We start from the raw sequence: 110437 nt of genomic DNA on the forward strand, positions 1-110437 counted from the left end.
CGTCACGACAATCTCACAAGAGGATTAGCTGAAAGATTCTAGCTATACTTTCAAATATAACTTGACCCACAGATTAAACGTTTACGAATTCGTTTGGTTTTCATTCCAGCGCTAAAATGCTAACTTCTTCCTCCATGATCACCTTGTTTACTTCTGTGAATCGCTTGACTGATCTCAACCTAAATATCGATTTGTTTAGACTCAGCAGGTTTGCTTTAATTTAATGTAAAGAGAAGGGCAAAATGTTTATCAAACAGTACAAGTGTGATGAACTTAGCTCTCACAATGGATAATATAAAGTTCGGTCTTAAACAAGACACAGTATGATGCAATATACAAGAGGGTCAAAAACCTTTAAATAAGCCGCTAAGTACACGGCTATGCCAAGTAACCCTTTCATGCCCTGTTAACCACTCCTGAATTTCTTACCGAGCCCAATTGAGCAACCATTGGGACAAGGGCCATGAAATAATCAGTGAATGGTAAGCTATTTACAGCTGAGTTTTGTGCGAGTTGGCTCTTGTTTCTTTGATATGCCACAAATTCAGCATGGTACAAAAAAAAAATTTCAAAACGAAACTTTTAAAACTAAAAAAGTAAATATTTTTTAATTTTGAAAAGACAACGCGATTTGATACAGACTTCAAGGCTAGATGCCAAAGTCTAGGTGCCATCAAAACGTTTCTGGGGAACATTTGAGAGTCCTCGCTTGCTCCACAAAAGCGATGCTCTTTTAAAATGAGGCAAACTCCTGGATAGTTAGGAGAAAAATAAAACTTTCTAGAGTAACAGAGTGTACGATGGACTATCGGAATGATGACAGGGGGGGGGAGGGTAGATAGAAAAGAGAAAGAACTCGTTGCCTATCAGCCACTCAGGAAAAGTAAGAGTTTAACTTATTTTCAATGAGGAATGAAGCAGGTGAAGTTACTGTTTTGCATTGGAAATCAACTGAAAATTTGTTGATTCCCGAGGATAAGAAAATGTGCTATTCATAATGCAGGTTAATGTGGACAGTGAAACCATCGGCGAAGCAGCGCCAACGTTGTCCCGACACAAGTTCTACTCTTACGTAGCGATAACATAGAGGAAATTCCTTGAGCAAGAAAAATAAAAAAAAAGGAAAACTAAATGTCTCATTACAACGGAGAGACCACGTTGTATCCTGAACGCAACTTTCAAGTTTAAGGTATCCGGCCAACCCCTTCTTGAAGTGAGCATTTCTCCCCTGTAGCCTGCAGCTGACCAGTCTACATTTCTTCACTAACAATTAGGGACAATCCTTGGCCCGAGGATTTTCGACGTCGGCTAATGACGATCACAGTGATAATGAGCCCAATGGCAACTGTTCCTAACACTCCGACAAGAATTCCCACAATAGAAATCATACTATTGTCAGAGTCTGACTGGTTGTACTGGTTCTCTTTAACTGTGTGGAAGAAGAGAGATAAAGTTGATTAGTTAAAGCTGGCTGTACTGGTTCTCTTTAACTGTGTGGAAGAAGAGAGAAAGTTGATCAGTTAAAGCCTGTAGGAGTACTTAAAGAAAACCTCATAAATCGCTTTCATGCTATCGGATTCTGAATGACAGAAATAAAATGTTGTTAGCCTCAAATTTTAACCGGTATCAGCATCAGAACTGAGCTTACTTTTAAACGATTCTGATACCTCACAAAAGATCGAGAGGTAGAAAAAAGCGTTAGAGCTCAGGCTGATCGAGTAGTTTAGAAAAATTAATATAGGAATAGTTTACATGAAACATTCAATAAACTGAATAGACCAAGGATATGTTGGCTACAGTAATAATTCGTTTAAGAGTTGTACCAATATGACTGCTGTGGATACCGGTAAATCTGTAAGGGGTAAACCGGCTATAGAAAAATGAAGCAAGCGACAAACTTGTCGCTCAAAACACCTCTAAATTCAGATTAAGTAGATAGTTAGCACGTATCCATTATTTTCCGTGAACACTTCTCTTTCACTCACCAGCTTTATTCTCAACGACTTTTGGTTTCAGGGGTCCAATGTAGAGACTGGCATCAAAGTCCTCTTCCGTTGATCTCGTTCTTCTCCTTGTGGGCTGACAACCTTTGGCACACCTTGACTCGCCGTCGTCTTTGCGACAAATCGTCAACTTGCAGTGAACATAGATATCACTAAAGCTTTCCGCGAAGCGAAAAGCAGCGATATTGAAGAAGTGTTCTGAGCTTTGACCATACTGGTATTGTAAAGTATTGTCTTTTGAACAGCTAAAAAAAAAAAAAAAAAAAGAAAGATTACCCTTAACATTTGATCAATCTTAATTTCACCCTTGTCCAACTGACGATATCGTCTCCGTCAAACGTATAACAGATCTTCTTTATAACGCAGTTAATATCTCTGATGATTTGGACAAGGAAGAAATTTCTCAGTTCCCACATAAGATTTGAGCTCTGGAACGTGATCCGACTGCGCTGTCAGAAACCTAACGATTGAACCACGGAAAATTGGGCCATTTAATTGTCACGTGTCTTGCTAACTGGATAAGTATACTATAAGGCGAAATTGACGATTTCTACTTTATTCATGTGTGTTTAGTACGTATAAAAGGTGTTTCCAAAGAGCTTGTGACACTTTAAAATCATGTTTAAGCCCTCGATCAAAATCTTCTTGTTTCTTTATTTCAGAGTCTTTTCCCGGCAAAAAAGTCTTTCCATAGCCTTATTCCTAAGGCAAAGGTTCGTGGAACTCATGGATTGGCTATAAGATTTCAGTCTAGATATGTAACTTACGCTTTATCTATGATAACGTGGTCGGGAGTAGAGTCGAAATTAGGCGATGCTGTGGCCTTGCAAACATCCGGGAACACAACCAAATCAGTATCTTCAGACTCCACTCGAAAGCCATAATACATTTTTTGGCCCAAACCAACTTCCTTTGGGAATTGTGTGACAGTTACGTTGTTGTTTTCGTCTTCATACATGTCCATATAGTAGGTGAAGTTACCAACACCCTCTGATATATTAAACAAGTAATGAAGACCTCAGTTTCTCTCTGCGTGTATTTCCCTATAGTTTTGCCCGTTAACACATATTGCGGCTTACTTTACTCACTGCTTTTACTTGATTAATCTCAAAATACCCCTCCTATTAACAAAAAATTTGATCATGGATTTGTTGGGCTATTCAGTTATAAGTTTACAATAAATGAGATGTCGGCAGTGCCCTGAAGCTCATTGTTATTTTCTTGGGAGAGGCGTTTTTACCTTGGTGTAAGGGGGTATTCGGGAAGAAAGCGGGATATTAGTACTTCAACGATTCTTGAGGTTAACTTAATCTCAAGAGCCAAGAAGGGTCCAAGCTCCCCTTAGCCAACCATTTTGCGAGTGGATCAAAGCCGTTTACAAGGTTAGGGTTAGTGTTAGAAACCAGTACGGTAGGAAAACCTTACCCAGATATTCCCTTAGAATGATGAAGTGGGAGTATGTAAAGCTGCTGAGGAAGCGCTATGTTTCAGGCGGCGGAGAGCAAATGAATAAGCCAGTTACTTAATAATGCAAGTTTGAAATAAGGTACAGATGTTTAGTAAAGCTGTAGTCAAGTTTCAGCAGTGGAAAACCAAACCTGCTTCTCTCGAACATCTTTTACTTGACCGTGTACCTGATACTTGCAAAGATTGCACACAACAGTCATAAATAAGACAAAGAGCGCGTGAGAAGAATCCTCATTACAATTATTCTAAATGAATACCATCTACTTTACCTGTATCTGTTAGGATCTGAACAACTCGAGGGTTGTAAGAAACTTTAGAGAGGATGGCTTTCTTGTTATATCCACAGTGAAAAGGGATAATCTCCGTGTGCTCACGAGTTATCGCCTCGTCTTCGGCCGCCTCACCGGCTTTGAGGTAAATTTTGTTCTTGTAGTATATCTTCTCACGATCGTTGACGTGTCTAGTGTCGCAATCCTCAAGTCCAAACTTGAAAGTCACCTTTAAGTCGTCTTTGTAACCAGGAACACAGTTTCTGTCTTCAAGGTGAAGAGAAGAGTCGTTGAAAACGATTCCAGGGAAATCAGAAATCTTCAGAGAGACCTCGATGAAGTCAGGTCGGCAAACCACGTCTATTTCTAAAATCAAAACGAAAAAAAAAAGGCAAGTCTTCATGAATAACTGAATTTAACTGAATTTCTTTTCAAAAATTTCAATGGATAACATCCAAGCCTTAATTACATTAATTACAGTTATTTTCCCTCACTATAAATGGAGAAGTAACAATTGTTTTGTAAATCTATTTGGGAAGTACCTTACGGTACCAGTAACTTTTTATTGATAATTTCAGTTCAGGACTGTCTATAGCTTTGTTGGTTTGTTTACAATTGCAATATTTATCCACGCCTCCTTTTTTCATTCCTAATAGACGTGTATCAGCATAGTACAGTACAGGCTGCAAGAATAGCAGCATTACACGCGCGTTTCATGCAGGTAAATCCGCCATATTGCGCACAATTTACATGCAAATTACGCGCGTTAGGCGCGTTACACACGAGTAAAAGAAATACACGAAAATGCGTGTAAAAGATTACACGAAAATGCGTGTAAAAGATTACACGCAAATTCTTAGATGTGTATCAACCGACCTTTCGTACTAATTAACAACAATTCACCTCAGTGGAGGAGAAAAAAAGAATGACTTTTGAATGATTACAATATTTTCAGGCGCAAATCCCGAGCGATTTGCTCGAAGGTGGAAAGCATAGGGTATTTCGGACTGCGAGTAGCTAATCAGAGTGCGCCTACAACGCTATTAATATTCACTGTGTGATTAAGTTCTAAACCCCGACATAAAAATTATTACTCTTTGGTTATATAAATATAGAACTTAAGGATCGAAATTAAAGATGAACCACTCACTAGCTTCGGCATATAAAGTTATGTTTCCTCCATCAGTTGGCCGTGAATCGTCTATAGCTTGAAAAGGCATAACGCAATAGATGAGCATATGTGAGCATGCAAGCGTGTACAAACAACGGTGCATATGAATAGCCGAATGGAAGATTTCTGTAAAAAAAAAGGTGATTTGGCTGCTCTTTTTTACAAAGGCCCGAGTGACACTTCAGATGACTTAATTATCGAACAAATTTTTCTGTAACATAATTGCTTGATTAACAGTGTTTGGGAAACAGGAGGGTTATAATTCACGGAGAAAAAACGCAGAATTCTCCATCTTTCGAGACCAAGGTTGTAGTCGTGGCCAACGTATGTCAATCGACGTTACGTCACATTGTAGTTGAATTACTTTCACTCATTTATAATGACGGCTTCGGCTTCTTCTTCCCTTCTAACATTCACATACTTATGTTTTGAATTCCTGTCACTCATTTACAATGGCGGTTTCTTCTTCTAGTTCCTTCTAATATTCACATATTTATGTTTTGACTAGCTCTACTAAAAGTAGTCCCCTCGTATGATATAATGCAGGCATGATAACGTGATTTTAACCGGTCGATTTTTCTCTCCCTCGGTCGGTGTTCGATTGTACCGAAAGAATCAACGTGCATCAGGAGTAGTCAGTTTTTATGTTGAGATAAAGAGTGGTTCAAAACTGCTTACCTGACGACTTGCAAACCTCCCCTTGTGCATTGAAGCCAGTTGGATCGAAGTCTTTTAAAGGACAATTGGTGTTTCCAGAGGGACATTCTTCAGGAGCTAAATGAAGTTTTAGGAAAATTAATCACATACAAGAGAATATAATCTCTGGTCACATACGGATATGAATGGGTTGAAACAAGGCGAAATGGAGCCAGCAAAAGTTAACTTTCATGATCTGTTTTGAAGAGGGCGCGAGGGGGAGAGAGGGGGGTAAGGGGTGAGGGAAGCGAATTATTCTCGATGTTATTTGTCTGAATACAAACGAGAACAAATGAGAACAACAAATGAGCAGACAATGGTATACAATGGTAGGAACGGGGAGAATACGTCAAAGGAACCCAATTTCTCGCCAAAATCATTGTTCAGGTAATCAAAGCATTTCACACGACAACTTTTAGAATTAGATTTCACCTGAGTGTGCCTGAAAACCATTACTTTATTTGTTCACCGTAAAAAACGACTCTGCAACACATGGAAATAAAAGTATAATCTGCACGGGATGACCTAAAGTGTGCTAACACGTATATCGATGTAATTCCGAGAACGAAATAAACTTCGCAAGACCTTAAACGCAATTGTACGGAGAGTCTAGGATATGAAGCACTTGCGTTTTTTTCCTGCGGAAAATAGATTTCCTCTCAAATCTGCTCCTGTCATCGCTCCAAGATCTTGCTTAAGACTTGATAAAGAAATTTACAAATCTAAAAAAGACCGACGCAAACTTACACAGTGCTTGGTAGGTAGCATAAAAACCAGGCCAGTTGTTTTCCCTGTAAGTTCTAAAAGTCACGAACATCGTCTCCTCAGAAGTAATAAACGAAAAAAGGGACTGGCATCCGCAGAGTTTTTTGATATCCCTGGTTTTGTTTTCACGCGACTCGCTAATGGTGATGCTGTCATCAAAGCAGTCATTTGGGCGCTTGGAATATCGATAGTTTTCAATACCGAGAAAACGAATTGCAAATTGTATACGGTAGCCAGGAGGTGCAGCAATATTCCACGTACAATATTCTTTGGCACCATAGTTCTTAGGGAAGTTAGGGCTGCTTATAACACCTGAGAGTCCTCCCAGATGGTTGTCATCTGTACATAGATCTAACAATTACGAGGAAAAATAAACGTCATTAAAATACCACGCGTAAAATATAGAAAATTCTTTGATCTCCTGACGTTTCAATCTTACCAAGATATCTTCAGTTTATGATGCAACATTGAAAAAACCTGTCACAGCAGTTTGGAACAAATGTTCAAAGGTACGCAAATAACATTTTCGATCTTAATCTTGAGATACAATGAGGAAATCTACTGCGAGGATCGTGCATCATACGAATCTTAATCTTGTTGAATCTCATCAAACTTCAAAGTGATTTACGCATGCCAATCTTCAGAGTACAGCTATTTCAAATTGCGATTTTCATGTACATTTGGCTTATACAGGGACCAACAACAAGACAAAAAATATTAACATTTACAATCTGTGGGAAATTTACTCGGAAAAAAAAAGAGTTGAAGCTCTGTCCTGCAGCCAACGAGAGCCGCTCAAATGTAAAAGTACTAATCTTGAACTTACTTGGTAGATTTCCTCCCGGGCTTGAGCAGGTAACAGTCTCTGTTAAATTAATGCAAAAATTTCCTTGTGATGAGCAAAATAAACTAATCAAAGTGACGTAGGTGATGGGGTCTCTTCCTCCCTCTTGATCGAGTGAATATAGTGGAAACCCTCTAAACCGGACCATCATTAATTTCTATCAAACAAAAAATCTGTAAAACATTTTCTCTGTTTTTAACCTCAGAAACCTTCAGCTCCGGAAACCAGACGCTTTTTTCAGTCTGTAATCACATAATAACAAAGAAATTGACATCGTTAAACCGGAAGTGAAAGGTTTAAGCTTGCCGCCAAAATCAAATCACGTTTTAAACGTGATTAAAATTAAAATTGTAATCATACTGCTGTAAATCCCAATCAAAAGTGAGAAATGCACATCAGCTAATTACTCATTGTTCTATCGCAGCAAATAAATCTAAAGTTTACAATTGTGCCGCTGTTGTTGGTAAAACCTCAGTACTCCGGACATTCCTCTAAACCGGACATTTCCCCCGCATCTTCAAATAAGCTTCTTTCGATTGGTTGTAAACTATTGATGCAGTCCGGCCAAAGTCCCCCGTAAAGTGTTGTGATGCACATTTGATCATATTCAAATGTTAATTTGCGCGATAAAAATATCAAATTATTATTATTATTAAAGTGGAAAAGACTAACATATAATACATTAACTGATACATTACATTAACTTACCAGATTCAATCGCTCTATATGCAATCCTAAGCTCGTTGCTCGTTCTGAAAGTGGCAGACACCGTTTTCAAAAGAATCGCATTCCCCCTTGAGAACAGAGTGAGGGAGCCAGTAGTACAGGAACCATATCTTCCCATCATGGGACTTTGGTCATCAGCACCATCGTGAATAACCAAATGATCATCTAGACCTGCAAACTTAAGAGCCTCGATTGTTATCGCCAGTCGGAAATTCTCAGGAGCCTGGATCTTATAGGCGCAAGAACTGCCGGTAGAGCCATCCGGGAATTCAGGTGTGGATATGACACCGGGGACCTGGGCGTCGATGTCAATGTCGGTGTTGGAAGGAGAACAAACTGAAACGTCAAAATATGTTCGTGACTGAATGAATACACCCCGCTGTTTTAAAAAAGATTGGAATTAAGGGTGCATCTGTACAATGGGAGTGACTTTAGAACCCCACTGCTGCTCATGTCGTAAACATTGTCGTGATAATGACCCGATATTCAAAACTAACCAGGCGAAAAAAAGCAGCAAAGTCATTGTTATTTAAAAAATACTTAAAGCTACTCCAGATAAATTCCAGAACTGAGTTTTTGACAGAGGAACATCGGCGGCACAACGCTCGAGTGCAGCCTCCATTCCAGTGTTGCTTACAACAGGGGTCTGATAAAACCCACGAGGGTTTGACGTAGTTTGGAAGATGCCTCACTTTTTGATCAATGAAACATTTCCCATCCGAAAAGTACGTGCTATCTGCTGTAGCCGTCATGTAATGCATATCAAATGAGCTCCTAAGCCTGCGAATACAGTTTTTTCTGCAAAAATCTTTAAAAACCTCACTCTCTCTTACTCTTTTCAACTGTACGAGAAACCACTTAATAATGTAGACACTGCTGTAGCTCACGTAGGTGTCATTTATGTGTCAAGCTTGTCTACTTTGAAGAAAGCTTTGGAGTCACATCACAATGGTTACAATTCACGGGCGTGAGTAACCATTCGTTTTGCATTTTGATTAGCTGAAGTTCGCGGAGGTAAAAACGAGTCTTGCTTTATTTAAAACCGATATGAACAGTTTTTACCTCTTGTTGTTGACGTTCAGTAGTGGTAAATATGTCAAAAATTTTAGAACTCGATTCAAACAAAAGTACAGAAGGAAAATTCATACTTTTAGTACTTTATCTCCTAAAAGATTTCAAGGCGAACAATGACCGAATCGTTTTAAACGTGCTTGTCAACATAAATCAGAGGCAACAAGGCAGAAGTTTCTTTAAAGTAATGAAAGGGAACTAAAGGTCAAGTTTATTTGATAGCAATAACTCCAAACTTTGCATGCATAACAGAATATGTATCAAACCAAATCACTTAGTTGCCTAATTAAAATGAAATTTCGCAACATTTTCAGTTTAAACTATTTCGCCGCGGGCAAAGTGTATTATGGCTCAATTACTTTGGGGTAACGAGAAACCGTTGGTTTGAGGAAAAAAAAAATTATTTCAGTGATAAGAGCTCTCGTCCTACAAACTACAAAATATCATTGTAAAATCGACTTGGCATCAAATGGCACCTCGTGAGAAAAGAAAAGCCGCTAAAACGAAAAATAAAACTACTCTCTTGGACCAAACACCTTTAGGCCAGTGACGGCTAATTTTCGTGGGAAAGAGATTCTCTCCCATGAGTTGATTACTACTATAGAGGGAGCAACAAGTTTGACTCTTCGGTTCCGAGTTTATAATGCAACAATAACTTGCACTCCATGAAAATCTCTGTCCAAAAAGAATTGAGAAATAGTTTTGTGAGCCGCTCGACCAGAATTTTCGAAATGGAACTACAAGTGCGAACTCCGCTTTAAAGCTTTAGGATGAAACTGAGCAGCCCTTCAACTCCAATAGCATTCAGTGTGTATTATTAATCTGTTTAAGCCAGATTTGCACTAGTAATCCGAAAGATGAACAAGCTGCAAGTATCAGTGACCCTTCTCAAAAAGACTTGCCTGACTTCGTCTACTCCAATGAATCAGGTACATGCCGCAGAATTATGGTCAAAATCACATCAAGACGTACCAAAATGAAACAAATTCGAAACATACCTGAACCGTCTGCCTCTGATATAGAATACACCCACACTACACCAACCAAGAGCAACTTTCGAAGCAGCAGTGGATTCATGTTTCTGCCCTCCTTCGAAAGTAGGTCACAGTAACAGCTTGTCCGGGAAAAGAGTCCACTTGTCACAACTTCGGTCGACAGCAGCAACAGCAGAGAATGTTCTGGTGGCGATTTCTTTCTTTTGTTTGCCTGATCATAAATGCAAATTAGTCGTAGTGTGGCGCTGCACATGCAAACATGCTTCACCAGCGAGGTCCTTTCCGTGCATATCAATAAAGCGTGATCAATAACAAAGAATTGCTCCTTAGACAGCGGTCTATCCTGGGCGACATTCAGTCCGCTATCTTCTCTCTGTTACGCTCAACATGACAACTCTCCTGGCCAAGATAACAGAAAGTAATATGAAAATTAAGCAATAACGCTTTAAACAGATTTTCCAACATTCGGTTGATGAATGCAGAGAAAGAAAAGGGATCGAAATTGTATTTTGATGTCGTTTAGCAAAAATAAATTTATTTTTACGTTCACCAAACAAATGCAGACAAAAAACCTTGGAAGTACCATTGATCAAGATCTCAGACGTTGCTTTCGCCTGATTTCACATCTTTTGTTTATCTTGTGTTTGTACCAAAGTGAACAAAGGTATCAGGCTATCTTTGTGTCGTGAAATACCGACAGGAAATATCATTATTTGACATTGTTCGTTTATATTCAATCGGGAGTGCAGTGATCTGGCCAGTTCCAGGTTACTAGGCGACAATTATACCATGACAGGTTCAATTGTCGAAAATTGTCACACAAAGGAAATTTTTTTTTCCGAATTATGCCCAAAATCTCAATGTTAGCTACACCTCATCGAAAGGTTTGGGTCAAGAAAGCGTTTAGCAAACTAGATGTCCTTAAAGTTTGATTATACAAATTGCGAGAAAAGGAAGCTTCTGACGGAAAAGGTGGAGCGTAATACTAGTAATATACCATGCTGCAAACGTGGATCCACTTTCTTCCATTTTCTTTGTTCCTTGTTTCCAGTCTCAATATCCAGCGGGAGGATCAAGGTAACTGAACTTACCCTCTCCCCCAATTAAAACTTTCTACATCTACCCCTAGAGAAGAATAATGTCACAACAAATGTCGCCTTATTGCACTTTGAAATACATCCAGGGGGGTGGAGTGAGGGAATCCGAAAACTTCTCCCCCTCTCTTCCTGCTATGAAAGACTTTCTATATCCGCCCCCGGGAAAGACCAAACGTCATAATGGTTGTCGCCTTGGAGCAAATTGTGCGGCATACAACATACACTCTTCAATACATGATTTGGACTTGAGCCCCAGTTGAGGTCAGTGCCTTGCAATTGGTTCTTAAACAGAACAATTTTTTTTATCCCCATGCCTCTACACTTTAGGGTGAACAAATAGTTACTAGAGATCTGCTGGGCAAACCCGAGGGGACAATCTGCGATGGACTACCTTCCCAATAAGGTTGGGTGTGTTCAATAATAATCTTGTTTGATAATGTTATTGAAATCGGGTCGGGCTAACCTTCACAGACATTTCAGCCAGTCTTTGTCTTTCTTGATTTTGATCTGACCTTTTCTTCTCAATATGTTTCCATTGCTTTAATCTCTTGTTCGTTTTATTTTTTTTATTTTTTTTATTTTCGGAGGGTGGAGGGAAATTTCTGTTTATTTTTTAGGTTTTTTTTTTCTCTGCTGTTTTCTCCTTTGAAATGAACAAAAATTTTTGCGAATTATTTATTAAGTGACTGTTTGTTAAAATTTCAAATTAATCCGTGCTCAGATTTAACTGACATAGCTGAGTGGAAGTTATGACCAGAGGAAAATGAAATCCTTTCCCATGACTGTCAATGTTTCCTTAGAGTCCAGACTTGTTGTAGAGAGCCGTGACTCAGGTCTAACAAGTGCCAAAGATTATTCTTACTAAAGGAAAATAGAGTTAAAGTCAAAACTAAACAGCTTTCTTAGCTAAAAGTAAGCACATCCAGTTTTATTGAGCTTCAAACCACGCTTAACAGGTTAAAAATATCCAATTGTTAGCAAACGAAAACTTACTGCTTCCCACTACATATGCCTGTGGTTTCCGTAGCGCACCTCTTTAGCATTTGAAACTATAGATAATTGAACGTCTTCGAGTTTTATTTCGCTTATTACGAAATTAAAGTACATGGTATCCTAGAAAAAGCTTGAGCAGAAGTTATATTTGTATAAGAAAAAGCTAGTTTCCTCACAAAATTTCCTGTTACCAGGAAACGCGAGTCGAGCGGGTGGTAATATCTAAAAGTGGTCTCGTTTCTTCTTTTTTTAGAGAAGTTAAGCCAGCTTAAATAAAAATGATAAAATATATTGAAATAAACATGAAATTAGGAGAAAAGGTTTTACTCTAAGGTGGAATAAAACTACTAATAAAACAATGAAAACTGAAATGCCTTGAAAACTTCTTATGTGATTAATTCAGTCCCCCAAAGTATTGAAAATGCGGAAAGTTACAATTCAAGCTCGATGAATGCCCCTTTAAATTTCCTCAGCAACGATAAGAGCCGCGCCTTTTTTAACGGACGCGCGACGTCGACTGATGACGACGACAGCGACGATGAGTCCAATGGCCACAGTTCCCAAAACTCCAACCAAGACCGCCACCAACATCACCATGTTACTATCAGTCTCTGATTCAGTATAATGCTTCGTTTCAGCTGTAGGAATTAAACAAGCTGGCGTTTAATCATGTGACTGTGTCAACTTATGCGTGTTTGAAGGCCTGTGCAGCTGAGGGGATGTGTTCGACCAACACGATTGGTGTGCGTAATGTCCGCGAGAGGAATTTTCGGAATCTTATTGCTACCCCGGCTCAATTACACATAAGAAACGATAACAGAACATATTTCGTTAATGGTGTGGGAATACTATTTAAAGCATGGCTCAGTTAAACTTGCTCAAACTTTTGGCCTTTTATAGCCTGTTTCTTAGATAATGGAGACGACTCAAAGAGAGAATGCGCGGGAAATGACGGCAAGTGGGTGCGACGGTTGCAGTTGTCAAGGAAACGGCTGATAGAGATATTTTCTTTTCACGGTCTCGCTTATTTCACGAACACCATTATTCGTGCGCCCACCTTTGGACTCGTATTCGCTGACAGAGCGCCTGGAACAGGCAAAAGATTTCATACCCACCTTCCTCATTTTCCGGGCGCTTAAGTTTCATTGGTCCAACATACAGGTCGGCACTAAACTCTTCTTCTTCAGTTGATGACCGTCGTCTCCTCTTTGATGGTTGACAGCCTTTGGCACACCGTGACTGGTCATCAGCTTTTCGGCAAACCGTCAACTTGCAATGGATAAAGACATCATCGTAGTTCTCTTTGAAACGGAAAGCTGCAACGTTGAAGAAATGCTCAGCTTTTGCGCCGTAATCGTATTCCAACGTGTTGTCTCTCGAGCAGCTGAGGAGAGAGAATCAGCAAAGTTTTGATTAGCTCTATTTTTTGCTTGTGGTGTTGTTGCTAAGTAAAATATTTATCCATAATTTCGATACCTACCTTATAAATCACATAGAATGAATATGATCAGAAGTAGCATGGCGTAGATTTGCTGTGTCCAATCGTTAAACTTACTTTTAAAGTAATCATTTTTGTAGATGTAGTGGATCATGGTCGTCACAACATCAAAAATTAATAAAACGATTGCCAACGTAGTTCTCTATCCAAAGTAGCCATAAGTTCACTTAACAGAACAGTAAAATGTAGGGCATGCAAAACGGATCAAATTTGGCTAACTGCACGCCAATATCCCGTGCAAAAGTCAAACATGAGAAAAAAACCACTGTCACGCAAATTTACGATAAAAGAAAACTTTTTCGAGAAATCTGCAAGAGGTAGTAAAATTTATTTTGTCGACAACATTCATTCAACAAGAAGTATTCTTTAGATTGACAATTTTTTGTGGAATTTTTAAATAAAATTAGAGCCCCTCCTAACACCGTGACTTTCTGGACTGTGGCTGTTTTGAAAAATGTGGTACAGCTTTTCCGTAGTCGGCCTCTATGTTTCGACGTCTGCACATACGCAGATGTTTGACCTTTGGGTTGCCTAGCACACGATATAATCTAAGGAATAATAACTCTTGTCAGCTAAAAACGTTTAACTTACGCTTTTTCAATGATAAGATGCTCGGGAGTAGAATCGTAGCTTGATGATGCTGTGGCCTTGCAGAGATCTGGAAATACAACCAATTCATTGTCACCAGACTCCACTCGGAAACCAAAGTACATCTTCTGACCCAAACCAACCTCCTTTGGAAACTTGGTAACTGCTACGCTGTTGCTTCCATCTTCATACATGTCCATGAAGTAGGTAAAGTTGCCAATACCCTCTGGAAGTAGAGAAGAAATATTTATCATTTCGTAAATCTAAACACCAATCGAGGTTAAAAGAGTGTTGGTCCGCATGTTTGGATGCTCATTGCAATTCGCAAGTTCAAGGATATGCTTTTGTATGTCGTTTTGCTTTGCGTTTTTATGTCTCTATATCCGTGTTTATGCGTTAGCTCTCCTATCAGAATCATTAACGAGTTTTTCGTACAACGGCCAAACAGAAGAAAGGCCAGGAATATACAATTCAGAGCCAATAAAAACTCAAAGCTAAAAAAAAAAAAACCACCAAAATGCTTCAAGCGCTGGAACGCGCGGGCGACCAATGCAATCGTGTGTCACTTCCGACACTCTATTGAGCTTCGTTCTAGAAAAACCATAGTTCATACGATACCTGCATTTGATAAGATGATAGTACTTTGAGGATTGTAGGACACTTTCGACAGGACGGTCTTCTTGTCATATCCACATTTGAACGGAATTACCTCGTAATGGTCACGGATTATCTTCGTATCATTAGGTGGCAAGCCAGCCTTCAGGTAAACCATGTTATTGTAGTAAATCCTCTTCCCGTCATCCTCTTGCATGGTTTTACACTCCTCAAGTCCAAATGTAAATTTGACCATTTCATCGTCCTTGTAACCAGCTACGCAATTCATGTCCTCAAGATGCAGAACTGAGTCGTTTACAACGATTCCTGGATAATCTGCAAACTTCAGGGTCACTTCTATATAGTCTGGTCGGCAAACAATGTCAATCTCTAAAAATAAGAAGAAACGAATTAGGGTTTTATTTAGTGTTCCCAGTTACCTAACATAATATTTTACGACAATGTGTCATTGCGACAAAAGGATCAGAAGAAGCCCAAAATTAGAAGCAAAATCAGGCTAGGACTGACCTATTAGGGCTACTCTATTCTCATTTGTTCCGGCCGAGAAGTTCCCTAAAAATGTTCTGAACAGAGTGGTACGAGTATGCTCCGCTCGAGTAACGAGTCGCATGCTGCAAACAAGGGCTTTGGAATAACACCCCAAGAACGCAAACATGTCCAATAAAGAAAAATAGCGTGATATTTTTTTTTCAAGTTTTCTTTTTTTGATAAATAAAGTCGTAGTTCCATTTTAATTACTTCGATTTTTTGCATTCCAACGTACTTTGTCTAGACACGAATTTATTTCACAGAGGAAAAATAGATGCTAATTATATGTGCATAGGACAAATGTTTTGAACATGCTTTATAAATACTGATACAGGGTTAGTCTCTTGAAAATATAGGCCGTCTGAAAGTAAAAATTGACTTAAGTTTATAGTTTTATTTGTTTGTCCGTCATTTTTTTTTTTGTTTTGTTTTGGCCGAAACAAAGTGCATTCTGACACAAAGCAGCAAAAATACAAGGCAATCTTAAATCTGATCAGGAACCAAAAAATTTCTCAATATCCCCAAGTTTTATGCATTTGAGAATATTATCTTCAACTTTTTAATTTTGCATATTTGAATACCCCAAAACAATATCCAATCAGAAGTTGGCTTCGAGTATTCACGCGATCGGATTCAAAATTTTCGGACCTCGGAAAATAACACAGCTGTTTACTTTTAAGTAATTTCAAAGTGTCGAGCAGTGCGTTGATGTTTTTATGTGTACAAGTTTGTTAAGTGCTAGCGTAAAGGCTATCTAAGACAAAAATCATAATATGGTGACGACTCATTGATTTACCCTGAAACAATACACTTGTCAGGCTGTGAACTAATAAAGCCAGACATGCCTGAGTGAACTGTCTCTAGAAACAAAAGATGTCAAGATACTTTGATAAAATAGAATATGATTAAACTCTTCTGGCAAACTCTGGATTGTGTTTAATTCATAAGCATTAAATGGGCAGACGTTTATGCAACTGGAATAATCCCAATAATCCAATTTTTGTTCCAAAGGTAGACCTTGCATCATGAATGCGAACCCTGACGGAAAAAGCAAGCAAGCATCTCAGAAAGCCCAATAAACTGAATTGCGCGCATAACAAATGCATTTTAGCTCCTTGCTGCAGAAGATCGTGTGATGGGAACATCAATAATATGCAGATACTTAAAAAAAATGGGTTTGTTTTTGAGAAAGGTCTGTGGCGAAAAGGCGGCCAGACAAAGGCCATTTGTCGTAGACCGCGCATCATGTTTATTCAAAGAGATCTAGAACCACTGACTTGCATACGAGGTGGGTGACAAAGGAAAAGGCGCAAGCAAAATCCAAGAACACAAAAACGGAAAGCCTCAAACTATGGCCTGACAACTTTTGTTTGTCTTGTTAGGATTTGCATGTACTGAGTTCACTTCGTGCTTCCAAATCAAAATAAAAGTGCATAACTGCTGAACACTCTAGATCAATATGTAAATACTGAGTAGATTTACGAATTATGCACTCACTTGCTTCGGTGTTCAACGTTATGTTTCCACCGCCATTGGATGCAGAAGCTAAAAATAAAGAGATATCATGATTAATAAATGAAAAAGAACGCTCAAAAGGCGCTCAAGAAAGGAAAACAAACAGTAGCTTGGAAATGCAAGCGTATCATGAATAGTTATTCTAAATGATTTGTTAACATGGCCCCACCTTATGAATTGAATTAAAACTTCAAACTAGAGTTTTCGCTTTACTAGTAGTTGGAGTTTCCACAGGTGCCTATCTAATAGTTTTACAACCTCCCTAAGCCATTAAAACGAACGTTTTAGGCTTCCAAGAGCGAAACTCTGTAGGGACAGAATTTAAACAATCTATGCGCTTCAGTAATTCCTACATCAGTACACTCTATTGATGGTGAGCACATGAGTAGAAATATTAAACAAAGTTTGTGAGAAAGTTGTATCCAAACTCAACAACGCCTGAGCGTTGAGCAGAACTCGACGTGGTTTCCAGAATTCTAAAGTAAGCTCAAGGCTCAGAGAGCTGAAAACGAGATGGCACAAGTTATAAAACACGACAGGCGACAATAAAGCCTAAAACTAAAAAAAACAAATTATTTCGTCCCTTATACAAATAAAAGCAAAGTGTGGTATACCAAGCGCAAGACAGAGCGAGACGCACACAACAGCGAAGGCCCTCATTTCTCTCTATTAGTGAGAACTAACAATCCTGCTCAGGAACACACAAACGCTTGTAGCCGTCTCAGTTGCCGACTGGCTGACCAAACCGCCCACCACAGAAGTCGCACACCTGGTTTTGAAGCAGAGCGTGACGAATTTGAAAATGGTAATTAGTCGCCAAGAAAAAGGCGATGAATGCGCTTTGTTGTTTTGGCGGGAGGAACAAAGTGCACCGGTCCTTCGAGATCAAAATGATTTGAATAAATTAGTATTGGGAAACTTTATGGGGTTCTTTTGCTAATTGCACGTTTAGTAAGTTGTATGTAATTTTATCGCCTGTTTGGTCTGAAATAATTCTGAAAATGATATAAAGGACGCGATATATGCATTTTCGGTTCTTTGTGACATTTCAAGCTGAAGGATTTTAGATGCAATTTTAAGTGTTATTTCTGCGGTGTTAATTGCAAAGAAAAATTGATGAACTTTTTGGATCATTGAAGTCACGTTTAGGAACCATAAAGCATGCAAAGGGTTTTCAGCTATTTGTTGAACGGTTAATGATTATGAAATCGCCATTTCCGAAGGGTGAAAAATACTTCCATTTTTTTGACAAGAGTAGCATCCAAAATCAGTTTATAAGTGGAAAGCTAGACAAGACTCTTTGTCGGGCTTCAATTGATGAGCCTAGAAAGGCGACGAATAAGGCCGAACATAATGGGACCATGAACAAAACCACAAAACTTTGAACACGGTGAGACATGCGTAGTACACCCCTCCCAAATGCAGCCCCACCCACTGCGTTAGGGCTTTATCGAAAAAGGCCGATGATCAAGCGTCCCGGTATAGCAGGGTTCATTATTGTAACACTCTACAATTAGAAGGGGGTAAGTTGCTTAAGAAACTGTGGTGCTGTGTCGGTGGGGGGTAACAAGGTAACTTGGTTATATCAACTAAGTTAATTATAAATTGGCCACCGTAAAGAGTTAGAGTTAGCTTCTTAACTCTTTACGGTGGTCAATTTCCAATTTTCAACTTAGTTGATATAGTCAAATTACTCGACAAGTAGGTTTATTTGAACCAGCAAATCTTTCCCTTTCGATGTAACCCAACCAATGACGATCTTAAACGGAAAATTTGTACCCACATTTTGGTGTGTCTTCACCTATCCAGGTAAACCGAATGCATCTCTGAAGGAGCTAGTTTTTTTTTTTTTTTTTCTTGCTTCTGTTAAAGAAGAAAACTTTAAAGAATGGTTTATCGGGGAAGAGAGAAGCCAGCCGGCGAGAGCAAACCAGAAACGAACCGTGTCTGGTTACAAAAGGTGAAGGAAGGCTAAAACGAATTGCAATGCTAAAACTTGTCATGAGAACAATTTGTTAGTTTCCACATGATGTACAAGTAATTCCTCTACCATTAGTTCCGTTTACTTACGGGGCACATCATTGTCAATGATTAAGATGGTAGCACTTCCAACGCTGCCAATCGTGGCACTTGGACGGGAGGGACCCAAGAGCCGCAAAGAGAGCTGGATTGTTTCGTCACTTTCAATTACGTCGTCATCTGTAATAGGAATAGTCACTTCTTTGGACGCGTCGCCTGCTGAAAATAATACCCTTAAACCAGCGGTGGGGGCGTAATCTTCACCACTAACGGCCGTACCATCAGCAACATTTACGCTTGGAGGAAAAAGAAACAACAAGCATTACTTTGCATTAACGGTACCAAGTCAATTAACGAATTTACACATAATAAACACCAAATAGGTAGTTTACAACTTCTAGTGGCTATGAATTTAAGTATATCGCTATAGAAAGGGGAGATGCCGTCTTCTTTGAAACTTTTTGCAAATGTAAAGAAAGGTATTTGGAATTTAAAACTATTACAGTACCAGTTTATTGGATAACGAAAAAACCTTAACCACGAGCATCTCCGGAAATTGGATTCAAACCTTCTTATCCACGCACACTCAAAAAGTTTGTCTCCTTTACCCGAAGGACTTTAACCGATGTCGATGTCGATGCAAAATTAGCTGGTTCCTTGTCTTTTGTTTGCGAGGAACAGCAGGTGTGGGGGAGAAAAATGAGGGAACCCAAGAAGTGATGGAAGTTTAAAGCGATGAAAACTAATCAGATTCTCGTTAATAAACTCAGGAGAATATTCGTGATGTAAGATGGAAGGGCTTATACGTGCGCACGCCTACCTGAGAGTCCCAGATTCCGCAGTATTGCCAACATTTTCTATTACAACGACTGCGTTTAATACTGACTCGGAGACACGGAATTCTCCAGATCGAAACTGAAAAACGGCTGGATCTGTTCAAAAAGGGAAATGTAGCCCTAATCAATTTGTCAAAAGTAAATAATTAATGCAGCTGTGATAGGGTTATGATACCTTTCTTGGTAGTCCGATGGAAGAAATGGGCAAGGGACACAAAATAAACAAGGAACTATGCGAAAGAAACGGAACGGAATATAACCAGAGATAGAGATGGCTCGGTAGAGTAAATTATTTTCGCTCAAGTTGGCACTGCAAGATGATGGAAATCTTCCAAATGTTCACTTTCCGATCCTAAGTCCACAGATCCAGTAGTCCGCGCCACGTACTTTTATTTATCCCTTTCTTTCAAAGACCCATGAAAAGTCTCGACGGAGTGTTTGTAAATAGAAGTTAAAGAAATGCTACAAATGACTCATGGTTGTTTGAGATTTACCAGAACTTCAAGTGTTAACATTTAATTTAGCAAAGTACGTACTACATCGGTGTCACACTCCACCATTAAACGATCGTAGATCGCCTCTTGGCTGAATCGAATCAGTGAGGAATGACCGACCGGAATTTAGCCATATCATAATAGATTTCCTTAACAGCAAGCACCTTGATAGCTTGATTCACAAAAAGATTTGATTATGGTTGTATAGAAAAGGGATAAACAATTCGCTTGGCACTTTTAGGTAGGCAGCTCAAAACATCACGACGTACCCCGGGTGGTGTGCTGCTTGTTTACAAAGTTATTCAACTTACCTTGTGCTAAACACATGTGGATCAAAAACGCAAGTGATATGAATCCCCTCATGGCTGAGACATCTACTTTCTTGCTGAGGTCTTACTTGCTGTCAGATGCAATGAAAAACAAGAACCTCAAAAACTTTAAGAGAGCAACCGAGTACTACTGTCGCACCGAAGCAAGCATATGAAGCCAAAGTCGAACGAGGTCGAGGCGAGTTACTCAGCCATGAAGGTTCGACTGGAGTCATGCATATAAAGTGAATCATGAATAACAATCGCACTCAACCCTAAAAGACAGCTATTAATCTTAAACTAAAGTAGTTAGAAGCAGATACCGAAAACCCACACTGACATGTAACCGCCAGGCCAGCTGTCTCTGTCTAGGGCTGATAAAACAGAACAATCTTCAAAATTCCTTGTAAACAACAGTCATTGCCAACTGTTTAGCAAAGAGACTGTATCATTAAACAAAAGAGATGAAGGTTATTTTTAGCTCCGCCTTTGCCAGCAATTGAAAATTAAGGCCATGTTGACTTCCATGTCGCCCCTAAGTGACTTAAATGGACTGAACTGATAAAATCGAAATAGCTTGTCAGCTCTGCGGTTTAAGAATTTACTAGCAGAAAGTCAAAACAAATTCGATTCTGCAAAGTCGCGTTGAGATAATTTTCATGAAACGGTCAGGCGGTTCATGAAGTAGTCGATATAAAAAATCGTAAGATTTTGAAACATCTTTTCTTTGCCTTCTCTAACTCTGCTAAACAATATAAGCCTCTGGGCACCTTCGCGTGCATGGGGTTAACACTTATTAATGTGGACAAGTAGCAGCGACATATTGTCTGGCAAAGTCGCATTGAGTTAAGTTTCATGAAACAGCCGGACGGTTCTTGAAACAAATAAAGGCTGATAGTTTCTAAAGAAACTGTTTGGCGCTGCGTCGGTGGCGGTAACGAAATAATGTGAATATATCAACAAAGTTGAAATGGCAAATTGGCCACCGTTACGGTTATAAAACGTGACGTTCCGAGCATTAGCCCTTCATCATTCGCTCCGATTGCTCAATTGGTAGAGCTCAATTGGTAGAGCACTGCACTAGTATCGCAGAGGTCAGTGGTTCGAATCCCGTACAGGCCTGATTTTTTTTTTTTTTTTTTCAGGTCTGATTTTCGCTATTGCTTAAATAGCGCTATCTACTGCGAGGATCGCGCATCATACGTATCTAATACCGCAGTTCAAAATATATGAACTTCATATATTTCATTGTATCTGATTTATCACTTTCACGGGTTTATTACGAATCAACTTAACGGCCTGCTCCCAGTTGGCTTGTTAGCTCAATTGGTAGAGCGCTGCAGTAGTGTCGCAGAGGTCAGTGGTTCGAATCCCGTACAGGCCTGATTTTTTTCAGGTCTGATTTTCGCTATTGCTTAAATAGTGCTATCTACTGCGAGGATCGTGCATCATACGTATCTAATACCGCAGTTCAAAATATATGAACTTCATATATTTCATTGTATCTCATTTCAACTTTGTTGACATATTCAAATTATTTGCTTCTTGAAATAGCCGATACAAAAAAATCTGAACATTTTGAAACATCTGTTTTTTTGCCTTCTATGACTCTGCTAAGCATTATAAGCCTCCGGGCACCTTCAAGTGCAGGCGGGTAACACTTAGTAACGTGGACAAGTAGCATCGACATATTTTCTGGCAAAATGCAAACGAAATCGAGAGAAAAAACCTCATTTTCAGCTGGAGTTTATCAGGAATAAACGGCGGTTTAAAAGAGGAATTTAATTACTAAATGTATGCCCTACTGACAGTTTCGTCTAGCAGATGATGGAACCATGGTGGACTGGATTACCAATCAGATCTCTGCCTATATTTAAACGAGCTTCTTCCATAGAAAAATAATTTAAAAAATAACTATTGTTATTATAACAATTTCAATGAATTACAATGGCAATAATAATATCAATAATTATGTTGAAAAAGAAATAATGGTATCTGTTAAACACCCAATACTTAAAATATTTCAAGTTACTGTGAACTTTAAAACATAGATAAATAACTAAAGATTTCAATTGAAAAAAAAAATAGGAAATCATCCATCTTGTACGCATATCGTGGCTTTTGGTTAGCAATGAAATAATGGACCCTATCAGATTGTCTAGAAGAGATCATGCGAACTTTTTATATTTGCCGATAAATCTACTTTCCGTTGGACTCTTCCATCATTTATTAACTTTTCCTTCCTGGATAGAACAATTTCTGCTGCTTTTCGCAACGTTTTCATTACTCACTAAGACCGCCCAAAATATTTGTCGGAATCGTTTGTTGCATCCGCAGGACAAGGTCTATGTAATAATGAATGATTAATTTCGATTCGAGACAAACTGAAATACTAGCTAATGTAACAACTTCGAAAAATATATATTTGAGTTATTTTATAGACAATTGCGAAAGCTTTGATGAGTACGAATGAAGTAGAAGAATGTCGTACTTACTCTTAAATTGGAATCCCTCTTAAGATGCGACTTCTTATGAAGTGAGCAAGGTGTGAATTGCTAGCAAATTCTACATGTGCACACTCGTAATCCTGAGCGTTGATTGGTTCCAGTTGTGGTAACTTGCTTGTTGTTTACTGTCACGAACGATCTCTTGTGTCACGCCATTAGAAAGTGGTGAACAGCCCTTGGTTCAATTTATGAGGACGTGTTGGCGACTAGAAGAGTTTATTATTGAAAATGAGTTGTCCAACTTTCATTTTTGCTGTCAGTCGCTGCATTCTGACGACTATCGTAGGACTTTAAAAGTGCGTGTTTCGTTCTTCAAAGCTAAGCGGTTCAGCGCAAGGTTTCTAAGTATACTGAATCAGTTTTATTCGCAATCAACATTGAAACATTTCCTGTCTGGCTGGCGTCAAAATTCTCATCACAGAAAAATGCCGCAACTGGATGATATTTCGTTCTTAAAAACATGAGGGTCTTAGAGAGGTTTGTCCGAAAATTAAGCCAATTTGTTTATTCATACTCAACATTGAGTGTAGAAGGCGTCCAAGCTCCACTCAATGAAATTGTCGCAAATTGATATTATTTATAGCACATGATATATACCAGTTATTTAGAGAAGCTGCTTCGAGAGGTTTCTTCGAATATCGAGTCAGTTTGTTTCTTCGCACTTAATATGAAAACACTAGACTACACGGCTGACTTCAGGCATGTTTATTTTTCAACAGAATAACCCTTTGCACTCCAACATCAGAATGCGTATTCTCGATACGGCTACTGTTCACCATACATTTCTTCAGCTGATGCCGAGGGTAATTTTTAAAAAATCAAGAGCCTTCTTAAGTTGATGATCATTTCTTTTATTCTCGTGACGTAATGCGTGACTCAGGGGTGATGCTAGTCACTCTTAGAGGGATCGAAAGGTTAATCATTTGTGTCGAAATGCAGGTATACGCCTTGTGTGACACAGGTATACGCCTTGTGTGACACAGGTATACGCCTTGTGTGACACAGCCTATCAGTGCTACTGTGTGTTTCATTTCTAACAGCCAACTCCATGAATATATTGAAGCTGGTATAAGATGAAGTGCGTGCGTTACTCTAGCAAAATTATTTAAGAAATGTATATGAAAGCGATCCTCGCAGCTCACATATATGATTTTCATATAGTCTTATTCAATGCATTTTCCTTCGAAAGTTAGCGAGAGAATGAATTCCTTCATGCTAACACGTTTTGTGTTAGCACGCGGAGTCTCCTGATACTCCAGTTGAATATATTAAGGAGTGTCTTCCTTGATATATTCATCAAGGGTAACACTACTCGGCGGTGGTTTAGTTCACATTTTCGGCTTATTTTATTGCAACGATATGCCCTCGAGCCCAAAATCTCCACAAAGCCAGAAGTCTTTGGAGACGGAGGAAGTTTTCGAGCGGTTTAAATCCCACCTAGATCAAAAGGTCGAAAGTCTTGCATCAGGTTTAGTCTCCCAAACAAGCGGCGGAACTCAGAAGTTAGAAAGAGCGGCTGAAGCGGGAAAGTTGAAATTCCAAGGCAACAAGGACCAGTTCCTTTTTAATTCTGAACGACTCTGGACAAAACCGCCAATTTCCTGGCTGCGCGGAACGTCGAGAAAGCCGGCGAGAAGGTGGAAGAACTGAAGAAAATTCTACGCCATCGTCAAAAGATTACTTGCTGATAAGAGCGAGGCCGGTTTGCTTCCTGTTAAAGAATACCAAACCGTAGGTATTGCATGGTAGAGCTTCAGTTTTGGAAGGATAATCTTCGCTCTGTTAACTCCAAATCTGTAACAGATTTGGCATCCCCTTTCATATCCATTTACTCGAATGCTAGTAAATATAGCCTGCGCAGGTCACATTGCGGGGGTAGATGTGCACGCTCACAGGATTTTTACAGAAGCAGAACGCCAGGAGAGCTCTTCTTACCGCGAGCTTTTAGCTGTTCATTTTGTTCTTAGTTCGATTAGTTCCTTCCTTCCTAACTCTAGGGTTAAGTGGTTTACCGATAGCCAAGGGGCGGCTAGGATCGTGCAAGTTGGCAGCATGAATTTCAATCTGCATAAGTTAGCTTGCGATATTTTTTGGTCTTTTTTTTTTTCAAGGTTGGAATTTATTTAGACATCGAGTGGGTGCTACGATCACTTGATGAAAAAGCAGATTTCCTCAGCATAATCGTCATAATCCTATGGATTATGACGATTGGGAGCTTGCCCCCAGGTTCTTTCGGCAGCTGGACGTGCTTTGGGGGCCATTTACGGTGGATTGCTTTGCCACCCACTACAACAAGAAGGTCTCAAAATATTTTTCTAGATTCTGGAATCCTGGGACAGTGGGAATTGACGCGTTTTTCCAAGACTGACAACCGGAAAATTGCTTAGGTGTGCCACCGGTCGTACTCTTGTCAAAAGTCCTTATTTTCATGTTTCGATGCAATGTCAGGGGGATATTAGTGGTACCCTACTGGCCGTCCGCGCCTTTCTGGCCTTTGTTGGTTCAGTTTTGGGACTTCGTTGTCGATTATTAATTTTTTGAGGGTCGGTTAGCATTGCGTCAAGGTCGTAATACGAACCCGCTTTTAGGTTCAACCTCCTGGGACGGCCGTAAAACTTCAATTTTCACGGAGCGCTGTTAGTAGCACTCCAAACTGACCTTGTTTAGAGTGTCTCATGGCGAGGGCTTCTTGTACTGTGAACCCACTATTACAGATCTCGGATCTATAGACCAGTGCTTCTTAAGCCGTTGGCACTGAGTGTTCTTGTATTTCATGCTGGCTGGCAGCTTACACGTTATTGTAGCCGGTTGGCAGGTTTGTTTGAGCCGGGTGGCAGCGAACTTGAGCCGAGTGGCTTTGAGTATTTTCCTGGGCTAGGTATCTCTTTAGCACTCCCCCCCCCCCCCCCCCCCTCACACTATTTCTTAGTAATTTTGTTTTCCTTAGGATTTGATAGAAGCCTCCTCTTGGGGACCGACGTGTAAGGACAGTAGACGTACAATCGTGCAGCAAGTTTTAGCTTCTAAAGCCAATTCTTCCGTTAAAAAATATGTTACCCAGTATAGGTATTTCTCCGTGTACCTTAGGTCCAGAGGCGTGAAATTAGTCCTGCCTTGCGTTTGTTTACTCGTCTCAGAATACTTGTCTTATCTTCATGAAACTAAAAGATCCTATGCTGTCGTTTTGTCTGCGTTCTGTGCGTTAAAGTCGGTCCATGATCTTATCCCTTGTGGCGCACAGGATAATCCGGTTGACACCGCGCTAAATCACAATCTGGTGAAGCTTGTAGATTCAATAAACTGAAGAGATTTTACAATAAACTGAGGAGATTTCATTATTACAATATTATTGGGGTTATAAGCCATGCATTAGTTTACTACATAATAAGCTAAAAGATACGTACAGCTGTCATAGAAATTAAATACAATAAAATTACCAGTGAGTTAAAACAGGACATAATAATCAAATACAGGCAGAGCAGACTTGAAAGTAGAGAGGAGAGAATTGAGATATACGGAAGTGAGCGAAGTACCACAGTCATAATTTTCGATAATCATTGGTATGGAATTTCAATATTAGTGAATGGGTGTCAACATAAAAGTCCTCAATCCCAAGTATAGTCAAAAGCAACTTATGAATTTTCCTTTTAAATGCTCTTTTCGTAAGCTTACGTAAGTCAGGGTTTAGACAGTTCCATAACCTCGTACCAAACGCAGAGACAGACTTAAATTTCACCTGCAATCTAGATTTCTGTACATAAAAATTCTCTGTGGAAGAAAAACGCGTGTTATATGTATGGACGTCAGATGAATTAATAAAAAGTTCGCGAATATTCAGTAGGTGTAGGGCAAGTGGAAACGTCATGCGTTATGGCAGAAATGGTTTCAAAATAGAGCATATTAATGGGTAGGATACTCGAAGTTATAAAAAGAGGGATAGCATGAGATATTTTGCTGGAGAAGAAAATCAAAGAATTTGCTCATTGCTTCCCGAAATAATGCATTCCGATAAATGCTATGGGTCATTCGTTCCGAAAATAGACCTTAAGTATTAAATTGAAGAGACGACGCTAAAACTCGTAAATTTACAATTTCCTCTTCGAACTTCCGATCACTTCACAGAAAATCACGAAATGTCGGTTTATAATCCCTTAAAGTCACTTACTTTCTTAAAACGTAACGGCGTTATAGTTAATGGTATTTGCAGGGTTTATTTTTTTTTTTATATGCAGCGTTCGCTTTTTTTTTTTCGGCAGCGTTTGTTTTTATTTGCAATGTCCCTTTCCTTCGCAGCGAGTCCCTTGAGGGCCATCGTAAATTAGCTTTATTTTGGGGGATTTTAAATTAACACGCAAATGCATGTGTGGTACGTGGTTCAGGGGAAACATTCTAGATCTCTAAAGAGAAATGATAAATACGAGCAGGTTTTGTTGGTGGGGAACCCCCAAGGGGGAAAAATTGAAGTAGAACTTCTAATGTCACGCCATCGAAATTGAAATTAATGTACGGTCATTGTATCAAACTACTGAAAGCTTTTAGGTAAAACTGCAATTGAGAAATTGATAGAAGTTTTGCCTATGATGTGGAGAACTACGTTACGCTGAGGTTTCAGTTTTCTAACTATTTTTTCTGTTGTGAGGTAGCGTTAAGTGACACCAAGCATAACGCGACGTCATCGTTCTGCTCAGGTGATGCAATGATTACTCGAACGTAGCAATACGTACCTAGTACGAATCAATGCCGCATCTTGTCCTATAAAAGCGCGTTTAGTCTTAACACTGTACGAGCTTCAAGAGGAAAACTTTCCATAAAAAATCTCAGAAAATGGATCTTACAGACGAAGGACATCGCTATAAACTGATCAAAGTACAAGCAGAGGACCTAGAGGATTTGAACTCTGAAGAAAAATTCACCGAAAGTGACAGGTATATTTTAGATTGTCGAAATATCAAACCAACAGATATCTTGAGCAAATTAACAGAGTTCTACCGCCAAATTAAACGGTCCAAAGTTTCTCATGTTTGGATAAACAGCAGCGAAGGAGAATTTCTCGAAATCAAGGAACGGTTAGTCAAATTATTGGCAGAAAATGGTGAGTTGTCTCCCTCAGGAAATCACGCAATCTTGAAGTTGACCAAACAGGATCACACAGTACGCGACACAGATGCTTTGAAAATTGGCATCGACGTTCTAAATTTTGGAAAGAGTCTTCTTAATGTTTACCGTCTAATGGATGCCCATCCCGGAATTCTGTATGGAAAAGTCCACATGCATAATTCTCTTAAAAGAAAGCGATCAGTCGAGATTGTCCCTTCAGAATCTGCTGTTGGATTGGCGACAAGATCATACGCCGATCAACGTCGACCTGGTAAAAAAGTGTTTAAAGCCTTAAAGAAAATGATTGGCAACCCAAATAACATGGTGTCTAATAGGAAATGCTATATGTGCAATGAAACTTCTGTTTTTGATCGACTCTGCGGTGATTGCCATTTCCTAAATGAAGAGATGAAGAAATCCTCGTGTGATTTAAAGGGGAGGTACGCCATCGTCACCGGAGGCCGAATCAAGATCGGCTTCGAGACTGCTCTGCGCTTGTTGAGAGACGAGTGTTTCGTCGTAGTCACCACCAGATTTCCGGCTAACGCCGTGGAACGGTTTAGCAGAGAGACAGATTTCAAAGTTTGGAAGCACAGGTTAAAAATCGCACGACTTGATCTCCAGGACATGCAATCAGTGGACAATTTCCTCAATTATGTTCAACAGAACATTCCTCACCTCGACATCTTAGTCAATAACGCTGCGCAAACAATCTTTCGACCGTTTCATTACTATCAGTCCCTCATCTCAGAGGAAGTAAAGCAATCGCCAGACTTGGCCAAAGATGAGAACAATATAGTCGTGAATGAAGAAGATGCTCTTGAACAATTCCATTCGATGATTTCCACCCCAGAACGATACCAGGCCCTTCCTTGGAAAACGAGTTCAAATGATTTTCCATCAGAAGAGAGAGACGAACATGGTGAGCAACTAGACATTCGACAGAGGAACAGCTGGACATATAATTTGGATGAAGTTCCACTACAAGAGCTTCTACAAGTTCTAACCATCAATACTGTAGGCCCATTCATCCTGACAGCGAAACTAAAACCACTCCTTAAACAGAGTCCCTTTCAACGAAAGTTCGTCGTGAACGTTTCTGCCATGGAGGGACAATTCTCACGAATCAACAAAGGTCACCGTCACCCACATACCAACATGGCCAAAGCAGCCTTGAATATGATGACCCGTACCAGTGGACTGGAGTTCCAGATGGACGGAATTTACATGACAGCTGTAGACACCGGCTGGGTCACTGACGAACGTCCATTTCACCAAGCCCAGCATGAAGCAGAGGTTAAAGGGTTTGTGCCCCCCCTAGATTGCCAGGATGGCGCCGCAAGAGTTTATCACCCCATTGTTCATGGGTTAAACAACAAGAACTCGCCATACTTTGCTGTATTTCTAAAAGACTTTAAACCCAAAAACTGGTAACTTCTTAATGTTATTAAATACCATTAAAATTATTATTATTAATATTGTTATTATTATTACTACCATAATTGTTATCAGAGGCACGATTTTCATCATTATTCTTTGTTGTTGTTATCCAAACTATCATTTTTCTTATCATCATTGATATATATTATCATCATCATTATTATTGATATATAATTTCATTTTCTATCGTTATCAACGTAATTTATCATTTGGTTTCTAGATTGTTTTTTATTTGACTAAAATTTAATGATAAAAATTAGTGTTACTATATTCACGATAATGAATTACTTAATCAATATTATTAGCGAGTAGTGATTAATGCAGATTCGAAGTGTTATTACCAGTATTACAATCTTTAATAGAATCATTATTATCATGATCATCCTCATTATTACTCTCGTCATTATTATTACCATTAACCGCATTGTCATTTGTATCGTTTAACCTATTTTATTATTATTGGCAGTACAAACGTCTGGATGCTCAGAGCAAAGATGGACGTGTTAATAGTCCTTTTTACGGTTGTGGGCTTGGTGGCCAAGCCTTTAAACAGTAATGAGGCTAAGGGTGACCTTGTTGTGATAGAGACCTGTATCTAGTTAGTATGATAACAAAGAAATTTGCATTTGAAAAGCAGCAACATCTCGAAAATGTACAAGATAAAATTTCTGTCAAAATGGGTGTCCAAAATTCCTTAAGATGTCTAAACGCTCAGCTTGAACATTCTAGCAATGTGTAATGAACTAGACAGGATTGCCTTTTGCATTTGGTGCATAATTGATTCACACTTGTCTCCTACAAGCTCTTTAATATTTATCTCATCCTCTTTCGAGAAGCCCCCAAGGACATCCATGATGATGCTATACTGATTGACCTTATACGCAGGGTATCGGTGCGTCAGCTCTAATCTCAGTTGACCGTACTTCGTAGTCTTCTCAATATCTTTAGACTCGGATTAGATGAGGAATTCGGAGATCAGGGTTTGCCACAGTGATCCCAGTTATTCTCGGCACAGATTGTTACCACTGACCCAACTCAGTTGGTTGCACAGAAATTCTGGGATAGATGGTTTTGTAGGGGGTCCCAGACACGACTCAGTCAGTTGCACAGTAAGCCTCGGGACAAACACTCGCTATAAATAGAAAGTGCCGCAGTTTCTCACTTTAATCCAAACAAATCTATCGCAGCAATCATCATAGGTTCTGAAAATACCTTTCTGCTAACAACGCCTTGTTCCACACTAGGATGGACACCATTCATCCATCCAGCTCGAGATGTACCACATATCTTGTTCTCCACACATGTGGTCGGAATCTTTTTACCAACTGGTTCCTCCATGCGATGCCAGCCCGGGGTAATTGAATCGTCGCATTTGTAAGGTCGAACAGCTGCGCAAGTTGGTTTCCTGCGACTGAAGTTCCTGTTTGCGTGCGGGATTCCTGTGCGCAGCTGTTAGTGTTCAATTGGTTCCTTGTTGCCCGTCAGAGTGCTTCGGTGAGGACCACCTAGTTTCATCCTTTTTGCAAGATAAACGGATACACTAAGGAAACTCTCACGGTCAGCTAACCCAAACATATCTACGGTTTTCCTACTTAAAACGTTGGTACCTCTCGCTAGAGGAGAAGGAGAAAGAGAGAGAAGAGAAGATCTAAAGCAGGGAAGTCGAAGCTGTAGTAGCTCTCGAGGAAAGAATAAAAAGAGGAGTCCAGAGTCTTGGTGCCTCTCGTTAAACGATCAAGCGAGTTGCTAACCTCCCTACACGACGATCACTCAAATAGGTGTTTTCCACACATTCTAATTCAACAACAACAAAAGGATAATAACCCGACGGAAAATTAAAAAAAAAAATAACGTACCCTATATCTATTCTTGGGGATCAACCGGAAGAGAGATCATTCGTTACCAAGGGGGGGAGGAGGGGGTCAATAGAAAACTTGTCTTAATTAGCTGGAAATGTGAGGGAATCAGCTAAATGTTCATGCAAAAATTCTCCTGGCTCCCCTGCCTTGATAAGTAACGGTTGGTCCCTAAATTTTCTCGTGAGGATAACCAGAATCCTCCTAGTACCTCCCCCCCTTGGTAAATTGCGGTTGGTCCTTAAAATGAAGAAAAAAATTTCCGGTAACAGATGGCAAAATAGCAGATGGAAAAATAGGCCTTATGCGATCTTTCCTACTTTTTTTCCTTTTTACTGCAATTTTTTTCTTCTACTTTTTTGTGCTTCGCTTTGCTCTTTTACGGTCCTCTGGATTTTGTCTCTGAACCTTATTCTCGGCCTCACCCCCAGTAGCAATTTGAAGGGATACAAGCGCGTGTAAGTGTCGGTAAGCGCAAGTGACCGCATGCGGGAGTGTGTGATTAAAATAGAAATTACTTGCACGTTTTAAAGAACTCGATAAGACATTTTCCAACCTGCCCTTAGTAAAAATTTCATCCTTCCTTAAGTTTAGAGCCTACTAGTTTGAAATGAACTTAATTTTAAACTGAAAAAAAATGGCATTTCAATTAAGAAAATCAAACACTAATCTCGTGCAAGTTTCGTTTCCCTTCAGCTTTCAACGAAAAAAATCAACGTATTTGATTCTTGACAATACGATGCTGCATTACAGTGATTTGTACATGGTATACCGAGCAAAAATATGATGCAGAATTTTTTATATTTAGAAACGAACAGATAGGACAAGAAACAGAAATAAGATCATTTGCTGTCTTCCAAAAATTGTTCAAATTGTGAAGTGCCACAGAAAACTTTAACAGTAATTATGTACAGTAATTTTCCTTTTTTTTAAAAAAAAACTCCTGCTTTACTCATGAACAGGGCGCGATTCTTTACTTACCTGAAGAATTCGAGCGGTGTTTTAACCACGATGAAATGTATTTCTTCGACCAACGGGTGTCAACGTTTGAAGTAGGACCCGGAAAAATTCAAAACATCTTTTACACTGGTTCATAAGGGATATCAAGTGCACCCGATAACCGGCATTGATTTATTATTTGCGAGTTGCGTCATAGTAATCAAATTTGTTTTTTAGACTTCTTTGTACTAAGTAACCATGCAAAGAGGTCGATCGAAGCCTTAATGATTTTGACTATATATTAATCAAGAGAGGTTCTTTTGAATCTTCGAAACAAGCTATTCCCGTCGGACGACTCTACAAATCGTTAATTCATCATGTTTTTGGAAGTACATTTCTTTCCGGCGCCGGTATCGCAACTCCAGTCTAGATATCATTAAAAGGTTGAGGCGACACATTGTCTTGAAAAGGCTGGTAATTAATCGAGTAATCTTGCTTGCCTAACGAAGCAACCACCCTTAATGAGGCTCTCAGTCCAGTGGCTACTTGTTACGCATCATGCTTCGCAGTCTTTGGTTGGTTTTTAACGCATTTCGTGATGTACGTTGCGAAAAGGTAAAATGGTTCTGAAGCACAATAGCTCGCTAAACAACACCCAAGTCCATAGATCAACGTTATTCCTTAATTTGGGTTCCGATTCCCGACTGAATGATGGAAAGTGAACTAGTTATTATGTATTCACACATACATGAAACAGAGGATAGCGTCGGCGCTCTGATTAGCCGCTCAAACTCCGATAACTTCAGCTATTCACAAAAAAATTGGAGTAGTTTCGGAAATATACTGAGTTAAAATCATATTCTTGTGCTATTTTTTCTCACTATCATTGTAGTGTCTACGAAAACACAACTATTCGCCAAAGTGTCGGTAGATATTAATCCCGTCTCTTCACGCCTGGTAGAAGGCGACCATCAGGCACCTCCATTTTAATTTCAGTGAAAAGTTGTTGATCATCGTTTGTCTCACAAGATAATCACGATCTCATTTTCTCAAAAAGGTGAGAATCGAATAATTACAACGAGGGAGAGCAGTTGTTTGAGCCGATAGGAAATCCATCGTTCTCGTCACCTGAAGAAGACTGGTAGCATGCAGTCGAAATGTCGCGATCCATGTTGGAAGTAGCTTCATCGTAGGACAAACGGTGAAGCTTTAAAATTACTCCATTCTAAACAATTTGCAACCCTTACAGTCTGAATTGTTTGGAACAAATTAAAACTTGATTATTGCTTTGTCTTTTCAGTTGTCTAATTCACAGTAACAATTGTCCTCGGCTTACTATGGCGGTCTACTGAAAACTTACGACGCCTAAGGTCGCTTTGAATCGCCTTCAGTCGCAAAGTTTTTCTTAACCAATTTTCTTAAATCGCCCAAAATCGCCTAAAGTTACTGCTGCATAAGATCCCAGAGTGAGCCCAATTCGGCCTAACTAGAATTTACAAGCCAATATACCTCTACCCCCCCCCCCCCTCTCTAAGAAAAGGTGTGGCGATCCACGCGTGTTAGTTGCAAGCAATGCTTAATCGATTGCAGTAAATCATTTATTTGATGAAATATAATATCAGCTCAGATCTTTACTTCTCTTCTTGTGGGAATTACGCTTTTAGGAATAGACTTTATCGCTGGGCGAATGAAAATCCTTGCATTTCTTGCTTTTGAAACGGTAGACGCTGGCTTCAACGGTTTGTAATTTGAATCCGCTCAGACCCGTCTAAACGATTGATTCGCTCTAACAATTTACACTTCTCGCTGATGGTTTTAAACATTCAAGCAGAAAAGAGACTTAAGAATGAAAGTAGCGTTTTTTTTAATCATTTGAATCCGCTCAGACCCGTCTAAACGATTGATTCGCTCTAACAATTTACACTTCTCGCTGATGGTTTTAAACATTCAAGCAGAAAAGAGACTTAAGAATGAAAGTAGCGTTTTTTTTAACCATTTGAATCCGCTCACACCCGTCTAAACGATTGATTCGCTCTAACAATTTACACTTCTCGCTGATGGTTTTAAACATTCAAGCAGAAAAGAGACTTAAGAATGAAAGTAGCGTTTTTTTTAACCATTTGAATCCGCTCAGACCCGTCTAAACGATTGATTCGCTCTAACAATTTACACTTCTCGCTGATGGTTTTAAACAATCAAGCAGAAAAGAGACTTAAGAATGAAAGTAGCGTTTTTTGTCACATGCCATTCATAGCAAAACTGGGAAAGGTTCTGCAGCGATCGAAATTTTTGTCATAGAACACTAAATACTATCTGTAAAGCTTCTGCATTGGGGATAGATGGTACCACAAAAACATAAAAGCCAATTTCCTATTGGATCAAAGTTTTTAAACTTCAGTCTTTCCAAAGCTGGCTCCTTATTTCTGTAGATGAAAACTTGGTTTGACTAACTGAATGATAAATGTAAATAGGCTACTGTAGAGAGTTTATAAGGCTGTCGTTTCGAGTGTTAGCCCTTCGTCCGATCGAATAGATGAATTGAGGGTTTTGTTTGGTTTATATAATATAACAACAGAGAGTCTTCACAAAATAAATGGCTGTTTGAATGATAACAAACAGTTGGGCACCACAAGCGATTCTCACGCGCATGCGCAAACCGAACCACCGGCACCGCTGGAATGGACTGGATATTACAGATGCAGAAAGATGGAGCTATATACGCTGTTTAAACAATAAAGTGTTTTATGTCGAGGAACTATCGGCTGATAGTTGCTCCGCGGAAATCTAATGCTCTTAAAACAAATATCTGCCCGAGAAGCGAAGTTTAGAGGGCAAACATGCTAGTTTTAAGAACATCAAATTTCCAAGGGGCAACTATCAGACCGATAGTTCTGAGACGTAAACACTCTATTGTCTTTATTGTTCACCATTAAATTTTCTTCCGCGGGCCAGTTGAAAAACGGTCAAATCCCACTAAATGCAGATCAATTAAATATTTATTCGTGCGTACAGCCAATCACAAATGTCAATAATTCGCAACCGTACAGTGGCTAAATAATACGTTATACCTGTCAGAATTGAAAAGTCACTGTTTTTCTGATCTGCCTAACTTCTCGTCCGTCAAACCATTCAAAATTTTTCACGGATGAATACTATCCATCCGGGTATTTTCCGCGGACAGGCATTATGGGTTGATAGAGTCTCTATCCATGGATGAACACTATCGCGTCACGTGATCGATTTAAACCAAGAACCGGAGAAAATTTAGCGGTGAACTATAAGGGTTGATAGAGTCTCTATCCATGGATGAACACTATCGCATCAAGGGATCAATTTAAATCAATAACAAACGGAGAAAAGTTAGTGGTGGACTATAATCAGTGATAGGAACATGATAACGTGAAAAATCACAACGATAAATAAGTTGAATGAAAAGCGTTCGTTGATACTGTAGGGATCAAGAGTTCCAATCTAAAAGACATCTGCTCAGTAGGGTTTGAACGCGTCATTTTCTTATCTTTCTATGTACGAATCGCATTTCAGCTGCTGTTTAAATCAACAATGGCGAGGAATATAACATTAACCACAAATCGTTAAACACTATTGCGCGGTTTAGTTTGTGGAAAAGACTATTCTGAAATTGTGCTAAACACATGGTAATATCGTAAATATTTTCAAAGAGAGTTGTCGAGAAGGCAATTTTATTTTTCAATGGCATAAGTCTAAACCAAGTTTTTGTTCTTCTCTCGTTTTTATTCACAGTGTCATATTTCTATTTGTTGGTCTGTTTTTAATAATTATTCGCCGAAAATTAAGCGAATATTCCTGGATAATCTTCGTCGAGGGGAATATTCGAGAATCTTCACTGAGCCCAAAATAAATAAATGTCGAAGTATAAATGCCAAAGTGCTTTCGAACTCTGTTGTAAATTCGTTTTATAACTTGAATATTATGTAACAGTCGTTTGGCTCACTTATGCATCGAGATATTAGAAAGTTTTCACTTGAACTTAAAAGGTTCATTTAATTCCGTCGAGAAAACTCTTCATGCCTTTCTTTTGAAAAGTGTTACGCCAAACCTGTTAGCATCTTTTGTGCTCTTCAAAATTGTATCTTTTCTCTACCACGTTTACTACTTCCTGCGTAACATTAACAAACGCGAAGCAGCCATTTTGAAATTTAGTGTCCCTGCTATAATCACCTCGCACGAGGTGATTGACAAGATATGACGCAATCCTCGACCAATCAGAGCGCACGCATCTCTATAATCACCGGAGCAATTAAATTAGTACTTTATACTGAAAAGGAGACCATCCTACCCTCTCAGCCTCTTAGTGAATCCCTGTCTCGCCCACCCACTCACTACCCACCCACACACCATTTAGCCGTCTATCCACGTCACCAGATCTGCCCTTCAGCAGTTATGTACTTTTGAGCTCAGATATGAAACGTAAACAATATGCCGCCAAAATTCCCGTTCATATTTTCATAGGAGGGTTAAGCAATAAAAAAAAAGACTTACAACACATTTATTTTGCAGAGATATTATTCTGCTAACTATTAATTAAATCGTTTTGTTTCGCTACACTCGCGTTACGTTATTACAGTACTATCTTCTGCGTTGTTTTCCTTAACTCCTTACGGTTTCGTCAGTACCTCACTTAAAGTTGCTTTTTACAACACAAAATCTTGACAAACTCTACACGAAAGGCTCTGTTCATGACTCCATAGATGAAGACGTTTATAGCGCTGCTGGTTGCTCCGAAGTAAGTACTTACAAGGTACACTTGGCGCGGTACGTGCCACATATCTATGAAACGAATACACTCCACGACCATAACCGGTCCCCAGCAAATACAAAACCCCAAGGATACTGCGAACAACAACTGGGCAATTCTTATGTCTTCGACACTGCTGCTAGTCCTCAATCCTCCCTCGGTTGACACCCTGAGACGTTGACGACTAATCGCGCGAAATACCTTTTGGTAGAGAATAATGACAGCCGCCATTGGCGTAGGTATGTTAATGATAAGCGTGCTGGTGAAGAGGGCAATAAATGCTGGCGTAAATGATGGAGTGGAGTAACAGATAACGGTGCCAGGGTGAAATTTAAACGTCGAAAGGCCAAGGATGAAAGGGAGAGCGCTACAGGTGAGAGCCCATGCCCAGACAAGAAAGACTGTAGTCTTGGTTAGCTTGGAAGTGTAAAGGCTTGGATAAAAATTAGAGTGAACCACTCGGATATATCTGTTGCAAGCCGTTAGCGCCATTGTGTGTAAGGAAGCGATGCTGAAAGCAAATACACAGTAGCCTTGCAGTTGACAAACCCATTCACTGAAAGGCCACCTGCTTAAAATCAGCGCTCCGACCGAAAACGGCAAAGAGAACACGGAAGTTAGCAGATCCGTTAGCGCTAGAGAAATAATGTAGTAATTTGGAATAATCCTCAGACGGGAATTTCTGTAAAAGGCGAGGCAGACCATTGAATTCCCCAAAAACGCCACAAAATCAATCAAAAGGAGAACAAATGACTCCAATACTATCAACGAGAGAGGTCTGGATTTAAACTCAAGAGCCAAGATATCTTGATGTGTTGCCTTTGCTACTGCAGGTTGTACAATCGAAGTGTTGATTGAGGCATTCGAGAAGGATGACGGTTGCATCATCATTTTTAAAGTGCATGTCCAAAAGCTAAGCCGGGTTTCAGTGTTCAGTGCAGACGATCCCTGTGTTTGTGATGAAGTTAACGTTTAGTGTGTGCAACTTTTATCCACTACGCTTTCATTTAGTGGCTTGATCATCGCGTAAATAACCAGATTCAACAGAGTGAGCCGAAAATGGATCTCTCAACATCGGTGACACCTTGCTGCTAGAAAACAAAAGAAAGCTTTAATTACGATAGGAATAACCCCAGATGGCGTACTTGGGATTAGATGAAAGCCCATATTCAATTGGCTGAGATAGCAGACAGCTTCGCGTAAGCACTCTAATTTTCAGTAAAAGAGGAAGTTGCGAGGGAAGATCTTGATTCTGCTCGTGATACTGAAAACAGACCAGAAACTAATTTCTTCTGTTTTCAGTCTTTTTTCCACTTAATCGAGTTTGTTGGTGGACAGACTTAGCCGTGGGATATGCCTAAAGCAAACAGCGAAACAAACTATTCACGTGATAAGCATATTATAAGTAAGATGTTCAAAGGAGCGATCCAATATGACAGATTGCAAATGCAAGATGTCACGTATTTCACAAACCGCAAATACATGCTAACATGATGAAATAGATTTGTTACAGGCTTGATCTTTTCAACTTAAACATAATAAACAAGGAAGTTGGACTTCGCCCATCACTATATAAGAGCCTAATCGATTAAAGGCTTCCGCCATTTCAAGTCTAGTGCATGTTCAGGTGAAGAAGGTTTAATAGGAATAACAGAGAGAGAGAAAGAGAGAGTGGGGAGGGAATTGAAGGGCCAGAGAAAAAAGAAAAAAAATACCTGTGCTAGGAGGGCACCAATCTATAAATTATCATCTTTCTATAATCAGCAGAGCTTTAGGAGATTATTTTTCACAACAAAGGATATGTATAAGGCGCTAACTTTAAACTTTAATAACAGGGTGAATAACATTTCCGCATCGTTAATTTATTCAGTAACAACATTCAAGTACCTTCAAGTGAAAGGAAACGCGGAACTTTAATAAATGCATTTATTTTGACCTTAAAATATTTTTGTTTTTTCATTTCCTGAGTACACAGTAACAGTTTTTCTTTCAAGGAAGCTTTATATTTTTATATTTTTTTTTTTTACCCTGGCCACGCCATGAAATACACCAGCATATGACAATTTTTTTTTTTTGGCTATCTGTTATCTTGCTATGATTTTCTGATGTTTATATATGAGAATAATATTTTTTGACATGTGAAAACCCTGATGCGATATCATAATTATGTGATTTTCGAATCGATTATTCTTCGAAAAATCATGGAAATGAACAGTGGAAAAAACAGCGGATGTTTACAACAATAACTGCTTGAAGTTTTAATTTTTCTTTTCAGCCTTCTCCTTCAAAACTGTCAACATTTTAAACGAAAACGATTCGCTTCTTTCTTAAAAGAAATGGGGAAAAAGGGATTTCGACACAAGCATGAGCAATTTTGAAGGGAAGAAAACTACTTGAACGGTAAACTACCCTCTTAATCTTGCTTTTTCTCGGTCTTTGAATTATCCCCTTAAGTAGAGAACATTTAAAATAAATTTTAATTCTATTTCGATATTATCGGATTTTTGCGTGGTTAGTCAATTTGATTGTGTCTATCAATCGAACGTATTATTAATTTGGAGCTTTCCCATCACACTCAACGTCTTTTAAAGAATTCCGCCTCGTTCCAGGTGAAAATAAAAATAATACTCCTTTTCATTCCAAAGTTGTTTCGAACAAAAGTCCATCAAAGCTTCTACAATTTCTAACGGTCATACTCCACCAGGACCACAGCTTCTTCCATTTTATAAAGTAAGGTGATGTGTTTTTGTGAAGCTTGATTCGTCACTCCCGCTGAATGACGGCTTCGGTACTCGTATTCAGACAAATTTTCGTTTGTTTTGAGCGAAAGGAATTGCTGATTGAAATTTAAATTCCAATTTTTGCGAATGTTTATTCTGGTGAAAAAAGACGTCAGTTCCTGCGAAATTAGGTCTTCACGTAAAGTGCATAGAACACAGCTTTAATGAAATTATGACGCACAATAGTTTATTGCCTTAATTTGAAAACTCATGCGGCGGGGAGTAAATTAAATGCCCTCGAAGAGGCTGAAATATATATATGTAACACCAAAGAATTTAGTTTTTGATTGTTTAGGTCTGACTGCTATGGGTTTCAAATCGATTATGGTTTGTGATACACCTTCGAATTGCACTGTTTTTAGATTTTTTTCTTTTTTTTCATCATTCTTAACTAACTGCACCTCACCAAAAATCGATTTTCATCAGGGAAAGGGATGGCTAGCTTGCAAAACGACTCACACTTTTTTTCCTACGCAAAAACATACGTTTATGGCTTAAAAAGTTGTCTGGCATTGAGAGATTCCCAGACAATTTTTTTGCAACTCATAGGTCCACTTCAAATTGAATCGTCCGGTTGCTAGGCTTTAAACGCTTGCTACAAACGCATAGAACTTGCCGACAAAATTAACTTATGAAAAAAAAAAAAGACAAAAACACTAAAATGTTTATGAAAGAATTAAACATGCCTACTACTCTTGCTATCAAAAATCATTCCTTTTGCTGTAGCTCATGATATCAAACACAAGAAATGTGTAACTGCGGACACATGACACTTCTGTGAAGTTCAATTCTAAATGAATGCGTTTGAAAGTATGAATAAATGAAAGAGTGATTAACGTTTTTATCCTGAAAATACCTGTTTCTCAGTCTTCAAGGGATTAGAGTTTGACACTTGAATGCGCAAAATATGTTTCTATGACTATTTTAGTGTCGAAACGTGCCTTGTCCTATGCCCTCCAAGCGGTCTTCGAAGAAGGAGGACACAACAACCAAAAATTATTCAATCAAGATGACTGACCGTTCGACTTCCCTACATATACGGCTCTCAAACATAACGAATTCCGGAAGGTGGGCAGACATGTCTGATGTGCAGCGACTGAGAATGATTAAATAAAAAAAAAACACTTGAACGAGTATTGGCTTTGGCACTGTAGCTTGTCCATTTTCTTAAAGAATCAAATGGAATTTTAAAGTGCTTTTATGATGAAATTTGCAACTGTCCGATTCGAGCTTTTTTTTAATCAATTTGAAGTAAATTTTCCCTCGCTGTTTTCAAATGACTTCCTTATTTCATTTCCTTCAAGTTCATGGATTAAACAAACCAGCAACCTATTTCGTAGCGGTAGAGTCTAGGCACGATCTTCCCACGGTTTTACATTCATTCCACGTGAAATTTTATATGTACGTCACATTTGTCGTGTAAAAGGCAGTTTTCAAAGCATTTACTATAGTTAGGTTTAAATGGTTGAGTAAAACGTGTTTTATCAGAGTACAAAACACGGTGCCAAAGCTGTCAAGCCATCTGCCAATCTGTACGATATCCGACCATTTCCTAGACTTCTCTTTAGCTTTTTTTTTTGGTTATTTAATTGACCCGCACGTTTTGCATGATCTGTAGTAAAAATGAATATGAAAACGAGCTCTTGGCTTCAATTGATACAGAACAAACTGTAGGTAACAGCGCAAATTATCAGGGGATAGAAAGTGAACTTTCAATACAAGCAAGCCGGAATAACTGTTAAAAATTTATGAAAATCATGTTGTCAGAGCGACTGCGATCATAATGTGGTCCCTCGCAGCTTGCTAACCATGGTGATCTCCGGTCATTGCAGTAAAGCAAACCTCAGAGATTACATCATCCACTCTTAAATTGAAGAACTAAGAGCTTGTTCTAGTATCCTTTTGGATGCGTTTAGTGGAAGGCCACATCTAGTCACAGCAACTGAGTTTTATGGACACTGTCACCCGAGCAATCTTCGTGTTCCAGTGAAGTTCGTCTGTCGTTCATACATGTAACAAACGCCTTCGGCATTTTTTGTCTTTTAACTTCCATGTTAGAAAAATTTCGGCTTTTCACGAGCCGGCACTATTTGGCCGGACTTCGCTGAATATCATAGTTTAAATTTATGTGTTTGGATTAAAACGCTAAAGGCAAAAGTGTTGAATTCGACTCAAGACGTACCGAAAAATACTCGTGTTTCCCTCTACACTTCTTTCGTGCTCTAGCCGCTTCCTGTGTGCTTTACAACAGAACAGAGCACAGTCAAGACTACTTAATTCGTTAAATAAAAAACGTGTTAACCCTCCCACTCAGTGCTTTTACATGCTTCTCAACCAGTTCCTCAACTAGTTCCTAAAGCCGACATACAAAACAAAAACATGAGCCTACGCATGTTTTTTAGAACTTTGATAGCGATATGTGACTCAACGGGAACAAAACAAATTTAAGCCTTGAACTCCCAAGAGGGACCAGTATCTGACTTCTCCCAGAGCGGATAATATACTAGTTTACAGTCTCTTGAATGACCCCTGAATCAAGTCGCGAGAGGGAAACGACTCACGGCAAACGCGTGAGGAAGTCTTTGATTCTTGGACAAATTCTCCTCGTAGAGAACATTAAGGAGAACTCGCATACCGATGTTAGGGTGTTAAGGTTAAAAACCAGACCTTATTCGGAGCGCCTGGGTGACAAGAAAAACAAACAAAAAACTACAGACTTTACTGGTAACTTCTCGTCACGCAAAATTAATAGCATTTCTTATATGCATTTTTAAAAATATTTAATTGAGTGTTGAAAGTACCCCTGCAAGATTGCATTGGTTTTCCTTCACTTACGGCTATGTGATTGGTCCCGAAAAACTTGCGCAAATTAACTCTCTTGTTTTTGACAGAAGCAGAACTAAAACCAATCATGTCTTGGTCGCTCTTGCGAGTTTGGTTGTTTTTATTTTTAGTTGTCATAGGCTCTTACAGATATTTTCCTTCTTATTGCATTAGTTTTAGTTTTACGACGTTCAATCGAAAAGAGCTCTATTACCTGTAATGAGGCGTTTATGAAATACTGAGAGGAAAACTCTTAGTTATCAGAGGGGCTTTTTTGTTTGTTAACCTATGTATTTATTTATTTAAATATGTATATCAGACCGCCAGACCGGCCAACTCATTGTCACAATCACAAAAGTTTCCCGTCTTGCAAGAACACGCTGTCGTCTTTTTTGGAAGTCGTTTCGCCTAGGCATCGACGACGCACGAAGTATCTCCAACGTCGTTGATTCGTCTGGTATAAATACAAAGAAGCACGAATTAGTCTCTTTCCCTGGCTAGGCGGCAAATAGAGCTTGAGAGGACGCTGGGAACCAGTTTGGTCAAAGAAAATAGATTTAATCTGTTATAAACAAACGTCCACGCCAGCATCACCTAATGACATTGCGGTTTTGTTTTCTAGACGATGAATTTCGTGCATAAATCGTTTTTGGCATGCATGCTAATGTATTTTTTTAAACCGGACAAAAGGTGGCTGGCTGAATTCGTTTCAGTTATCATTTTTAACCAAACCACTTCACTTCACAGTAAAAGTCAAGTTACGTAAAATAAAGGGTTACTTTGAGCCTAAAAGAGAATGGAAAGTTGAATAAATTAAAGGCTAGGAGCGTAAATAAAGGTTGCGTGAGGTGTCGATCTTATTTACAATGCAAGCGTTGCCGAACGCGAAATCTGCATAAAGCAACCCTCAACCCTTGTTTTGACGGCTTGACAAAGATCAACACTTTACTAGTTGTTACTATTAGACACAGGATAGAATGTTTCCCTTACTTGTCGGAATAGTACTATCGTTTTGCGAGCTGTCCAATTCCGTACAAGGTGAGTAAACATTTCAGAAAAGGAGAATATAGGTATCGCTTTAAACCGCCTTTATTCTAAAGCGAATTCTTCGCGCCTCACCATTTAAAATATTCGCTATCGAGCTGTTTTTTGCTGCGAAGCGGTCTATCGTCTGAGAATTCAAATATTTTTCTTGACAACCGATATCACTGTTAAGTAACTTGTTGACTCTATCGATTCTAACCGGTCGAAGCAGCAAAACAATTTCGGTTCTGCAGAGATTTATTAACAGTAGACTTTTTATTCATTGGAATCGAAATGAAACTGTTACCTCGCAACTGAGATATTCTCAGGAAGTACATATGCTCAAGGGGTCTAAACAGCGAAAAGCGACAGCATTGAGGCAAATTGCAGAATACAGCGAGACAAGTTGGACATGAAATTTGTTTCAAAAAAAATTCTCATCTTTTCCAAACTCAGGAATCAAAATATTATATTTCTTCGATATAAGGACTTTTGTACCCCTTAGCGAGAAGACTTTTAGCCGAGGTCATTCCTTTTAACCGTTTTATGTGGTAATTATTTGGTATTTTTCAAGAGAGAGAGCCTAACTATACGGTCGAACAAATGGTGTCGTAAATCAGGCGCAAAATCAGCCTCGAAATTGGTCTAATGACTGCAATAATCTGTCACATTCGGGATGGGAAAATTAAAACGACTCAAAAATGTTGTGCGTTGAGCCGCTTAAAAAAAATCGTTCTAAAACCTCACCATTCGTTGTCTGCTCGACTAATCCGCTGAATTGTCAACATAAATGTAAAATGTCAGTGAAAGTTTCACTTTAATTTAATTCTCGTGTCTATTTATTTATAACAATATTTTTTTCTCGCGTGAGACTTCAAGCAAGATTAAGACAGAATACAGCAGAGCGATTTATTTACCAACGATCGAGTTACGTTGACCTTTGAATCTTTCGATTCGGTCAATCTTTGAACAAAGATTGACCGAAAGATTCTCGCAGTCTTCATTAGTGTCTCTGCTATACATTATTGAACAATAGTTTTCATCAGAAGTTTAGTATACACATTTTTGCAACAATGTAATTTTTGGAGCTTACACGAAGAGTCGACACGCGAGGAAACTGTGCGAAAACAACAAGCCGTCTGAGATGTCTAAACTTGCGAAGAAAATTTGCAAAACAATGGCAAAAATCCCAAATGACGGTTAAATATTTACTAGCTTTGGCTCCCATAACCAAAAGTTTCAATTTGCACAGCTTTGAGCGAAATTTCCTGGGGATTTCATATAATGGACATGGGTTCCAGTCGTTCGGTGAAGACAAACAATTATAGACGGATGGTGACAACAAACTTAGTCAAATGTAAATTTTTCTGTCTGTTGTCTGTGCGACTAAAGGAAAGAAAAGACTTTCTGTTCACGTGCTGAATAGTACGGATGCAAAACGTTCCTAATGGCAAGACTAGTACGCGTTGCATTTTTTGTGCTTTATATTTGTAAAGCCACTCTCAGTGGATGTAGGGTTTTCGGTTTTTGCGGTTATCGGGACATTTTTTTAGATCGGTTTTTCGGTACTTTTTTTTTTTTTTTTATTCGGTTTTCCGTTTTTGAGGTCTGCTCGGTTTGTACTTTTTCCATTTTTTTTCGGCATTTGGTTTTCGGCTTTTTTGTGATACTGGCATGTTGCCCATTCTCATTAGTTAGTTTTTTTCCAAAGAGGTAAGGACAGAAAATGATCTTTCCTAAAAGAAAATCTCAGGCTCTGACCATTTTTCTGTGATTTCTTAAGCAAAAGTTGGCTTTTGGGAAAAAAGAAAACATCATTGATTTAGAACTTGAAATATATGGAGGCAATGTTGTTTTTTTTTTTTATGGTTGAAATCTTAATAAAATAGACATGGATAACCTAAAACTTTGAAGAGCCATCTGTTTAAACTCACGCATAGGCGGGTTCCCTATTTAAAAAGCTGAATGGTCTGACAAAATTTTCAACAACCATGTTTTCTCGCCATCATGCAAAATCAGAAATCGTTTAAGCGCTATGAGCTTAGGGGTTTTGGCCAGGAGGTAATGATAAACTGGACATTTTACAGTGCTTCTGAAGGCAAAGGACAACCGTTTCTATAGTTTGTTTTTCTTGGTCGTAGAAACAGCCTAATTAATTAGTAGTATATTAATTGTTCCATCAAATTTCCTCAATTTTACATTTGTAATACAACAAACACAATCTTTTATCCTTGGTCTTAATGATCAATCAGACATGCGATTTCTGAAAATAAGCGGTTTCCATAAAAGAAACAATTTTCGCTGGGAGTGTCAACAAATCAAAGTGCTGCACAATTGCTTCAGCATTAATTATTCGCTATAATCTATGTCAGAAAGATCACTAAAAGTGGGGAAAAAAAGAGGCTCTCGTCACCTACTCAAATTACCTCATTGAGAATGATGTTTCTCCAGAGCGCATAATTGAAAAGCGCCCTAGGGCTTTATCCTTTCCTACCTGTCGGAGAGATAACCCAAAAAGGCCATTAGTAATTATTTGCGAAGCTAAAACACCACTTAATTCATTTTGTCGTCTAAACAGCTCAGCTGGACCTCCCCCAAAAAGAGCTTGGACGCCAAATAATTATATAAACGAAAAATTTTGCATTACCACCCAAGAGCTGCTTTGGAAATAATGCATCGCGAGCGGTTACTATTACGTTATTAGGGAGCTTAAGCAACCACGACGAAAGGGACGATGACGACGTCAAGTAATCGCGGAGGGTCTGGAACGAGGACGTCGTTTTTAGCGGGAAAATGAAACTTAAGCAGTGAAGTTGCTCAAGGACGACGACGTCTGAAATTTTCGTTTATTCTCGCTTCGTCAGTTTAGGAAACGATATCGTTCAGAGACCTCCAAAACCTTCTTCTCAGTCATGGATCAATCTTTCACCTATATCGGAAGTTCGAGAGTACGTGATTCAATTCTTGAACATCAAAAGTCCAAGGAATTATTAAGCTTTAGCTTTATTTACAATAATTTACGCATGATAAAAGTTTAAAATATAAATTTTACGGAAGTTATTCGAGATTTAAATTCAGTTCTAAGTGTTGCTGGTATAAACAAATCTATTTTGCCCAAGGCTTGCTTGATTTTCAACGTGCTTTAGCCTGATATGTTCTACCTTTGATGCTCCTTCCTTTGGCGAGCAAACGACGCAAGTCTGTCAATTTTAATCAATGCTAGCTAGCGATCGGCACAGATCAGTCGTCGCGCTTCTAACAAGAATACTATTTTTTCCCATGTGATTTTGTCGGAATAATTTTTATGGCTGTAAATCTAGATCTTTATCAAACATTTCGAAAATAGATTCGCAAAACCTGACAGGTATTCACGCTCATGTTGACACACCGATCTGAAGAATTCTTTGCTGTTTAAAGCGTCTCCACAAAGAACAGCAACACGCAAAATTTTTTAGTAGCAATAAACCGACAGTTCCATACACGCAGCTTTTGACCCAACGCAGAGGTGTATTGCACTGCCATTTAAACCTTTTCATTCAATAAAAATGATAAACAGCACTCTTTCATAAAATATACTCAAATAAATTTAAACCTAACGTGGTCGATTTCACTGCTTGACTTGACATCTGTTGTGCGGAGGAAGGAAAATGAGTTAGTGGGTTTTCGAATTTTATTTGTTTAGAAAACTGAACAGGGAGGTTTAAACAACCGAAGAAGCGAATACAAACTCCAACCGGCCATAGACTGTCAAAAAAACGACAATAAAGCCGCACCTTTTGATGAGAAAAACTGCTTTGAAGTTCGGAAGTTCGCGACGACGTGAAACTGGTCCATCTCAAGTCGTCGACGATAAGACGACGACGGAATTCTTGGTTCGCGCTTGCGCAGTGACGTTCCCGCTACTTCCGGTCGTCGTCCTCCGTTCGTCGTCGTGGTTGCTGAAGCTCCCTATTATCTCAAGGACGGCTGATGAAAATTGAAAAGGCCCTAATTAAATCAGCCCTTCGGTTGGTTGTTTTTTTTTTTTCTTTTTTGGCCACAGGTTGCCCATTTTTGCCTTAATTAACCGCCCACTTAATTGCATGCCTGACCTAAGTTTTCCTGATTAGACTTACATGGTAAATTATGACCCCGGCTGACTGGGTTACCCTGCCTAGAGTGCTGGATCCGGTGTCCCGGGTTCAAGTCCTCCACCCTGCCACTCACTGGATTTGTTCTCGGTTGCCCCCAGTTCAACTCCTCGGCTGCGCTTTGAAAATAGCCCACTGGTCTGCCTCCTGCCAGTGGAGACTTTTTAAGCACTTAGTCTACATTGTGGCTAAAAAGCTCCTAAGGGGGAGCTTCAATTCATGTATTTTATTTAGTTAGTTTTATCTACTTAAATATAAACGTACCTGAAGGAAATACCGTGTATAAATAAAGTTACCATTACCATTACCCTTTAGCTTCTCTCAGGGTCTTTCATGCTACTTAGTTTTGTGAAGGTCAATGTTAGACTTTTCCCTTCTGTATAAGTGCATGTACTGAAACTCTTTTTTGATATATCCTTTCACACTAATAAATTTAAATTTATTTTCTCAGCCAACGTTTCATCAGATGACGATCCATGCATTGCATACAAAGAGCTTCAAGACTCCACTCGTTCCCAGTTCAACCGCCTCCTTGGCGCACAGCAACCTAAGTGCGACAACAAGTTAGTTTTAGGCTGGTACAGATTTACAGGTGCAGCTGGCATAAAGATGCCAGAATCTTGCATCACCTTGAGCCGATGTGGTACCCATTCCCCAGGCTGGTACGACGGGCCCATGCCAGTGAACGTTGGTGGAAATTCCTCCGGGAGAGTCTGCTTCAACTGGATTGATTCTTGTTGTGAGTGGTCCAGCCCTGCAACTGTGAAGAGGTGCAATGGTTTTTATGTGTATAAGTTGACGCCAACCAGCCATTGTGATCTTCTGTACTGTGGAGACGGTGGTGTAGGTAGGGAAAAAGTAAAGGGGGGGGGGTGAGTCTGACGTTTTTTTCCTGGGGGTATCACATGGTTTTTTACGGGGGAACGGAGGAGCATCAGTGTACTCTAACAGAGTTTTTAAAGGGGGCTATACAAAATTGACTACCAACGTGCGACACCATTAGAATACCAGAGAGCCTTTTCTTGGGGGGGGGGGAGGGGAAGGAGGGTTAATCAGGTTAGTTTTATCGTGAAAAAATCCTCCGGACCCCCCTAAAGGCAATAAATAATGCCTCTCCCTACCGAGAGACGTGAAGCCTGTAAATTGAACAAGTTTAAATGCGAAAGCAAACGTCGTTTTCACAGAGACTCCATGGCATGCATTTGACGCGGCCCAGCACAAAAGGCTGGGTTTCGTAAACTAAGAAATCGGAGCGGATATGCCATTTTATTTTTCTCTTATCAGCTAGCGAAATAGGTAGCCATCTCCAACATAACTTTTTATAGGGGCTACTCCCAGATAGGTTAAACTGCTACAACACATGCGTTATTTTTCCTTTGTTTCCTTTGTTAAAAGAGGCCTATAGCCCAGATAGGTTACCTTTATACATACATACGTTTATTGTAACTCCCAACTTGGGATTTTCGGTTACAATATGTAACTACAATATGTAACTACAATATGTAACTACAATATGTAACTACAATATTTAAGATACATATAAGTTTAAAAGGAGTAGAAAAAGGTTACACTGCTACAACGCATGCGTTATTTTCCTTTGATTCCTTTATTAAAAGAGGCCCAAAGCCCGGAGGTAATGCCGCCGCCCCCTCTCTCGTCCCCTTATAAAAAAAAAAAAAAGCTAAATCTTTTTATCAAAAATCCTCAACATGAGGAGTTAGGCTTCAATTCACAAATTTAAAACGAAAATATAAAGTTACTGTTCCAAACTGATTCTATTGTTATTTATAACATAACCAAAGTAAAGCGCGCGCTCTGATTGGTCAATTGTTATTTATGAATCTTCAGAGTCGACTGAGGCACCGACTACAACTTTGCCGTCGCTTTTGAATACAACAACCAAACCAGGTAAATATTTTGTTCTCGACTGCTCTTCAAGGTATCATCAAAAGATGTTTACGTTTTATGCCAATAATCCAACCCTCCCCCCCCCAAAAAAATATATATATATATATAAATTTCTTTTACTATTCGTGTGAATCAAGAAAGCGGTAAAGGTAACGAATCTGATCCAACCGACGCGTCGGCCGACACACTACCGACACACCACCGATGCTGTACAAACAGCCGCTGTCGAACCTGGCTTTTCGAACCTGGTTTTTCGAAGGTTCCAACATCCCGCTGAGTACGTGGCTTCATCTAATGTTCCTGTGGGCTATCAAGGCTTCCGGAAGTAACATCGCCAGACTGACTAGCCTTTCAAAGCCTATAGTGATCCGTGCGCTGAGCGACTTACGAACGGTATGTTCGACGAAAATTATGAACGCTGACATGAAGATCGGAGGTGTAGGAAAAACAGTGGAGATCGACGAGTCGAAGTTTGGAGCCAAGCGAAAGTACCAGCGAGGCAGAGTCTTTCTATAAGGTCCGGCCAACGTGTCGGCCGACGCGTCGGTTGGATCAGATTCGTTACCTTACCCCAAGAGAGCTGAGGTTTACGATTTGCAAGAACCAAGGTGTAACACATCTCTTTTTGTTTCTGGTAAAGCTGAAAGAAAAGTTTTGGAACAACGCTTACTCATTTGCCTTGACAAGTTTTTGTCATTATAATTTAAAATTCATCGTCTTGAATAATGTTAAACTATCCTAATCTGCAACCTCTAGCAACCACCCCTCCTCCCCCCCTCTTGGCTAGAGAATAAACGAGAAGTGAGAAGCAGAATAATACAACGAAAATGGTAAAGAAAGCTATTGAAATTTAAGATGATAAGTAAGAGTATCTAATCAACTAACCCCTAAATCCTCAGTGGCATTAGTATATATATATGTAAATTATTTTATCCTGTTCTCCATGCATTCCTTGTGGCACTGATAACAGAATTCGTTTAACAAACAAAAGTTTGATATATCCGCGACCTTAATGTTTGATTCAGCAGTGATAGAGCAAATTTCAATTGAGTGTTGAAAGCAATCTAAGTTTGCTTTGGTTTTGTTTTATTTTGATCTGTAATTGGTCTAGAAAACTCGCGCCATGTTCTAAGCCAATCAGAGGCCGAACGACAACCAATCGGCGTGACTTGGTCGCCCGCGTTACTTTTCCCGCGCTTTTGGCAGTTGACCTATTTTACTTTCAGTCTTCATTGGTTTATAATGACGTAAACCTTTGTTAAAATCGGATGTCGTCACCACTTTGTTTTTGGTTCTACGATAGACAATTGAAAACTGTTATAATGCAAGGAGAAATTAGATGATAGTCATATATGAGCTAAAAGGGTTAATTAAATAAAGAGATGTTTAATCTTCAGAGTTGACTGAGGAACCGGCTACAACTTTGCCGTCGCTTATGAATACGACAACCAAACCAGGTAAATATTTTGTTCTATACTGCCCTTTAAGGCATCATGAGGTAAACCTTTGTTAAAATCGGATGTCGTTACCACTTTGTTTTCGGTTTCACGATAGACAATTGAAAAATGTTCTAATGTAAGGAAAAATAGATGATGGTCATTCGTAACCTGAAAAGGGTTAAACCAAGAGATGTTTAAACGTTCGCAATATCATTGCGTTATCAGCTGACGACTATTCCATGGACGTGAAGTGCGACAAAGACCAAATCAAAGTCATGTTACACATCAAATCTAATCTAAACTACGATCCAGAAACCGTCCAACTCAACGACGCATCCTGCAAACCTTCCTTCCAAAACAGCAGTCATATATTTATCAAATCAACGCTTGAAGGATGCGGAATGGAATGGAATGTCTCACGGGACGGCAAAATGCTTATTTATCGCAACGCTATAACAGCTCTTGTGAAGGGCCGAGGCTCCTTGGGTTTGCACGTATCACGTGACCACCTGGCCGTATTTGAATTCCAATGTCGTTACCAGAAGACAGTGGTGTTATCCGTGGTCTCATTCAATTCGTCGGAAAGATTCGTGATCAGCGATATAAGTAAGTGTTAGAAAGATTCAGTAGAGATATTGAGGAAATTTAAGCTATCACGAATGTACCGTCTAGCGAGAAGTCGATCAAAACAAACTTCTATTGCCCTTAGGCATGTTGAGATTTCCGCGAGAGTTTGAAAAGGGTTTTACAACTCTGACGGTGTTAACCAACCCCCGCTCCCCCTCTCTTCTCCCCTCTCTCTATCTCCTCTCTCTGTCTCTTCCATTTTCTCATAACCCCTTCTGAATAAGTAGTGTTGATTTCCAAATGAAGTGTCAATAAATAGCCATCGGGTTTTCCTTTCTCAGTAACTTCGCGTTGTCACTTTGCATGTGACAGTTGAGAAACGCACAAAGCTATAAAACGAACGCACAGGGCCATTTTTCTGCGTTTTAAATCGTTTATTTCCCCACCTTCTCTCTAATTGCTTAGATTTCCTAATCTTCACTTTCAATTCAGGTTTAAAAGAAATCCAGGATTACTCCACAGGGCTGCCTCCTAACACTCTCTGATTTCCCTGAGAAACTTGTGCAATCTCCTCAACCGGTCAGATGCCAAAGTCAAACCCAACGGGATGGGACTGCACGCCTTCCACTGTCTACTTGTTTTTCGCCTTGAGTTTTATTTGCTCCTCGTTATCCCCTCCCCGCCTCTGTTTGATGGGTAAAAAGAGAACCTCTGTACTCGAGTCAAATAGCCCACCCAGCTTGAGGCAACTAGGGATATCACTTCCCCCCTCCCACCCCCCCCTCCCTCCTCCCTGGATGGAGAGGCAGTCCATCGCATGATCACAATAATTAATTTGGGTTTGCTTGCATGAGACTCGATGAAACGCCCTCCAAATTCAATAACATAACAGAGTCAATACATGTCCACGTTTCATTTTATCTCACAGAATCGTTTGGAAATTTCACATTCGAGATGAGCCTATTCAAAAGCGGAGATTTCCGTGAGCATTACACAGAATACCCTATTGGACCAATAGACGTGGGTACAGACATTTTCCTTCAGGTGACGGTGAGATCCAATGATACTGGAGTTATTGTGTTTGTGGATGAGTGCAAGGCGACAGCCACGCCTAATTATGATGACGAGATGCAGTTTGTTTTCTTGGAGGATGGGTACGTTTGTTTCCTCTTTGTACTTTTAAGAAGAAGTATGATACAGACTGTGAAAATGTGAAAATCATATATGTGAACTGCGGTTGTGAAATTTATATGAAAGCGATCTTCGCAGTAATGAACGCTACCTGAGCAGTAGTGCAAATAAGGCCTGAAAAAACTCAGACCGGTACGGGAGTTGAACCCATGACCTTTACGATACCGGTGCAATATTCTACAAACTGAGCTAACAGGCCAGAATATTCATATCATTTTCCACACCGACTTCACGGCGTAAAAATGAAATTGATACTTACCAATAGTTAAGATTTCAAAGATTAAGCTAACGTTTCATTAAATACTAGAATAAAATCTGTGAACGGTGGGCATTTACATTATCAACTTGTTAATAAAACCGTTTAACTTTGTAAAGATTCAATAATTGTGTTCAAATCTGTTAAAAACTCGATTATGGGCGCTGCCATTTTACCTTGCTCAGCAACCTAGCCGCTTATCTGTAACTCACTCTCCTTGCGAACGAGTTAGAGTGACAAGAAATTAAACGTCGAAACAAAAACATTCTTTTTCTTTTCCTTTTTTTTCAATGGCGATACCCAAATCAGCAACTACTTTTGCACGTTGCGTTGCTGTTTTTTGTGAACTCTAGCTTGTTACTTAGTTGCTTTAGAAACGGCGGTATTCCGTTAGAATCTATGCAAATTAGTCGAATGAAGCCTTGCGCTGCTGCAAAAAGTAAAATGTTTTAAAAATCCAAGCTTTCGCCGATCAACATCAGGGATAAGAAAATATTCCGGGAGCTCTATATATATATATATATATATATATATATGTGCATTTTCGTACTTTGGGGGTGTGGGATAGGGCTTGTCTGAGTGTGAAGGATTTGTGGGAAATGCGTATCGGGATGTTTTCTTTCCTAAAGATGTTAGAGATTATGTGATTTAGTCATTCAGAGATGTATGGGATCTTGAGGTGTGACCATTTATGAGTTGGCAGGTTGAGAGTTTCTTTGGGGATGCTGTGGACATTTGATGGTTCTATATTGTTCTCTGGGTAACCGTTGAGGGGAAGAATGTCGTCGAATGTGTTTAGGTGTTGTGTTGCAGATATATGCGAGGAGCATCTGTCCTCGATGCGTTTTCGTTCGTTGCGGATGAAGTTGAGTTTGGATTTGGTGGGGTTTACGTAAATGCACCAGAGTCAAGTGCCCCATCTCTAAAACCGGATTATTTTTAAGACGAAATGTAGTATACCAGCTCATATGTAACAGCTGCAATCAACACATGGTACATTGGTAGTACGACGCGCTTCATTCTCAACCGCGCAAAGGTACATCTCAACAATGGAAACTCGTCCGTTAAAAAACATATCTATTCCTGCCAAAACAAAGACCATGAAGGCATTGATGTCGAGATTATTATGAATGAAAACGACCCCGCTAATCTATGCCTTTATGAAGCATTTTACACCAGAAAGTACAAGCCTACACTCAATTCCCGGGAAGAATGTAGTGAATCTGCAGACCTTCTATTTTAGTATCTCATTTTTTAGACCTTTTTAACGATTTTGTAGGTCCTTTGTTTGTAACGATCCATCATTAGAGCCTTAATTATGTTCCATTCACAGTTTATTTCTACAGCTTTCATACATAGTCGCATCTTCTACACATTTCACCACACACCCTTTTTACATATATATATATTTAGTAAAATTTCAGAGCTGAACAAAGAGTTTCCAGCAATCTGATTGGTCGAGCGGTTCCTTATATGACGCTATATAAACCGCTCCGCGCGGTTTATTAAAATGTCAAACTAAAATGTTAATAAATGTTACTAAAATGTGACGATTTTAGAAATTTCTCTGTTGTTCAGCTCTGAAATTATACTAAAACAATTACTCGCCTCAGGTTCGGTGAATATTGCCGAATAATCCCCTCGACTTCTTCTCGGGGATTATTCGACGATATTCACCTCACCTTCGGCGAATAATTGTAAAATATATATATTTATTACACGACTCGGGCAGTCAGAGGGCCAATAACTAAAATCAACCAACCAATATTCTCTAAGTATTGGACCGGGCACTGTCCCGAATGGTCCCGAATGATACCGCACTTGTGTCCCTTTGAACTTAAGTCGTATAATAAATCTCTTATTAACCAAGCTTGCTCAGGACCGTACTGGAAGAATATCGGCCCTCGGTCTTTTTTGAACGGACCTCGCTGCGCTCGGTCCGTACTGCCAAGACCTCGGGCCGATATTCTCCCAGTACGGCCCTCGCGCTTGGTTAATAAGATATATATATATATATATCTATATCGCGCTCCCGGAATATTTTCTTATCCCTGATGATGCCGTTGCTCGGCGAGAACTCGGATTTTTAAAACATTTTACTTTTTACAGCAGTGTAAGGCTTTATTCGATTTATTTGATTATATATTTTAACAACGCTGTTGAAGGACAACATGAACAGATTACGTTTAGTATCTGTAGAATACTACTTCGTTCCCAGGGCTTTCCCCTTGAAACTTGGGAATAGCTCTGGGAATGAGGCTGCATAATTGAAGATTGTTTTCGAAGTCAGATTCTTCTCTTTAGAATCTCAAACCGACGAAATTAAAAAACATTCATAAAAATTTTTAGGATAAAGAACTATATGGTTTCGGGGGAAAGGCCGCTCATCTAAGAGACTGGTAAGTTGATTATGCTGCCCCGAGTGGTAAGTGTGTACTCGAGTATCGGGTTTACAAGCGGAAACCCAGTAATGGGAGAGCCTTGATATAAGCAACGGTGATTTGAAGCCGCCTTGGCTCCGGTGTTGACTGACTTTTATCTCATTGCAGGTGTCCCAAGGACAGCAATCTTCGCTACAATTACACCTTGTCATCCGTTCAACGATTTGTTTTGGCTGCCTTTAATTTCCGCTCCGTGAATTCAAAAGAAATTTTCCTCCACTGTTTAGTGTTAGCTTGTTTGCATTCTGACGAGTCGTCCCGCTGTGCTAAGGGATGTCCATACGAAAAGAGAAAAAGGCGAGTCATTGAAGAAAATGTTGAACAACATCTGGCTGTTGGACCAATAATTGTTTCTTCCCCCAAACCAAAGGAGCCTTCGGGTAGGGGTTTTTGCGATGTCTAAGTAGAAGTCGTGTATACTTTGAGTAGGAGTAGAGCCTGGTCAAATTTCGGCTTTATATTTGCAATATAATTTAACCTTTATTTAAGGACAGCTATATTTTTGATAGAAGAACGGTGAATCGTTTGTCTCACAATATAGAGTCAAGCTACAAATAGTACTGATCACGGTGTTTCGACTGCAATACTGCTAGTTTTCGTCAGGCAACGAGATCGAAAGTTTACGTGTCAATATTTTACAGCACCTTGGTTTGATGTTATTGGTGTGTTTTTTTTTTCTCTCTTACCAGCCTGTCCGTCGGTTCACTCGTCCACTTAATCATCTATTTTATCGTTTAGGATGTCATTCAATCGTTTATTATTACATTCACACATTCGTGCACATTCATGCACATATTCATTCAACGTTTATCGTTCACCTATTCATTCATTTACCAATTCTCACGTTCACATACACATTTCACACGTTCACATACACATTTCACAAATTCATCTCTATAATCATGTATTAACTTGGATTTTGTACGATTGCTTATTTAAGTTGCAGTGATGAGAAAGTGCTAAAAGATAGCGATCGAATTGGAATTACTCAAGGTTTTTTCTATTGTTCGCCAAAGAGAAACTATAACTAGCTTCTTTCCATAATTTGACTCAGTTAACGCTAATTAACGCTGAATTCAGCGAATTCAGCGTTAATTCATGACTCAGTTGTCTCGGATTACCTTGCAGCGTCGTCCTCACCTAAAGACGACACCATCATCATAGCTGTAGTGGTTGGATTCCTTGGCTTCGCTGCCGTTTTACTCGTGGCAGCCGTGGTAATCATTCTTTGTAAGCCCCACAGGACACCCAATGTGACTGGAGCGGCCACATCTCCACTATTATGAAGTAATGATCCAGGACCGAGCTGAAAGAGAATCCGAAGAATTTGTTGTTTGGTTCGGCAGATTTCCGTCATGTTCTCGGGCTCCATCTTCGATCCTTTCGTGATGAAGGCTTTTCGGGGGAGAAGCATAGGCACATTTTTCCGAAAAAAAGCTGTCAAACGTCGGGCATGTGCAAGGGGGTCAGGTTTCGCCGGTAGAGCGCTTATTTTCGTTGTTAAATTTGTAAGGAAACCTAAGAAAGAATCACTGTCTCGAGCAATATGAAAAACAGTAAAAAAAAAATTGAAACGAGAGAGAGAAAAAGAGAAAAAAAAAAGAGAAAAAAGAGAAAAAAGGAAGGAAAATAGGAAAACTTAAGATTTTTCGAACACAGGGCTAATTGTATTATGATTAAATTTCGGGATTCGCCCTTTTACTTTCTATTTTATCGAAAAAAGTGATTCTTTTTTTTTTAAAACGTAATGACTCATTAATTCATTTGGTTTCCCATAACTCTCGTAACAGCTTGGTCCTGAAGGACTGAAGGCGATCGAGCGAATCAGCCAATATAAAATTTGATTCATACATGGAGGTACATTGAACCACTTTGTAATGATTTGGTTTTCTATATTTCCAATTCCCGCTTTTGCCCAGTTTTGTTGGTATCTGGATATTAGAGGCTTTATATATGGACTGCATTGGAGGGTAAAATGTTTGTAAGAAATATCTATAACAAGATGACACGTTAACGTATGTAAATAAGGAGAAAAAAATTTTTTAATTAGGAATTATCGTAAAGGTCAAATTTGAAAAAAAATTACAGTTTTAAGGTGTATGGTTTCTAATAAGAAAAAAAATTATAAAGACATCAAAGTAGCAGATCAATAGCGTTTAGTAGGAAACGATTCGTCACGGTCCTTCAAAACTGTTAGATGTCCGTACAAGAATAGGGATTATTCATTCTTTCATAAGGCAACAAATAAAGATATCAGCCTGACGTTCTTTGCCTGATTTCATTCGTGTAAATTGCAATTACATTGAAGCCCACATTGAAGGACCAGCTATGAAACTCTCTCTTCTTATCCATGAAGGAATCCATTCCGATATGCCCCCCTTCAGTATAAGTTCTAGTACAGTTTAGTAAAAGCTGACGTGTGCAGGGCGGCCGGACGTGTTGGCGTGAGCCGGTCCGGAAAAAGCCGTTGGGCCCTGCTGCCCTCGCGTCGCTTTGTCACAAGACTTAAAGAAAATCAGAACCGATCGAGAAAAAAAGTCGCGTTTTTCGAGGAAAGGGTGATCTTGTTCTGTTTCAAAGAGAGAAACGAAAAGTTATTCTTCCAGAAATTTTTTTTGTGCTTGTATGGCTGCGAATGCTATTCTATAGCTTCCTTTATAGTGAAATTTTCTTGCCCATTAGGTACGGACGATCTCTCCAAGAAAGATAGAACTAGGGATACTTTTTCTAACCCTCTCAGATTGCAATGGCAGCTTAAGATAGGACGTACATCGAAGTTCATCATGGGGAAACAAACCGATGAGTGCGTAAATATCGTACGGATGAACTTATATTTATTATGTTAATGCAGAGATTTAAATTCTTTTTTAATGCGGAAAATTTCTCGTTGAACAGGTTCAAGTCAAAAACTCATAGTTGCCTTTCTGATAGAAATGATTCCACACTACCGACGGCAAGTGAAAAATATTGCAAATTTACCACTCTGTATATCTCGTTATGTACATCGAACCCAATAAGACACATGTAACACGTTAAAAGCTATCAACGAAATGCAGTGTTTTTAAAATATTTCACTTTAAGAACACATCTTCACTCAGACAGCGACACGTTTCAAACATTTGCAGAAATAGCGGCCATATTCTTCCTCCTCTGGAGGGACTCATAGAAAACTATTACTTAAAAGTTCTCGACTTGAGCCATGATTGCTTGAACGATCAAGAAGCTGCTATTTTAGGCCCCATATTGAGCGAGACAAGTTCACTAGAGTTTCTTAATGTGCGTTGGAATAACATTACCGCCCAAGGAGCAGCCGGGATCATCTTCATGGGCTTCGAGAGTGTTACAATTTGAAGGAGTTGGACGTTTCGTGGAATAGCCTGTCTGGGGTAGGAGCACAAGCCTTGAACTGGGGCACTCGAGGCAAATGAATCGCTGTATCCGGATGTTACAAACGCATCAATTGGGTTGCTCGAGAGCAAAGATCATCGCGAAGGGCTTGAACAGAAACAACTCTCCAGGTGCTCTACATTGGGAATAATCTATACCCGTACCCGAGTAAGGGAGCGCATGCGTTCTTGAAAGCAATTCGCCGTAATATTACAACAGCGCGCTTGAGGAGCTTCATCTGCAAGGGATGGCTCTTGCTAGAGATTGTCATAAAGAGCTGGAAGATGTGATCAAAAAGAGGCCCAACTTCAACTGCACCTGGCAAATAAGTAACCAGGGATGTCAAGCAAGGAACGTCATGAGCCCAGATAAATCCTCACCATTGGATGTATTCGTGCGCTTCGCTCGCAACAATGGACTGCGGATGACGGACATGTTCAAAGTACTTTCTGGTAAACGCGACACTATTGTGGAAGACGATTTTATCGCAAGCTTAAAGAAAATGAAAATTAGCACGACAAAGGCTGATTTCAAGACTGGTTTCCATTCTAGATGTCAATGAAGACGGAAAGCTACAGTTCCATGAATTTCCCATCCTCGGAGACACAGGGGCTGAGTCGATTTCAAGTTAGGGCATGAAGAGCCCCTGGGGACATTGACTTAAAAAACTAGTTCCAAACGGTCGCAGTCGTTCTGCCATCTGATTGGTGCCAGAAAATCTTTGTGTTTTTCTGCCCAATCAGAGTGAAGTGTGCTTTAGAGTCCTTTCGTGTGTTTTAACACGGACATATGCTAGTAGCTCATTTGTTCGCTATGTTTGTTTGGATCGTGCGACGGAGATTTACTTGCGGTGAAAAGTTTCAGTCGCAGCACACAATGTAAGAGAAATCGATCTGATTGTCCCCGAAAATCTTACCGGAAATTATACTGAATACTTTCGCAGGTATCACTAGAGAACGTGTTTTAAAGTTTGCGAGGTTTGTATGCAAACGTTAAACGAGATTTAAGCTTAAATCTTTCTAGATTTTTTGCATAATTTTCTTTGACTGAAACTTTGCCAATCCCGTGAAGTTATTTCGTCGCAGGGGCCACGCAGGTATGTCGAGCAACTGGTACTTGCGCAACTTTCTGTGCGTGCCAAAATCTAATCTCATCTTCGCTTGAAAAGAAAGGAAAGTTAAGCGTGGAAACTTTTGCTTATTAGATGTGGGTAGATGACCCTGTACTTCTAAGCTGACATTTGCAATAAAGCAAACCCGCCCTTTCCATCCAATATTTCTTGGTCTTTGGTTTTGTTTTTCCCATTGAAAGCAGCATCGGATCGATTCCCAATGATCAAAGGTATTTAACTTGGTTTTCAACAATCGACAGAAGAGGTGAAATGACAATGACCAAGGGACTAGAAGAGAATCCGTGGCCTTCCTAGCTCAAGAATTTCAACACTCTAGGCAGCAGTTGAAAGATTAAACTCTTTCCAAACCCCTTCGGTAACTGCCCGAAAACATCTCTCCTTCCCACGATGTTCTCGTTAAGAAAGTTTTGTTCAGATTTTAATTAGCTAACCGGAAACACGGCTAAGCTTTCTCGTAGCGCTTGCTGGAGGTCGTCCACGAACTTACAGTAACGTTCTCTGCAACCTTGGCCGTACTGTGAACGAGTTTACTACAAAGCGAATATTAGATTTTGGCGCGCACAGAAAGCAGAAAGCTACGTAGGCGAAAGCGCAAGTTGCTCGACATACCTGCGTGGCCCGTGCGACGAAATAACTTCACGGCAAAGTTTTAGGCACAGAAAATTATGCGAAAAAACTAGAAAGATTTAAGCTTAAATCTCGTTTAACGTTTAAAGCGACATATCAATGACTGCAACCATCGTCTTGTATACAAACCTCGCAAACTTTAAAACACGTTCTCTAGTGATACCTGCGAAAGTATTCAGTATAATTCCCGGTAGGATTTTCGCGGACAATCTGATCGATTTCTCTTACATTGTGTGCTGCGACTGAAACTTTTCACCTCAAGCAAATCTCCGTCGCACGATCCAAACAAACACAGCGAGCAAATGAGCTACTAGTATATGTCCGTGTTAAAACACACGAAAGGACTCTAAAGCACACTTCACTCTGATTGGGCAGAAAAACACAAAGATTTTCTGGCACCAATCAGATGGCAGAACGACTGCGACCGTTTGGAACTAGTCTTGTAAGACAGTGTCCCCTGGGGCTCTTCATGCCCTAACTTGAAATCGACCCACAGCCCCTGAGTCTCCGAGGATGTGAGTTTCCCAACCTCGTCGCCTTGAAAGTTGCACGAACAAACTCTCAGAAAAAAAAAACTGCATAATTGGGAAGGACAATAATAATAATAATAATAATAATAATAATAATAATAATAATAATAATAATGATAATAATAATTATTATTATAATAATTATAATTATAATAATAATAATAATAATAATAATAATAATTCTACATGAAGAGTTACGATCGAGCCAGAAGCACTTAATAATTATCATTTCTCAGGTATGGGGTCTCTCCCCTCATTGCATGTGCACTTGTAGCTAATTTCGAATTTAGTTTATTATATACATTGAATATACGAACTTCATATATTTATTGTATCTGATTTATCATCATGGGTTTATTACGAATCAACTTAACGGCCTGCTCCCAGTTGGCTTGTTAGCTCAGTTGGTAGAACGCTGCAGTAGCATCGCAGGGGTCAGTGGTTCGAATCCCGTACTCACCTGATTTTTTTCAGGTCTGATTTTCGCTATTGCATAAATAGCGCTCTCTACTGCGAGGATCGTGCATCATATGTAAGTTTATTATCCAGCACTTTTCGCTATGTCAGTAGTACTGAAGATAGCCGCAACCCAAAGATTCAGAAGCTAATGCAGATTACAGTCACCAAACGCATGAAATCGTAAAAATATTGTTCTCGGGCTAAACTCTTGCTTTTCGAATAAGGACAAGGGAATATTTCTTTCTCCTTCCTAAGATATGGGTATCAGAACACAAATGATTCAATCTGTGCACTGGAGTTCTAAACTTCTGATTAGCGAAGGCCGTCAAGGAGAACAGAAAATGTTGTTTGTAATGTTAGTTTTAGTTTCCTTCCACAATGTTTGCTCGATACCATCTGTGTTGCTCGTTGGAAGGAAAATGGTATAAAAATTACATGTTTCCTTTTAAAAACGCACTACTTCGCTCGACTTTTCCCGCAATCCGTTAAGAAAAGCAATACGTCCACCAAATTTCTTGGCAATGGAATTCAAAACGAATGATTATCCTATCCTTTTGTTTATCGTAAAAGTAAAACTGTAAGAAAAGACACTTCACCTTTTCTTGTGGCGAGATCAATGACAATTGAAAACAAGCATAAATATATTTGCTTTTTAATAAAATGGATAAATGCATAATTACATCGCCATTCAAAATGATATCTTCCAGTAAGCGCATTCAGGGCTCTACAGAAAATATAACTGACACTTCCAATTGTCTTTCACTGAACATATATTTGGTTCTACATTCCTTCAATGCGTTTTACAAGAGGGTGAAAGTGAGAAGATGTAGCTACTGAAACCTTAAATTAGCATTGGTGGTATATAGAACTTTAGAATCAATATCAAACAATGCTATTTCATAGAATAAGACAAATCTTTTTAGATGGGCAGCTCGAAATTCACCCTCATTTTCACGCTACGGGCGAGTTCAACAATATTGGAAAGGCGGACGACCTGGAAACAAACGGACAAAGCCGCCAATAATTAGTGCTTTGAATTACATTGAATTTCACAAACAATTTCAGTTGCAATTGATTCTTGTCGAATTATATAGCTCAGTAAAATTGCTGCAAAGTAGTGTTCTATCCTTATCGTGTAAAATGAAGATTCTCACCATTTCAGCAGCTTCTTCCAGGTCATCACAAGCGATAATTCTTAACCCACTAGCAGCAATGAGGGCCTTTGCGTCATCCACTCGAGTTCCTGCCGGGTAAACGCAAATAGCACACATGTAGATCTCATCAGGGGAGAGTTTATTAATATGTACTTATTGAGAGTCACTGATATTTTCTCGTTCGGCCCGACCAACTCAGTCAATAACCATTTTATCATTATATGACCAATAAGTATTGAAAATTTATGGACACACGCAGCCGTATGAGCACCAAAAAGATTTCTGGAGTTAAAACCTTTCCTTTTTTTTTTCGAGTCAGAACAAGAAACTCCCATTTCCTTGAAAACAAAAAACAACGACTTTTTCCCCTCATTTCTGTTTCCCTTTAAGTTTTGTTTTTACAACAAAGCGAAGTGAGGGCAGCAGTGCCGGGCGGCTTTTTCCGAACCGGCTCACGTCAACCCGCCCGGCTTTGCACACGCCTGCTTTAACTATGGTTTTCGATGGAATTGCGCGAGCAGGGCCGGACGGGTCATATAATAATAATATCAAATACATAGATTCCGTAAATTAGACCTGTGAAGACATAAAAGTGCAGTAACGGACATCTATTCCGCGTCCATAAGGATATTTCGGCATCCTGTCATCACTTTTCATTCAGTGGACAACAAAGGCAAAAAAAGCAAGCTGCAAGAGCGCACCCAAACTGAAATGCAACCATGGCAACCTAACTACGGTTCGACGCAGACCCATAATAAGGTTGCGATATCCTGCTCCCACCGACACGATAACACAGATTCGTCCCCAACCTTTCAGCTAACTTGGACTGAGAAAAAAAAAGAAAAACTTTTACTGACGGATACACCAGGATGCATTCCTAAAAAATAAAGTTCCTGATAAACCACAAGTTCCCTTTCACCAAGATATAAATTTACAGTGCATACACTACATACAGTACCTTGTAATCGTACAACAATAGGAATACTGAGCTCCAGTTCTCTCGCTGCGGCGATAATTCCTTCTGCTATGACGTCACAGCGCATTATACCACCAAAGATGTTAACAAGAGTTGCGTGCACCTACATAAAATCCATCCAAAAACTCAATAAGTTTTTATAATTTCCAACTCTAGGGGTACCTGAAACAAAATCGTTCTAAGGGATGTCATTTCTGCAACGCCGTCAACCTTTCATCACAGTGGTATCAAAGCCTGTTCTAGGCTTTTAGATCACCGATGTAACATGCCCAAAGACACTACTTAACCCTAATTGACTCTCCTTACCCCTTTACGATGTTCTCGCGGCCTACAAAAATCTACGGAAGCCAATGGTGAATAAGCGCGTTATGTAATAATACCTTTTTGTCGTCACTGATGATTTTGAAGGCTGCCATAACCTGCTGTATTGTTGCACCACCGCCAACGTCCAAAAAGTTTGCTGGCTCACCCCCATGTAATTTAATTATGTCCATAGTAGCCATAGCCAGACCGGCACCATTCACTAGGGAGAAAGGAGAAAGTAAGAATGTAAGGAGTAAGGTACATGTTATTTTAATAAGGTATCAATTCATCACGATATAAATTTACCAATGGCGCCGCTTCTGCATTTTCTCTCTTAACGCTGCCCTCGAAAAATAAAAATAAAAAATAAAAAAAAAACGCGCTTACTCATCGAGGAAAGTGTCGTTTCTTCGAGCATTAAAGGAAAAACAAAGGAACACACACAAACAAACAAACAAACAAACAAACACAAGCACTATACAACTCGGTAATCTACACCATTGTCATACACATCACCAGCGACTCAAGTACGATTCTATCCCAGCCAAAAAGCAATACATTAAGTCTTAAAAAAATGTTTTTATTCTGCATAGCACCAACAAATGAGTAACCATAATTCTTGTTAGTGAATAAAATTCAAAAAAAAAAAAACACTGTCCTTGAATACACGCTGCATCGGAACACAGAAACTTTAATAAGCGTCCGGCGATCAATGAAATAAAGTACTGTATGTACCACCGCCACATACACCTGTACCTGTACAAGATCACACCTTTACAAGAAAACGATCGTGTTTCACGGTAATTGTGTTGTCTATTTTCTTCTGGAGCAACTCAACGGGTGAGAATATAAAACTCTCGAAGCTGATTGGTTAATCGAGCGCCCATAACCAGTTCTGATCTTTACAAAACGGACCCAGGTCTCGAATGCTTTCGTCCACCATTAGCGGCAGAGCGGAATAGAGCAAAACGGTGTATACCTCTAAATGTACCAACCTACGTCAGTCCTTATAGGTTAACAATTGTGCCCTTGGTCTTAAGCACAGCTTGAGGCTGAAGGCCGAGGGCCTTATTCAAGATTTTCCCATTTCGATGTCCCACCCGTTAGATAAGACATTACTTTTATAAGCTGCGTGTTACCCAGACATCCAATGCTTCCGTCAAGCCCAATGTAGTTCAAGTTGGCTTTTCCTGCTTCTACTTCTCTCTCGTCTTCTTGTGACCAATCTTTTAGTTGGAAGACATCTGGTTGTCGAAATTCAGCATTGTCATCAAAGAGCACTTTGGCGTCCATACATACAACTGAAAAGGAGAATCATGTATACTTAAAGAAATCTAGCGAGTTGAGTGCTACTATAACAACTGACATAAAAGCCACACATTAGGGGTGGGCTTAACTTTGGAGGGTTCCCTCTCCTCTTTGTTTGACTCTTTCAACCTGAGGCTTCATACATGTAGCTCAACTAGTCTTTTTGAGGCACGGGTTCAAATCCTATCGACGGTCGAATTTTTTCAAGCTTTTTATCTGCAACTGCAAGAATTTCAAATCAACCGCGGGGATCATTGCTTTACTTGATTTTCTCTAACACGCAGGTAAGATGAAACTTTAATTCAAGCTGGAGTTAAATCCAGGCACAAACGCACTTTAAATTAAAGAGGTTCCAATTGGATTGATGGATACTAACCTCTTCCTAGTACATCTTCACTCATGGGATTAATTTCAATCAGTGTGGCATCCTTTTCAATGAACAGATCATAAAGTCGCACAATGAAATCAGCAGCCTGGTCTGCACAGCTTTCACTGAAACCCATCTTTTTGGCAAATTCCACAGCGTCAGATTTTGACAAACCTGGGAAAAAACATATAATTATCTGCTAAGGCAGTCCATTGTATGGTGCAGCTAACTTTAAATTCAGGTCAAAATCATTTATTAACAATAGTTTTATTTGTACTTTTGTTTTGTTCATCCTTACACAGAGAATAGCTATATATCACCTCAGTTTGATACCATTTTAAATGAATTCCATTAAGCCACAACTTGCATCTGTGGCAATGGACTATCATCACAAACCCGAGATTTACAACTCCAGATTTACAACCTTCGCTCCGACGAAGGGCTAACGCTCGAAACGTCAGCTTTTGTAATCGTTACGGTGGCCAATTTAGCACTTCAACTTTTTTGATATATCCAAATGATTCCGAGATTTACAAAGTTGTTTAATTTCTCCCAAACTTGTACAGGATAATTATAGATGACCTACAGTGCAGTAGGAATTCGTCTTTAGCAGATTTTTTAGTACGCAATCTTTGGTGAGTTAATTATCATAATAATTGAAAAATTTGGGGGCCACTTCTTTAAATAAGTACATGTACTTCAAATCATGTCATTTTATTCCTCATGATATGTTGGACATAATTTTAACAAACATCTGATGCAAACCTTTCATAATATCCACTCCAAATTTAATGATGGCTTCTGGAGACTCCTTGGCAACCTGTTCAATGTCAACTCCCCCTTGCTGACTACCAACCAGTACAGGTCCCTGTAACCAAGAAAGATAAAAAAACTAAGTGATTAAAGAGAAAAATCAAATAAATGAATGAAGAAACAAACAAACAAATGAAACAACACTCAAAGAACTGGATAAAACATAAGATATGGAACATGAATAACTAAAGGTAAGTTTTTGAGCTCAGTAAAAAAATAGAAAAAGATGTTTATCCTCTTGTCAGGAGCATGGAACAAAGAAAAAATTGAGTTCCCCTATCAGCCCCAGCCAGGACATTGTGTTGTGTTCTTAGGCAAGACACTTTACTCTCACAGTGCCTCTCTTCACCCAGGTGTATAAATGGGTACTGGCAATTTAATGCTGGGGGAAAACCCTGCGATGGACTAGCATCCCATCCAGGGGGGAGTAGAAATACTCCTAGTCGCTTCATGCTACAGAAACCGGAGTTAAGCACCGGCCTAACGGGCCACTAGGCTCGTAAACAGACTTTACTTTTACTTTTTTACTATCAGACCTTCGGATTCTGCATTGGGATGTTCTACCATTGAGCCAAGGAGATGCTATAATAAGGAAGGCCAATTACCAAGTCCATATATGACATGCATACTGCAATTTTTTTTTTTTAAGACATATGTTTTCTTGTGATTAATAACAAATTCCATTTTGCACTCATGGAGCAGTCTGTTAAATGTGGTAATCAATGGAGGACATTTCAGAATCTGCAGTTTGTGGAGTCCTACAGGTACGATTGACCAGCAGACATCACATTTCAAACATACCATACCATCAATTATAAACTCAATTTTTCCACTGTTACAGTAATAATATCAGAATATAAAGTATAAACACTAATACTTAATTTTGGAAAAATAAAAAATTGGATTACCTTAAATGCTCTCTCTAGAGCAATGGCAAAGTAGTATTCTCTTCTGGCATAAAGTCTTTCACAAATATAAACCTGCAATTGAGGGTAATCAAGATGTTTTTCACTTCACAAAGGTAGAGAAACTTTCAATAAAAAGGTTTAACTAAGCGCTTGTACAGGTCAATATTATTTTTCCATTTCACTGCAATAAGAACAACTACATGTACTGTTAACTGTAGATGTTTAGTCAAATACAAGACTTGCAAATTCTTTTGCTTGCCACTTTAATGCATTATTGTTGCATTATACACGATGTTAAGTGTACAATCACGAATATCAACTTGAAAGTAATCTTCCTAGCAATGAAGTTCAACAGTATTTGAGCAGTAGTAAAATAAGGCCGAAAAAAATTCAGGCCTGTACAAGATTTAAATCCATGATCTCTGTGATACCAGAGTAACTGAGCTGCTAGCCAAATGCAAATATCCCTTTAATATTAATTTCTTAACCTGCAGTTCAGGCTTCATCCTCACTACTATTGAAGTAGTGTTCATCACTGCAAAGATCACTATGATATTCATTCCAAAACCCGCAGTTCACATAACTATATTTTCATATATTCACAGTCCTGTACAATCATGTATATCCAGGGCTTGACACATTAACAGTAGCCAACTTAAGCCACAGAATAGTAGAAATTCAGTTTTGGCTAGTGATTTTTTATTTCCACTAGCCAGTTTGGCTAGTAAACAAACTGAAATTGTCCTAACATCTTAGATGTCTCTAGCCACTTGGCTAGTAAGTTAGTGTGGAGCCCTGTATATCAATGTTTTAGTAAATGTAAGAAGATATTTGCTCACATCATTGCATATTCGACCCTGCTCTCCTGTCTGTTTTGTGAAAAGCTTTTTACCAAGCATTCTTGATGCCATTTCCTTAGCTTCATCTGGCCTGTTAGAAAATCACACCAAGTACTGTAGATGAGGTTATTGTTAAGTGCCATCTTAGTGAACAGCATTAGGCAAAAGAAAAGAGGAGAGTAAAACCAACATAGTACAGTATATTTAGCCCTGTTCAAAACTTACGAGAACACAATTCTTACGCCTCCCTTGAGCCCTCCTTCGAACGTTCCTTTTCCTCGCCCCCCTGCCAACACTTGTGCCTTGACTACCAGATCTGAGTCACTCTCAATACCTGAAAGTTTGGAGGCAAAATTAATATTGGCAAATTTTTATACACACTGTGCATGTACAAGTCATATTGCAGTTCTTGGAAAATAGCCAAATGAGGTTAAATCTTTACACATTGTGGAAAACTGATTTAATTTACACCTAAGTTCACTTGCTTAAGAGGGATAGTACAAGCACAATAGGTAATTACTGCATCCTTCCTTCACTGTATTACATGAACAAGAATTTTTAAAGAGAAAGATACTTTTTGTCTTGTCACGAGCATGGGACAAAGAGAAAAATCTAGCCTCAGACCTTCTGATTCTAACCTACCACTGAGTCACAGAGACCCTACGGTGAGCAAGGCCAAATAAGAGGTTCATATGAACTTAGTAATGGACAAAAAACATCTTTCTCTATTTCTTAACCAAGCTCAAAACTTACCACCTTTCTTTTTCTATAAATTGTTTTTGTCATTTAGAACAAACAATTACATGTACATCATCGTGATTGTATACATGCGCAGTCAGATTGTCCAGGTAATTGAAGTCTTAAGAAAGACCTGAATGGAAGTCATCATCAAAGGCAAAATAATACTTGTCAGTCAAATGAACTAAGCCCATTTAGAGTGTTCAGCCGTGATGTTATTGGTTGCAAGACTGACAAGTAGTGTAAGTTGGTCATAATATTGGTCAGGTCCAAACCATTTCCTGAATCACATCATTCTGAGACCTAGCCTGTTTGTTAGAAACAGGACATACTTCAATGAAAATTTACCTTCCTCTCCAACTCAACTAAACTAGCTAAACAAGACACATTCAAAAACTTCAAGAATAACACTCTTAAAATCTTCAAATGTGTACAGCGTGACTGTCTACCTGTGTTACCCTTGAAGACTTGCCTTCCTGACATCCTGTCTTCCTCGACTTTGATGTAAAAACATGATGGCACAAAACGTTACTAACTCTTTACTAACAAGGACTACTAACAGTAACTATAACTCTTCAACTCCCAGGGACAACCAAAACAGCATTTCTCCAAACAATATCAGTACGATTTCATGCAGAACAACACAACAAAGAAGAATCAAAGGGATGCTATGTTGGGATTGTGGATATTCTGCACAAAATATAATTGTTTTCTCTATTGGGTCGCTTCTAAGTTTGCAAAATGAACTTGATATTCAATCTTCACCCTTTTGAAACAGATGTTTTAGAACTGTTGAGATCAGAGCAAGGAAATCTGTAACCTAATCAATTCTCATTTGACTTCTTTATATATTTTTAACTTTTTGCAATTTTTTATGACAACATGATCGCAATTATATGCGAATATCCATACCGATTGCTGTTTTTTCTCAGAGTTTACTGTAATATTTATCTCTATGATTCAGATCTGTCATTTCTGATAGTTTATTTCACGCTAAGACATCTGTACACCATCCACACCCACACTGTGTTTAAATAGTTGCATATAAGTAGCATTGCATTGTTTTGAAATTGCAGATACCAATAGAAACAAAGTGAATGGGTGTGTGTGTGTATGTTGCAGGTAAAAATTAAATTCAGGTGAAATTAATTTTAACCACGGTTGAATTTCAATTCTCTTTATCTCCAAGTCCTAACTGTGAATAATTATGGCTCAGAGACAAAGGAAATTGAAATTCAACCTAGGTTAAAATTTTTTTACCTGAATTTAATTTTTGCCTGCAACATGACTGTATATTGTACCAATGAAAATTGTTCACTTCAAAGACCACAATATACCTTCACATTCGCACATTACTTACCCAAAGTAGTTGCTATTTCATAAGCTTGTTCGGGCGTTCTAGCTACACCACCCTGAGGTATAAGAATGCCTGCCTCCTGAAGGAGCTTCATACTGTAGTGCTCATGCAACGACAAATTTCTGTTCTGCTGATGTTGACAGCCATTGACACCTAACACCTGAGCGTAAAACAACGATTAACGTCAATCTAAGGATTCTTAAAGAAATCTGAGAATTGTTTTCGTTACATACCCTTGGCAGTAGCCTTGTTTGAGACCGCAAGCCACCGACACATAGCTTTCGAAAACCGTTTAGGGCGGCCGCCATCTTTGTTTTCGTTTAGCCAGGGAAGTACGCGTGATCTCTCTAGTAAAGCCGCGGGGCCAGTGGAAAGCGGGCGTGCATAGAAGGCTTGATCCAAAACATGGCGGCACCTCGTCCACTGAAAAGACCGCGTTTAGGCCAGCCAGATGTCTACCCACAAGACAGTAAACAGCGAGAGGTAAGATTAAAACGAAATTCAAACACTGGAACTTCATTGCTGAGGACACAGATAATTTACTTTTTCGCCAGGACGAGCTCACTGAAGAAAATGTCAAAAAGGGATTTAGCTACCAACCGCTTCCGTTTAGCTCGGGTACAAATGAGGTTGGTATGAATTGACATTTTTTCGTGACGTATGCATTTGATCGCCTCATGAACAGAAACTCGAAGATATAATATTCTTTTACAGTATGGATCAGCGAAGGACATCATGTCTAATGTGCCCCTGTCAAAGGTGAGTGCTTGTTAAATAATTTGAAGACTTCACAAACAAATTTGTGGTCTTCGCAGTTTTTAAGTATTAGTCATTCGATCTGTTCCTCGCTGATCAGTGGACCTGATTTTTGTCACTTTTTATTTTGATGGTAATGATGCAGTGTAACTGTTCTCTTGATGAGATCAATTTACGTTTTTGAACACCGGTAGCAGTTTGTGGATTGATTGATTGTCATACTTTCGTTAATTTTTGATACCAAAGTGGCGAGAGCGCTGGCCTTCCACCACTGCGGCTCAGGTTCAATTGCTGGACCGGGTATCACATGTGGCCTGAGTCTGCCGTTGGTTTACCTGTCCCGGCAAGGGTTTTTCTCTCTACGATGTGAAATCTTAACAGCGTGCATTGTCCCTTTAAAAATCTTTTGGATCTTTCATGTGTACCGTGAGGTACATGGTATTTATTTAGTACAGAGATTGCAGAATTCTTTGCTTCTATTTCAATGGCTTAAATATGCTAATTTTTTCTCAGAAATATTATTTCTTACCGATTTTCCCATACTTTTTTCACTCAAGAAATTCTTTAATTTATTGTACGTAAGTAAATATACATAAATATATGCATACATAAATTAATGCAATGTTTATTGGTCTTACTCATAGTTTGCCCAAAGCTTTAATGCTATATTAGTGGAAAAACAGAAACAGAACACTTTTACATCACAAGATGGAAGCAAGAGAAAAGTACAGCCTGTCAAAGATAACTTTGTGCCTGTAAGTAAAATTCATTTTCTATCAACCTTTGGTGATAATGAGGTCTTGCTAAATAATTATTTATAAGGAGCTTTCTATACAGCTATTGGAGCACAGATATGCTTAAGTGTTTGGTCATCTTTTTTAATGATACATTCAGAATTGACTTGAGCTTATTCAGTGATATCCTCTCTGTTGCTTTCATGCAGAAATTATTGTCCAAACTCTTCTCAACTCCCCTTCCCCAATCCCTCCCCCAACCCTTCCCCCAAAAAACAGATCATTATTTCTATACAGGCTTATCATCACTAAATCCACTGACTATATTCATCACAAAAGTCATCTTGTCATTATTACCACTTGCTAAATTAGTGAAAATTGAACAGAGCTGTGGTCTAGTATCACCAGGTGGCTCCTGGCACCTTACTTTTTCTCTTGGGTGACTCAGGAATCTTAGTTTAAAAAGCATATGCTGGGCACAGTGGATTTCACAGTTTCAGAACACTGGGCTCCCTTCAATTTTTTATTAGAGCACAGCCTTGATTGAATATTAAACACAGAGCGAGGAAAATACCATAATGTTAGAATGCAATAAGCTTGGGCTAGATTTTAGAGGGCAAGTAACAAGTGATTAAAACAAATTCACATTATTTTTAGTTCAGAAAATTTGCAGCTGATTCTTACTTAACCTTTTAACTCCACATATCTGACTGTTAATTCCCCCCTCACGCTGCTACACATTTCCTTGTAAATTAGTTACAAGAATTTGGTGTTTGATCAAGATGAGAATTTCTACCTGATAAGTTTGAGTATTCTCATTACCTGTTTGCTGGATCATGTATGGATATTATAGGGAGAAGTTTCACGTTACATGTATATATACATAGGTTAATTGGCCACTCCCCCCATAAGGGCTTTTCAGGGCCATTCTCCCACCCATCCCACCCCAGGGGAAGACATCGACCACACAATAATCTTGTGCGTGGGAAATTAACGTCTCCTACCCCTAATCCTGCAGGAGACGGGGCCTATGGTTTATTCGTCCTTATCCGAGAAGACTAGAATATCTATCCATTTCTTGATATTATAGAAAGGTAGCAAATTCTCCTCAGTTATTTTAAGACCATGAGTATTGGTCTGGCTGGGGCTCCAACCCTCGACGTCCCACACAACACAATCCGGCGCTCCAACCAATTGAGTTATATTCTGCGTGCCATGTTGATCACTATTGGGAGTTGAAAGCTTAACTCTTCAAATGTGTTGTAGGTACACATCACTGCTCGCTCCAGGCCATTCATTTCATCATGGTTTCAAGATCTGGCTGGGAACAAACCACTGACAGTTTTAGCAAAGAAGGTATTAACCTAGTACATATTATTACTGCATATACAGGTATCAAATTTGTGCACAGAGTCTTTTGATATACACATTAATGAAAGTTGTAAGCATATGCCAGTATTATGTGTGTATACATGAACAGCTGTCCATAAAAAGGAAATAAAACATGAAATTTTAGGGGAAGGGGTACATTTTTCATTTAACACAGAATGTAAATTACAAATAACGTGTACACTGTCAAAATGACTTTTGTGATTTTTTTCATGTAAATTATCATTAATTATTAATTAATAATCATTCTTAGGTAACATTTCTTGTACAGTTTGGTGTAAATTAGCATGTATAGATTTTTTCAAAGACCACAAATTGCCTTTGCTTCAAGGACTAGTACTCATGCAATTTTGTTGTCTTAAAAATTTACCTAGAATGCATACTAATTAACTGTTCCACTTAGGTAAATGTTAATCGTGCAAATGCATTTTGAATTCTTCATCTTGAGGAGTTGCCAGCTTTTTTAGAAATATTCCCAGCATCAGTTGGAACAATTGTTCAAGAGCTTCCTTATGCCTGAAGAGATTTGTTATGTACATTTTGCTTGTTGTGCACAGGACCTTTCATTTGTAACGATTCTCCTCTCCAGGTACCAATTTTCAACAAGAAAGAAGAGATCTTTAACAGTCTGTGTGAGTACTCTATCCCAATGTTGAGGGCAGCATGGTTCATCAAGATATCTTCAGCATACAACACAGGCATCAATGAGTCCAAAGGCAAAAAGAGAATTATGGCAGACCCAGCTCAAGGTGCATTAATCATTTATTAATGCATGACTTAAATTCTGCTACATGTGGATGTTTCAACTAGGCACACTTATTCATGATAGAGGACTGCAAATGCAAGAATTTCAAGGGTTATTCAATGCAAGGCTGTGCTCTAAGAAGATTTTCAGGGAGCCTTTCGTACTCCCAACCATTTTAGCTAGGGCGCCCAGCCCTCCAAGTTAGTGACTCAAAAATTAATTAATTAATTAACCAAGCAATTAATAATTTAATATCATTAACTTATTTCCTGTCTTAAATCAGTTAATATTTAATTAAACCATAAATTTCAATAATTCAAACTGTTTAGAAAGCGTTTAACTTTTGGTGTTGCTGTTTACCATTATAGTTACGATACACTGTTAGATAACTTCTTGCTCCTTTTCGGCACAAACAAGTTTGACTCCCAGTTAATGGATCCATCTCCTTCATATTTTTTCACAGCATTAGCAATACTTAAGATCACCAATCTATAGCTTGAGTCATCTGTGAAGCATGCTGGATTTATGTAAAGCAAAAGGTCCAATGACTAATTGAAATAAAATAGCTCCTGCATTTCAGAGATTTTCTGTAAAAATTTCCTTGTTTGTCCATTTTTCGTAAAAGAAGTGAGAGGCAAAATGAAAAAGCCGTACATATTGCAACCGACTATATGTGGAGAGCTGAAATTTTTAGAAAGTTGTCAGAAATTGACTGGATATTCACCGGTACAGTTAAAAATAGAGTTGCTAGTCTGGCCATAAGAGCCATCGGGAAAGGTAATCTGAACTAAATCGTGGCGCTTTGAAAGTGAAATGTTTTAATTTTTTTCCAAAACTTGCAGGAAAGCTGTGGGATTGTGAAATAGCTACATTTTAAATCTTTTTCTGAAAATTAAAACTTCCGCACCACGCGACAGTGTGTTGCTATTTTTAGTACTGAGCTTGTGTTATTTTTCAAAATGGCAATTGTGTTTCTTTGGATATTTTAAAATGCTTAGAACTTTCATTCAAAAGCACCAAAGTAAGCAAGTCTAAATATGAAATAATTATAAGCTCAATTCTTGCTAAATCTTCCTAAAGTAATTGCAAGTTGCTTATCACAGCGATCGATAAACACTTACAAACAAATCTGGCTTGCTGGAAATTTGCATATAGAAAGAATCTTGGTTTGAAATAGAGATAAATGCACTACACTTTCCAAATCCATCAAAACACTGAAATAAACCAGACATTGATCATCACAAGGAAAATCGCATTGTTCAATGCATATTTTTGCAATATCCATGCAGTTTATAACTTGTGAAGTGACAGGAACTATTATTTCAATAATTATTGTTTGGGTTCGTACTTCAAAATCTTTGAACGTGAACAATTCAACTACCTGTCATGCAAAAGAATATTTTTCTGGTAGCAACACTTATAAATCAACCAAATAAAAATGTAGCAGTCAATCGCCAGATTTTACCATGGAGGTGAATGCTGCACAAGAGGCCGAGTGCCTGGGTGGGCGACCGCAATATTTTTTCAGTTGCCCAGTACCAAAATGTTAGTTGCCTGAGGTGACTGGGTGCTACTAGAGCACAGCCTTGTTATTTCCCATCATTTGCAGCAAAGATCATGTGTAACCTAGTAGTTATCGTGAGGCGTGAGTAGTCCAGTGGTCAGTGCGCTAGACTCTGGGTCAGATGGCCCAGGTTCAAGTCCTGGCTGGGGCTTGACGTTGTGTCTTTAAGCAAGACGCTTCACTCACATTGCTTCGACTTCTCGTATAGGACGTAAAGCCGGAGGCCCCGTCTCCTGCACCTATCAATTAGTTAATTTGGGCAGGGGACGTTAAAGAACCCACATCACGAGATTACTGTGATGTGATCTGGCCTGTTTACTGGGAATGGGGGCAGGGGGCATCTGTAAAATTTCCCCTTTATTAACTGTAAACTGCCGCCGACAGTGTGGAAAAGTCCCCCGCACAGTGTTCTAAAGCGCATTAGAGCATTTACATGGAAATGCGCTGTAGAAATTGATATAAATGTTATTATTATTATTATTATTATTATTATTATGTTCCTTCCTTCTAGAATGGACCCATGCTTTAACAAAATTCTTGAAGGACCAGTTAAGCAAGATTGCAGACTTTTATCAGGGTCACTTCGCAGGCATAACTTCTTCCCAACACCAGCAGAGAATGACTCCTGAAGTGGAACAAGCGCTGAAGCAGTGGAACTACACTGTGCGACTCTCTCACTGGCTGTATGAGGTGAGAAACTTTCAACACTCTCTATTTTCCTATTTAGGTGTATATACTAGACCTAATAAGCAACACTTGTGACTTCAATCTCCCTTGCAAATAAAACAGGATTGAATAGTTACTTTTAAATTTTCAATGGCTGATTTAGAAGTTAATAGTGAATTGCGTGACATTTTTTTTTCGGATCATTACAATCTGTATAGCAGAAAATTAGCTTTAAACTAGCTGTTGTAAATTGAAATAGTTAATTTTTTACCATGATTACAACATCACTAGCATCCAAATAATAAATTATGGCCTAACTTTACCTGGGAATACAGGTTAGAATTATGATAATGCCTCATTCTTTTCGGCTTTTTGTCTTAAATAGCTAAAACCTTCAATCTACCTGCATGGATCAGTTCTTTGCTTGATCTTCATCCACGGGTCAATTGAAATTATTTTTATTTCAATGCAAGTTGTTACACTTAATACTTTTATTTTGCCGATTTTTAGGAGAGTCTTCTTGACAGACAGGAATTTCTTCAGTGGCTGTTAGATTTGCTTGACAAAAGCAAGAATGCTGATGATTTGTTGCTAAAATACCTTATTCCTCTTCTGCTAAGGGTACAGTACAGTGTTTACTTTGTTTTAACAGCTCAGGGTAGATAGATAGGTAGACTTTAAAAGTGTCAGAAATATTAATATTGGCTAAAAATAGCTTATTTGGGGACACTAAAATTTCATACAGTCATGTTTCATAGTTGTAATTAATGTATTAACTAATTAAAAGATAATACTAGTATAATGATAATAATAATACTGCTTATAATAATAGGTTCAGCATTACTTTAAATCAACGTTACTGTTATTACGTCAAGCATGCACAGCAGCTACATCTTCTTCAATTCACATACACCTATTATAGTTTTGGTCAGTCTTTCATACCTTCCACTCACTCAATTTTTTACCAAGTTGCATCTATTTATGATAAGCAACTGAAATTCATGGGGGTTTGGGATAAGGTGGTCAAAGACAAACAAACAAACCAGCACTTGAAAGGGGGGGGGGGGGGAGGGGGCTTGGATACAAAAAGAAAAAAAAAATCATGTTGCTCTAGGTAGGAATTTCAGGCCAGATTTTAATTTTTCTTTTTCTCATTTCAGTATGTTGACCAGATAGTCTTGTCCCAAACCCTTGCAAGAGTTCTTGCCCAAGTGTGTTCCAAGAAGCTGTCAACATTGTATTCAGCAGCTGAGCAAATGCAGTCTGAGCAACAAAATCAAGGGACAAGCAGTTCAAACAGGACAAGTACTTCTTCTGTGCCGAGTCCTGTTCTATCCATTACTCCAGAGAGGTACGTTATCTATGTGACAGCAATGTGAAGGATTGGTTGGGCTCTGGGCTTTTTGTAATCTGGTGGTCCTGGGTTCAAGCCCTGCATCCTGTTACCCACTGGACTTAACAAATGGTGAACGCCATAGCATGTACTATTGAGTTATGGATGCACGCGGGAGGTTGCTAAGCGCGAAGGAAGCGTAAGAGTCGCACGAGGCGATAGCCGAGTTTGACTCTAGCTTCTTGAGTGCTTAGCAAACCTCCCAAGTGCATCCATAACTCCATAGTACACGCTATGGTGTTCACCATTTGTGTTTAATAACATAACATTGATACATGGGAACAAGAGTTCCCTTTTATTTAACAAATCTTACGTGATCAGAAAAAAAAAAGCGCGCGGAAAAATAGTCTTAGCATTTGCTCACGTCAGCAGCATACACCCATGGGCAAATTGTAGATGCTGAATCAACCAATCAGAGCGTGTGCTTTGCTTGAGTTATGTTATAATTGATGTTTGTGGTTAACCAGTATCTAGTTAGCAGGAGAACAATTTGAAAGTAGCATCCCTTTGAAAAACAGCAAAGTTTGTGCATATATCATGGTCACCCCTACCCTCAATCCTGTTCAAAGATTGGCAACTAAGCATGCAACTGTAAAATGGACTATTGGGTTTTTTAAGAACTACATTTATTTTTGTAATGTTTTGATTTGTTCATATTGGCCTTAAAAAGCTCCATGGAGAGTGATCAGTAATCAAGTTTACATACACATGTCATACATCTGTTCACATGTTTCACATACTCCTCATCTAACATAATCAAGCCTAGATACTTTACATCTACATGCATATTTTAGCATAAACTACTGTAATAATGTTTTGATTTGTTCATAATTAGCGCTCTCTACTGCGAGGATCGTGCATCATACGTATCTATAACCACAGTTCAAAATATATGAACTTCATATTATATATTCATCGTATCTGATTTATCATCACGGGTTTATTACGAATCAACTTAACGGCCTGCTCCCAGTTGGCTTGTTAGCTCAATTGGTAGAGTGCTGCACTAATGTCGCAGAGGTCAGTGGTTTGAATCCTGTCGAGGCCTGATATTTTTTCAGGTCTGATTTTCACTATTGCATATTAAATAGCACTCTCTACTGCGAGGATCGTGCATCATACCTACTGTAATATTGTAACTAAATTTCTAACTAAAATTCACAGTAATGTACAATATTTGTCCAAGCATTGTATTGATTTAAATACCAGACATCTGGAAGCTTTCTGCAGCTCTCAGTTTTAAGCTGCAATTGATTACTGGGTTTGGATAGAAACTGGTCTTAGCTTGTAACACAAGGAAACAAAAAATATTGTCATTGAGTGTTGAAGCCACATTATTGAATTGGTAAGATCATGGAAAGGAAAAAAAAGACTCTCTTTCAACTTTCAATTGTTGGTTTTTCATTTTCTAATAGGCATTGAGCTCTCCTTTATCTTTTTACCACACCTATTGGAAACCTTCTGAAAAATGTGGGGTTAGTTACCCCTGCGATGGACTTGTATCTTTTCCACGGGATTAGTGCCCCATTAAGGCAGGCATTTCTTTTGAAACGTAGTTAAGCTTCTAGTAGCTGACCTTTTTTTTCACCTCTCTTTCTTCCCTTTCCCTTCCCTTTCAGTGGTTCATCTCTCACTCCTATGAATCCTCAATCACTTCCTGTGCTCTCACAGTACAAGACGTGTCCCCAGCATCATGCACTTGTCCTGTCACTGAGTTCAGTTCTCCAGACAATAGCAATGTGCTGTCCTAGTGCTCTGATCTGGAACTCAATTCCTTGTGGAGGCAGCAGCAATGGTTTGGCAAGTAGTGCAAGCAACTCTACTGCGGCTAATACAGATGCTGCAGCTAATAAACCTGCCGTGTTGGGATCCCCGCTGGACAGGCTGCCCATTGCACCTTCTTCAATGCCTCTTCCCTCACCTGGAAGTACTCAAACTTCCCTGAATTCTGAGGTTGGTATATAATTTATGTTAATTTATGTTGGTATATAATTAATTAATGTTTTATTTATGTTACTCTCTATTGTCAACCCTTTGGCCCTGAAGGGTGATTAGCATCTTATTTCTCCTTACAAACCACATGTTAAACAAATTTTGAGGGCCAGCAGTGTGGTCCATCTACATAGCAGGGTTCAGTCTCCTCACATCAATAATATTATTATAATTAACAAAATGGTGAGCACCATAGCATGTACTATTGAGTTATGGATGCATGCGGGAGGTTGCTAAGCACGAAAGAAGCGTAAGAGTGGCACGAGGCAATAGCCGAGTGCGACTCTACATGTAGCTTCTTGAGTGCTTAGCAAACCTCCCAAGTGCATCCATAACTCAATAGTACACTCTATGGCGTTCACCATTTGTTTTATAACATAACATTGATACATTGGAACAAGAGTTCCCTTTTATTTGATAAAACTTATGTGATCAGAAAAAACAAGCGTGCGCAGAAAAATAGTCTTAGCATTTTCCCACGTCAGCAGCATGCACCCATGGGCAAATGGTAGATGCTGAATTAACCAATCAGAGTGCGCACTTTGCTTTAGTTATGTTATAATTATATTTTAGTGTGAAGTTTTATTAAAATGTGACATGGTTGTCGTTGTATGTTTGCGTGCTTCCTCTCGTGTCCCTTTAGATCCAAACTGTAAGGTATGTTTTAAGCTTTCATTTTGCCGGGTTTATTTCCTTTGTAGTCAATTACTATCAGTATTTCGTTACACAAACCACTTGATTGAGAATAAAATAATGTATGGTTCAGGTAACCATTGTGAAATGTTACCGGTGTGTTTGTTACACTATGTATCATAGTCGCAAGAATAAAGGAAATGATCACTTACTAGAGAAGCTCTTCATTGATACACTAGTTCTCCTTTTCAGCACCTTAGGAAATGTGCACAGAACAGTATGGAGAATATGCATACTGATGTACAGGGTAGGAAGGGCTAACATGTTCCATGATTAGCAAAACTGAATTTTTTTTTCCACATGTTCAATTCAGCTGTTATCTGTGCTGCTTGCAAGTGAGGAGGAAATCAAAACAAGAAGCAAAGCAGTTGAATCCCACTGGTCTCCAGATAAATACCAAGATAAATCTTCAGGTAAGAAAAGCAGTCTTCTGGATGTCTCTGTCGTTTAAAACAAATTGTGTAATTAGGCTTACAATTCTTTAGACATTATTAATTTTTTGCACCAGTGGACAAACAAAATTTTTTATCAAGTTGTTGTAATCTCTCATATGATAAACTTTTGGGATGGATGTTTTCAGGTAGCAGAATTCTAACTTTCAAAGTTAAGGCTAATCCAACACATTGGCCCTCAACACACTGGTGTACATTTTTTAAGCCTTTCACTCCCGAGATCTACTTAGTAATTCTCCTTACTCTCTGACAAACAATTCTGATGGTGTTAGTTTGGAAAATTTGGTATTGGATCAAGTAATGATCATATTTAGTGGTTTTTTTTTTTATTCTCATCCCTTGTTCACTTGATATTGTATTGGTATTGTGAGGAGCAGGGCTCGACACTAATGGTAGCCCATTAGCCACAGGCTAGTAGAAATTCGGTTTTGGCTAGTGGTTTTCGGTGTCCACTAGCCAGTTTGGCTAGTAAACAAACTGACAATGCTGTAGCATCTAAGATGTCACCAGCCACTTGGCCAGTAAGTTGAAAAGTTAGTGTCCAGCCCTGAGGAGGAATTTTGTATTGGTCATGAATGGGAGTTCAAGGGTTGAAATCAAAGAGAAATCCACTTTTTTTACCCATGTACATGTACATCAATTTTGCTCTGATCTTGTCTTAGTATGTGCGCATTTTTGAGATTCATGTTATAGTTATTACAACTACAAATAACTGTAATTCAAATGTTAAGGTCAGCTTTGTACATTTATTTTTGATACTCAGCTAAAAAGGAAGAAATTGAGAGCTATTTTAATTCATAATTATTATATATGTATAGAGTTATGTGAATGCCTCATTGTTTTATGAGTACAGTTTATGCACTTTTGATTAGTTTGTTCACCTGGAATTCATCATCTCCCAGGTGTGAAGTTTTGTTTTCTTTACTATACTTTTCATTGCATACATCCACATGTACTTCTTACCTGCAGACGTACTCTATGTATGCTTTAGTGCTTACAAAAAATATAATACTGCTAGCTTTTGTGTGAACATCTTTTCTCAACCTTTCTTGAGCCATCTTAAGTGTAGTACACATGTACTGTACGCATTTACTCTGCATTCGTGCCAACACTCATTTTATTGTAAAAGATTTTAATTCAGTACCACATGTCTGTGAATGTAATGTAACATGATAACTGTTCAATTGAGTAACTTTAAGATGCTTAATGAAACTCCTACATGTTGATTTAATACTGTTTGCATAAAATTGCATTTGGTTGTAGTTTGTGCTGATTAAATTGCTTTAAGTGTCAAGCAAGCCGTATAATATGTCAATTAATTAAGCAAACTCTTCTGAAGTGAAAACAGATTTTGCATTACACACAAGAAAATTAATAGGCACCATAACACGCCATGTGGAAGTGAAGTGTGATCATCCGGGTGAGTGTAATCCAGGAGAAGGAATGTTGTCGCTGGCGGTGACTGACGTTTCAACAACCTGTGCAGAAGTCATCATCAGAGTCTAGTGAAGAGCTGTTGTCAGTAGAATGTTCTTAGTCCAGTTCATATAAAATGATCGGCCAGTTCTACTGACAACAACTATTCACTTGCCTCCGATGATGACTTCTGCGCATGTTAGCAAAACATCAGTCACCACCACTGACAGCAGTCCTTCTCAGGACTACACTCACCCGGACTATCGCACTAAACTTTCACATGTTACCCTTGGGTTCAAACTATTTATTGTATAACATGCAATGCACCTCTGTACAAGCTGTCCGAATGTATACATAATTTATAGTGTTGTAAATCTCAGCTCTATTCTTTCTACTCTGTTGCACACAAACATCTTACAGTACTCCTTGAGATCTAATTATTGTAAATATAGCATAAACTAGTTAAATTTCTCAGATCAGGAGTTATGTAGATCAGTTTTTGTTAATATCTTAGAGGTAAGAAAACCAAGTAGAGGATTGTGCAGTAGATGCAAGGAATTTCAACCAATGTTTGTGTATTTATAAGCAAGGGTTTCTTAAAACTTTTGACGATAAAAATCCACGGTAAAACACGACGTTTCGACCGTGCTTCGGTCATTGTCAAGTGAATAGAATGAAGTACAGTAAATATATGTATATATATGTTTGTGTATTTGAAATTTTTATTGGGATTTGCTCTTGAGCAGCACTTAAGAAGAGTTCAATTTATTATAATTTTTTGTTAGAAATCAAGATCACGTAACTTAGATGAAAAACCAAGTTCGCTGATATGAATTTTCAACTTCAAGACCTAATCGTTTCCACCTTAACATCAGTATGCATATTCTCCATACTGTTCTCTATACATTTCCTAAGGTGCTGACAAGGAGAATTTGTTTAAAAATCAAGAGCTTCTTTCGTTGGTGATCATTTCCTTTATTCTTATGACCTTAATGTTTTGATGCAAGGCTGATATTGTACGGAGAAATTAAATGCCGATCACTGTTAGGGTCAAAAGGTTAAACCGCATTAATTCATGCCCAAATATGCAGTTAGCAAAACAACCGTTAGATTCTAACATAGGAAAAGAGGCAGTTAGAAGGACTGAAGTATCTGAACTGATTTTTAACCCTTGTTCTTTTGATTCTAAGTCACCACAGGACTCTCTACCTGACTTCATGCACAGTAGTAAACCTGTGACGTGTGTCCAAACGGACCTTGCACTTCAGTTAATCTTTGTCCAGTGTCCTTGTGGACGATCATGTCGGTATCTCTCTGTGATGAGTGCAATTGTTGAATTACTGCACCGTGATTGCATGTGTGGAAGATCTTTAATCATTAATCATGCACTGGTGTCTTGGGGTTTCTGTTTGTTTGTTTGTTTGTTTGTTTGTTTTTATGACGAAACAGGAAATGCTGGATCTTTTCACACTCCCAGTACTTTCCTTGAAACACTAATCATTCTTTTGACATTTACAAAATAATTGCATGATCACTTTATAACCTGCATGTGTGCTACTTGGTTGCACGACATTTTCAATTAATCAATACATCTTTACTTTGAAATATTGCATGGTGCATGCACAACTTTTTTTGGAGGTTAAATTATTTTAAACCACATCTCTCCATTCCCTTCAGTCGCCTTTATTTTTACATTGTTTGGTTTTGAATTTTCTAGCGCTGCTGTGAAATTGAAAAAAATTATCGAGTTTGAACAAATTGTAAATCTAGGTTTTTAAATTTGATACAATTAAGGCTATTGGAAAATTTTACAACTCTTTAAACGAATTTTTACGACTAGTCTTAAAAATAAATATCAATTCCAAACTTATTTTTCAATTACCGAAATCTGTTTACTGATGAAGGCTCCCGAATATGAAGTCATACAGAATAAATGAATGTCATAAAACATATTTTTTGTTGCACCTCTGGCTTCTTGTATAAAGACTATCATGGTAACTGAAATTATTATTATAATAATTATTAAGATACAATAATTTTTCGAATGAATAGCAACTTTACCTTTTTTAAATAAAGTAATCGTTATCGTGTCTGTGCTCAAATAATACGAGTGTGAAGTTCCCTCTTTTTTTCTGGAGAGGTTGAAGTTTCATTTTGAGAGCGTGAAATGGTGTAAAATGACATTTTTGAACCAAGGATTAAATTCAACAACAACACAAATAAATACTTGTTAATATTTCATTCAGATATGCTCACACGTATTTAATGCACGTGCGCATCGCTGTCAAATATCAGAAAACTGCGAATAACCTAAAATCTTTGGAAAAGTCTGACGTGAAGTTATCTGAGCCCAGTTGTTCAAAGGCCATGTAGTGCCCTCCGCCGGATAGAGGTTGATCCGATGGATAGCGTTATCCAGCTTTGCAACAAAATGGGATCCAGTGTTGTGTTTGGTTATTTGACATTTGATTGGCTTATACATGTACCTCTCTGCAAAATATTATTTCACGAGACTTTTTTTGGTGTTCGTGGTTTTCTGAGCTTGCCAGAGGTATTTGTAATTTTAGCATAACTTTATTAGTGTTCTATCACAAATGTTTCCATCTGACTGGCTGCACCACTCGCTGTCTGATTGGTGATAGCCATTGAGTAACGTGTGAGAAGTCTTACAGTTTATCACTGTTTGCGTCATATGCCACGCATAGAAATCTCTATCCCATAATCGAAGTCTTTCAGTTTAAATCTGCTGGTAGTTCAAAAATTTAACTTCATCTCATTTCGTTATCAACCACACGCTGTCTGGCTTCTCACTTTGCGTACGATCTGCATGTATCTGGGAATAGATAGCCACAAGCGTAGCTAATCAGATTGCAGAATTTGTGATAGAACGCTTTTCGATTTAAGCTAACTGTTAAATAAAACGCTATAACCTCTCTTTTCCCACAGTTCATTACTACATGGCTAATTCTCTTTATTTATTTTAGCCCTCTCTATTTCAGTTTTAGCTGTGAAGAGAGTGCTTAATACTTTGGAAATCCTTGACCGCTACAACTTCAACAGAGCAGATTCAACAAGTTCCATTGACTCGCTTTACAGCAAGATTTTTGCTGATTCAATTAAAACCGGAGGACAGGTACGTGAAAGACTTAATTTTTTCACTTATCATCTGAAGGGAGACGCGATAGCGAAATGGATAGGCACTGGACTCCCTGTCGAAAGGCCCGGGTCCGAGACTTGACCGGGTCGCCATGTCTTGTTCTTGGGCTAAACAGTGTTCCGATGGCCTGAAAAAATGCAGAAAATGTTTTTTCCTGTTTTGCAGGTTATATTTGTATAAACATATGCTATTCTTATTAGTGTCGTGTAACCAATGCTATTATTTTCCCCTCTCACTTTGTTTTACGTTAGGCATCTGCTACAGATGAGGCGATAGCGCTTCTGTTATTTGAGTGGGCCGTCAGTAAATACCGTGTGGGAAAATTCCGCGCTTTAGCTGTGGCGAAAATATTGCAAAGAAGGCAAACTGAGATTCTAGAGGAGGTAAGATGCGCACAGCCTACGGTTCAAATAAAATGTTGTTAATAGAAAGGAAAAGGAGCCGCAAAGTGGAAAGTGTTTTAAGCATACTTCAAGCTGTTGTATTGTACATAATTTAATCAACATTGAAATCCACCAGATATTTCACTTGCACGCGAAAATTAGGAATATCCTATTCCAATGGGTGTCTTTGCTGTACTCGGTCGACGGCAGTACTGTAGGGACCATGTGATAATAGCCCCCAGTTTTCAAGCCATACGTCTGATATCGTGAAAGCCTTCGATTTAAAATTTGAATCGAGTGGAAGAGCATACATGTTGTGGTTAAAGACGAGGAGGGAAACCTGGGAAATAGAAGAGCTACCTGTTTTTGCCGGAGAAAGAAAAAATCGAATGAGTTCAAGACCAACCGTTTCTCAATGCGCTTAAAAGAACAACGAAAGTGATAACATTAGTTCTGTTTCGTTTGACAGAGAGAAAGTTCTCAAGAACAAGGAGAAGAAGGAACTTCATCAAATGCGGTGACTACTGCTACGAGCACAGTGCCACCTTTCCAAAAGGTTTTGATGAATTTTCTGGACAATTATGCTCCCGTAGTTGGTGAGTATAATATTTGGACTACTTTTTGTCTTTCCATCAATCCTCTGGTTTGGAGGTCTCGTTCGTTTGAGTAGAAAGTGCATTCAAAAAAGGAGAAACTTATGTTTTTCTTCACCTTAGTTTGCTTCGTTTTTCCATTTTCTCCGCTTCCCCGAGGCTTCATCTCTATTTCTCTCTCTTACCGTCTGTTCTTTTGACTTCTTTTCTTTTTTTTTCTGTTCCTTTGCTTTTCTTCCTTTCTTTTCCTTTCTTTCCTTTGATTTCCTCTCTTTTCTTCCATGTGTCTTTAAAATCCTTTACTCACTTATTTTCACAATATCATTCTAGTTGTAATGACTTTGATCCATTTTACTGCAGATGGTGGTTACCAACACAACAAGACACACCCCAGTTTTGCACAGTTGACACTTCTGTTCGGAGAACTCATCAGGAATGAAGTGTTCTCGCACAACTCTTACATGTACACTCTTATATCAAGGGGGGACCTTCAACCCACCCCACCTGTTTCCATCCCCTCCCCCCCAAGACCAGTCATTCAAAGCATTGAACACCCCCCCGAAGCAGATCCGATGGGCATTGAAGAGTGTGTACAGGAGGGTGATGCCCAAGGGGGAATAGACATTCATGGTCTGGTGAGTCGCTTTTTCATTATTACACCTTGATCCAAAATTCTTTCTTATTCATCTTATGCCCGCTATTTTCCTAGTGGAGGAGCAGGTAAAGGTAAAGTGCCATCTTGTGGTGGCAAGAATTTTGATGTCAGAATAGTCGTAAGGAACTCAGATATGATCGTGGCAGGGACATCCGCCGCCCCCCCCTTCCCCACCCCTAGTGATAGGCTCATCCACCATCAAACAAATATGACACCCAGTATAACCGTCCCCTCCTCTTCCCCCCACCTTCAATAAAAGCCCCCTTCTAGTTTCCTTTTTGACTCACCACTAAGAATTCTCACCGAGCACAAACCTATTTCTGAGAACCTTAGACAAGTTTAGGGAGAGAGCCATTCTATTTTTTTTTCCATTACCAGTCGGTAAACGAAAAACAGCTTTACAGTACCGAATACGCCTAGACTTTCGTGAAATCGGCCCAGTAATTACAAGCAGCCGTAGGTGTTATCCACTTATTTAGTTTTTCACTCTTCTCCACAGACATGCCAAGAAGATCTTGGCGGTAAGGACAGCAGCAGTGACAGTGAGTTGAAAATGTCTCAGCAACTTTTAGATCAGGAGCTGCTAGTACATCAAAACAGACTCATACAACTTCTTGACCAGGGTGACAATGAAATATTTGCCGATCAGGAAGCCCCAATATTAACCGCTGACCTTTCAGGTAAGATTTTATCAACAACTCTTGTAATGAAATTTATCAAAAATCTGAAGTGGTTCTTACTCCTCCAGCAAACTCTGTAGATACGTGATTATTGAAAAGTTTGTTGTGATTCAAAATGGGGGCCACCGAAATCGGCTTTAAGTTACGCCTGAACACGAAGTTTAATTAAGGTTTTTAAATGGAAGTCTTTTGCTGCTGTGGTAACCCTGGATGCCAAGAAACTACCTCAACTTGTAAACAAAAATTGGGTATTAAGGCGCGTTGTATCTTCATTATTATACAATTTTATTTTGTACTTTAGCAACGACAAACATTTGCATTTAATTTTTTTTTTGATAAGTAGTTAATTTTAATGATAAATGGGTGATTCCCTTTTTTTGTCCTTGTAATTATTTTATCCAGCTGTCGCAAGTAATACAAAACTTGAGCCAAGCCTGGCAAATCCATCTTCATTGACCGCTGATCAAAGAGACAATTCACTCATGGATTCAACCTGCACTCTTCCCAAAAAGTCGCAGCATGCACAGTACGCCCAGCATTTTCCCATTCCTGCTGAGAATGTCACAGCGCACGAGAGTAACCAGCGGCTTATCTTACTGTATGGAGTGGGTAAAGCGAGAAGCCAAGCAATAGCTACAACCAAAGAGGTGATGAAGGCTCTCTGTAACATGCTGAATGATCTGGGGAAGGTTGACGATGCTGGGCTCTGTACTGATCAAGGACAAAACAGTGAATATTTGGTCTTGAAGCGAGAAAGGGACGAAAAAAGAGCCGTGCTCTATAGGTTAGTTTTATAGCGATACCTGTGTTTTATTGCTTGTAGTTCATGTAATAAGCTAAGTTATACACGAGTGTTTATTAGTCATTTACATATGATCCAATGGGGAGCAAACGCATAGAAGACATCACCATGAAAAAATTTTTCTTTCTTAGCATAAAACACACAAATAGACTCCATGTTACTGTGCGTCTTTTCTGTGAGAGATCTCAGATGACCTCACGAGACACTTATTTTGTTCTTCTTTGATTGCTGAACAGAGACACGGCAAGATGGAATCTATTTTATGTTTAAATTACAATACTTGCAAACAACTGTTCTGTAAGAAGCGCTCTATAGGCCAATGTCAGATCTAGACATGTGTTTACTTTATATCACGTTGCCTGGACTGAATTACGAAGAAGGATCGACTCAAGAAAGAAAGAAAGAAACTCTTAACCGAATAGATAATGCATTCATCCGACTAACCGTTTGGAACCTAAAATAGCAACACGACATTATACGGAAGTGTAATGTCGTGTGATAACGGTGTATCATTTCCTTATAACATTATAAGGACATGATACACCCAGTTTGACCACCTCAGCTATTTTGTCTCACACTTCTCTTCTTCGCCACTAACCACATGGCTTTTTTGACGTTTGCTTTTCCTGTAGCAAATTTTCGAACCTTACATGTTTCGACCAGTACTTAGCCGTCGCGAAGTGCAACAATATTCTTCGCGACCAGAAAACCAAACAACCCAAGATGTTTGGTTTAGTAATGCCCACACCGACACTGAGTCAACTTGAATTCCTGTACGACCTGTTCGAACTTTCTGGTGATGTTCATGGACTTCTAGACTTTGTGGCTTACCTACTTATGCCAAGTGAAGAGGATATTTCAACCGCACAATTACCGCAAGTTAAAACAGTCGTAGGGACTTTACCAACTAAGTCAGTTGTTGTGGTTGCGATGCTTCGCAAATATCACGCCTGTCTGATGTTGCTCCCTGAGCACACTACAAGGATTTTTAGAGGGTGAGACTCCGTGTTTTTTCTTATTTTCACTCTGACAGGTTTCAGTTTTTTTTTTACTTTCACTCTGACAGGTATCAGTTAAAGGTGATGATAAAATAGTCTGCTATCTCTCAAAGTTATCCGAGTATTTATATCGTAGGAGTAATACCACAACATCCAAATGGGATACTGCAAAATACACTCCATCGCTTGCTAAATGATGGAAACCTATTTACCTTCGGATTTTTTTAGATAACCAGAGGTTCTTTTCTCGCTAAAGTCAATGGGGTAGTGGGCGCGACACAGTGGTGAGAGCCCTTGCCTCCCACTATTGTGGTCCAAGTTTAATTCCCGGACCTGGCGTCATATGTGGGTTGAGTTTGTTGCTAGCTTTCTTACTTAATCCATGGATTTTTCTCCATGTCCTCCGGTTACAAAATATCGTATTGCTGCGCTTTTCTTGTGCATAAACCACAAGACTTTGGTTCAAGGGCGTCTGGCTCTTCAATGGTAAAATGGATCACGAACTATGGTCGAGCCGTTAAAAAGTTACGAGATAAACCAACGGCCTGTTTTGAAATGACGGGAATAACATTGACTTTTGAGGAAACGACCTGCTAATATGAAATTATGTATGTATGTATGTAGGTATGTATGTATGTATGTAGGTATGTATGTATGTACGTACGTACGTAGGTAAGAGTGTAGGAATATTTATACAGGGTAGCCCAGTTTAGCAGATAGCTAGTTTAAATGGGGCCCTGTGAACACCCACCCATCCCACCCCAGGGGAGAACATCCACCACAAAGTAATCTCGTGCGTGGGAAATCAACCTCTCCTACCCCTAACCCTGCAGGAGACGGGGCCTACGTTTTCAAACAAATTTAACTATTTAAACTTGTTTGGTTAACGTATTCAAACTGGAATTTTCATTTTAGGCTCCTTGCCGCCGTGGAGAATATTGCCTACCCAGGTATATGCTCGTCACCTGAAAGATGTATTCTGGCACTGTTGTTCGACCTTTACTCATCTTGTGCCCATCTCAGGGTAAGTTGGTGGTAAAAAGAAGTGCCAAGTTCTATCGCAGAAAAGTCCATGTGCAGTTTTTAGCGTAGTTGACAAGAACAAACAATCAAATTGATGTACGTCTCACTCTCGGAGCCTCTTCAGTCCTTTAGAAATGTTGAAACGAAATGTTGGTCATGTAAGTTGCACTGATCTGTTAACTTGTTCATTAAAACAGCCAAAGTGTTGTGTTACTTCGTGTAGATTGCCAGGTATTCCATATTTCTTCAGCTATGCATGAGTACCGCAGGTGAAAAGTAGAAGCAATTCTATATCTTCTGAGATTTCTTGAGTGAGTCTTCTGCTTTTTCGTTTCAGATTCTAACAGAAACTGTCAGTTTGACTGTGAATACGTAAAAATCATTGATGTGAACTGCGGATCAATAAATGAATTTGAGAGTGATCTTAGCAGTAATGAACTCTACGTAAGCAGAAGTGGAAACAAAGCCTGAAATGAATTCAGACCTTTGCGGGAGTTGATGATCATTCTTATATTCATCAATTTGGCATCTAACTTTTATCTCACACTTTTTGCAGTCAAAGTACGCGGATATTTTCAGTACGGCTTTCACTAAGATCAAGCAAGCAGTCTGTTCTAGCACTACTCCATCAGCTTGCACTGAGCCTTACGAACCAAAGTTCATGGCGGAATACTTCCAGAACCCAAGGTAACCTAGGGTGTGGCAAGGAGGTGTATATCACTCCTTTGTCAAGGAAATAATCGATTACGTAATGAAAAAGGAACTTGGCATGCCTTGAAATATCGGCAAGGCGCTACCTTTGAACCACCCCCCCTCGCTCCCTGCAAGTAGAAAATCATTCCTCCCTCCTTCGTAATATAAGGGACCAGTCATTTTCTTTCGATTAAGGGAGGGGGTAGGATTATTTTGATGGGGGATCACGTTGCTCTTCATATTGATTGAATGACTGCCAATTAGGGGAGGGGGGTATCGAAAGAATATTGCAGAGCTTTATGGGGGATCAGGTAAATTTTATCATTACACAACAAAAATCAGCCAATTCCCCAGGACAAAAATGATGGCCGGTTCCTTAACACAAATAATGTAAGTATAACTTAAATTGAAACCATAAACTTCAAAAATGCTTGGGGAATATAAGTAAGCTTTGCCTCTGACTGGTGATATGTTTTCTCATCGTACCTGCCCATACCCCCCTGCAAACAATTATTCACAACCACTAATTATTTCAAACCTTTGTGAACTCAATCTCCCCCGTCCCCCAACTTGGGAGGGTTCCCTCCCTCCCTCCCCCCCCTTAAACCTGTGCAGCTCACGTTATTGATAGTCATTCATAAATGAAGTTCAATTTTAACTTCCAAGGACCAAGAGGCTTGATGGCATCTGGGAATATCTTCTGAATCATGAGAAACCATGTGATGTTTACAGCTTTGTGTGCAATGCCATGATGAATGTGTGCAACTGTCAGAATAGCGAAAGGTAGTTATTTAACGAATTTGGCCAGTAACAGCTAGGCACTGAAAATCATTTGAAAAGAATGACATTTTGTGCCCTTACGTTAAATCATCAACACCATACAAAATAGGCGCAGCTTAACTTTGGTTCTTTGAATAATAGGGAAAACGGCTTGTTGTTTCACAGCAAGTCTAAACCGTTAGGCGAAGGAGAAAACGGCTCCTCTGCATCCTGCTCAACCGTTTCTGAGCTAATTTGGTTTTATCAACTGAGTTCATAAAAGAAATTGGCCACCGTAGAAATTGCCCACCGTAGAAATTGGCCACCGTTCAAAAGCTGATCTTTCGAGCGTTAGGCCCTCGTACTTTTTCAACTCGGTTGATTGAACAAATTATTTTCTTTCCTACTTAGCGACGCAGCACCACAGTTTCTTTAGAAGCTCACCCGCTTTATTTATTCGTTTCTTTAGCTAGCCTGTAGATTAGACTGTGTGAACCTTAAAAAACGCTTTGGCTATGCGTTTTTGTTCAGCGAAAAAGCGTTAAAATACGCGGTCATATTTAGTTTTCTAACTGAATATGAGCAGCTCTTTCGTAATGTATTTTCCCTCTCTCTTTTCATTGCTTCAATAAGCATAGCTACGTCATTAATATACGGTCTCAGTCCAGAATATTAGCTCCATTATAACACTTTTACTGAACCGTATGTCCACAGATTGTACGACATCGGTGTTCTGTGTGCAGAGGTTACTGCCCATCATGGCAGGCTTAGTTCCGAGTGGCTTGGTGTCCTCAGAGCGTTGTGTTGCTCTTCAAACAGCTCGTCAGGGTTTGTGGACTTGCTTTTGGAAGTCGATGTAAGTATAATGACAAGCTCGGAATGGCTCTAGGCTAACGCTAAGGATTACTTGCTGCCTTGATTTCTTGGGGGAAACCTGCGAGACTAGAATCTGCATTTTTTTCTGGGTGAAACGCAGAAGGTTTTTACATAATAGTCTAGTTTACAGCGGTGTGCGTAGTTTTTAGCCATTTGATTTAGAATGAACCTAAAGATGATCTTGCTATGAGACGAAAATTTAATTAACTTGATGACGTAATAGTGAGTATAAAGCCAAAGCCACAGTATTCATAATGGCCAATCAGAATGGAGGAAGATATCCTAAAGAGCCAATGGAAACTCGGATTAAAACATGCAAACTGTCTCAATTACAGGAAAACGCGGTTGAATAAATTTATATTGGTTATAGTTTAGCATCTGATTGGTTGAGGGGGTGACTTCAATTTTCTGGACCAATCACAGAGCGAAGTAAGGTAAAACCAAAACAATCGCAAGCAAAGTCAGTTTACCGTGTTCACCTTCTTCAAGCAACTTCAGCAGCTGAAGACTTCTTATACCATCTTGCTTACAGGTTGGAGATTTATCAATTCACGAGTCCGTCGCCACATTTACAGCTTTGCTAATAGCCAGAAGTTGCTTTTCACTGGAAGATGTCATCTATCACGTAGCGTTACCCTCACTTCTGGCCGCCCTTCCATCAGGTGAGAAATCTAGCACACTCCATTCACTTTTCAGTTCTTTCATACTTTGAAAGACTTGACCGTGGGAAACGCAAAAGTAGTGTATTTCAAGCTAAATCCACCTATCGATCACAAGGTCACTTGACGATCTTGCTGATTTTATCATCAGTTCATGCGATTTCGTCTCCTGTTTCTCAATGACTGTTCTTACTCTGTTGTATTTTTAGGAGTAGAGAACCAGGAAGCGGAGCCTGGTGCGAGGCTGACATGTCACCTGTTACTGAGGCTTCTTGACGAGTCCACTGATGTCATGTCACATGACCACTCGTCGGCATTAAAGTTTCCCTTTAAGTCATCTCACGACCATCACTTATTGTCTGCTGCGCATGACAGTATTCGTATAGGCCCTGTACTAGCAGTGTTGAAGGCCATGCTCAAGCTGTCGGAAGCCGGTATGTTAGTCTGTTTCAGGTTCTCGGTTATTGTAAACGAGCGAAATAGCGAGCGCGCAATGAGGTGTTTCCATGACAGCCGCCGTTTTTCGCCTTCACGTTCTTTCCTTCGTCTCCACTCTTCTACCGCAGACTTTCAATTCTGATCGAGTTCTTGAACTCAGAGCTTGGCCATGTCGATAGTCAACGAACAAGAAACACCACATTTCATTTAAACTTCCTTTTTTTTTTTTCGTCAACTCAGGCAAAGCAGGAGACAGTGGTACTACCAGCACTAGTGATACCACTCGAGATGACTCCTTCCGAAGTTTGTTCTCCAATAGACTGGATGACTTCATGGACAGCACGTCTAGCACTGGGGACATTTTTCCTCCTCCTTTAGCCTCGAGCAGATCAGGTGGGCTGAAAAATGCTAATTAGGTAGCTTAATTCCGGATTAAATTTCTACACCTTGTAATTTGGAAGACGCAATGGCCCATTGATGAGTGTACCGGACTCTGGGTCCAGGCTCCAGTTGTTCAAAGGGTGGATAACGCTATCCAACGGATAAATCGCTATTCAGCGGATAAGTGTTACCAAAACGTACTGCGCTATCCACCGGATAGAGATTTATCCAGTGTACAGCGTTATCCATCCTTCGAACAACCGGAGCCAGAAAGATAGGATAGGATAGGATAGGATAACTTTATTTATACACGGTTTTTCCTCCATCAGTTGATTTAGTTAATTCTATACTAGAAACCTATCTATCTAACTACAATAATAATATGATAACAACAATTCAAATAAAGAAATAAATAAAAAATTCTGCTTTTCATGGAGGCCGTCTAACATTTACTTAGAATTAAGACTGTGTTCATGCCTTTGCCTGGTCGGCACAGTTTACTTTCCTTCTTGTCAACACACACCTCCCCCCCCTCCCTGACCCACTCAATTTTTGATTTGTTGTTGGTCAAGACACTTTGCTTCCACAGTGCTTCTCTCAACCCTGGGGTATAATCTGTCAGAGAAAATTGACGTAATGCTAGATGGTTACCTACGATGGATTGACATGCCATTCATGAGGCGTGAAAATACATCAAGTCGCATGAAACTGCGGAAACTTTAACCGTGATGAGCTCCAGAATTTTTGTGTCTCTGGAATTGAAGACGTAACTTTTAAAACTCCCTCCTTCCCCTCCCCTCCCCCCATCTTCTCCGCTCTTTCTTTCTCTCCAACTTATTCCCCTTGAATCCTGAATCCCTATAAATTAATGCCGCGGATTGGGGGGGGGGGGGCAAACTTATCAGACCGTTTGCTGTAAATCCTATTTTGATTCGATTCTTGTAGCGATGGAGACTTCGAACATCAGTGTGTTCGCTGGTTTTGCATTGCAAGTGATTTGTCGTCAGGAATGGGTGAGAGAGAGATGTCTTCAAGATCCACAAATACTCTGCTCACCCGAGCATTTACTTGATCCAGCAATATCTCCCAACCAGGTATTAACAGCGGATATTGTTAATAACTTTTTTGTGAGTGTTTCTCGTTGGTTCTCCATTCTACCTGAATAAAAAAATTGCACGGACCGCCCTACTGATACAAAATACTTAGAAACGCAACAGGCCTTTGATGTAGGTTTTATCGTTGTTCATGTCGTTGATTACCTTCTCGCAGGCGAGGAAATTGCTGCATCTGATATGTTATCCAGCTGGTGTCCCATCATCCATTGGTGGCCTTATTGCTAATAGTAATGATATGGAGACGATACACGAGGCGGCGAGCAGGATACTACAGGTCAGTGGTTTCTTGTTTCTTGAATGATGTCGTCAAGTGTTCTACGATTACAGAAGCCACCTCGGCTAGTATTTTTTTACGGAAGCTCTTAGCTTATTGAGCCGTTTGCTTCTGTTTTTATTTTTTCTTCTACTTATTTGCAGAACTTGGATCAGTGGTCTTTAAGGAAGTCTTGGTTAGAGTTACAGCTTATGATCAAACAGGTTTCTAAAGAGGTATCCCACAATTCGCCTGTTCTTTCACGCAGTGTTTGGTCGGGGAAAAGTTATTCAATTGACTTAATTTTTTTTTTTATAGGAAACCGGACCTCTACTAGATGCAGTCGCCACTAGCGCCATGAGTGTCTTTGTCCAGCGGCACGACACCACTCCCCTAGCAACAGCCCATAGCAACCAAAAATCCGTGGTAGTGAAAGGTCCTGAATGGTTGGTCGCCCCTTTGATCTCTAAATTGTCCAACTCAGTACAAGGTCGACTCCTGAAGGCTGCTGGTGAGGTACTGGACACCAAACAATGGTGGAAAGAACATTCGGCAAAGTCATCTGTGTAAGAAAAATTAGCAATCTGTAATATGCTGGTATTTACGTTAGATATCTCTCGCTTTCCTTGAATGGGTTGATGTCTTCAGTTTGTGATTTCAACGGCAAATAGGTGGTGAAAGTATCAGTGCAATCGATAGCAGAAAAATACTTTCAAACCAAAATTTGAAGCAATCGTTCTTTTCGAATCTGCCAAGACGCATCTGTAAAATATTTTCCCGACACTACTCGTTTGATCTTGTCTGTGGCTCTTGACAACAAAGAATAAAGGGGTGAGTTTCTAAAGTGATTATGGTGGTGCGTCGATGGGGTTATACCGGGATGATTCCGTTTTATCAAGTGAGTTAATAATGTAAATCAGCCATTGTAAAGAGTTTTTCAACCCGATGTTTCGAGTATTAGCCCTTCGTCAGGGCGAGGGCTAACGCTCCAAACGTCAGCTTTACAAGCTCTTGGGAGCAATGTTTAAAAACTCTCAGCACCCTCCTCGAATGCGACGTCCATTATTTAGCGCAGTGTCACTGCTAGTAGAAATCTTGTTGCAATTACTGCATACTTTTCCTTCACTTTCTTTTTTGCCCTACCAGGCCAACTTTAGTTCACACACAGCCTTTCCTATCGCTAGTACTCGCATGCCTCAAGGGGCAAGAGGACCAGCGGGACGGACTTCTGGCTTCCATACAGCGGCAGTTGACTCACTTACTGGTATCCTCAGTTGAGGTTTGTATTCTTTTACCTATGTTAGTGATGATTTGTGAGCCTCCAGTACAAATTTAAAGAATTTTCGTAGAGTCACGCGTGGGACGAAGAAAAAAACTGGAATTCCCGTGAGGAATCAAGCCTACGATCCAGACCCAGACCTTATCGAATCCGGGAATCCAAGATTCGATTCTCAATGGGGACAATTTTTCTGGCATGTACTAAAATCAGGAACACCAGAACACCGGAACATCGGAACACCGGAACACCCTGGAACATCACGGAACACCGGAACAGCCGAAACACTCCAGAACACCAAATTTGACGGTGTTGTTTTGTTTTCCCATTACAGATCATGTAAAAAATCAAATGTAAATGTAATTTGTTTACCCACGTATAACGAAAGAGCTTAGAGCTCGTTATAAAGTGTACGTGTATGGCATCGAATTTAAATTTAGAAGTGTTGGTTTTTGTGGAGGGAGGAAAACCGGAGAACCTAGAGAAAAACAAAGAAACAAACTCCACCTTCAAATGACGGTGGGTTCGGGAAGCGAACCCGGTTCACATCGGTGGGAGACGAGTACCATTTCACCACTGCAACTCCCCCCCTATGTGATCATAGTCTTGAGAAATTTTCAGATAGTCGCGTGAATACGAATGGGTTTTTTTTTTCTCCAGAGAATATCACGCGGTCTGTAATGGCTAAACAAAGACCAAACGAAAGAATTCTTACGAAGTTTGACATTGAATTTCTCGAGAATGCGTGGGGATTTCATCGCGGGGTAACCTCGAGAAACGAATTACAGTGAGATGTTTTAAATAGTATTTAAAAAGTTACTGTGCTGTGAGTAGATTTTTAGTAAATAATTTTTGCATTTATTATTGCTCGAACTTTGAGCGGAATCTTTCTTAAGTTGTTCAACGTCCCCTTTGGCTTCTTAAAACAGTAAAAACGCCTATAATAGGGGCTTGTAATCGGAAAAAGTTAATTATCTCTTTAAAAGCTAGAACGTCAACAACAACAACATTTATTTATACCACAAAGAAATAAGAGAAGAAACATTGAGAAACTATATATTTAGCGCCTGCTTCTAAGCTCTTTCGTGTTACATGGTTAAACAAATTACATGTACATTGTATTTTTTTACACCGTCAAATTCGGTGTTCCGTGATGCTCCGTGGTGTTCCGGTGTTCCGGTGTTCCTGGTTTTAGTACATGCCAATTTTTCTCTTGTATCACGCTCTCGACCAGACGAAAAAGTCATCCTTTTCCAATTACGCCTAATTTGCCTGTGGAGTTTTAAAAAAAAGTTCTTTCAAGATTTAAATATCTCTCACATTCGTTTCACCTTTTGAGAAATTTTATTCACCCAACAGCCAGATTTTTGAGAAAAGCCGTATGTCAAGTAGATCTTGATATGGAAACAACATTCTGTATTAACTTTATTGTCTGAACTTTGAGATACAATGCAATATATGAAGTTCATATATTTTGTACTGCGGTATTAGATACATATGATGCACGATACATATGATGTATCTCATTTATCATTTTCACGGGTTTATTACGAATCAACTTGACGGCCTGCTCCCAGTTGGCTTGTTAGCTCAATTGGTAGAGCGCTGCACTAGTATCCCAGAGGTCAGTGGTTCGAATCCCGTACAGGCCTGATTGTTTTCAGGTCTGATTTTCGCTATTGCTTAAATAGCGCTATCTACTGCGAGGATCGTGCATCATATGTGTCTGAGCTTTGTTTGACACTTCCGTGCATGGGCGCGAATGAGTTCACATTTCACCTTGATCAAAGAAACACATTCAATGCTTTTTTCCCATTATAGGAGAGATGCCCTACCGATTTAAAGAGCAAAGAAGTCCTCCAAGAGGCCTTGCACCTGAGAATAAGTCTGGTTCGTCTTTTGCTTGCCCTGCTTTTGTCATTTTTGAATTATTTGCGCATGCGCATCTTTAATAAAGAATCCACCCACCGTTTCTATTCGATTAACAATATATATGCTTGGTGTATTTACAACCAGTGGATTCGCGCTCACTCTTCAAAGGTCTTTGCTAGTCAGGAACGAGACATGTTTTTGGGTTGGCAATAAGACTGCTTATCTACTGTATGAGGATATCTAACTTGTCCTCTTTTTCTTGGGTCTTCTTGAACAGCTTGGTGCCATGTTTGACACAATTCAACGCAGCAGTCAACTGTCCAGTGATTGGGCCACACTTCTGTTCCAACTCGTCAGCTCTGGGACAATCACTGCTGACTCTCTACCTTCGAAGAAGTACCTTATTTACTTATTTTTTTTGTTTCTTTTTGTGTGTTTGTTGTTGTGGTCGCTGTTATTGTTTTTTTTTTTTTTTTCTGAGTAAAAATACCGCTAGGCACTCTTTCAGTGCAAGGAATAATCGATTTTACCTCAATTGATTAATTCGCAGGTAAACTGCATTCCCCAATTCTCAATAGTAAAACAGTAGGCGGGCTCAAACCTGCGTCATTTCTTTAAAGAATTGTGACAGTCGTCCGTACTATGGAACGAGGATTTGTGAAATGTCGAAGTTGCGAAAACATAACACAGATATTTTAGAAAATTGGAAGTTTTTTTTTCTGGAATGCACTCAATCGCGTCAGATAACAGAAATTATGGATATCATTGTTTTTCTTAAAAAGAGCAATTATGCTTCACCTGGAATATATCTTCGTAGCATTTTGTTTAAAACTTGAATTCAAATCCCGCACTCGTTGTGGATTTTACAAGTGTCCTAACCCTTTTCATCGTATCATCAGTCTGCAGATTGTCCATACTGTTCTCTGAGCAATTCCTAAGGTGCTTAACACGAGAATTGAGCCAATTGAGCTAACCGCCCCCGTTAGCTCAATTGGTTAGAGCGCCGGATTGTGTTGTGCGGGAGGTCGATGGTTCGAGCCCAGGCCTGACCAATACTCATGGTCTTAAAATAACTGAGGAGAATTTGGCTATCTTTCTATAATATCAAGAAATGGATATATATTCTAGTCTTCTCGGATAAGGACGAATAAACCGTAGGCCCAGTCTCCTGCAGGGGTAGGGGTAGGAGACGTTAATTTCCCACGTGTGTGATGGATGTCCTCCCCAAGGATGGGATGGGTGGGTGTTCAGAGGGCCCCGTTTAAACTAGCCATCTGCTAAACTGGGCTACCCTGTATGAATATTCGTAAATTCGTAAATTTGGTCAATAATCGAGAGTTTGTTTGGTTGGTGATCATTTCCTTTATACTCATGACCTTTATGTTTGAGTAAGGGGTGACATCACAAGGAAGATTAGATGCCAGTCCCTCGCAGGGGTTCAAGGGTGAACTGTTTTTACAACTAACTTATCTGTCAACCGTCTCTGCCAACTTCGTTTTAGAGAGTTATTGACCAATGTACTGGATATGGTGTCAGTGCTAATCAGTGTTGTGTCCAACTTCGTTTTAGAGAGTTATTGACCAATGTACTGGATATGGTGTCAGTGCTAATCAGTGTTGTGTCCAACTTCGTTTTAGAGAGTTATTGACCAATGTACTGGATATGGTGTCAGTGCTAATCAGTGTTGTGTCCAACTTCGTTTTAGAGAGTTATTGACCAATGTACTGGATATGGTGTCAGTGCTAATCAGTGTTGTGTCCAATTTCGTTTTAGAGAGTTATTGACCAATGTACTGGATATGGTGTCAGTGCTAATCAGTGTTGTGTCCAACTTCGTTTTAGAGAGTTATTGACCAATGTACTGGATATGGTGTCAGTGCTAATCAGTGTTGTGTCCAACACGGAGTCACCACACGGACAGTCTGCTGAAGAAAGCCGCAAAGCGGCTTTTACTCTCTTCAAGAAACTCAAGGTATGAATGGGTACTTCGACCAAAGCTTCGACCGTATTCACTATGATAAATGTAGCTCAGAGAAAGAGCTGAATTATTTCTCTCTGCGAAAACCTTTTCGATATACCCTACATGTCTTCGCCACACGTGCGGGAACTAATGGGCGATCAGTCGCCCAAATGCAAACCAGATTGAATTTGTATGACTGATATTTTCACAAACATTCTCCATTCCCTATGTAACAAGAAGAGAATTTTCGCTACCATTTGTTCTCGCAATGTTACCGAGTGACTTGTTTGGAAGCAGTGCAGAGTGAGCAGTTTTGCATTGTGCTGTCGCTGCGAATGTGTCCTATCCCTTCAGGATGTAACGTGCTCTGCGATGGGAAATTAGTTTGTCGCACAAATAAGGACTTTTATAGATCATTTCTTTTACATCCCGCCAAAGGAATAGTTTGCTTTTGGACGTTTTGTTTATCTGCTTTTTGTTCGTTTGTTAGAGTTAATGATTGACGTTACATTTACTGGTTATTTTCAGCGAGAACTTGCAGGGAAAAGTCCTATTGACATCATGCAGCAGTGTAAACAGCTCCTTCCCCTCCCTTCCCTCTCACACAATGTGTTCACTGTCTCGCCTGTCAAAGACACACCCGCGAATCCTGGGCAGACTGCGGAGAAAGCTCCCACAGGAGGACCAAGCACCAGCCAGGTACCTATTCGACATTTCCTTTCATTTTGAGACTGATTATTAATAGCATCTTGGGAGTTAAATCAGCGTTATGAATTATACAAGTGAAAAGGCACCATATGCACGTTGTAAACGTCGACGAGGTTGCAACTTTAATCTCTTGACTGAACTCTCTTTTGACCATTTACGTCTTGACCCAATGAAATGTAACCAAAAACTGGGCTTATGTATCCAATTGTACCTGCAAGGGGGGCTCATTTTCATTGGAAAATCCTAAAATTTATCACTTTGGAAATCCAGTCCATGCGGCTTCACAGTACATGTACATAATGTGTTGTTTTCAAGCAACAAAGAGCTTCCTAAATTTTTCCAGTCTTTAAAAAATTATCCTAAACTTTACGACCTTTTTTAGGCTCAGTTTCACAGTTGAAGTTCCTTTAAGCTGATTCCCCATCGTCTATTTTTTTTCAGTGTTACTAATTCAGTTAATTTCTGTTGTTTTTTTTTTTTTCTTTCTTTTTTTTTTTCGGTATTTGTTCTCTCACTTGCACCAGGGCCTTCAGATAACTGGCAAACAACGAATCAGTGCGTGGGAACTTATGGAGGGGTACAAAAACCCCTCGCCTCTGTCGTGGGCGTGGTTTGGTGCCGTTCGGATTGAGCGAAAACCTCTGAGGTATGAGCAAGATTTTCGAAGACTTCTGCATCACACCCATCCTAGACGACGTCCCCTGAGTTACTTCCTTAGTCCTGCTCCTGATAGGGAGGACGAGCAAGACGAAGAGGAAGATAGAACAGAGTTAGATGCGGCAGCAGGGGACAAGACAAGTCAACCCAGTACTCCACAGACTCCAGCTGACAATAAAGGTGAAAAGGGTTCAGGAAGAAAACGGTGATGTGGCCTTTTTAGACTTTTGAAAAAAGAGAGCTAAGTTTGCTTGTGAGATAGACTTTACATTTCCAGTTTTGGAGCTCCCGTTCGTGTTATTATGTTCAAAACAAGATTGCTATGAGGCAAAATGAAATGTCGCTGAGGACGTAATAGACCCATACATGTCATATTTTAGGTCTTTGAAGATTATCCATTTCTTGATCTCTAAGCAGACATCTTGGGCGGATGTTTAGCGAGCCAGACTTAAGATCGTCTTAATATCTGGGCTCGAACCTTGGTAGGAGTAGTTGTGTGGTGTTCTTAAGAGAAACACGTGACTCTGTTACGCCAGGGAACTTTCAGGGAAACTCAGTGGGTTTATTTGGTACACAACAGGGTGACATCCCGGGGGAACACTAAGTCGTTTCATTCTTTAGATAACGGGTCAAGCACTGATAGTAATGAAAGTAAGATGTAGACTTTACTCTCCAGCGGAAGAGACGTTTAGGCAATTGATGGCACGCGAAGTAGCAGCGCTTTGATATATCCCAATATTTAGCATTAGTTTCGAACTATAGGTTTTTATCCTTTCATCAACAGTCAGTGTTTAGGTAAATTTTTCACATTTGTTCTCTCTTTTCTTTATTTAGGTCAAATACCTTTGATAACTGCATCAGTAGCTCCAGGCCTGAACGTCCCTACAGCCCTCAACGTACCGCAAAGCCTCCCAGCGAACCAAATGGCTATGTCAGACGGAGGCAAAATTAGGAAGCCCTTGAAGCGAACGAAACGCGCAACGAAACCTCCTGGTCAAGGGGCCATGCAAAAGAAGTATCTGCTACAACAACAACAACAACAACAACAGCCGCAGCAACAGCAGCAACAACAACAGCAGTACTTTCAGAACCAATCGGCTGGAATGATGCTCCCCAGTCAGAACCCTCAACAGCAACAGCAGCAGCAAGCATTCTTCCAGCAGGGTCCACAGCAAAGAGGCCTCCAGGTTCAACCTGGAATGCAGCCACAGCAGCAGCAAAGGTGGGTTGGAGTCTTTTGATGGATAGTAAAAGAAACTCAGCTTTCCGCACGTTTAGAGGAATTATGTTAGCAAAACCAGCAACCCTGAAATAAATGAAAACTGATGAAAATATATAAATATGTACTACTTACCACGGTTTTCGATTCCAAAGAGTATTCTAACCGTTCAAAAATTGTCTCGAAATGTGTTTAAAGTTTGACTACGGTCAAAACGCGGTCAGGGTGCACTACTCGGACGCCCTTCAGTTAGCAGGGCTCGAGTCCATCAGGGCCCACCAGGAAAATTTAACAGAACATCTGTTTAAGTCTATTGTTAATGATCCACGTAGTAAGATTACCAGCCTCCAGCCTGCCTCCCTCAGTTTCTATTTCATATGAGCTGAGAAGGCAGAGGAGGTTTGCACGCCTCTTGTAAAGACAAATAGATTTGGAAATTCATTCATTGTCAAGAGTGCGAGGGAAGCATTTAAGTGATTTTTAAGAGTAGTCCTCTTTGTAATTTTATTATAGTAGTAGTTATAGATCATTTCTTATTTCTTACTAGTAAAGAGACGCATTTCAGTTTTTTTAACTGCAATGTTCTTAATAAATAGTCTACGGTCAGTGTCATAACTTCCGATAATTTTTGTAACGGAGAGATCGAAGTGTTAACCGTATGATTTCTGGAGAATGGTTACTACATACATACATACATACATACATACATACATACATACATACATACATACATACGTACGTACGTACGTACGTACGTACGTACGTACGTACATACATACATACATACATACATACATACTTACTTACATACTTAATTGATGCTCCCGAAGTGGGTTTTTCAGCTCAACAGAATTAAAAACTACAAGTTTAAAATTTAAGTTAATTAAGGATATAAATACAATAACATCGTAAATTACAAAAATATATCATCAACCTAACAAGACATTCGCAAAATGACGCCTTAACTTCTTGGGGCATTTTAAGGATTTAACGTTATCATTCAGAGTTCCAGAGTTTCGCTCCTCTGAAAGCAAAAGAGCGCTGCCCTGTTGACAGGCGACATAAGGCGACAAAGCTTCTTGCAAGGTTCTTCTTAAACTCGTTTCTTGTGGTTTTCAGTCATTGTTAAATGGTTTTTGATATATCTCCAGGTTGACCAATCCAAGTCCGTTAACTGATCTACGGTCTATGTTGACGTCACACCCCTCCCAGAACCCGATGCCCCATCAGGCACCGCGCCCAAATGCGTCCGTCACTCAACAGCTTCTTCAACAAATGATGAGAAAACAGCAACAAAAGCAGCAACAACAAAAGCAGCCACAACAACAACAACAACCGCAACAACAACAACAACAACAACAACAGCATGCGTTGCAATTTTTGACACAGAACTCGCTTATCAAACAGCAGCTTCAAATGGGACAAACACAGATGTCTCAGCAGCAGCAACAGCAGCAACAGCCGCTAACAAACCAGCAGTTAAGACATTTACCACCCAACAACCAGGTGAGGGACTGAAATTTTAGGTGATGTTTTGAGTTCTGTGTACTTGAAGTGGCAAAGTATAAGCCCAGTGCAGAATCAGAACCGTTTTTTTCAAATGGGCTTGGTTAACCAGTGTTGTTGAGTGCCGGACCGCCTTTCGACAGGTTGGGAGTTCAAGCCCTAGACCGAACCAAAAGGGTCTTAAAATAACTGAGGAGAATGTGCTACCTTTGCTATGACATCTACAAATGGTTAAAAATTCTAGTCTTCTTAGATAAGGACGATAAACCGTGGGCCCCGTCCGCTGTAGCTTCTCTACTCTGGGACGTTAAAGAACCCGCGCACTTCTCACGGAGAGTAGGGAATATAGCTCCTGGTGTTGTGGTTTGGCCGTGTCATTGTTTACACACCTTAAAGATCCCACTATATAGAAAGAGTTAAGGCAAGGAAGAAGACAAGGAAGACCTTGTTTATTTGTTTGTCTTGATTTTAATTTTGTTGTGGTTGTTGTTTTTCTTAGCTCCAGGCATCGCAAGCAGCCGGTCAAATCCACACGAATCAGCAATACACATTCACTCAGCCCCAGCGTCCTGCGGCTCTAGGTAGAACCCAGGTCACAACTCGACCCAATCTCGTTTCTACATCCTCGACTCCGACCACCATGGCATTGCCTTCATCTCTTGCCGGCATGGTCACGCAACAACAGCCGTTTAACTCGGCTGCATTTCAAGGTAAACTTATAGGAAAATTTTTGCAAAGTTGACTTCATGCCGCGTTCTCTTTGTTTAAACCCTGGCTAAGCGTGTCTTTGTTCGTTTAGTTGGGAATGCAAACAAAGAGGAGTCACTAACGGTGACTATTTCTTCTCTGTCCCCCCTTGCGTTAAAAACGCGTTAGAAACTCGGAACTTTACTCACACAACTAACACACAACGGCAGGTTGAAACTAAAAACATTAAAAAAGTTAAGTTTATAATTTAGACAAACAAATTGCAACCAAAAATGAATACAAACGAAGGGAAAAGAGGTTGATAACGTCTAATATCTAAACGGTTGTAATGGAGAATAACTCTTAGGATGAAGACTTCTAGAACGAGAACTGCTCCAAGCGCGACCCTGGGTAACCTCACTCAAAAAAGTGATCATGCATGCGTAAAAGAAACTGGTCTTAAATACATTATGACTGCGCAATAACGTGTAAAAGAAGGAATACGTGCAGAGGAGGTGTAATTGAAGGAGAAAAACGTCAACAAAGTTAATAAAAAGCACTAACGAGGAGGTATGGGAAAACAAAGGACGAACTAAGTGAAGACAAAATTGCACAGAAATAATTAGCAAGCACTTTAGATCTTACACCTTTTTAAATAAATAAAATAAATATACATGTATATAACGCCATCTTCCAAAAATTGTCGATGGCGCTTTACGATACAGTAGAAACTAAAATCCTAAGAATTAAATACACTATCTAATACAATAAGGTCACAAATAAAAAGTAAAAACTACGAGTAAAAACTACAAATCAAATGTACGTAAAGAAATACTTTTACGTAAAGAAATCCTTCCCCCCCCCCTTTATCTTTAACAGATTCCGTGTTGTCGTGTGTCTGTTCAGAAATAGATCACCGATGATGTCAAAATATGCTAAAAACTGATTGTGTTACTCATGTTCTTACGCATGTTGACGTTTTCTGTGATCTATTAAGTATTATAACATAACCAAAGTAAAGCGCGCGCTCTGATTGGTCAATTAAGTACTGTGCAGATCGACAGCAACATGGATTCTATTTGTCTTATTTGAAGAAACTTATGTTAATGGTAACGTCGTGTGTACGTCTGTCCTCCAGTAGATCATAAATAGAGAACCAATCAAAGTAATTTGGCTTATAATATAAAATTTATCAAATTTTAAGGCTACATCCTTGCTCTTCTTCTCCTTTTTTTGTCGTCGGTAGCATAAGGTATATGCTATGTAATTTACGTATGATGCACGATCCTCGCAGTAGAGAGCGCTATTCATGCCATAGCGAAAATCAGACCTGAAAAAAAAATCAGGCCTGTACGGGATTCGAACCACTAACCTCTGCGATACTAGTGCAGCGCTCTACCAATTGAGCTAACAAGCCAACTGGCCGCGAGCAGGCCGTTAAGTTGATTCGTAATAAACCCGTGATGATAAATCAGATACAATGTCTGATTTTCGCTATTGCATAAATAGCGTTCTCTACTGCGAGGATCGTGCATCATACGTATCTACAACCGCAAATATATGAACTTCATATATTCATTGTATCTATGTAATTTAGTACGTGATTTATTTTGTTAATTGTTTTGTTTGATTTTTAATTATAATGAGGCTGTGTCTTCATTTCTGTTGCTCTTGAAAAGGTCTTACTGTATCCCCGGCTCTCACGCGGCCAATACAACCACAGCAGCAACAGCTAGTTCAGCAACAACAACAACAACAGCAGCAACAACAAAGACAACAGCAACAGCAACAAATTCAACAACAACAGCAGGTTCAACAGCAACCGCAGTTCTCGCTGACTGGCCAGCGGGCTATTCAACCACAGCCACAGTCGCAGGCCACGATGCAGCATCAGCTGCCTGTGTCATCGGGGCACGCCCAAATGAACCCAATCTCGCAGATACAACCAACGTTCCAAAACCAGTACCAGCAGCAAAGCACTGTGAACAGACAACAGCAACAAAGGCTTTTTGCGTTTACGCAAGCTCAGCAACAGCAACAGCAACAGCAACAACAACAGCAACAGCACCAACAGCAACAACAGCACCAACAAAGTCGTGTTCCAACTGAATTAATGATGAGACTACAAAGACAGTTGTCAGGTAAGAGGTTTTTTGGCTTGGCTTGGCTCGGCCAAACCCGAAAAATCTTTTTTCAGTCCAATCGAATATTGAGAGTTCGTCAGAAACGCCGCACGGTTTGAGACAAAATAACACAAAAACAAAAAAGTTAAAAACACTCCGTATTCTGGAACACCTCTTTTTTTTTCCCAGAACCTTCCCAGCGTAAGCTTTGTTTTTATTTCTTTTGTTTTGTTTTTGTTTTGTTTTGTTTTTTTTTTTGGGCAACTGGTAGGAGCCTGTTACTCGGGCTCCTGAAAGTAGTCAGTCTTCAGTGCCCAGCTGTGCCCCTTGAATGAAAAGATTTATTTTTTTCCTGCCAGTGTCGGTTTTTAACACTGACATATAGCCTACACAAAAATGTAAGGTGACTAGATGGTAGATCCCTTTTTCATCCCTATTATCGGAGACAATTTTTTTTCGTCGTTGCTATTGGTTTTTTTCGTTTGGATGTGTGAAGGTTTTTTTTTTTTTTTTTCTTGACTTAAACGAAGGCACCAGATTTCAAACTTCATAAACTTTTCCATTACAGACTAGTTTGTTACTCGAATTAACCAACCTTTTCCACCTTGCTTCTTGAGAGTTATTTATCGTTGATTTATATCGCTGGTTGATTTATTGTTCTCTTTATTTTTTGTCTGTTGGTGGCAAGTTGCATTGAAATTGTTATATATTCCTTGCTAGCTGGCCCAGAATTGTCTATGGCGTCCGCACAATTCACGCCAACCGCTGACCTTACCCTCCAGCGGCAGCTGTCAGCGCCATCTGAAGTAGGACTTCAGAGACAAGACATTACTCAGTTTACACGTCAACTATCGACTCCAGCACCACAGGACCTTACACAGCAAGCCCAGCAACAACAGTACACAGGAAACCCTCAGTACCAGACACCCCAGTTTTAAAAGAACAATAATGAAGTTTGACCCTAAGATATAACATGAGCAAAACACAGGTCTCACCCCCCCCCCCCCACACACACCCTAGAAAAAAATCAGGGAGGAAAAGGTCCGCTGATATTATGCCGTTGTTTGATCCCCCTCCCCCTCCCCCTCCGTCTCTCCTTCTATCCCCTCCCCCTTCTTCTACCGTCTCTTTCGTTTCGAAAATATCCCCCACTTTATCCTTCTCCACCAAATCTCAAGTGCTGAAATCCATAACTCCTGATTATTGTAAATGAAAAGATGTAACCGAGATTGATATGAAATTCTTAATTGTACACCTTGCCCTGTTTTTTTTGCTTATTTTTCTGTACCGTCCAAATTTATCCTTCTCCACCAAATCTCAAGTGCTGAAATCCAGAACTCCTGATTATTGTAAATGAAAAGATGTAACCGAGATTGATATGAAATTCTTAATTGTACACCTTGCCCTGTTTTTTTTGCTTATTTTTCTGTACCGTCCAAATTTATCCTTCTCCACCAAATCTCAAGTGCTGAAATCCAGAACTTCTGATTATTGTTAATGAATAGAGGTAACCGAGATTGATATGAAATTCTTAATTGTGCACCTTGCCCTGTTTTTTTTTTTTTGCTTATTTTTCTGTGCCGTCCCAATTTATCCTTCTCCACCAAATCTCAAGTGCTGAAATCCAGAACTTCTGATTATTGTCAATGAATAGATGTAACCGAGATTGATATGAAATTCTTAATTGTACACCTTACCCTGTTTTTTTTTTTTCTTTTTTTTCTGTACCGTCCCAATTTTAACTTCTTTTCAGCTCGTGGTGTCATGTGTTGGAAAATTTTATCAGAAAATATCTTTGTATATATCAATAATGGCGAAAATAAAATAGAGAGAAATTCGTGTCAAACACGTTCACTAAATACCTGTTTTCCAGTTAATCAAGAGCCGCTGAACATAAATATCGATAATCCACCGACAATTGTAATATTTCGTAACTCATTTTATTTTTCCTAAAGGACCCTTTTGATGGACCTTTTTCAAAAATTGCATCGGATTTCTATCGCGCTTTGCTTTCTCCGACAAATCGAAAAGTTCAAAATACGCCTAGATGGCCGTTCTCCACCTATAAAGCCATGAAGAATTATGCAACATCGGTGACTTCGAACGCCACAACGCGATGCAATCCCGCTTTTAAATTTTGTGTGCTCGTAGATGGTTATTCATCTCTTTGAAATATAGATTGTTCAAGAATATATATTCTTGTTATTTTTGTTACGATTAAGTCTGAATAATTGACCCGTTTCAATTAGTACTTCGTCTCTATTTCGTAGGGCATATGGTATTTCGAAGACTACACTGGACTGGACTGGACTAGTGAAGTGTGGACTAGTAAAACAAGGACTAGTAAAACGAGGACTAGTAAAACGCGGAATAGTAAAACGCGGAGTAGTAAAACGCGGACTTAACAACAACAACAACAAAAAACAATTTCATACGAAGGCGATCACAAGACTTAATGGCGAGCCAATTCAGTGAGTGCATTCCCGTTTGACCTTTAAGCTACAAATGGGTTTGACATGCGCCAGATACAAACGATTTTATAAGTTTAGGCTAACAAAGAAAGAATTTTATTCAGCAGCAGTTCAAAATCTTAAA

At 39.4% G+C, this 110437-nt stretch overlaps 7 protein-coding genes and 1 pseudogene across 13 annotated transcripts in view; 4 read left to right on the forward strand and 4 right to left on the reverse strand.

Moving 5' to 3' along the window:
* LOC111325551 (CUB and zona pellucida-like domain-containing protein 1) overlaps positions 1 to 10230 on the reverse strand; it is a 10281-nt gene extending 51 nt beyond the window's left edge. Inside the window, exons 1-10 of the mRNA XM_022929380.2 lie at positions 10011 to 10230; positions 7924 to 8277; positions 7198 to 7236; positions 6354 to 6722; positions 5589 to 5684; positions 4890 to 4946; positions 3740 to 4105; positions 2771 to 2993; positions 1986 to 2248; positions 1 to 1429 (exon numbers count right to left, since the gene is read on the reverse strand). The exon at positions 1 to 1429 is cut by the window's left edge and continues 51 nt beyond it. Of these exons, the coding sequence (XP_022785115.2) occupies positions 1251 to 1429; positions 1986 to 2248; positions 2771 to 2993; positions 3740 to 4105; positions 4890 to 4946; positions 5589 to 5684; positions 6354 to 6722; positions 7198 to 7236; positions 7924 to 8277; positions 10011 to 10089 (2025 nt within the window). The 5' untranslated portion in view covers positions 10090 to 10230 and the 3' untranslated portion in view covers positions 1 to 1250. The remainder of the gene's footprint in view (positions 1430 to 1985; positions 2249 to 2770; positions 2994 to 3739; positions 4106 to 4889; positions 4947 to 5588; positions 5685 to 6353; positions 6723 to 7197; positions 7237 to 7923; positions 8278 to 10010) is intronic.
* Positions 10231 to 12002: 1772 nt separating this feature from the next.
* Positions 12003 to 20681, reverse strand: LOC111325503 (ZP domain-containing protein). The gene is made up of 8 exons (XM_022929328.2): positions 20502 to 20681; positions 19681 to 19792; positions 18912 to 19156; positions 16824 to 16871; positions 14802 to 15167; positions 14187 to 14409; positions 13213 to 13481; positions 12003 to 12735 (listed from the first exon to the last, which is right to left on the reverse strand). The coding sequence occupies exons 1-8, from the start codon at positions 20551 to 20553 to the stop codon at positions 12557 to 12559; spliced, it is 1494 nt and encodes a 497-aa protein (XP_022785063.2). The 5' UTR covers positions 20554 to 20681; the 3' UTR covers positions 12003 to 12556.
* Positions 20682 to 27078: 6397 nt separating this feature from the next.
* LOC111325533 (uncharacterized) lies at positions 27079 to 30263 on the forward strand. The gene has a single exon (XM_022929361.2). It carries the CDS (start codon positions 27830 to 27832, stop codon positions 29534 to 29536), a length of 1707 nt encoding a protein of 568 aa, XP_022785096.2. The 5' UTR covers positions 27079 to 27829; the 3' UTR covers positions 29537 to 30263.
* A 6533-nt stretch (positions 30264 to 36796) lies between these two features.
* Positions 36797 to 42333, reverse strand: LOC111325542 (melatonin receptor type 1A-like). Of its 4 annotated transcripts, none has more exons than XM_022929370.2 (2): positions 42077 to 42333; positions 36797 to 38202 (listed from the first exon to the last, which is right to left on the reverse strand). In XM_022929370.2, the coding sequence occupies exon 2, from the start codon at positions 38003 to 38005 to the stop codon at positions 36998 to 37000; it is 1008 nt and encodes a 335-aa protein (XP_022785105.1). In that variant the 5' UTR covers positions 38006 to 38202; positions 42077 to 42333; the 3' UTR covers positions 36797 to 36997. The 4 variants fall into 4 exon arrangements, with proteins under 4 accessions (XP_022785105.1, XP_088583023.1, XP_088583024.1 ...); XM_088726897.1 differs by having other exon boundaries at positions 36797 to 38205; XM_088726898.1 differs by lacking the exon at positions 42077 to 42333 and adding an exon at positions 40751 to 40907 and having other exon boundaries at positions 36797 to 38205.
* A 1261-nt stretch (positions 42334 to 43594) lies between these two features.
* On the forward strand, positions 43595 to 57934 carry LOC111325538 (ZP domain-containing protein). Of its 2 annotated transcripts, none has more exons than XM_088726890.1 (8): positions 43595 to 43755; positions 48322 to 48717; positions 49719 to 49778; positions 51176 to 51235; positions 51443 to 51823; positions 52713 to 52938; positions 55581 to 55630; positions 55781 to 55919. In XM_088726890.1, exons 1-7 carry the CDS (start codon positions 43695 to 43697, stop codon positions 55621 to 55623), a joined length of 1227 nt encoding a protein of 408 aa, XP_088583016.1. In that variant the 5' UTR covers positions 43595 to 43694; the 3' UTR covers positions 55624 to 55630; positions 55781 to 55919. The 2 variants fall into 2 exon arrangements, with proteins under 2 accessions (XP_088583016.1, XP_088583015.1); XM_088726889.1 differs by lacking the exon at positions 55581 to 55630 and adding an exon at positions 56801 to 57934 and having other exon boundaries at positions 43596 to 43755; positions 55781 to 56052.
* Positions 57524 to 60853, forward strand: LOC148726535 (uncharacterized; annotated as a pseudogene).
* Positions 60854 to 62443: 1590 nt separating this feature from the next.
* Positions 62444 to 70943, reverse strand: LOC111325549 (succinate--CoA ligase [ADP-forming] subunit beta, mitochondrial). Of its 2 annotated transcripts, XM_088726892.1 has the most exons (13): positions 70804 to 70943; positions 70574 to 70730; positions 69663 to 69710; positions 68701 to 68809; positions 68476 to 68566; positions 67637 to 67708; positions 66681 to 66783; positions 65925 to 66089; positions 65380 to 65541; positions 64318 to 64460; positions 63920 to 64040; positions 62962 to 63050; positions 62444 to 62801 (listed from the first exon to the last, which is right to left on the reverse strand). In XM_088726892.1, exons 1-13 carry the CDS (start codon positions 70876 to 70878, stop codon positions 62727 to 62729), a joined length of 1410 nt encoding a protein of 469 aa, XP_088583018.1. In that variant the 5' UTR covers positions 70879 to 70943; the 3' UTR covers positions 62444 to 62726. The 2 variants fall into 2 exon arrangements, with proteins under 2 accessions (XP_088583018.1, XP_022785113.1); XM_022929378.2 differs by lacking the exon at positions 69663 to 69710.
* LOC111325497 (mediator of RNA polymerase II transcription subunit 12-like protein) lies at positions 70916 to 109688 on the forward strand. 2 transcript variants are annotated; one of them, XM_088726883.1, is made up of 40 exons: positions 70916 to 71053; positions 71125 to 71199; positions 71285 to 71329; positions 71971 to 72081; positions 73327 to 73416; positions 74039 to 74198; positions 76270 to 76448; positions 76935 to 77045; positions 77585 to 77775; positions 79437 to 79770; positions 80816 to 80915; positions 85355 to 85503; positions 85779 to 85910; positions 86380 to 86506; positions 86864 to 87138; positions 87658 to 87838; positions 88241 to 88622; positions 89273 to 89635; positions 90554 to 90662; positions 91218 to 91348; positions 92021 to 92137; positions 92828 to 92969; positions 93522 to 93651; positions 93858 to 94082; positions 94327 to 94479; positions 95413 to 95561; positions 95737 to 95856; positions 96000 to 96071; positions 96154 to 96401; positions 96982 to 97114; positions 98933 to 99001; positions 99261 to 99379; positions 100825 to 100954; positions 101471 to 101641; positions 102175 to 102487; positions 103142 to 103529; positions 104678 to 105032; positions 105532 to 105742; positions 107399 to 107860; positions 108563 to 109688. In XM_088726883.1, exons 1-40 carry the CDS (start codon positions 70976 to 70978, stop codon positions 108778 to 108780), a joined length of 7248 nt encoding a protein of 2415 aa, XP_088583009.1. In that variant the 5' UTR covers positions 70916 to 70975; the 3' UTR covers positions 108781 to 109688. The 2 variants fall into 2 exon arrangements, with proteins under 2 accessions (XP_088583009.1, XP_088583010.1); XM_088726884.1 differs by having other exon boundaries at positions 85370 to 85503.
* Positions 109689 to 110437: the final 749 nt, after the last annotated feature.

The sequence above is a fragment of the Stylophora pistillata genome, chromosome 7, assembly GCF_964205215.1.
Source record: "Stylophora pistillata chromosome 7, jaStyPist1.2, whole genome shotgun sequence".
NCBI lineage: Eukaryota > Metazoa > Cnidaria > Anthozoa > Scleractinia > Pocilloporidae > Stylophora > Stylophora pistillata.

Bases quoted from the DNA above. Each gene is read 5' to 3' on its own strand.
- LOC111325503 (XM_022929328.2), bottom strand. From the start codon at position 20,553: ATGAGGGGATTCATATCACTTGCGTTTTTGATCCACATGTGTTTAGCA. The intron at 13,482-14,186 runs GTAAGTTAAACG...CTCTCTCCTCAG, and splicing joins CATCTTATCATTGAAAAAGC to CTGCTCGAGAGACAACACGT. The intron at 12,736-13,212 runs GTGGGTATGAAA...TAATTCCTACAG, and splicing joins GCGCCCGGAAAATGAGGAAG to CTGAAACGAAGCATTATACT.
- LOC111325533 (XM_022929361.2), top strand. From the start codon at position 27,830: ATGGATCTTACAGACGAAGGACATCGCTATAAACTGATCAAAGTACAA.
- LOC111325542 (XM_022929370.2), bottom strand. From the start codon at position 38,005: ATGATGATGCAACCGTCATCCTTCTCGAATGCCTCAATCAACACTTCG.
- LOC111325538 (XM_088726889.1), top strand. From the start codon at position 43,695: ATGTTTCCCTTACTTGTCGGAATAGTACTATCGTTTTGCGAGCTGTCC. The intron at 48,718-49,718 runs GTAGGGAAAAAG...ATGAATCTTCAG, and splicing joins CTGTGGAGACGGTGGTGTAG to AGTCGACTGAGGCACCGACT. The intron at 51,824-52,712 runs GTAAGTGTTAGA...TTTATCTCACAG, and splicing joins ATTCGTGATCAGCGATATAA to AATCGTTTGGAAATTTCACA.
- LOC111325549 (XM_088726892.1), bottom strand. From the start codon at position 70,878: ATGGCGGCCGCCCTAAACGGTTTTCGAAAGCTATGTGTCGGTGGCTTG. The intron at 70,731-70,803 runs GTATGTAACGAA...TTTTACGCTCAG, and splicing joins AAACAAGGCTACTGCCAAGG to GTGTTAGGTGTCAATGGCTG. The intron at 69,711-70,573 runs GTAAGTAATGTG...TTTACATCAAAG, and splicing joins TGAAATAGCAACTACTTTGG to TCGAGGAAGACAGGATGTCA.
- LOC111325497 (XM_088726883.1), top strand. From the start codon at position 70,976: ATGGCGGCACCTCGTCCACTGAAAAGACCGCGTTTAGGCCAGCCAGAT. The intron at 96,072-96,153 runs GTATCCCACAAT...TTTTTTTTATAG, and splicing joins TCAAACAGGTTTCTAAAGAG to GAAACCGGACCTCTACTAGA. The intron at 97,115-98,932 runs GTTTGTATTCTT...TTCCCATTATAG, and splicing joins TACTGGTATCCTCAGTTGAG to GAGAGATGCCCTACCGATTT.